At 42.1% G+C, this 144,179-nt stretch overlaps 1 protein-coding gene and 1 non-coding gene across 4 annotated transcripts; both read right to left on the bottom strand.

The window, feature by feature from the left end:
* Positions 1 to 24,094: 24,094 nt before the first annotated feature.
* MME (membrane metalloendopeptidase) lies at positions 24,095 to 124,402 on the bottom strand. Of its 3 annotated transcripts, none has more exons than XM_075546947.1 (23): positions 124,310 to 124,402; positions 119,379 to 119,548; positions 118,693 to 118,728; positions 85,855 to 86,016; positions 84,903 to 84,983; positions 84,724 to 84,819; positions 84,465 to 84,583; positions 81,282 to 81,347; positions 70,991 to 71,125; positions 68,998 to 69,099; positions 66,760 to 66,896; positions 66,555 to 66,648; positions 65,265 to 65,393; positions 64,426 to 64,524; positions 60,787 to 60,867; positions 59,145 to 59,248; positions 48,112 to 48,170; positions 40,494 to 40,613; positions 38,330 to 38,463; positions 38,136 to 38,201; positions 34,523 to 34,618; positions 34,087 to 34,163; positions 24,095 to 25,711 (listed from the first exon to the last, which is right to left on the bottom strand). In XM_075546947.1, the coding sequence occupies exons 2-23, from the start codon at positions 119,536 to 119,538 to the stop codon at positions 25,612 to 25,614; spliced, it is 2,253 nt and encodes a 750-aa protein (XP_075403062.1). In that variant the 5' UTR covers positions 119,539 to 119,548; positions 124,310 to 124,402; the 3' UTR covers positions 24,095 to 25,611. The 3 variants fall into 3 exon arrangements, with proteins under 3 accessions (XP_075403062.1, XP_075403063.1, XP_075403064.1); XM_075546948.1 differs by lacking the exon at positions 124,310 to 124,402 and adding an exon at positions 124,071 to 124,194; XM_075546949.1 differs by lacking the exon at positions 124,310 to 124,402 and adding an exon at positions 123,627 to 123,980.
* Positions 67,549 to 67,738, bottom strand: LOC142447388 (U2 spliceosomal RNA). The gene has a single exon (XR_012784116.1). It is a non-coding gene; the product is annotated as a U2 spliceosomal RNA (small nuclear RNA).
* Positions 124,403 to 144,179: the final 19,777 nt, after the last annotated feature.

Genomic DNA, 144,179 nt, shown 5'->3' with positions numbered 1-144,179 from the left:
GTAGACTAGAGAAACAAATCCAGGGAAACACTCATATGTTTGTAAGACAGAGTTTTATATCAAAGAGCAATTGTACCTTAAGAAAGCATCCCAGCCCAGTTCAGTCCAAGTCCATAAGACCAGTATTAGCCCATATGTCTGATACCAATCTATGAAGTCCTCTTCAGACTCATGTAACTCATTCAATGATGTTGAATGCAGGAAAATCACAGGCCAGTGGGTGGAAAGTCTTGTGGATCCAGTGGCAGTGGAAGTATCTCAGTGCTGGCAGGGGTCTCCACGTGGCTCCTTCAGCTCCAGGGCTCTAGGGTAGCTCCATGTGATTTCTCAATCAGAATGTCTTGGAAGGAGTGTCTCTGTGTCCTGCCTCCAGTGAGTTATTTATCTCCGTGGTGCCTCCAAATGAAGCTGTGACCTGATTGACAGGCTAAAACTCCACCCCATTCACTCTTAAGTCTCAAATTGACAACAGACTACATAACTACCACAGTGACCCCAGGCACAAACGGCCCATTGTGATTCAAAGGCTGGGTTTTTCAGAAGTAGAATCCCAGGTCTTTCTTCCTATGCTGCCTTAGTCTGAAGGTGGAGCTGAAACCCATTCAGAACCAGTGTGACATGCAAATCTCCACTAAAAGACAGGGCTGGCCATGTAGGAGGTCCACTGGCCAGGATTGACTCAGATGTCCCTCATGGATGCCAAGTACTCTACCACTGAAATACCACTAGCCTCTGCTCAAGAAGCTTAGGCCTAACATATATTCCTTCCAGATCCTGCTGGTATATGTAATAAATACACCAAGTTCCTGCTCCCCATAAAAGGCAGCTACCCTAGAAGAGACCACAGCTCTTGGTAACCTATGTTTGTCCAAGCAGAACTGGGCCCATGGCATTTTCCATGACTGACACTTTAGTAGGAACTCGCTAACATTTGCTCACAAGGTCCTTTGGGATAAACCCAAATCTCAAAAAAATCCCTTCACAACCAAATGTTTTTTTTTTTTTTTTTTTGGCCAACCCAGGGCTCTGATATTCTCCAATGCAAGAAGAAATCATTTTTTAAAAAAATCATTTTATTGGGGGCTTGTATAACTCTTATCACAATCCATACATACATCCATTGTGTCAAGCACATTTGTACATTTGTTTCCCACATCAGTCTCAAAACATTTGCTTTCTACTCTAGCCCTTGGTATAAACTCCTCATTTCCCCTCCTTCCCTGCTTCCCCTCCCCCATAAACCCTTGATAATTTATAAATTATTATTATTTTGTCATATCTTATACCATCCAACATCTCCCTTCACCACGTCACTGCTGTCCATCCCCTATGGAGGAGGTTATATGAAGATCCTTGTAATCTGTTCCCCCTTACCTTCCCTCCACCCTCCCGGTATTGCCACTCTCACTACTGCTCCTGAGGGTTTCATCTGCCCTGGAGTCCCTGTGTTTCCAGTTCCTATCTGTACCAGTGTACATCATCCGGTCCAGCTGGATTTGTTGGGGGAGGAAGCTTTCAAGACCTAGAGGAAGATTGTATGTTTCATCATTGCTACACTGCACTCTGACTGGTTGTCTCCTCTCCACAGCCTTTCTGCAAGGGGATGTCCAATTTCCCACAGATGGGCTCTGGGTCCCCACTCCACACTCCCCCTCATTCACAATGCTATGTTTGGTTTTTTTTTTTTTTGGTCTTTGATGTCTGATACCTGATACCTTCAATGCCTTGTCATCTCACAGGCTGGTGTGCTTCTTCGATGTGGGCTATGTTGTTCCTCAGTTAGATGGCCCCTTGTTTATCTTCCAGCCTATAGGACCCTAGATTCTATATCTTTTGACAGCTGGGCACCATCAGCTTTCTTCACTGCATTTGCTTATGCACCTGCTTTGTCTTCAGTGATCATGTCCAGGTAGGTTGGTGTGCTGAAGAAATCATTTTTAAAGAGAACTTTTGAGACCAAAAGCCTTGACTCCCCAAAAAAATCCACAATTGCAGGACTCATGATGAGAGACTGAAGAGTAATTCAGAATCCTGCAAATTTTACATCTGGATAGGTTCCTTCAGTCACTTATCTTAAAAAAAAAAGATCCAATGCTATAAAATGTTCCTTTACTTAAAGTCATCAGTCTGGGAAGTTTTAAGACTTAAGAAATAGAAATAGGGGAAGAGAAAATAGAGCAGTGGAGAAGAAAAGTTTTATTTTTGATCTCTGCCCATTTACAGGTATTGTTTTGGGTACTTGACATCAAGGGTCCTATTAAGCCTCACACTATTAGATTCTCATTTTACAAATGAGAAAAAACAAGCCTTGTAGAAATTCGCTTGCTCATACAGGGCTACTTAACTGGAAAATGGCAGAACGGGGACTGAAAGCTAGCTTTTTTTTTTTTTTTATATATAACCATTTCTCTCTTTCAAAAAAAAAAGCCTTTCCATTTGTGTTTGGCACAGATATTATACAGCAATCAAAGGAACCACAGAGAACCTGCATTCCCACCACTTTGAAGTACTGCTTCTCTCTCAGTGGGTCTTGCACTTTGGCTTCTTAAGGCCCAGCTCAACTCTCCTAGGAAAGTTCTCTGTTCATCACCTTGCCTCACCTCATTCCCTGACTATGATACACCTCTTCAGTAAACAATGATAATACACAGGGCACCAAGGAAACAGAAGCAGTTTATGTAACAGAAAATTATTCAGAAGAAGAAAATACAAATTTAGGAGGTAGAAGCTGTCAAGTAGTGGATCAATATGTACTACAGTGTTGAAAATAACTGAGGCCAACAGATGTATACCTATTTTTATTACATTCATGGTTCACTAAATAGAAGCTCTTAGCCTGGCAGCCTTCCTAGATTTCTATTCTTCAAGACGCAAACACGAATGACCAATGTGTTTTCAGTTCATTGAGGAAATTGGCATTGCCAGGAGACTAGCAGATATTCTGCTAGTGAAACTCTGTCATAAATTTCAACCTGGCACAAGTGAGCTACGAGTCTGAAGACCTGGGGCAGGAGCAGGCGCAGGCACAGGCAGGCCTCATAGGTTTTCCCAGAACCTTTTAAGTAAAACAAAACAAAATAACACTCCAATGAACTGTTCTCAAGTTGATTCCGATTCTTGGCGCCCTACAGGACAAGAGTAGAACTTCTCCCAATGTTTACAAGACTATACCTTGTTATGTTATCTCTCTCCTGAGGAATGGCTGGTGCCTTTGAACTGCTGACCTGGTGTGACCCTCTATGCAACCAGGGATCCTTGCTGTTGTCGGTAAGTGCTGTTCAGTTGGTTCTGACTCACAGCAACCTTATTTCCAACAGAATGAAAGGGTGACCCATCTTGTGCCATCCTCACAATTGCTCTTAGGCTTGAGCCCTTTGTCGCCGTCACCGTGGGACCCAATCGGGTCAAGTACTTTCTTCTCTTCTGCTGTTTCCCCTCAGCTTCAACAAGCACACTGTTCTTCTCCAAGGACTAGTCTCTCCTGATAACATGTTCAAAGTACACGAGACACCTCACCATCTTTGCTTCTAATGAGCATTCTGGCGGTCCTTCCTCCAAGACCTCTGTTTGTCCTTTTAGCAGGCCACGGTACTTGAAATATTCTTCACCGGAACCATAATTGAAGTGCAGTCATTCCTCTCTGGTCTTCCTTAGTCAACATCCGATTTTCACATGCATATGAAACCATGGAAAATTCCATGGTTTGGGTCAGACGCACTTCAACACTCAAATTAACATATTTGATTTTTCAACACTTTGAAGAGGTCCCAGGGCTCCTGAGCCTATAATAATTCAACCCATGCCATATTTTCAAATGCACGTCTGGTTTTCTGAAAAGCACAAAGGGAAAAGAATTTTAAATAATTTAGAAAGTAAGCTTGTCTGTTCATGGAGCCAATTCCGTTTGTTGCTGACTACTAAACTTCATTCGAAAATTGTCTGAAAATTATTAGACACACAGAATATAAGACAGCCACTCCCCTTCCACTGTATATTGAGTAATGTGAGTTGGCACCATGGGAAGCAAAAGAGACTGTGGACAATGGTGCACAGATCAACACATTCTGTTTTTCTATGCCTGTGTCTCATCAGCCACTAACCACCACCTGGTGGACTTCAGCTCATTGGGATGCATTATTCATGAGATGATTTACCTAAAATAATGGAACAACTGTCCTGTCTTCATTCATCCAGCAATATTTATTTGCTCCTATTGTGGACCAGGTCGTACCTTAAAATATAGAAGTAAATAGAACTCACATTATTTCTATCCTCATAAAGCTTACTCTTGAGGTCATTGGTAAACTTATATTGTGTATAAATAAAATGTTTAGAAACGTGACACTCCTACAGTTGACGATGCATTGTAATGGCCGTGTTTCTAAGAAAGGAAACGAACTATGTCTTAAGTGGCCGTACAGGCGATGGGATGCAGGGTGATGGTAATCACAGTTACCGCTGTGTTGAGTGAAAGCAAGAGAGGTTTGGCACAAATAAACATAGCTTGTCTGCCTAGAAGCACTTTCTTCTGTGCATTCCCCAATCCCATTTTACACCCAGGAGTATCGCAGCAACAGTCATATTTCAATGTTATTTGCCTGGGAGATGGTATATGCCACCTGTAACCGTACAGTTTGATACGAGGTATGACTGAGAAGTAACGAGATAGCAGCTAACGTTTTTGCTGCCTCTAAAGATCTAGAAAATTTGGTCTATTTTTATTTTAATAAATAATTTTATTGGGGACTCTTACAGCTCTTATAACAATTCATGCTTCAATTATATCAAGCACGTTTGTACATATGTTGCCATCATCATTTTCAAAACATTGTCTTTTTACTTGAGCCCTTGGTATCAGCTCCTCTTTTTTTTCACTACCTCCCTCTTCCACCCTTGTGAACCCTTGATAACTTATAAATTATTATTGTTTTCATATCTTACACCATCTTCTGTCTCCTTGTACCCATGTTTCGGTTGTTTGCCCCCCTTGGTGTGTGTGTGGAGGGATTATATGTCAATCCTTGCGATCTGTTCCCCCATTCTCCCCTTCTCGCCCACCGCCCCCCTCCCCTCATGCTGCCACTGTTACCATTATTGTTTCTGAGGGTTTATCCGTCCTAGATGCCGTGTGTTGAGAGCTCTTATTTGTACTAGTGTATATGCCCCGGTCTAGCCAAGTTTGTAAGGGAGAACTGGGGTCATGATAGTGTGGGGAGGAAGCATTAAAGAACTAGAGGAATGTCGTGTGTTTCGTCGGTGCTACACTGCACTCTGGCCGACTTACCCCTTCCTTGTGAGCCTTCTGTGAGGGGATGTCCAATTGTCTACAGATGGGCTTTGGGTCCCACTCATTCACCTATGTATGATTGCTTTGGGTCTTCTGATGCCTAAGACCCGATCCTGTGGAAATCTTGTGATAACACAGGCTGATGTGCTTCTGCCATGTTTTCTTTGTTGCTTCCCTGCTAGATAGCTGTGTGTTTAACTTCAAGTCCTTAAGACCTCAGATGCTATTTCTTGTAATAGCTGGGCACTATCAGCTCTCTTCACCACATTTTCTTATGCATCCATTTTGCCTTCAGCAATCGTGTCAGGAAGTTATGTATCACAGAATGCAGGGTTAATAGAACAAAGTGGTCTTGCATTGAGGGGTTACTGAAGTAGAGGCCCAATGTTTGTCTGCCTCCTTAATACTTGATATATAAATATATGTACACATGCCTATATCACTATGGTTATATACTAATATATTTATATATTGCATGCCTATATTTATACCTTTATAAATGTAATTTGCCTCCTAGTTCTTTCCGCTATTTTCTTTTACTTTCCTCCTGTCCCACTATCATGTTCAACCTTCAATGGGTTTTCAGTAATTCCTCTTGGCTACATTGCCCTTGATGGGACAAGCATTCTATGCCCTAATCACCATCAATTTTAGATCTCTTGTTCCCTTATCCCTGGGTTTGTTGGCTCCCCCCTCCCTTTCCTCTACCTCCTCCTCTCCCCTATCACCCCAGAACTGTCAGTCTGTTGTTTTCTTCTTGGGATTATTTATCTTGATATATATATATATATATACATACATACATACATACATACATACATATATATATATATATATATATATATATATATATATATATATATATATATCTGTTTTGGGGATTCCTCGAGGAGTTAGTTGCTTTTCTTCGCTAGCTGCTTCATTGTGTTCTTCATATTTTGACCCAGTATGGGCGGGGTGTGGGGGGGTCAGACTGGGCACAATTCCTGCACTGTCTCTCCAGTGCTGTCCCTTGCATCGCTGTGGGTCCATGAGGGGATCTAGGGTCTGGTGGTGGGGCTGGCCCCACAGTCCTCCCTGTGCCCCAACTGCTCCAAGCAGGAGAGTCTTCCCAGGGCTCGGTGGGCCATCATGAGATCATATCTCTGTCTCTGCCTCTCTCTGTGTCTGTCTCTTTTTCTCTTAGTTTGCTCCCCTGTGGTCTGGGCAGACCTCCTGCGCTCCTGCGGGAGGTATTTTCAGTGTTGTCCCCTGTAGTGAATTCTGGGTAGGTGGAGGACTTGGTTGGGATTGGAGCCTCTCCCGTAGATCTTTCTGTTAGTTTGTTGCTTCATTCTGGTATGTTACCCTCAAGGCTTGGCACACCAGGTTGAGGTCTGGGGTCTCTCTCTCCCTTTCCTGTGGAAACATAAACAATACCCTCCCCTTGGGTGGGATACTGTTCCCTCACTAGCACATCCTTTCCCACTCTCCTCCCTTTTAGTTGGCTGCCATATGCATCCCTGGGTGGGTCTGACCCCTGCCAGAGTGCCTGGGCCTCACCAGGAATTCATGCATTTCGTGGCTTTTCCCCTATGCACCTTGTGTTTTTTAAGCTTGCCTCCGTGGGCTCATGTTGTACTTGTCCTTTTGTGCTTAGCATCATTTCCTCTATCTCTTCCCCTGTGACAATGTGCATCATGACTTCATCACTGTTTCTCAGAGATGCATAGTACTCCATTGTATGTATGTATCAGGGCTTTTTTAAACCATTTGTCTGTTGATGGAAATGTAGGTTGTTCCAATGCCTTGCAATTGTGAACAGTGCTGTGATGGACACTGGAGCACAGATGTCTGCCCGTGGTCTGTTTCTTACCTCTTCTGGGTCTATGTCTAGTAGGGGGATTGCTGGGTCACATGGTAGCTCGATTTCCATTTGTTTAAGATATCCCCAAATCAATTTCCATAACAATTGCACATACCTACAGGACCACTAGAAGTGGATGGAAGTTCCTACTTCACCACACTCCCTCCAACACTGGTTACTTTCTGATTTTTTTTAATTGGACTACCTTTGAGGGTATTAGGTAGTATCACATAGTTGTTTTAATTTGCATTTCCCTTCTGGCTAATGATTGGGAGCATATTCTCATATGCTTATTGGCCATTTGGATTTCCACACTTGTGAAACTTCTATTCAGGTCCTTTGCCCATCTCTTCAATGGGTTATTTGGTGGGGTTTTTTTTTTTTTTGTATTGTAGACATGCAGAGCGTTGAAGATTTTAGTAATGAGGTCTTTGTCTGATGTGACATTGCTGAAAATGTTTTCCCCACCTGTGGGCTGTCATTACTCTCTTGGCAATTTTTTTCTATGTACACAGGTGTTTATCTTCAGTGTATCCCACTGCTCAATTGGTGTTTCCTCTGTGTTCGTGTCTTTCCCTATATCTGATAGCCTATATAGTCCCTACACCAAAGTCTTTAGGTCTGTCCCAATTCCCTCATTAATGGTCCAAGAGTTTGGGGAGTTTACCTCGAGGTCTGTGATCCACTTGGCGTTTATTCTTGTGCATGGAATAAGGTAAGGGCCTTGCTTCATTTTTCTTCAGGTAAATATCCATTTTTTTCTAGAAACACTTGTTGAAGAGGGCATCCACTTCCCATTTGATATTTTGGGGGCCCTTATCAAAGATCAGTTGTCTGTATGCTGATGATTTCATTTCTGGGTGTTCAGTTCTTTTCCATTGGTCTGAATATCTGTCATTATACCAGTACCACGCTGTTTGACCACTATGGCTGTATAATAGGTGCTAAAGTCAGGTAAAGCAAGCCCTCTAAGTTTCTTCTTCTTCTTAAGAAGTTCTCTGCTAATTCTGGCCTTCCCTCTCCATACGAAGTTGGCAGTCAGTTTTCCAGTTCTTTGAAGAAAGATGCCTATATTTGAATCTGGATAACATTACACTTCTATAGTACTATATTGAGTCTTCTGAAACTTGAGCACGCGACAGTCTTCCATTTGTGGAGGTCACTCTTGGTTTCTCGTAATAGTGCTCTATAGGTTTCCTTGTACAAATCTTTTGGGGGGGTTTGGTTAGGTATATTCCTAGACGTTTCCATTTGCACGTGGCTATTGTGAAAGGTACTACCTTTTTGATCTCTTATTTCGTGGTCTTGTCTGATGTACATAGTAGTCCGATAGATTTTGGTTTGTTGATCTTGTATCCTGACACTCTGCCATACTCCTTTATCGCTTCCTGCACTCCTCTTGCGAAGTTTTGGGGTTGTTCATATATAAAATCATATCATCTGTGTATAATGAGAGTTTCACCTCTTTTTCCAGATGAATACCTTCGATGTCTTTCATTTGCCTTATGTTGCTAGCTAGCACGTCCAGTATGATGTTAAATAAAAATGGGGACAAGGAACACCCTTGTCTGATCTGTTTTATCAGTGGGCTTGTTTTTGTCTTTTCTCCATTGACTACCATATAGCCTGTTGTTTTTCATTTGTAGCTTGTATTATATTGAGGAATTTTCCTTCCATTCCTATCTTTTTGAATGTCTTAAACCGGAATGGGTGTTGGGTGTTGTTGAATGCTTTTTCTGTGTCTATCAATATCATCATGTGGTTCTTACCCTTTTTCTCATTAATGTGGTGAATAATGCTGCTGAACTTTCAGATGTTGAACCATCCCTGCATCCCTGGAATGAATCACACTTGGTCCTGGTGAATTATTTGTTTTATATTCTGGTGTATTCTATTAGCCAGTATTTTGTTAAGGATTTTTCGCATCGATGTTCATTAAAGATATTTTTCAGTAGTTCTCAATTCTTGTGGGATCCTTGTTCACTTTAGGTATCAGTGTAGCTTCACAGAAAGAGTTCAGGAATTTGCTGTCTTTTTCTGTGCTCTGGAAGAGTTTGTGAAGGTTTGGCGCAGGTTCTTCCCTGAATGCTTGGTAGAATTCTCCTGTGAAGTTGTCTGGCCCAGGGGATTTTTTTGTTGGTAATCACTTGATAACCTTGTATGAATATGTTAAGGTTCTTGATGTCCACCTTGGCTAATCAAAGAAGGGATTGTCTTTCCAAGTATTTGTCTATGTCCTCCAAGTTGCTGAATTCACTGGAGTACAGGCCTTCATCGCCCTGTGTAGTTACAATTCCCTGGAGTACAGACCTTCATAGTCCTGTTAAGCAGCATTTTCATTTCATTAGAGTCTGCTGTAATGTCCCCTGTTTCATCCCTCATTCTGTTATTGAAATTTGTTCTTTCCTTTCTTTGGTTGGGTTTGCCAATGGTCAATTGATTCTGCTAATCCTTTCAAAGAACCAGCTTTTAGCTGCCTTGATTTTGTGAATTGTTTCCTTGTTTTCTCTCTCCTGTATCTCAGCACTGATTTTTATTTCTTTTCATTTCTATTAGAACTGTCCTGTTAGTTTCTGGAGGTTTTGTGCCAGCATATCTATCACAAATCTTTCTTCCTTTTTCATGTATGTATTTATTGCCATCAAATTTCTTCTGATAGCTGCTTTTGCTGTGCCCCAAAGGTTTGGTACATTGTATTCTCATTTTTATTGTGTGATAGCTAGGTTTACTATGGCAACTTGGTCAATAGCAACATGTGGGAATAATCAGGTCACAGTTTGCTTGGAGGGAAAATAGATAAAGACTCTGCAAGGTTTTCCCACCTCTCTCTTGCTCTCTGGTGATTGGACCAGCATGCTGCTGTGTTAGCTGGTTTTCTGCCTAAACCTGTGAGGTACTATAGCAGGCCAAGTCAATCCATGGGTCATGTTGCTTCAGCTTGAGGCTCCTTCACGACCTGCTTCACCCTGCTGCTGGTGCATACATTGCTTGAGCTTGATGTTTGTGGATCCTGTTGTCTTTCATTGCTTGAGTTTGATATCCAATTTGAGCCTGCATGGATAAGCTTCTGAGCTACTGATTATTGCTTACCCACCCTGCTCTTTGCTGCTGCGTTTGGGCAGACTCTGCCTGCCTTGCCCCAGGGAGGACTCTGCTGTCTTTTTCCTTGACCTTGAACCCAGCAGCCCACATGAGTTGAAGTACTTCCAGTATAATTAACATCCACAGAAGTGAGTTGAACTGAGACCTCTGTACTGCTATGTGGACTAATTAGTTGTTATTTTCCTTCTTGCTGTATAAATCTATTTTCTATCTATCTATCTATCTATCTATCTATCTATCTATCTATCTATCTATCTATCTTTTAATCATAAGTGTCCTGGTTTTGTTTTCCTCTAGAGAACCCTGTATAACATACATTGGTTTCTATAAACTTCCTAATTTTGTCTCTGATCCGGGGTACTACCCACTCATTTTGCAGTAAGAGTTATTCATCCTCCAATTGTTTGTCCTTGTTTTCTTAATTGACCTTTTGTTTATTTCCAGCCTTAAGGCATAGTGGTCTGGCAAGAAACTCTGAGTGACCTCTATGCCCTTGAGTTTACACAGGCTCAACTTGTGCCCCAGCATGTAGTCTCTCTTTGAGTATGTGCTATGTGGGATTAAGGAGAATTTAGTTTGCATTTGGATGGACAGTTCTTAAACAACAAAGGCAGGGGGAAAAAAATCACATCACCGTGAATGAGGGGAGTGGTGATGGGGACCCAATGCCCATCCGTAGACAGCTGGACATGCCTTGCAGAGGGGTAGTGGGGAGGAGATGAGTCACTCAGGGTTCAGTGTAGCAATGATGAAACTCAAAACCTTCCTCTAGTTCTTGAACGCTTCCTCTCCCCCACCCCATTGTCATGATCCCAATTCTGCCTTACAGACCTGGTTAGACCAGAGGATGCAGAGTGGTGCAGTAGGGATCTGGAAACACAGGGAATCTAGGACGAATGGACCCCTCAGGATCAGCAGTGAGAGTGGCGACACCGGGAGGGAAGGAGGTGTAGAAAGGGAGATCCGATTTTGGGGATCTATGTGTAGCCTCCTCTCTGGGGGATGAGCAAAGGAAGGTGGGTGAGGGGAGACGCCGGACAGTGTAAGGTAAGATAAAATAATCATTTATAAACTATTAAGGGTTCATTTATAAACTATTAATAATTTATAAATTATTACTAGCAATAATTTATAAACTATTAGGGGAGGGAAAGCGGAGAGGGAGGGGTGAGGAAAAAAAGGAAAATGAGCTGATTCCAGGAACCCAAGTGGAAGGCGAATTTTGAGAATGACGAGGGCAATGAATGTATAAGGGTGCTTTACTCAATTGATGTATGTATAGATTGTGATAAGAGTTGTATGAACCCCAATAAAATGATATATTAAATTTTAAAAAAAGAAAGTGTCTATCAGATAAAGTTGACTAATTTAGAGTTTCATTCTGTAGCTTCCTTGTTAAGCTTCATTCACGTGATTTATCTTTCTCAGAGAGCAGTCATCTACTATGATTGCTGACCCATGTGATTTCTTTTTTCATTATCTGGAGTGTTTGCTTGATGAATTTCACGGGTCTCCAATTGGCACATATATATTTACTATGCTCATTGGTTCTTAGTCTACTGTTCTCTTGAGCATTATGCAGTGCCCCTCCTTATCTCTTATTACGGCTTGAACCTTGAGATCAATTTTGTCAAAGATTAGAACTGCAACCTGTTTTTATTGAATTGCTATTTGCTTGACATATTTTTTCCCAGCCTTTGATTCTCAACCTATTTTTGTCTTCAAGCTTGATTTGTGTCTATTGTAGGCAGCAGATCTATGGGTTGTGTTTTCTAAGCCAGCCTGCTGGTCTCTGTCTTTTAATATGCCAGCTCAGTCCATTGATATTCAGAGTTATTACACCCATCTGTAGCTCTGTGATGTCATCTGACACCATTGTGTTAGCTATTGCTACATCCCTTCTTATCAGTGCTTTGTGTGGGGTGGTGGTAGTGATGTTATTCTTGCCTTCTTTTCAATTGGGCCTGTTTTTCAATGTGTTGACCTCTGTGTGGAGTTGCTTTATGTGATGGTCTCTTATTTGTTCTCAGTAAATGTTGTTTATCTGCCCATCTGGGTTGGTAAGAAATTTTTGTAGAGCTGGGCTCCTTTTAATGCTTTCTTTGAGTTTTCCTTTGTCCGGGAAGACTCTTACTTCTCCATCTATCTTGATAGAAAATTTGTCTGGGTAGAATATTCTTGTGTTTGCGTTATTTTCTTTCAAGTTTTGGAATATGTTACTCTACCTTCTCCTCTACTTCATGGTGTCTGATATAAGGCTGAGCATATTCTTATTTGGGTACCTTTATAGGTGAGTGCCTATTTTCCCCCTACCTGCTCATGATTTTCTCCTTTTCCTCAAAGTTGCATAGTTTAACTATTATATGCCTTGGTGAATTTCAGTCTAGCTGGTGTCCTTTCAGCCTCCTGAATTGTTGTCTGATATTTATTAAGCTGGGGAAGTTTTCCTTTAAGAATTCCCCCGCTATTTTTGTCATGGACTCCTTCATTGTAACTAGTTCTGATAGTTTAATTAGTCTAATATTGTTCTTCATAACATTACACATTGTTCTCAGGTTTTCTGCAGCTTCTCTGATTATCTTGTTTGAGTATCTTTTCCATTTGTTGGAATCTGCCTAGTTATCCTCAAGGTCCCTGGTATAATTCTCTGCTTCTTTTAGTCTGTTGGTGAAGTCTGTTATTTGATTCTGTTACCTTGTCCCCTTAACTCAGGTATTTCGCTTCCATTATCTACTCTATCATTCCATCCTATTTCTGTTTTGTTCCCCTCCTAACCCGTGTGACTCCAAAGAGCATTCTGAAAATTTCTTTCTGTGGTAGTTAAATGTCTGTTTTTTCAATGAATGTTGTTAGGTTCAGGACTTCATCTGAAATTGCCTTTTCTTTCTCCTGATTTTTTATTGGAGGTTGTTGAGGCAGTTTGCTGTGTCTCATTTTGGAGAAGCTCAGCACTATTTTTCCCATGAGTCAAAGAGCCCTGAACTCTCTTTTGGAAATAAGAGGATTGCTTTTTCCGGCTACCTGTAGCCAACTGCCCTGGGGGTTCAGGGTACCATTTTGTCCCTCTGAGGTTTCCCTTTCACCCTAGCCTAGGCTGTTGTTTGGAGGATGGGTTAGATTGCCCTCTCAAGGGACACTGGCCAGAAGGTTACAGGCTACAACGGTGGCTCTGTATAGACTAGTCAGGCAAAAAGCTGTGGCAGTTTTGTGGAGAGCTTTGGAGGGAGGTTTTGGGGGTTGGGCTTTGGGTGTGTATTGAGGCTTATAGCAGTTGGCTGATGGGATTCTGTACCAGGGAGTGCTGACAGTGTAGCTAAGGGTCCAGGTAAGTTTGGGCTTTCAGCTCCTATTGACTTTTCCTGTTGTTACGTTAAAACTCTGTAGGCTGTGCTCAGGGGACCTGCTATCTGCACTTTTTAATGTTAAAACTATGTTAATGGACCAGGTTTCTGGTGGCTTACATTAAAAATGACACAAAAGAACAGAGCCTCAGATTGAAAGCATTTTTTAAAGGGTTTATCTTGTTTGTTTGTTTTTATAATGGGCTTGTGGGGTATCCTGGTTTGAGGTCTGTGTCCACTGTCCCCCAAGGAAGGAGGACCAGATTAGCTAAGTAGTTTTGGTGCCCATTGGGTCTGAATTGCTCCGGCTCCCTCCTGCACAGCTCTGCAGGCTGTGCTCTGGGGATCTACACTCGACCACAGGTAAATATCCTAGAGGATCTCCAATTGCATCAAATTAGTGTCTAATTATTTATTGTTACCCACACTGCAGGCCAGGAGCTGAGCAGAGGTGGAAAGAGCATGGCCAATGCAGTGGCTCTGTTGCTGCCTGGGGAGAGGAGACACAAAGCCCGTGAATGCGCGAGCGGGGAGGGTTGCAGAGGGGTGACCTCTATTGTGAGTCCTTGTGGTTAATTCTAAGAGCTTCTCTGTCAGCCTGAGATTAGGACTACCTTTAGATCGCAGTCTGGGGAAACTATTGCATGCTATGAGTCTCAGATCTTGGGCATAGTAAGAGGTGGCAGACATCACCTCACTGGACCTGGCGAAGGACTAGTAGAACTGCCAGAAGATGCAGTGAACTTAGAGCATTTCAGCGAGCCCTCAAATCACTCTATGGGCTTAAATCTCAGGGGAGGTCTGAACCACAGACCCTAGTACACTTGAACTCTATTTCTGGAACCCTGCCACCCAGTATTGGCTTCCTTACCTCTCACCTTTCCAATCTAACAGAAGGAGCACCAGGTTGGTGAGCCTACACAGACACCATCTTGGAACCTCAAGCAAGAAAATTGTACTTATTTTTGGTCGATGACTTTACAAGTTTTTTCATATTCATAGACACCTTCTACCTCCATGTTCTGCTCTGCTTATTTCCTAATTTCCACTTTTTGTATTGTGGTTATACCTCTATTCCCACTATTTTCAAGTCACATATGAAACTTAACTTTCCACTTGAATTTTGTCTCCTAAAATGAAATAAAGGGAGATAGTGTAGTGGTTATACAATCAGTTGCTAATTTCAAGGTCAATAGTTTGAAAGCACCTGCCATTCTGGAGAAAACAGACAAGCCTTGTACTCCCATAATTACCGAAGCCTTGTTTTAAGCTAATGCCTTCAATACAGCTTGGACTTTTTCCTTTCAAATGGTGAGTGTTAGATCATATGCTACCTCTTGAAATGGTTGAAAATTGTCCAGTTCTTTCAGATACAATATTAATTTATTTTCTTTCATGCTTTCTATATTGTTCAATATTTTTCCCATGGAATTTTTCAATATTACAACCCAAGGTTAGAATTTTTTCTTTAGTTCTTTCAGGTTAAGATATAAAAGGCATGCTCTTCCATTTTGCTTTTCTAACACCAGGTCTTTGAACATTTAATTATAATAATTTACTCTAACTTATCGAGATGCCCTTTGGAATTTTCCTATGCAGCTCTTTACTACCTCATTTTCCCCATTTGCTTTAGCTTCTCTATGATCAAGAGCAAGTTTAAGGGCCTCTTCTGAGACCCACTTTGATTTTTTATTTCTTTCCTGTCTTTTTAAATGACCTCTTTGTTTTCTTCATGGATGATGTGTTTGATATTATCTGACAACCCATCGGGTCTTCTGTCATTGTGTTCAGTGAGTCAAATATATTCTTGAGATGTTCTAGATTTTCAGATGGCCTATGATCATGGTCACATTTTGGCTGAGTGTGGATTTGTTTTAGTTTTCTTATATTTAACTTGGATTTGCATATGAGAAATTAGTCTATTCCACAGTCATCCCCTGATCTCTTTTTGGCTGCAGATATTGAGCTTCTTCATAGTCTCTTATCACAGATATAATCAATTTCATTTCTGTGAATTTCATCTGAAGAAGTCCATGTGCATAGTGGTTGTGTAAGTGTACTTTAGAGAAACGAATTCACAGAAACTCATGTATAAGAGAGAGTTTTATATAAAGGTTAAGTGCACATCAAGAAAACATCCCAACCCAGTGCTGCCCAAGCCCACAAGTCCACCATTAACCCATTAACCCATATGTCCAACACCAATTCACAAAGTCCTCCTCCATCTCACAAAACACACACAATAATGCCGACTGCAGGGGGAAAGCTGAGTCAGTGAATGTGTAAACAACTCAGCGCTGGCAGGGGTCTCCACATGGCTGCTCCAGCACCCAGAAGTGCATCAGGGTAGGTTCATGGGGTTTCTCCTTGGGGATGTATTACAGGAAGTGAGCCTTGCCAGCTGAAGCAGGGAACTGGCTAAGGCAGCTGCACCCTGGTCTGACCATCACAAAGCAAGAGATCCATGAACTAGAAAGGCGAGGCTCACTGAGCTATTTATTAACCCCACCTGTGTTTATTGGCCAGGTGGCACAATAAACTAACTCTCTCAGTGGTTATATGTGTTGTTTAAATATACATTTTTTTGTGAAGAAGTCGCCTTTCAAAATTTAATCATGAGATCTTCAGTTTTGTTTCTACCACAAAAGCCATATTCCCCAAATATTATCACTCCATATTTTTCCACCTTTTGCATTCTAAATGCCAATAATTATCAATGTGTCTTGATTATGTGTGGTCAATTTCAGATGGAAAATTTTGATAGAATTCTTCATTTTCTGCATCACTAGCTTTTGTGGTTGGTGCATAAATCTCAATAATAGTTATACTGATTGGAATTCCTGACAAGTGGATAGATATAACCCAGTGTGACACAGCATTGTACCCTAAGATAGATCTTGAAATATCCTTTTGACAATGAATGAGATAATGTCTTTTTGACAATAAATTCAAGAGGAATGCGAGTACTAGCGCAGATTACCAGGTGAGTTGGATGAAAGCCTGGTTGTAGTGGTGATAGGCTCACATTCTTAGTTAATTATGCAGCAGAATCAAAATACCTTGGTAACTGAATTTTGCAGCAGGTGAGAATGAACAAGTAGAAAATGGACTCAGTGGAATAAAGATTTAGCGAGAAGGATCCTCTAAAATGAACTCTCCTTCATAGAGAAGTAAGGTAGATTTTGAAGAATTTAAAAAGTTTTGACTTGGTTCCTGGAGAAGTGATTTTAGATCCCAGGATTTCTATGAAGTCCTGGATTTTCTTGATACATTTTCTGCTCTAGCCAACCTATCATACTTGACAGAGACTGAAGAGTGTCTCAGAAGGGGATATCAGAAGTGGGATCTTTATGGAGCCCTGGAATCTGTATTCATTTGGTTGAGCCAGGACCTTCCAGATGAGGAATTGGTTATTACTGTTCAACATTTCTGTCATACTGTACGGACAAAATCAAAACACAATTCTGGTCCTTTATCCAAGTCCTCGTGTTCTTAATAACCCACAGAAGTTAATTAATGTCAGAGTCAAAAGTGACCATGAAGGCATTGACTTCCAATTGTACTTCAACCAGAAGTACAATTTGCTAGCAATTGGTACACTCTCCATTCCAGAGAGGTGCATATGAGTATAACTGTTTTGAAGAGGAAGAAATGGGGTCTTCGAGACAGCAATGGCTTGCTGTGCAGTCATTTGGCTGGCCTTGGCTTTAAACCTGGGTATTCCTGGGATTATAAGGCTCTCTTGGATTCCATTTTCAAGAACACTGAGACACAGTTCCTCTTCTCTCTGATAACTGCCACCATTCTCTAAGGAGTTTGGGTTGCAAACATTCCATCTTCTGGGCTTGATAAGGCCCTACTCCAGATTTTTTTTAAATTTGAGAGAATGAAAGAGCAGAGAAATCATCTAGCTAGACAGCAAATTAGCAATAGCTTTGGAATAAGAGCAGAGTTCTAAACTCCCCCAAATAGGACAAGGCCTATCTTTGTCAAACAGTTTTTTGTAAATGCACAGGATAGTTGTTCAAAGTGGAATGATAACGAGTAAATTTTGATAATAGAGTAAGATGCTTAAATAAATAGGAAAAGCTTTTCTTGGTAGGTCAAGATATGTCAAAAAGCCAACAATGGATAATGAACTGTGTTAACACACTCAGATTGGTTACTCTCACAATTACTGGATGGAAATATGCAATTTTTTCTCTATTGCCTTATTGTCCAGATTCCATCATGTATACTGTCAAATGCAATTTAAATGTTAATTCCTCCTAATTCTTTGGCATGCTAAGAAAGTCATCAGAATTCTCAAATTTTGCTCTCTCTCCCTTGTATCACTTGGTACACCACACATTTGCCTGCATAATGTGTTTCTGTATATGCTTTACGTCTTTCCTAAAGACAAACTGCATTGATGTTTATCTTCTAGTGAGCCCAGTTAGACAAACCACATAAACATGGGTCTAAGGTTTGATTAATGAGCAAGTGAATGGATGTAGTATATAAGTGTAGCACCAGCCAGAGAATCTGTTTCGTAATTTTACTTTGGTTTTTAATATATAGTATCTTACCATAGCAGATAGTCTGTAAATGTTTGCTAATTGTTGACAATACCTAATTTGTTTTTTAAAACAAAGATTCATATACATGAATAAAAGAAATTGGAGAATACATCACTCTTCATTATTTTTCTTAAATAGTATATGCTAATTTGAGAACTAGTAGTCACAGATGATGAGTTGGTTTGGGTAGGCTAAGGTGCGTTGTGGATTTTATAGTAATGACGAGAGCTTTGTTAGTGTTTATTGTTTTTGAACTTCCACACAACTTGGTTTCATCCTCAGCTTTGTCATTTATAATCCGTGTGAATTTGGGGAAATCAGTTAATCTCTCTGAAATTCAAGTCCAATATCTGTAAAATGTGTATAATAATGTTGACCTTTGAGGTTAGATATCTTAAATGAAACACTTATGCAAACAGCCTAAATCATGTGCCTGGCTTTCAATAAATAGCCCATATTATAGCTCTTCTTTCCCACCGTTCATGACTTTGTATTCTGAAATATAACTTATTAGTGTGGTGGACGTATCTTCTCTTTTCTTTCAGGAATAGTGCTTTCCTCCTTTGGGAAAATAGGTCTTGTGTAACTCTACTGGGATCAGTGATCATAGTCCCCTCCCGCCCCCCTTTTCCCCAAGCCAGGGGTCTTATCTGTACAGATGTTTCCAGGCAAGTTTGTCTCAGGGATTTCTCAAATTTGGATGGTAGTTAGAATCCTGACTTCTGGGAGGGGAAGCTGAGAATTTGAGAGTGATTGATCATTGAGTTAGTTTATTGTGCCAACTTGGCCAATAAACACATGTGGGGTTAATTGAAGGGCAGAGAGATAAATGGCTGTGAGCCTTGCCTTTCTAGTTCTCTGGTCTCTTGCTTGCTGATGGTGGGACCAGGATTCAGCTGCCTTAGCAGTTCCCTGCTTCAGCTGGCAAGGCTCACTTCCTGCAAGACATCCCCCAGGAGAAGCCACATAGACCTACCCTGATGCAGTCCTCGGTGCTGGAGAAGCTGTGTGGAGACCCCTGCCAGCACTGAGATGCTTACCATTCACTGACTCAGCTTTTCTCCTGCAGCCAGCATCATTGCTTGTGTTTTGTGAGATGGAGGAGGACTTTGTGGATTGGTGTTGGACATATGGGTTAATGTTGGACTTGTGGGCTTGGGCAGCACTGGGTTGGGATGTTTTCTTGATGTGCACTTAACTTTTATATAAAACTCTCTCTTATACATATGAGATTCTGGGGATTTGTTTCTCTAAAATACCCAGACGAACACACATACAATTCAGGAATTCCACTTATAGTTTAACCTTTATATAAAACTCTCTCTTATACATGAGTTTCTGTGGATTCATTTCTTTAAAGGACCCAGACTAACACCACCATCATAGCTTTCTAGTGGAAACAGTCAGTCTGTGACAATATGGACACATGCAAAGAAGGCTCCTTGCTCATGCCCATCCTAGATTTTGTAATGTGACCAAGAAAATCTCTAGTTTGGGCTAAGTTAGTGTGAGTTTGAGTTTTGCACTTCCAAACTAAAGTCTTGGCAGAAACAAGGAGAGGGTGGCTATACGTCATACTTGACGGCATCTGACACCACACCTGGGATGGCCTGCATCTGCTGCCCCTTCTCTGGTTAACCTCTGCATTTTAGAATCTTACCAGCAGGAAACATGGTGCCTAGCTGATAAAGGGATTCCTTCAGATGATCGCATGTTTGATTACCGTCTGTTTTATATTCATAGGCTGATGAGCTGGTCAGGGGTTGCCAAGCGACGAGGTTCTATTGGGTCAGTGGCCAACCCTCAGCACCATCAGAAGAAACAAACCTCTAGAGCACATTTCATTCTCACAGAGCCACTCTGAGCAGTTAGAGAAAGGTCCATCTGATTCTACTGCTGTGCTAGACACTGTGACAAAGCCACTTCGTAACCCCGGAGAGAGGGTCTGCTTCTGCCAGTTTCCTGACCACCATCCACTCACGGGGGCTGCCAGCTCTAAATTGCCTGAACCTTCAAACTGGGAGCTTCTTAATTAAGTGTAAAGACCATAAAGTCAACTCCCGCCCTCATTCCTTTTCCTCCCAGCCTCTTTCCTGTCATATAACAATTTTAAAATGCCTATTTTAATTAGAAAAATATTTATTTCTGCTCCTTCCATATATCATATTGTTCAGGATTAGTCTTTTACACACGTCGGATTAACGTGCCTTTCCACCTGCTGTTTAAAGGCAAAGCGCTGCAGGGAATGCTGGCCCGTTGTCTAGAAGTCTGTGAGTAAAACATTCCTTTGCGATTTTAACATTAGTGTTTGATAAACAGAAACATCATCTCTTATAAACATTAAAGGGCTATAAAAGTCAATTCAGTATTGTAATTGTAGAAATGAAGTATATTTTCTTTGTGAAATGATGTCCCAGGAAGAAAATATCAGTTAGCAGAGTTGGTATGTCAGTCTAAGTCAATGGGGAAGGTTGAGTGGAGGCGGGAGGAGGCGCCTGTCTCTTTGATAGTACCAAGTAGAAATTCCAGTCCAAACTTTAACGAGATTCTTATGTTGTCACTAGATTCTTCTTTCTCCACTGCTTTCCATCCTTCCTGGTCCAGGATTGGCACACACACCCTTTAAAACTTGGTCAGCATCCACTGAATACTTGGCAGAGAGTACTCTGACCCATCAGGTAGCCTCACAGTTGCTTTCTCGTTAAAACCCTCACCATAAAAATCACAAGAGGACACAGGCAAATCCAATGACTGGAACAACTATTGAATCTTGAAATACTGAAGACGTTGGATCAGTGCAGAATTGTGAACCCTCAACCCCCCACTGTAAACAGGATGCTGGATGTGAGTCCCCCCATAAGATGTGGGCCATTTACTCTGTACGTCAAGGTAGCACTGGCTCCTGATGCCCATGTTCATCAGTCATAGAGTCAACACGTGGAAGTTCCACAATTGCATCCTAAGTGATTCTTCCAGTAACGAGGAAGTAGGGTACCACCACCAGAGTGTGCCCCTTCATAACTCACGACACACGCATGCAGAGCTGTGTCTTCAACTTCAGGTTGGGGCTTTTGAATGCCAAGAACAAGACTCAAGGACAAGGTCTCCATGTTGGTGGCAGCAGGAAAAAAAAATATCAAAGTGTCCCTACTGGGCAAAGTAGGACTAACCCTTTGGGTTTCTGAAATTGTAAATTTTTGTAGAACCAGACAGCCTTGGCTTTCCCCCTCAGAGCAGCTGGAGGCTTTCATCTGCCAACCAAATGCACCAGGGCTCCAATATTTTTCTGGTTTCAAAAACTTTGAAATTTAGAGAACAACCAAAGGAAGCGAGGGTTGCCTATAAAGGGCAGGTCAGATTTCGATGCACTAATACTGTAACATAGCTGAAATCACAGTGCGCATGCAACATTGTGTCCTTTCCCTATCACCATTCACCAGATCTAAAGTTTCTGCTCTCCGGGCTTTCCTCCCCATTTCGTTTGGACTTTAAAGCTCCAGGAACATCGCAAGAGCGGAATCTTTGATGTGCTGTTTCAGGGAACATAGAGTGTTCACAGCATGTGTATTGGGGGATTTGCTTCCATATAATCAATAACCCTATTTATGTCTTCTTGGATAAAGATTAGCTTTGTGAACTTATTGTAATTTGAGATGATCAGATGAGAGTTGATAGCAAGTACATTTGTATGAGTGCTGTAAAATGCTAATATGCCTATCTCTGCAAAAATCATGTTTATATTCTAAGTAGAAAGGAAATCAGCATGTATATATTAGTCCAGTCTTTCTACTCTGCCCACATGGTGCCTTATTGTTTTGGCAAGGGCCGATACTCATTTTTCTGCCAGGCTTCTTTTTGCACAAAATAAAATAGCTGTTTTGCCAAACCAAATAGAAGCAGAGCATTTGGGCCATGAAAACAACACCGTCTTAAAGAAACTCCAAAGGACTTGGAACCAGGAATGCACAGGACAAGTAGAATTGCTCCCTCGGGTTTTCTAGAATGTAAATCTTGATGGGGGCAGACAGGCTCCTCATTCTTCCATGGGGCAGGTGGCATGTTTGAATCGCCCACTTTGTGGTTAGCAGACCAACACTGAACCCACTCTGCCACCGGGTTCCTTTGTTTAAGGTTAGCAAGCATGCCATCTTGACACCAGTCACAAGTGCCTCTTCTTTTCATCTGATCCACCCAAAGCCACATCCCTCAGCTCAGAGACAGTGCACTGGACACAGCGAGCTACTGCCTGTCATCTGATTATGCCTGTCGTTTCTGGTAACATCTGGCAACCTGCTCATTTAAATTTTGAAAACAAATCAAATTGAAAACAAAATAAAAACAATTATGATATCTTTGGAAGAATATGGTGATGAAAAAAAGAAAGCATTGGTAACATGGCTTATGCTGTTCAACTTAGAAAGCTTTGATTTTAAGCTATCAGGAAGTGCAATTTTACATACACAACAGTTCCATTTGACTTTATCCTTTTTCCTCAAACTATAAATGGGATGCAGCTTAAATATGGTCGACTGTAAAAGAGCTAACGAGGAGGAAAAGCAATAGTATCACAGATTTTCCTGGTTTTTTTTTTTTTTTTTTGAGAAACATTTCTGATGACCTGTCTTTCTTAGGTGGGACATATTTTCTTTCCAAACTAATAGATGACTTCTACTTTGAGAGCTCCATTTATGAATCCAGAAATGAGAAAGACTTGAAAAACAAGTAATCTTTTCTCCCACCCAAACCAAAAAAATGAAACTCAAGGTAGACGCATAGCAATCCTGCAGGGCAAGGCAGAACTACCCATGAGAATTTCCAAGACCGTAACTCTGTGGGAGGAGAAAGCCCCGTCTGTCTCCAGCAGAGGGGTTGGCGCTTTTCAACTGCTGACCTAGCAGATTGTAGCCCAAGGAGTAACCACTAAGCCGCCGGGCTCCTTCAACTCATAGTAACAGTACAGACACATTTGATAGAGCCTAGGACCTCAGACTTGGAACTAAAATGTGGTCTCTATGGGCTCAGGACTGAGGCACTTTTGAGATGATCTTGTCAAATGTCTGTTAAGTAAGGGGCAGATTCATGGCATGGCAGAATTGAACATATATCATTTTACTCTAGCTGAGAACCACTGATAAGACCTAGTTCTTTTTTTCTTTCTGATGGGAAAACCAGAGGGATAGATCACCTTGTCAACTGAAACAGAAGATCAGAACAAGATTGCTCTCTAAGAATCCCATCCATTGCACCTTGGGCCCCTGTAGACAATTTCATCACGGAAGTTGCCTCCTTTACCAATGGGTGCGGCCAAGAATTTTTTGTTATCTTCATCCCTGAGACATATCAGCTCCTGAGTGAAGACAAAATACTTTAAATCCTTGGTGTTGCTGATCCTAACATCTCTTTTCTTGACCACAACTTGACCCTGGTCAATGAATTTACAAGACAGGCTATATGCAGGTAGGTTTTATCTGACGTGACAACTCCAAATGAGTGAGAATGGCTTCTTAATATCTTAAATGGAAAGAAATCGTGATATAGATATTTCATAATAAAATGCTTTAAATGTTCAAAAACATCTCTAGTTAAAGAAGATGCAAGCATGTTCTGGGCTGCACTATTTGTTACTTTTCACAGTAGAATATTATCCAGTAATGAGAAGGAAGGGTCCACAGCAGAATGCAGCCATAGAGATGCATCTCATATGTGAAATGCTGAGGGAAAGAAGGCACAAAAAATATATATTGATTGGTTCTATTTATATAAAGGACAACACCAGGCAAAACTTATGCATGGTCTGAAGTAAACCGTTCTTAGGTTGCCCTGGCAGGGGGAGTGAGTAGACAGAGGAGCTGGAAGGGCTGTGACGGTGGCTGTGACGGTGCCCGGGTTGCTCCGGCTCTTGTGGTTGCTACACAGGAGGTTGTGCTCAGCTAGAGAAAACTGAGCGGGACACTTATGCTGTAGGCAATTTTTGTATATATGTTTATATTACAGTAAGTTGTTTTTGCTAAAAAAAAAAAAAAAGCCAAACAGACACATTTCAAGAAGCAAGAAACTAATATTCTTATTTTGGATAAAAAATACCCTCATTTTTATGCTAGGCTTGGAAACAGTTAAATTTGGGGAGGTTCGGCTCTTTAGTAAGTAGCGCAAGAGCTAGCCTGGCCCGTAGATCTGGCAAGGAAGGGCCCGCAACTCTCCAGAGGGGAGCTCCCACCGCAGACTAGGCACTCCCCTTCCAGAAGGCTCTGTGAGCTCAAGGTCAGGAGCAGGTCCATCTGGAGGTGCCCAACCCTCCCATTTCTATTCAGAGATGCGCTTCCCCAAGCTGCCACAATACGCTTAGTGAGTAATCGTCTCGCAGTTTCATTTATTATCAAAATATTTGGATCAGAGGACAAACCTGAAAAGAGAAGGAGATGTGGAGCTGCACGGATGCAGCTTTGCCCCTTTGTCACAGTCGCCCTCCATGATAGATGGGATTTTAAAGCCCCGCTTGTAAAGATATATAAAGAATTACATATCTCTAGACAACTGTCCAATGGCATTTTTTAACCCCAAGGTTTGAGCTTAAAGCTTTTCATCAATATGATTTATAAGTTTAAAAAGACTCCAATCTTCATCTGTACATCACTTTACAGATCTTGGTTCATAATTATGTATCTTGTAGTCAAGAACTCTACCTGAAGTGTCAATCTTCAATGATTACCTATAATAGCAGTTACTTAGTCATACAGGTACTGAGTAATTAAATATAAAAATTATTATTTATACATTACTACAAATCTCTTAAAAAGACCAAGTTTTGAGAGAAAATGAGGAATAAATTCTTAGAAAATCACGGGGAGGAAGGAATCTTCAGATCAGCCAAAGCAGGTACAAGACAACCTGTTTAGACATTCATTTTTGTCCTAAGAATGTTTCAAACAAAATGATATCAGAATGAGTAAGTAATCATTTGGGGGGGGGTTAAAAGTACTTAAGCCCCAAGGCCCCAATATGGTTAAGACTTCATTGGAAGGGTTTTGAAGGAGCATAAACATTGTAAAGGAAAAGGACTCAGGTGATGCCTTTTTCGCTATTGTGTCTCCACACCTTCCTTTGATCAGCGGTGCCAGCCTACATCAACAAGCAGGGACACGCTTTCTAAAGGAGAACAGCAAATTGGTCAACCACATGAAAACCAGAAATAAATGGTAATGCCGTCTTTCGAAATTAAGCATTATTTACACAGCGAACGTGATTGATTCGATAGACGATAGTCTGCCCCCGCTCTCCACACCCTTGTCAAAATAGCCTATCTTGACTTTTATTATGACTCGAAAGTAGTTATCATCGCTGAGGGTCTGTCTCGTGAACGTCCCCCAGGTCTCGGCAGTGTTCTCCAGGGTTCATCTTCTGGCAGACAGAGCACACCTCATTCAGTGCTGGGCTGCTGGCCAGTCTAGGCAAGGGCTGCATGGCTGCTCTTGAGGATCACCACACCCGGCATTTGTTTTCTGGGTTCATATATGACTTCTTAGGGCACTGAAAGGCTTCCGAAAACTCTGGGGAGTTCTGCAAAGTCCCAATAATCCTTCAAAACAAACAAAAATGGCACCGTCAGTGTTTGCAATTCATGCCACTTGTGGAATTTCTTTATGCAGACCAAGGGTACAGATAGGGAATTGACAGCTTAAAAATGAAAACTAAATTTAAATAGTTGAAATGATTATGTTCCTTTTCATCCGATAAGATTTACAGAAGGTAAAGTAGCAAAATGTAGGGGTTCAGAGCACAAGTGCTGGAAGACAAGCTACAAGGCTTAAATAACGGTTTTCCGTTGTGTTCCATCTTTATGACGCGGCTCAGTTTCCTTATCTGCAAAACGCATGCCATCATCGTAATAACATATTTCCAGGGGGGTTATTGTGCTTCGATCCCTCTCTTGCTGCCTTTGGGTGCTGTGGAGTTAATTCCACTCAGGGTGAATGAGTGAGAACAGAACTGCTCCATCCAGTTTTCAAGAAAAGTGATCTTTCAGAAGCAGACACTTGGTGTCCTGTGAGTGGCTCCGAGTGGGCTCACCCTTTTAGCCAGTTGTTGAATACTAACCGTTTGAGCCACTCAGAAACTCCACCGTATCATCGCTTTAAAAATAAGCAATATATATTTGAAGTTGCAGTTATGACGAGCTTGGTCAAAGAATACCGTGATATGTCACTATACAGCTTGAAAGGGACTTGCGCAATAACAAATATAGTAGGCTATAAATAAGTAATTGTTGACATGATATTGAAAGGAAGATAGTGAATTTTTTTGCCCCAAATGAACTTTTTAAGAGATTTCAGACTAGATTCAGTTTGAATAACTGGAAAGGACTGGCACAATAACAATTTCTTATCTCTGACCTCAGTGGGCAAAAATAACACTGTCCAACACACTGTCGGCAGCAAACAGCTCTGCCAGGGAGAGGCTGGTCAGCACAATGTGCTTTCTTTCTTCTCAGTGACCCTCCTTCCACGCCCACTTAGGCTGAGAGGAAGAGGTCTGAGTAAGAAAGACCTAAGGCGAATTCACTTATTAACCCCTTTCTACTCGTATTTGGTGCATATGAGGCCGGTGGACTGGAGTTGTGGGAAGATTAAGTAAGACAAAAGTCAATTCTGATGTACTGAACACTGTAAAAAATGGCATAAGTACTAATGTGTGTAAATCATTAGTATTCACGTTGCCAGAGTGGTTTTTAAAATTTAAAATCAACCCCAAACCAAACTCACTGCCATCAAGTCAATACTGACTCATAGTGACTCTCCTGTGCGTTTCCAAGACTGTCATGTTTACAGGTGTGGAGAGCCCGTCTTTCTCCTGCAGAGCAACTAGTGGTAGTGAACTGCTGACCATGTACATCAGTGTGCAATGTGTGACTTGCTTTCTGCGGTTCCCGCAATGCCTTGCATGGTGCTTTGTGCTCTGCAAGACTCCGCAGAGCACATGAGACCTGGTCCTCATGATTACGTGCCGACGAGAATTAGGGCATTACAGAGAAAGGCGTTGCTTCGGGTTTGGGTTGTTAGGTGTTACTGTAAACCAACTAGGAGAGAAATAAAGCATTTCCGTTCTTTAACCCCGTATGTCATTCTCAAAAGTTGGACTCCCTAATGCATCACCTGTCCCCACAACTCATCTGCCAGCACCCCCACACCACCCTTCCCTTTCTTTCAGGGATGATGCCAAGTTTTTTGTTTTTGGGGATTCTTAGGTTATTAAAAGGAATCTTCTATATGTGTATGTAGGTATTGTTAGTCTCCTCAATAAAAATAAAATTGGTCTCCCCAAGACTGGGGAGGCTTCTATTAATGGCAAGGTGTGTGAATTACAAGGACTTTCCTTCCGGGTCTGGGCAGGACTCTGAGAAGATCTCTGATAGGCTGGTTCCTGGGGCACCTGAACATGAAGAGGTGCAGTGGGACTCGGAGCCCCTGACTGTAGAGGAAAGTGGATCGCTCACACTGCACGTATCTGCCCAGCGACCAATGAATGCAGTGTTGAAAAAACTACTGAAATGACATTTCTCACCTCTTGGCTTGAAGAGTGTGAGCTCAGAGCGCCAATTAAGTTGATGAAAAAATAATGTGTCAATTCTTCCACCGAAATGTTGAAGAACAAATTCGCTTCTTCCTTCATACATGTAAGAATTACCAACCAGGGATTTACATCTGTCCTTCAGGGTCTAAATTGGGGAAGATTTCTGACTTCGTTTAATCCAGTCCCCTACCCATTAGCTGTCGGACAGGCGCCACACTGGCTGACTGTCCCTGCTTCTGGATGGCACGCTCCGGAAAGGACGGGGAGGCATTGCAGACTTACTGATGGACATCGCTGCCATTTTGTTTTTAATTTTTTTCAAATGAAAGCATTTTATATAGTTATATGGAGACAAATATATCGATAAATGTATAAACCCCTTACTTAACTTTATATGTCTCTTGAAAACATTAAACCAAATGAAATAAAGTAAAAGGAACATCTGAAGTCTGTCTAAAGTGGTACTGAGACCTCTTGCTGTGCAGACACTCCCGCTGATGCACCAGCTTTGCCGGCACCTCTCCATCTAGGGGCTGCCTTAGATCGTGTGCTCCTGAGCACTCCGCTCAGAAACACCTCGGGGTTTCATATATTTTCCTAGGATTTAATTAGCGTTTGGGTGTTTCAAACATCAAATCTTTGGATGGAGTATATTTGTGCTAAATAATCTACCTTGGAAACGTGAAGAGGCTTCAAAAAGTGTGTGGAAAATTTCACGATCTTTTAACTCTTTTCCTAAACACCGTTTGAAGCCTCCCTTGTACATTAACAAGACAATGAATACTTTCTTTAAGAGAGGGATTGCATCTCATTAATATTGCAAGTAGTATTTACACTTACATGAATTTCATGCTATATGAAAACTGTGAAGTTCTCACGCTTGTGTGTTTAACAGCAAAAAGTAATAACAGCTTTTATTTCATTGGCAAATCCCTTGTGTTCAAAATACGAGAGAGATATAGCATTTACCATCATGTGACCAAGAATGGCCTTTATATCACACAATATTCCCGACTACACTTGCCTTTAATTAACTGTATTTTCAACTTACTAGATGAGAACTCAACAATTCATGGGACGTAAACACCCACTTCTTGCTTCTCTTAAACTGGACTGACTTGGTTAAAATGGTAGCTGCCATTCATGAGTTAACTATCCAGTCTACCGTTAATTAGTTTTCAGAATTCTTTACAAGAAAAGTTCAAATGTTTCCCTCTTTCTGCTTGGAGGGTAATACTGAGTAATCACAGCAGGTAAATGAGCAGGCTACAATTTGGACAGCAGTGGTATCATTTCATCTATTTATTTGCTGCCAAAATGGTCAAATCCTCACATTATATAAAAATAATATCTATGTAAATTTAAAAATGAATTTATAGATTACCATGTAAATATTTTTATAACAAACTACTCTTCCCTACAGTGGCTGTAGATGTCTGATAAAAAACTGGATTAAAAAAGATTGACTTTTTAAGCTGTAAACTCAATTCCTAGAATAGTAATATAAAAGATTATTTTGATATTAAAGATTTTAGATGGTTATTTTAAAATGCATATAGCTTTATTAGGGATGGATAAAAGAATCATAGGTTAGAGCTAACAACTATTTTTCAGATCAGGTTTTCTATCAAGTATATTTTGATTTTTGTTTTTAAACTGCCTGTTTAAGCATAAGTTTATAAAACCTCCTTCCATTTCAGAAGCTTTTCTACATGACGCACCAAGCACAATTTCTAAACAGTAATTCAGTATCTATTAATTTTTGAGATTCTTTAATAAATATGCTTCACTTTGTAAAGTCAGGGAGTGGCTGTTTCCAAAACTAAATGGAACCTCAACTCTCCCTAAGGAAAGCCCTTTACCTCCAGGGAAAGTAATAATGTCCTTGACAAAAGGTTGGCATTCGATTTACCCGTTAGAAGAAAATACCACAGACTTCTCTTCCTACGAATGAAAAATAATCACAAAGAGGCAGCTTCAGGGCCAGAACAAAGACAACTTAAGGTACAAATTTTATCACAGATTTATAATCATATACTGTTTTCATTTTAAAACAAAGGTAGAAACTAGTTATCTACCTAACAACATATCACTGAACCAGTGACCAGTTCCTGGCAAAATAGAAGACATGACAAAAAGCCTCTGATAGTATCCAATGGAGAAAGTTGAGAAATGTATAGCATTGCTACACTCGTGATACTTCATTTTTCTCAAATTTACATACTACGTAATAACCCATTGCCTTCAAGTTGCTCCTGACTCATAGCAACCCTCTGCCAATACTACAGAATAGGCATTTCATGTACATGAAAATTCTCCCGATTCTCACAATCCGACAGATGGAGAAACTGAGGCACAGTGATCAAGTAACACCTTGCAAATGAGAAAGGTATGGCTGGAATGCAAGGTCATTCCAAAGCTTGCACTCATCTTTACTCAGGAGTTTAATGATTGGTTTTCTGGCCAATCAGAATGGGGAGCCCACCAACTGCCGCTGGGAGGATTCCAATAACAGTCACCCTAGAAGTCAGAGTAAAACTGCTTCCCCCCAAAATATTCATTCTCCTGTGGAGCTGCTGAAGGGTTTGAACCACTGCCCTTTTAGGTTAGAAGCCAAATGGCTAATCCACTATGGTACCAGGGCTCAGGGAACGGGAGAGGTGGGTGGCTAAAGGCAGGCACTGGGGTAATATGAAAGAGAATTAAGAAAGCAACAAGAGAAAATTCCCCATCAAGGGCCCATATCAGGAGTCAGGAAAGCCTATCATCTGTGGCTCTTTGGTGCAGGAATGAATATCTCGCTTTGAAAGTCTTCATTAAATAAGCAGTGGAACTCTAACTAGCGGTCAACAATAATCTTTGTCATCGAGAAACAAGACTAGCACTGGCAAGAGAGAAGACGTGTTGTGGTAGTTATACAATTGTTAATAGAAGGTTTAAGCGTGTAGGGGTAGAATCTAGCCTGTCCATCAGGTCATTGTCAATGAGGCTTCTGTGGGGGCATAGCCTTCCCCTAAGGATTCTGGGAATTCCAGTATTTCCTCCTTGGGGTGCGAGACTCTTGGCTCACACCCTGGGAGACATAGCAGCTGACAAGACACATGGACCCACCCTGATGCAGCCTTGGGTACTGGAGCAGCCATGCAGAGACCCCTGCCAACCCTCAGAGGTTTCCAATGTCATTGGATCCAAAGACTTTCTACCCACTGGCCTGTGATCTTCTACATTTGGTATCATTGCATGTGTTTCATGAGTCTAAGGAGGACCTAATGGATTGGTATCAGGCATATGGGCTAATATCAGACTTATGAACTTGATCAGGACTGGGTTGGGATGCGTTCTCAATGTTCAATTGCTCTTGTATATAAATCTCTTTCTTATACACGTATGCATGTCCATGGATTTGTTTCTCTAGTCTACCCAGACTAACACACACCTTAATATGGATGAAAGGGAAAGCTAAATAGAGAAGAAGGAAGTTGGCCAAAAATGTTGGAATCAGGGGGAGACCCTGGAAGGAGTGTGCAAATACAACCCTGCTATAATGATGATTTACAAAGAGCCCTATTGGTATAGTGGGTTATGTGTTGGGGCTGCTAACCACAGGGTCAGCAGTTCAAAAGCACTAGTCACTCTGAGAGAAAGATGAATATTTCTACTCCCATAAAAGATGTACAGTCATGGAAACACATAGGGGGCATTTCTACCCTGTCCTATAGGGTTACTCTGAGTGAAAGAGTGAATGTGTCTGAGGGAGGGAGAGATTAAAATTGGTAGATGTGCAGACAGACACACAGGGGAAGTAGGAGCATATTCATGAATATATATAGGCTTGGCAAAGAATAGATGTATAGGTGTGTTTACTCTTGCTACAAATATGTCCATGAATGGGATGGAGCATACAGGGGACAAAGTTCTGGAAACTTCATAGATTTAATAAAACACCCTGAAAGGATGAATCACTGGGCCTGGTGGAGCAGGACCATCATCTCAGAAGGCACCAAGGTCAACTGGAAAAAACAAAGTCGATAGTCTCTAGGTAGGATATAGTTCTCTACATCCTAGTTTGGGGAGTAGGGACTTGGCTCTAAGGTGCAACTACTGGCCTCTCCCTGTCTGGAGGAAAGAAGAGCGATGAAAATCGAAGACAGATGAAACCGTCCATCTTGTGGACCACTAGAGCACGTGACCATCAGTCCCCAGGACTCTGAGGCTAGAAGATCCAGACGGTGCTTAGCTACCTCTACAGACTACTCTGAAGGAATCACATGAGAAGGTCCTGGATAGACTGGGAGGAAAATGTGGAACAAAACTCAAATCATAAAAGAGATCCAACTTATTGGTGAGAAAGATTAGTAGAACTTCTGAGACTATGGTTCTTAGTCACCCTTCAGGTCTGAAACAGAATTCACCCCATGGCTCAGTTACCAGCCATCAATAGACAGTCTATAAGGGAATTCTAACGCCAGTGAGGTACCCATATCTGAGAATCATTAACCATTTGAAAGCAAAAGAAAAGCATTGACCCAAGGAAAAATTGCAGAAAGAGGAATGGAGACAGGCAATACAGAGAGGAAGTGGGATTGGTGATGTTACCTAGCATGGTTTAGTTCAGGTGATTTGCATAAATTTGTAAATACCGACATACTCAGAATTAGATTCTCACAACTTAACTACTGGAGTTTTCAGTAAAGAAAAATGACAGCTTGTTAAAGTTAAAACTAAAAAGTCAGCTGGGTAAACCAAAATGAGAAGTCACCAGGGATTTTTGCCGCTCATTACCTAGAAGAACTCTTTTGGGGATTTTAGCAGCGCTAATTTAGCTTGGGCTGTCCATGAAATCGGTCTAAAATAAGCATTTAACACGTCAATAAATTTGGAAAGGACTATAAAGGTAAACACTGGATGGTGGTGAAGATGATGATAGCGGCGAGACTAAAGCAAGCTAAACAAAGCCATCTAGCATTTGACTGTGCTGCTTATTGTAACATAATAAAATGTGCTTTTTCCTCTAAGGCCAGGTCTTTTTCCATGTCTGGGAGAAAGACAGGGGGGTTTGTACTCAGCGAACAGCTGACGTCTCGGGAACTCCCAGGGGAGTTCTACTCTGTCCTGTAGGGTCTGTATGAGTTGGTATTGACTGGGTAGCGGTGAGTGGGTGATTGCAGGTCAATTTTAGTTAGGGTTTTAAAATTTAGCTCCTTAGTCCTCTTTGTTCTCAGATTCTATTTTTAAACCACAAAATATTTTGTTTTATTTCTGACATTTTTCCTTTTACCTGAGAAATATACCTTTGATTAAGAGTTATAAGACTTGGGCAATATGTGGTACTAGGAATTCCGTTCTAAAGTGGCTGTACGGAGATTTAGAATTTAATATTCACATGTTGGTCAGAGTGATTCTCATTCAACTGCTTATTCTCTAGCTTTTCCAACTTGAAAAGGACTTTATCATCTACTTATATATTTTTTCTTTTAAAAATCATTTTATTGGGAGCCCTTTCAGCCCTTCTAACAACCCATATATCCATGTGTCAAGCACATTTGTACATATGTTGCCATCATCATTTCCAAACATTTTCTTTGTACTTGAGTCCTTGGTATCAGCTCCTCATTTCTCCCCCCTCTCCCATAAACCCTTGATAATTTATAAATTATTATTATTTTACTATCTTATACTGATCACTGTCTCCCTTCACCCATGTTTCTGTTATTTGTGCAGAATTTGGGAATTTGGGGGTTGGAGTGTTTATATATCGATTGTTATGATTGGTTCCCTCTTTTTTCCCCCCACCGTCCCCTTCCCCTCATGGTATTGCTACTCCCATTACTGTTCTTGAGAGGTTTATCTGTGCTGGGTTCCGTGTGAAGAGAGCTCTTATCTCTACCAGTGTACATGCTCCAGTCTAGCCAGATTTCTATGGAACATTTTCCTCTAGGAATTTTTGTGAGCTCCTTCTCTGCTTTAAGGTGCTCTCCTGAAGCTTTGGGGAACATTTGATCGCATGTTGAACACTCTGTAGTAGCCAGGTTCTCCATATTTTAATCAGAAATATTTCCTTGGGATGGCTACACGTTGGTTCTTGGTTTAAACCATTGATAGCCTCAGACAGTACATCTTTGTGCTACTGTTTTGAGGTAACATCTTCATTGGAATCAACCAAGCACCACACCTGGCTCCCACACATTCTGAGGATATGAAGAGTTATGGTAATCAGCTATTCTTGTACAAAGAAGAGTTACTACCCTGACATAATCTGTTGTTCCTCTATTTGAATAAACACTCCCCCCCCCCATGTTATCCAATATTAGAAGGAACTAAATTCAGATCTGGCAGCTTGGAGGGAATACAGGAGCGTTATGACGGTTGCCCATACTCACACACCTAAAACTGCCTGGACTGTGCACATCTGTTTTAATGGAGTTCACAGCATACTCTTGCCGGTAGGTTCCACACCACACCTAGGGATAACCATAGACACAGTCACATTATGAAAACAGACTAGATCAAGATTCATGTACATCTTCCTTGGTCAGGTTAGGGGGGAGGGGAGCAAACTCCCCAGTGCAAAAATGAAACTAAAATCCTGCCTTCCTTTACTATGCACTCTTTAAAGAGAGCTCGATGATACACAATTAGGGACACAATTACTGATCACAATGTGATATGACAGCCTGCAATACACAATGAAAGTTGGTCAGGTCAAAGGCTTTGTCACAATTGATTAAACTGAGGAAATTTCACACGCAAAATCTAACTTACCGTGAAAATATAACTCAAATATTTATTTCTTTTCTATCAATCAAGAAAGACAAAGTACCTGGGCAAAGTTCAAGAAGAACAATTGTTTATGGTTTAGTTCAAGTCCAGGAAGTAATTTTTCTTCACCGTTCTTTTTGACGTAATTTTGATAAGCCTAGGCAGTTAATGAAATAGAAACAAGATGTTTACAATGTATAAACTTTATACCTTATATGATTTAGAAATATAGTGCAAGACCATTGAACCAAATATATAATCTTTTATAGCTCAAAAATTCAAGCTCCCTGCCATGAAGTTGATTCCAACTTATAGAGACCCAGGGGGGCAGGACCGAGCAGCCGCTGTGAGCTTCTGAGGCTAACTCTTTACAGGAGTGGACAGCTTCCTCTCATTCCCATGGGGCAGCTGACCATGTGGTGAGCAGCCCAGCATGTGACCACTGCGCCACCAGAGCTCCTTTACACCAGAATCCCCATCATCAGACATTCAGATTTGCCCACCTACTGCTATCTCACAGATCGGAACGAATCACTAGAATTTATTTACAAATGGTCTGAAAGGGACCAGATTAACGGAGGACATGATTTTGGTACCTACCACATGATCAGTGAATGTCTCCTGAATGACTAGATAACATTAAGCAAAGACGGACAAACTACTTTAAATATTGTTCTATAAATAGATGGGTAAGTCCTGTCAGTCAGAGAAATAGATTACCAGTGGGATTTGCTTAATTACCACCCTTAGCAAAATAGACTCACTATTTTCAAGGCATGCTTGGGTCATCCCTTCGAGGTCTAGTATTTAAGGAATCTAACAATAAGACTAGGGAGTAACTCTGATCCCTCCCAAATAACACAAAAGCAATGGAGCCTCATTTACATTAGGAGGCAAGAATTTAGCTTACTGGAGTATCCGAAAACATTCTTGATTCTACAGGGTTTATGCACAGTATTTGAAAATGTAGTTCTCCTCTATTAAACATATTGAAGAAAGGAATTGACAATAAACTTTCTGAGATATGTATTTATAACTTAACAAAAAAGAAAGTGATCAATTAGATGATAAAAAGACTTCTTTCATGTCTTCCTATTGCCCATTAACATAAATTTAATAAAACCTCTGTTGTTAAATCACTGCCATCGAGTGGATCCTGACTCCTGGCAACCCTATAGAACAGGGCCGAACTGCTCCGTGTGGGTTTCCAAGACTGTAACTCTTTATGGGAATAGACACCCCCCTCTTCCTTCCTTGGAGTAGCTGCTGGTTTCAAACTGCTGACCTTGTGGTTAGTTCTGACATCTATTGAGTCTGTGTACAACAGAATGAAACACAGGCTGGTCCTCTGCCATCTTCACAATAATCGCTATATTTGAGCCGAGTGTTGCAGCCCCTATGTCAGTCCATCTGTGAGCGTCTTCCTAGTAAGGGAAAATGGTCTACACCTATGGAAGCCTTCAGTCCATTCTCCCATAGGGGATAACAATTTAACAATGGGGTAAGTCATTCCAACTTAAGATTTCCATGTATTTTCAAAGCATTCTGAACTTTTAACACCACAATAAATTGCTAGTGTTCGTTCCGAATGCTCTTTAAATGAGGATCACCAAGGAAGCGCCAACCAGATGTCGCCTGGCTCTTTCCAGCAGTGATTCTCGAGCTGGCTGCACCTATCAGAAACACCACGGAGTACTGTGAGTGCCAGGCCTTCTGTTGCAGCCAGGGTACAGTGACAGAGATGAAATGTATCCTCCTGTCTGCAACAGTCAAATGCCGGAGGGACTCGGTGAAGCAACAGCAGTTTGCATGACACTGTACAGCAGGGAGACGGGGGAATGATGTCAGAAAGACGTAAATAAGCAATGCGAATCCTCCAATTGCCCCACTTCTTGTCTTGAGAGGGTTTCCAGGCCATGATGTAGAGAGCGGAGTTCAACTGGGACCTGGGGGCTCCTTGAATTATGAGGAGGGGACCACACAGGATAGGTTGGGATGGGCTGGAAAGGGTTAGGATAGGACGGGGCAGCGTAGGATAGGGGAGGAGAGCAGAGAATGTGAGTGAAATGAAGGAGAGGAAAGGAGGGAAGAAGAGAAATCTGCACAGAAAGAGAACAACCCCTGAGACCATAGATGGTCTTTCATGTTCGGGTGAGCCCTAACCTAGATATCCTTGTGAAGAAACTAGGAAAGGCTGGGGAGGAAATACCCCCAAAAGATTACACATAGCAAGGTGTGCTGACCACACAAGACTTAAGATAGTGTCTACTCCCATCAGCAAGAATGGAAAAAAATTTCACCCAAAGATTTTGTCCCAGCAGCTGAGGAATAAGCTACACCTTGTTCTGATCCTCCCAATCAAGTCTTAAAAATAGGAATCAAAAGAACCGAACCATGTCTCAGTAATTTAACTGTGGCCCCAAAGAGAGTTAATATGAATATTTATTTACCCATGAATATTTATTTACCCACTCGAAACCAAACTCACTGCCGTGGAGTTGATTTCGACTCAGACTCAGCACCTAACGAGGCAAAATGCACATTGGCTGGTGTCCAAGCTCAGTAGAGAAATAGCATCACACCCCCGCTCAGTGATTAGCCGAGACTCATTCTTTCAGAAACTTTGCAACCAGTTTAATTTCCTAAGTTCACACTCTGATCAGCCTGGGAGACCTGCCCAAAATGCAGGTTTCCACACTGGTCTGATGTCTCCACTTTATTGACCGCACCGCCAGTCTTCTCCTTTCTCCTCACCCAAACCTTATCCCAGGAGCCTTCCCACCCTGCTGGGACCGTCCCTACATTTTCTTGTGCACATGGCACTCATTAGACCACGCCCTACCACTTGCTCATAGCATCATGACATTGTTTCTTTGAGAACATATTCCTGTATCTACAGCCCCTTGAAGAGTATCTAAACTACAAACAAGTAAAAGGAAACAAAATAACGCACCCGATGATGTTGAGCTGACTTTGACTCAGGCAGCCCTGTCCATGTCAGGATGGACCTATGTTCCTTAGGGTTTTCTGCAGCTATTTTTTTTAAGTGGATCATCAGGCCTTTTTGGAGGCAGCTCTGGTAGACAGAAACCACCAATCTTTTGATTCGTTGCTTTCATCACCTGGGCACTCTGCCAGTCACACAGCACAACCTTTAACCAGACTTTGTTGAATGCAAGAATGAAGGGAAACCCACTCCCATGGTCCTGGGATTGACTACCAGACAGAGCACAGTCACTTCGGGCCTTTACTGGATCCTGGCAACTGAGCTATGGCTGAATCCTCGTGCGCCTGCGTGTGCTGATTAGTGCTCCAAAGAATTCTGTGAAGTTGAGCATCCTGTTCACTACATTATTCAATAATCCCCCAACCAACCTCCTGAAGGGGAAACTTTTCCAGTGATTATTTCTTTGAAAACAGATGCCTCGATGAGAAATTGAAATATTTCCTCATCTCTGTTGACATAACTTTCTGAGTTTTTTCAAGGCTGAGAAACAGACTCTTGGCCCATTCAAAATAATTGTATTAGTATGTTTTCCAGTCCCTCTCTCGTCATTTTCTGACCATCGTTTGTTGCTTATAGCGTATGCTCCTTTTGCAAAAAGCCTTACACGAATGAATATAATAAATAAACATTCCAGTCACTAAAGTGGGAAGAAAATGTGACTACTCACTCTGTATGCTTGTCCAATGCCTCCATTATCGGCAATATTTTCCCCTAATGTATTGATTCCATTGAGCTGTTTAAAAAAGGGAGAGGGACTCTTAAGTATTTTAGGATTAATTGTTCAAGTATCATAAAATGAGAAAAGCATCAACAATTCACTTTACACATGCAAAACTTTCTGAGAGAAAGAAGGTGACATACGTGCTGTCCACCTGCCAGGTCCCAGGTGAAGTTCCCATACTGGTAAACCATGCACTTGGATTGCTCTTTAAAATTATCTGCAGATTGTTGACTCCACCAGTCAACAAGGTCTCCATCTTTATTAAAATTTCTACCTGTAAAACATTTAATTGAAACGGCAACGTCTTACAGCAAAAGCTACAATGGTCTTAATTCAGAGTTCAAAGACTCAAATAGCATTGTGTAAGTCAACAGTACTCAGGGCACATAATGGGGGCGGGGGAGGACACTGATGTCCTTCCTCATCCTCAAATCTGATGATGCCCGTGCTGCCGGAATGCTGACAGACTTGTTTCACACACTTGACTCTTCGTTGTCCATCGTGATGAGTATATATGGTCCAACATTTGCCAGCTCAAATGTCCACTCGCATGATGGCCTGTTTAGTGCAGTGCTGTGGATTACGCTGTATGCTGTGCAAACATCACTCACATTCCCAGACCCACTTGGCCCTGGCTGTCACATGGAGGCCACCAAACAAAAGGGAAGTGTGCCCTGCTTCTGTTGTGGGGTTTCTCCCTGAGCCATGTCCATTGAACTTGGTATTTGAAGGCTTTTAAGAAGGTAACTGTGCTGTGTTGGCATCCACTTGGTATTCTCATAGCCTTCATGAGACATCGTCGGCCCACAGGTTCCTTCTACTTCAAAAAGTCTCCTTCTGCCCCATCTCCTGCTGGTCCTAAACTGTATCCTTTACGATCCCCAATGACCCTTTACGATCCTTTATGACGCTTACATATGTTATGCATTCGGCACTTAAGTGGATCATTGTTGTATTTTTCAAAGAATCATTTTATATTTATTATATAGCACAGTCATGAAGTCAATTACAACTCATATTGACCCCATAGGACAGCTACAGAGCATGTGGTTGGCAGCTTAACGTTTAACCCACTGCTCCTAGACCAGGCTCTTTTTCATCTCTGGGGCAGTGCATTATTTATAAAGGTTATCAGGTCACCCGGCCTGCGTTCATATGGCGGGGCTCCTCTGACTTAGCTCTGTCACTTTGAACAGTTCTTTCAGTGACTTTTATTTCTATTTGAACAATGGGAACAGTAATAGCACGTACATTTCAGATCATTATATCGTTGGATAGCACTGATAATGTGTGTCGTGAGCTGTCGGCACTCAGTAGACATTCAGTCAACACCGGCTGTTATTTTTAATTCTCGTGTACGGGCATTATTTTCCTCTCAAGTGTGTAATCTCACTGATGACACAACACAGAGCAGTGTTTCCCTAGAATACCCAGCACCTTGCTTGGCACCAAACAAATGTTTAAGTATTTTTATCTTCTTTCTATTTTCTTTTTACATGTGAACGTATCTTTCCCATTGCTCCAGCGGTCAGTTCTTTATATATGTCTCATGTCCTCACATACATCAAAACTTCCAGTGAAATTCTAACTTTGCTTTTCTGTTCGGGACAACAGATAAACATTCAAATGCCTACTACAGGCAGGGTCCTGAACTAAATTCTAGGGGTGAGAACAATAACAAAAGCAAACACAACACAACAGAAAAACAGAACAGAGCAAATCACTTGATGGCAACCAACTGGAAGAGTCCACAGGCATTTCAATTGTATAGACAATATTTTTTGAATTTTCATCTAATTTTAAGACAGGAACTTTGTGTTCTAAGAGCTTGGAGAGATGAGACATAGGCAAACAAGAAATAAGCCTAGGCACTGCCAATGTGGTGATAAACATCACAGTATTCCCCCAGGGTATTTGTTTTATTCTGTCACACACCAAAGCTCATATGACTTACCGTATATATCCGTGTATACTTGTGTATAAGCCAAGTTTTTCAGCACATTTTTTAATGAAGTTTTTGTGGTAAAATTAGGTGCCTCGGCTGATATTTGTGTTGGCTTATACTTGAGTATATACGGTACTATGCTATTAGAATATATATACTTATGCACATACATATATACCTATACAATATATTCGTGTGTGTTTTCATAAGCAACAACTTGAAAGGGCTTTGAATGTGTGGTGATATTACAGGCGAGATAACACTGATGAAAGAATTTCTGGACTGATAAATCATAATAACTCTTAAGCCTGTTTCTTAGGCTCCATGTCAGCCAAAGGAAAATGTAAACTGTCCTTTACCACTGTCATCGAAGCCGTGGGTGATTTCATGTCCGATGACCATGCCGATGCCTCCAAAGTTCAGCGAATTGGGCTGCTGAGCACTGAAGAAGGGGGGCTGCAGGATGCCGGCCGGGAAGACTGCAGAGAAAGAGACGCAAGATGACTTGTGCATCATCTATGATGGCAGGCCCGTGGGTCGCTTCTTGCTTGCTAAACTGTGGCTCAGTTAGTCAGTTTCTCTTAGCAGAATATAAAAACCTTCTGTGATAGAGATGAATGCAGGTCTTTCAACATTAATGGCACAAAGAGTTCATCCGAAAAGAGCACCGTATTTTATGATTTATAACCCCAATTCCCATTATAGCCTCTTTTAAGATTGTTTTCTACTATAAGGAGCTAGGAAAAGGAATAATTAAAATCGTCATTCAGAAGGGTCTTGTCCTATACAAATTTGGGTGTGGGGGGAAATAGTTACTTGGTAACACATGGATCAGCCTTTAATATTGTTGCGAGCATTTTGTATATCTAAATCGTTTCTTAAACAGAGTCAGCCAATCTAAGTTCTTACTTGATCACATATCCTATTATATTTTCATCAATCTATCTATGCTTAGAGTCAGTATATTTCTTTGTTTGCGGTTCATGACCCTTCCTTTTTCTGTCTTCCCCAATGTCACCCCAGTATCAGTTAGCTCACTAAGAGCAAAAAAGTGTGTGTGTGTGTGTGTGTGTGTGTGTGTGTGCGTGCGTGTGTGTGTCCATTTATATTTTTGTTTGGGTTCATTTTTCCTCCTAGCTCATGATCCCTAGTCTCTGAAGTCAGAACAGTATCTGGAAATCATAGGTATTGAGAACATATATAAATGAACAATTGATGATGAATGAATGAATGAACACTCAATTTGCAATGCTATCTCAAATATTTAGTCATTAAATAGCTCGTGAACTTTGTATTCTACTCTGAGACATAAAATAACTTGGCAACATTCTCCACTTAGATACCTAGCAGACTCATTGGATTAAAAGATTACTTTCCCGCCGAAGCCATCGCTTTCGTAACTGAAGTATGGCTCCTGGTGCAATGGAAGTTTCCTCGTCATCCAAAGTGGGAACTGGGGGGTTCTTTGTATCCTCCTATCTTTTTGCACAACCTTCGTCACTACTTCAGTGAATGCCAAGTCCAATGCCTTCCTTCCTATCAGAGCTCATGTTTATTTTCCCCCTTTCATTCTTATTGCTGCTATTTTAACTCACAATCTCATTCCTTGTTTCAAGAAGTATTTACACTAATCTCCAAATTGCTACCCCCCCCCCATCCTATCTCATCCAACTCTAATCTCTCCTAATCTACCCCCTTATAATCTATCTTCCAGCTAAATTAACCTTCCTGGTCACAATCTCCCCATTCCAAAAACACAACAAAGACCCTTCAGTAGCGTCTCATTGCTCAGGAGAAACAAAGTCTTCCGCCTGGCCTGTGACTCGATGGCCATGCTAACTTCTCCTCTCTCCCCAAGCCCTTTCTTTTCGACCCGGGCCCATCATTCTCTGAGAATGCAGATTCCTGCCAAGCCGCACTTACAACTTGCCTCTCTGTAGTCACTATACATGTGTGTGTGTTTTAAAGAGGAAACACACACTTTCTGCAAGAAACATCACTGGATCTGTTTTCTCTGCTCTTGGAATACATTTCCCAATTTATTTGTACAAGATTATGGTTTTTGGACCAGGATGTGTACAGGTAGTTAATCATTAACTCTAAAAAGAAATTAAAATTAATGTTCATCCTTTAGTAATATTTATCTTTTATATCTTAAAACTCTAGCAGCCACCAACAGAAACATTATGTTCTGTAGTCCGAAACTAAAACAAACTTTCGTATCAAGATTTATTACATGCAAAGCGCTGAGTGTTTCTATTGGGATACAAAGAACATTTAAGAGAGAAGGTCCCTGATCTTATGAAATTTAATATCTAATTGGCACAGAGTAGCAAATGGTGCTTCTCTGCCCTTCAGGTAGGGAGAATATGACATTAACTGCATGGGTTTGAGATCCATATTAGGTGTTTGTAGGAGATTAAAAAAAAAACCTCTCTAGCTCTTCAAAAGAAGTTCTGGAAATGTGGTCTAGCTTTCAAGTGACCACAAGAAAAGTACTTTTGCCCTTAGAGAATTTTCATGCAAGTTACATTTCACAAGTATCTCCCTGAGCTATCAACGGTGCCCAGAAATTATTTTTAGCTTAAAGTATAAAAATTAAGTGCAGCACTTTATTAACTTAAAGTGAACACTATCTCCCACACTATGTACTTTGATTAAAATCCACCCATTATATAAAATGCTCTTATGAAACGTGCTATCAAGACGAAGCATTAACTGTAAAGATCCTGCTGCTTTAATTATACCCTGATGTGCCATTCTTCAGGCAAGTGATACAACTTTTACAGCTCACATTTAACACTAGTCTTCAAGTTCAGCATCACAAATGATGATTTTCCCCCTTTACTCTGTCAGCTGAATCTCTGAGAGACGGATCTGTTACTGGTAGCTTCCACAATCACTGTTTCCAACTACCCGCTAGTTGTACAGGCTTATTGAAACAGAAGATTGCGTCCTTCTCTGCTTTACTTATTTATATACAGCCACATTTTTAGAAATCATGCTTGAGCCTGTATTCATGTAAAAATCAAATTTTGTGGTATAAATGGTAGAAAATAAACATTCATATATAAACATATATTAATATATCTGTATATATTAATTCATGTATATATATTGAGTCAGAAATATGTTCAGAAATGTTTCCTCTTAATTTGCAGCTCTGAAAATAATACTCTAAGACATAAGTAAGATATTTAAGAAACTTTAATTATCTCAAGGCATTCACAGACCACCCATATAGTAAATACTAAATAATCCATAGATTTCCTGAAGTTGAATCAAGTTGATTGTAGAAAGATCCCTAGTGTATTTTTAATGAAACGGGAGAATGTAGCAAGGATGAAACCTCCCATCTGAACTGATTATTCCCTTGAACAATACTTTAAGGTTTAATGAGGTGCCTGAATAGTCTCTAAAACTTATATGTGGTGGAGCATTCCCATGCAGCTTTATTAAAAGGAACGACAGCTCCTAGACTGTGAAGGGAAGTGGCACCCGTGAACGAACCGCTTTGGGCAGTAAGAGAAAGCCACTGAAAATATCGTCTTGTCCTGGAAGTTGCCCTTCTTTATTGCTAACGTGAGGTAGAAGAGGTGCGTCAACTTTGCAATTTAGCCTACCCGTGTCAGTTCTGACAAAAAAGTGATTGGGGGTGAATTAAGAAGCAGAACTTCTTCCCATAAACAGCAACTTCATTTGTAAATTAGCAACATGAAACAACCAATCCATTCATGTAATTTGGGGTTCTTTGAGGCATGGCATCATGAGACACCTGCTATTCGACACCACCTCAATTTTGGAATGCACATCCTACCAAAACCTAGTCAATGTTGCAGAAGCATGTGTGCCTATGAGAACACACACACACACACACACACACACACACACACACCATGAAGATGGGGATACGACTCTTCATTTTTAGCTGTGAAAATCCCCACCTTAACGATTCAAATGAACTGTCAGAGAGAAGAGTGCACTTGTCAAAGATGTCTCTTCTTGCGTGACACGTTCCCCTCTCTGAACTACTGTTTTTAGCCAAAAAGCTTATGCAAAGAGGTTAACCATTTTATTTCATATTTCCATTGGGTAAGTTTATCTTCACCCAGTTTAAAAGACCTTTCTTAAGTATTTAGGATGCTATTACAGATAATTCTTGATTATCCACAGAATAACTGTCACTGTGTGAATGTTAGATCACATTTATATTCTTTTTCTTTCTGCCGGGAGCTCATCTGGTTTGAGGACATGAAAGTGAAAATGAGCACCCATAAGTGAAGCTTTATCAGGCCATCTCTGAGGTGGGCCAGTTCTGAGTCACCTACAGGGATTGGGGCTGAGAACCAGGCATGGCCCCAGCTTGACGTAAAATGCCTGGGCTTGCTATGAAAAAGTGAAGGGGTACACGTGACCGAGTCGCCCTAATGATAACTTGCCGAGTTCTCGTCTGGGGATAAGACAGTGCCCGAGGCTGGCAGCACGCCGAGGCCTTTCTGTACTGGCTGGAAGCGCGGTGTAGTACATGGTCATGCAGAACTGACCGCCGAGTTGTTTCCCTTCATCTGAGGATCCTACTGCAAAGTCATCATTCTGCTTGAGCCTCAATTTTGAGTGAACTAGATTCTACACTGACATGAATCCTAAATATTAAAAATAGGTCTTCAAAGTGGAGACCCTCCAGAGATAGAGACATGGTCAAAGAAAATGACAACTGGTTTCTATAACTACACTCCAAGGGTAAATTCCACGGATTTGGAGTTGATCATTAGGCAGGTTCTGAGCTGATCATTAAGCAGAGATAGATGTCTCTTTCTCTGGAGGGTCTCCCCTTGGAGGACCTACTTTGAATTTTCCTGACTAGGACACATCTTAGCCTAGAATTTGAGCTATTTCATCTTAACCCAGGTGTGAGTGCCTTCGTTATTGTCTACATGACGTATACAGTATTGCCTTGATTTTGTTTTATAATTAATGTTCATATCATGCAGTAAAATAAAGTTCCAGATGGGTTAAAGTTTTACTCTAAAATGAGAACTACGGATATGCTAGAAGAAAACACAGACAACTTCTTACTTTAGCTCTTCCTAGGCTCTCTGGAAGCAGCAGGCGAGAGATCAAAAGATGAGCTGCAGTAGGGGAATCTGCTACACAAGACTTCTTTAGAGTTTTGAAGAGCAAGGATGTTGACTCTGAGCACCAAACCCAAGCCATGGTATTTTCAATCTCCTGATACGCATGTGAACGTCAGACACTGAATAAAGAAGCCTGAAGAAGAATCAATGCATTTGAATTGTGGTGCCGGAGGAGAATATTGAAAGTATTGTGGACATTTAAAAGGACGCCTCAATCTGCTTTGGAAGAAATAGGGCCAGAAAGCTCCTTAGAGGCAAGAACAGTGAGGCTTTGTCTTGCATACTTTAGACATGTGAAGAGAGATCGGTTCCTGGAGAAGGACATCATGTTGGTAAAGTAGAGGGTCTGCATACAGAGGAAGACCCTGAGGGACACAGACTGACACCATGACTGCAACAATGTGCTCAAGCACACGGACAATTGTGAAGGTGTTTCAGGACCTGCAAGTGTTTTGTTCTTCTGTCCATAAGGTCACTATGGGTCTGACTTGACTTGAAGGCACCTAACAACAACAAGGACCTCTTGTGGAATAGTGGTTATTTATTGGGCTACTAACCTCAAGGTTAGTAGTTCAAGACCACCAGATGCTCTGAGGGAGAAAGATGAGGCTTCCACCCCCTTATAGACTTACAGTCTCAGAAATCAAAAGGGGGCAGTTCCATTCTGTTCTATAAAGTCACTTGGAGTTGGAAACTTGATGGCAGTAAGTTTGGGTTTTTTTGAGAGGCTTAAAAAGAATGAAGCAAGGTATAGTCAAACTTTAAAATAAAAGAGGATATACTTTCTAAAAAGATGCTCACCTTCCCAACCCAATCACTGAAGACAAAGCAGGCGCATAAGCAACTGTGGTGAAGAAAGCCGATGGTGCCCGACTACCAAAAGATATAGTGTTTGGGGTCTTAAAGCGACCATCTACCTGAGAAATAACAAAGCCCACATGGAAGAAGCACACCAGCCTGTGTGCTCACAAGGTGTTGAAGGGATCAGTTATCAGGCATCAAAGAACAAAAAATCATATGATTGAGAATGAGGAGGAGTGCGGAGTGGAAACCCAAAGCCCATCTGTATGGAATTGGACATCCCCTTACAGGATGGTCCCGGGGAAGATATGAGCCATTCAGGGTGTACTTTAGCATCAATGAAACATACAACTTTCCTCTAGGTCTTTAATGCTTCCTCCCTCCTACTATCATGATCCCAATTGTACCTTACAAATCCAGCTAGACCGGAGGATATACACTGGTACAGATAAGAGCTGGAAACACAGGGAATCCAGGACAGATAAACCCCTCAGGGTCAATAATGAGAGTAGTGCTACCAGGTGGGGTAGTGGAAGGTGGGGGAGAAAGGGGACGCCGATCACAATGATCTACATATACCCCCCTCTCTGGGGGACAGTCAACAGAAAAATGGGTAAACGGAGACATCGGACAGTGTTAAGATATGAAAAATAATAATAATTTATAAATTATCAGGGTTCATGAGGGAGGGAAGGAGGGTGGTAGGGAGGGGGGAAATGAGGAACTGATACTAAGGGGCTCAAATAGAAAGGAAATGTTTTGAGAATTATGAGGATACCAAATTTATAAATGTGCTTGACACATGGATGTATGTATAGATTGTGATAAGTGTGTATGAGCCCCCAATAACATGATTGTTAATAATAAATTTTAGAACAATAAAAAAATGAAATCTAGGATAGGTAAATCTAGAGATTGATAATTCCCTAGGGACCTGGAGGCGATGATGGGGGGAATGGGGAGCTAGCAGCAAGGAACACAAGAAGAAAATGTGCTGAAATTGATTGTGGTGATGAGTGCACAAATCTCAACATGATCAAACCATTAAATTGTATGGTATGTGAACATAATAAAATCAAACTATTAAATTTAAAAATATTTTTAAAAAAAGATAAGTCTTTTAATCAAGGGAAAAAATGAGGGTTTGATACCATTTCTAAGTAACTGATAGGAAAATTAAATAAAAATAAGGCCTATTGAAGGGTCTGAGATTTTTAAAAGAATAAGTTAAAATAGTGCTGAGAATATCTTTCCACTTGATTTTGGACCATACATGGAAATAAAGGGCTGGACAGCATACAACCGCAGAAGGTTCTCTATTGTTTGCTCAGAATAGCTCTGTTAATACTAATTAGTCGAGTGATTTTGATATACTAAAATCTATTGAAAAATAACCTATTTTATGTTCATATTTAAAATAAATAGAGTTATAAGATGTGCATATGTTTCCTGGAAGAGAGAAAACATTTAAAAATATATATTGAATCATTTACTATGCCATTCACTCATGTATTAAATTCTCAGGCTTCAAACCATAATATAATACCAGGGAACCACTAATATTTTTAACTTTTTTACTAAAAATGTTAAGTCAATACAAATCCATATGATTTTGAATTTTCAACCTCCTGAAATGAAGATGATATAAATAGGATCATTTCTATTGGAGCTAGTATACAGAATGCCAAGAAAATGATATCTCTGAGAAGCTGGCTCTTGAAGATGCTTATGCTTAGAAAGACTTAAAGTCAATACGATTCCATATTTTTAAAGGAACTTTAAATCTCAAAAAGTCCTTAAGATAAACCATTTTAATAGTAAATGGGAATATTACAAAAGAAACAAACTATCAAGACTCCTATTAATTTAATTTGCCATTAGAGTGAAGTTGGATCCACTTACATTCAAGAAGTATATTTACTAAATCAATAATACAGTCTTGAATGTTTTATTTTTGAGATATTATAAATTGGTTGCATAATACACTATAGGTTGGGGAAATTAGAGACACAGTAAAGAATTACTTATAAATATACCTTACCTATCTGATTTGTGCCCGAAGAATAAAATGCATTGACTACAGCTGGTCCACTTATCCACCTATAGAAAATATAATAGGTTACAAATGATACTGCATTATCTGCTTCAGACTACTCATGACAATAAGCACATTATCACTATTTCTTATAGAATCTTGTCTTTAGCTCCCTAGATGAGAGAACTCATTTAAAAAGTATTGTAATTCTTAAAGAGTCAGTATATATCCAGGTCTGCAACCTACTTCACCGGAGTGAACTTTTATGGAGGCACCCTGGTCGTGCCAAGCCCACTAAAATTATGACCCTTCAGAAAGCAAGATGATACTGAATTACCTTTAGCTTTATGTTCTTGATTCTGGGTAACGGTGCCTCCAATTTTGAAATAATTGACACAATATTAAAATACAGGTCTTAAACCTTCAGATTCAAATATAGTTTCTCAGAATTAAACATATTATAACTGCAGTTTATAAAAAAAAATCCTTGTGGCAAAAGGTTATCCCCTTGTCAAAGAGCGTAGTTTGGATTAACATACCTTCAATTATGGCCTGTTAAAATTGTTTTTTAAATCGCAACATTTAGCTAATTAAACAAAGGTGTATTTTTGCATGACCACTATAAAATGAAGTCCAGGTAATTCTTAAGGAAGCTGGTCTGTCAATGCCGTGATTTGGACTTGTTGTTGTGTGCTGTGAAGTTAGTTTTGACTCATGGAGACGCTACAGGATGGAGTGCAGTTGCCCCACAGGGGTTCCTCGCTGTCATCTTTATGGGAGCCACTCACCAGCTCTTCGTCCCTAGAAGTGCTGATGGGTTTGCATGACAGACCTCTCCCTAGCCAAGAGCTCTGTACCTTTGTCCCCAGGACTTCTTCTGTATAGTTGCTATCCGTCTCCCTATTTAAATCTCCCTGTAGCTATATGATAGAGACATGGATGCATTCGATATGTATATGTAATCTATACATACACATCTAGAGCTACATGTAATCTATATATATACACACATACATGTAATCTGTCTATTTAGTTTCTGTGTATATATAGATTTACGTACATATCTATACACACACATCTATATATACTAGTTTCTGACTTTGGGAGACTCTTGTTTGAAGGAATGAGAAAGATACATAACTAAAGCTGAATGAGAAAAAAAACACACTCACAAAAATGCCCGTGACTGATCATTGAAGATCAACGTTCAGCCAAAGGAGAGCTGCCAAGTACCCATGTCTTTGTGTTAAGATGCTCTGAAATCTGCACGTCAACAATCACATATTGAGATGTTTTTTCCCCAAAGAAGCTCCACCTCAATAGAACACGACTGTGGAATCAAGGAAAAGGTGCACTGCTTAATGATCATACAGCCTCTCCATTGTCCTCACACCACACGTAATGAAGACAGTCCTATCGCCGCCTAACGGCACGTTCACTTCCTCAGCTTCCATGACGACATTTAGTGTGTGATTGTTCGCCTGCTCACAGAAGTTTGCAGACACACTGCAATGAGGTCAAGTCACACCTGCTTCAAGACCCTGCCTTGCAAGTGGAGCACTACAAAGGCAATGGCCCCAATCAGCCTTTCTCCTCCACTTCCAGTAAGCATGGAAGGTCAGATGTGACCTCTAAACGGATTTGAGGAAAAGGACCTAGATATCAATTATCTGATACATTCTGATGGGTAGAGTTGTTATCTCCAATATTATGTTCAAGATTTTCATATTAAAGACTTTTATTTTTAGTGCAATCACCATTTTTGTAATTTTTTTTTTCCTTAGGAAGAAAATTAGCTTGACAGGAGGGAGCATGTTGAGCATTTCTTCTTTACATATGTTGTTGTTGTTGTTAAAAAGATAATTATTTTAAAAAATGATGATGAGACTGTTCTCTCAGTCCTCCCTCACCTCATCACAGCTGAGTCATCAATACTTCGCTATTTCCTGCAGGTTGATGATGGCAAGTATACAATTTTATTTATTTTAATTAAATTCCGCATGCTTCCCACATGATTTATGGTGACTCATAACAGAGACGGTGTATTTGTAACCTCCGGGAAGTTATAATAATACTCAGAGGTCAGAGACTAGGTAGAGTAGCTAGATCCACAACTCTGAAATACACATACGCCAATATAACAAAACAAATAATTATAAAAACCAAAAATTATGACCAGAAAGAATAAAGAATATGTTTATGCATATTCACAGGGTTACCATGATTCAGGTTCATAGATGATTCCAAGTTACTTGGAAAAAAGGACAGAATGGAAAATGTTTTCATACAGCTCCCAGGCGGGGACACTGACTTACTGTGATTGGATAAACCATCTCCCCACAGAGTTTTCCAGAGTGCTGTCAGACTCTGGTAGGATGTGTAACAGCAGGTTCTATGGGGTAACAGTCATAGTGATTAACATTTGAATTGTAAGAGAGGCGATTTTAACATGTTCCAGATCTCAGTGTTTCTACAATCTTAATTATGAGCTTCAGATTTAATGATCAGAAACTCTGCATCAAATTGTATGGATAATTCAAAATGATATATGCAAATCACTTGATTTTGGAATCCACCAAAAAAGTTAAGAATGTAATAGAAGAGGTGCTAAACTAAAATGTTTCGTTTTCTAACTAAGTGCATCACAAAGAAGAACAAGATGTCTGAAAGTAACGTCTCAGACAGCAACAGATCTCAAAGGAAGCCACTGAAGACGTCGCTACAACATAGCACCCATTTTTCGTTTATGGCTTTGTCTAGTGCCTTTCTGTTATTCTGCTACACTATGCGGAGGGGGTTAGATTGCATTTTGATTAATGCTTGTAACTTTCCAGCAGGAAGAATGTTACATATTAAAATGTCCACTGTGAATTATCCCTCCATGAAAATAGGAAGCTATTTCTGACCACAGAACATTCTGGATAGGCTTAGAGAGCAACAGGGTGTAGCATATTCTTTCCCCCCTTAAAGTCTTTCATGATCCAGCCTCGCCCACCCTTGGGTGCACAGCAAGAAGTATTTTGTGCCTGGAAATGAAAGAACGTGAAGGACTGAGATGAGATCATTGCATCTTAAATAAGGTGATGGGAAGAGTTTCAGGTTCCAAGTCTAAAGAAATCGCTCACTATGTTCATGTGAAAACTAAACTAACAGGAAATAGACTTTTCAAATGAAGGCCGATGTAATGAAACCTCTTAAGTACTCTTGATTTCGTTGCAAACATTCAAGTTTCAGGAGAAACTTCCGTTTCTGGAACACATACAACATTGGCCCTGAACAGCCACAGGGAGAAGAGAAAGTGCACACGCAGGAAAGAAGGCCAAATGGGGGGACATGTACCCCCAAAGAGCGGGTTATTGTGGGCTGCATGCAGTACAAGTGTGGAAGCCAGGCCCTACCCGTCTCTCTCCTGACAGGAAGCACACTCACCCTGCCCTGGATCCCTTTCCCTGCCTCCGGGGTTGTGTGAGGGCACGAGGGCGGGAAGGGAAGAGAGACGGAAAGCAGTTGAGACGGCATTTGGTCAGTAAGTGGATTTCTGTTTGAGGACTTCCAAGAGTGGCACAAAGAAGGGCGTCTGCAAACCACCCATCCCTCGGGGCGGCACTGGTCACGCGGGGCAGAGATCTCACCGACCCCCTTGAGAGAGGGAACAGGTGTGGTTCTTCTTACTCTGGAGACTAAGTGGCGATGGAGCGAAAGCCCAGGGACGTGGCTTTGACCGTGGAGAAGGAACACACGTGCTGACAGCCGGCTCCCATCGCTTCTGGGTTGGAATCAACCCATTAGATGGCAAAAGCGCTTAGCATGTCTCTCTCCCACGGCAAACAACACGCAGTTATGGCCTCCTTCCCCTGCTCAGGGTACAGTTCCTTAGCATTTCATGGTCTCAGAGCAACTCCTTGGAAATCAGTAGTTTGATAAGATGGCTTTCTCAAGTATCCCTCGGTGGAAAGAAGCATCCTCACTTTGTAATTAGCGCCGCATAATCCTTCACATATATTAATATTCTCTCATCACGGCATCAAACATCATTTGTTTCAAACCATTTATATCAGGTCGAGAGTGCCTCTAATCTGTAAGTGCAGACAGAGACGCAGAGTTATCGCTCCTCTTCCTTCTACAGGTATACACTAAGTGAGCTCACGGGAAAAGAATCTACACACGGAGAGCAAAGGCCACCTGGTCACATTTAACAGAGATCCTGAGAGGAAACTGAATATTAATGACCAACACCAACCCACCTCCACCCAATGCCATTTCCTTGCCAGCAGTTTTCAGAACGAAGGCGTTGATTTCTGGTGACTGCTACATGATCAGCGCTCCCCTCGGCCACTAAGAAGCGTTAGGACGACACGACCCTGACGTCATTCTGCCAGATCCAGGCCAGTCGATGAGCAGCCTAGTATGACAGCTCTAGGTTCTGATAATCACCTGTCGTGTCCCAGCCACTTTATACAATGTAACTGTAACCCCACAACCAGCCAGCAGGACAAAATGTAGGTTACTATCCCTGGCTTAGAAGCGAAACACTGAAGCTTGAAGGCATTTTGCAAATCACCTAAGCTCCCACGGTAAGTGGAAGAATGAGCGTCAGAACCCAACCTGCCAGTCGCCCGCCACCCGCATGCCACCTCTATAACAGACTCTCTTTCTACTTGTTCCATACGGGGCCAATTTAATTCACGGCCAAACACAGCAGAACCAAAGGGTCTGTTTATTGCTGTCGCCAAGGAGTTGTTAACGTAACTGAAGGCCTCAGAGTGACTGGTCCAGTTCTGCCTGGGACAAGAGCCAGGACGCCCATTCTGACCTTTAATGTGAAGAGTCCATTTCTATTTCAACGAAACAATGGAAGCGGCTGTTAGTCTGTTTGTCGTGCTGGCAGTGTTCAGTGCATTAGGTGCGCTTCTACCTGTGGCCCCAGTGTAACAGCTCTTTAGTCTTCCAGTACTCTTCATCCATGTGTGTGTGCACGGGCACACGTGACTGGCCAGATCAGAGACATTTCCAATTAGTGAGTCACAACATGTGCACAGGTGGATCATTTCTGCCAGAATTTTATTTCACTGACTTTTTCTGGGTTAATGATAATCTTTGGATCTTTCAGGAAAAAATGATATCTCTTCCATCCCATCCAATCTACCTCCTACCACTTAAAGAACTAGACATGAGAAGTCTACTGTCTGACAAATCCATTCAAAGAAAACTCCAGGAAGGCTGCTCCAGGTTTTGTTCTCAAATGTCTATGCAGGTCTTCCGAGTGTGATACTCGTGGACATCTGTAGATCAAATGACCAAGTTTGGGAGCCATGTCTTCATTTCAATTTTGCCCTCCAATTCCTGTCCTCCCTCCTCTCCTGCCCATGCTATCCCATCTCACTGCAGGACTGTGCCGGGTGAGGCGAAAGGCATTGGTGAGATATAGCTGATCTGCAGGCCGCAGGGAGCTGTAGCAATCACGGGCTAAGTATTGTCTGGGCAGTGTCCTCTTAAGAAGATATGTATGTAAATAAATTCCGGAATTCTATTCCAAAATTCCCCCAGTTTGCATGAAAGGATAAGGGATGTTGATTATTTTGATTAAGGATGAAGTATTGATAAAATCTACCTAACACTTCAACCTGTAAACCAGTCAGCTTTCCTTCCCGCTCCTCACCCTCCCTCTGAAAACAAAACAAGATAAAAATCTTCCGTAAGTATTGACTTAAAAGCAGAATGTTTTTTTTTGACTGATCAAATGTGTTTTGCTCATGATCCCCAAACACAATGGACAGCCATGAAAAAGACTTGGTTGGTTTTATGGGCACATAGAATAAGGAAATCTAAGGTTTTAATCTATCACAATCTGTACAGAACACGAGCAGACCATCGCAGCAGATACTGCCATGGAAAATTAGAGATTGCCCAAGTTGAGTCCAAATACCCTTTACTTAGCCTTACAGTGTGAGCAATACTTGCTGACTCGAATCAGATCACTGTACAACTTTGAGATGATGCCCACATCTACATAAATCCTGTATAACTTGTTTTTCTTGTGGGAATCAACTGATGAACAATATGGATTAATTAGAAAAAACCCTGGTTCTTTAAAACTGTTCTTTGGAAAAACCAAAAGGGTCGTTTTAAAAAGAAGCACAGCATTTCCCAACATATGAAGGACAGCTATATTCTCCCCCGACCCGCGCCCCGCCGGTCCCCATTTGATAGTCACTTGATGCGGAGATGCCAAAGTGGAAAAAGTGCTGACACATGAAACACTTCACGTGGAAGGGTGTACAGTGGGAAGGCTGGGGAGAACCTTAGACACGGTGTAGCCTAGGCCACACAACTGCCTGACTTTCAAATGGTTATCCAGGCAGTCACTGGCACATGAAAGAGCATTAGTGACTCACAGACAGGACAAAACTGCGGGGCTACCTCACGGGGCGCAGCCTCCCTGCCATTTCTCCTGGCACTGGCCTTTCAGGAACAGCTCTGGAGGCTGACAGCCTTAGGGGCCTGCCGTCAGGTAATTAACCAGACAAGGAAAACAGCAGGCTGGAAGCAACAACAGGGAAGACAGAAATGAACCGAATGATCTTTGGTTCTGTTTTGTTTCTGGTAAATCTTCTGTTCCCATAAAAATGGATGGTGATAAGAGTTGCATGAGCCCCCAACAAAATGATTTAAGAAAAAAATAACCCAAATGCTGATATTTTGTTCCCCCAAAGTCATTACATATAAATATAATTTCTGAATCAAAAGAATAGTTTGACTGTGGGGGTGTGTTTTATTTATTTATTTGTTGGTTGTTTTTTATTTTTTAATTTGATTTGTTTTATTTTTAAAGTGCTGTGGCAATCACTGTTTCCTTGGTGTACTGCCAAACACATTCTGCCTTTGGACAGATGTCCTTTTTATTCCTTTGCCTCGGTCACTAGATTGTGAGTTCCCAAGCCTGAGGCCACGTTTCTTCATCTTCTCGTCCCTCTGAGTGCTTAGCATAGTGCTCTGCACGTGCCTACTGATCTGGTGCCCGTCAATGCTTTTATTTTGATGCAGGGCAACAGGAGGAATGTAGGAGGAACATAAGTCTTTGTAGTTCAGGAAAACGCTACCGCTCTGTGTCATGATTTACACCCATTGGCACAACACACCCAATTATATCACACGAAGTTCTGTCCTCAAAACCAAAATAAAAACCTCGAGTCGAAAACAGTTTTTGAAATTCCATTTTCTGTCATCTATATATTTTCATTGGAGGTTGATGTTGGCTATGAGAAAACAAAGTGGCCAATTGTGTTATTTTAAGTAAATAATTCTGGAAATGTTACAAAGTTACTTTGCTAATAAATACTAAATTCCAAATCTAATATGATTCATGTCTAACAATAGGACATGTTTGAAGTTTTTTTTTCAAACTGGACTCAAAACCCCAGATGATATAAAATATTAGAGATACCTTTGGAAACACAGGTAGGTCCTCAGAAACCACAGTGGATTGTTTAATTTTAGGTCTCTCTCCTTGGCAAGTAGGAGACACTCATCTGGGCAGGACACTCTCCTGCCCGAGGACTGGGCTAGAAGATGTATGTCCTAAATTCATCAATTTCCGCATGTGTTGAATGGTGAGGGCAGCAGAGATGGTGGCCATATCTTTACCAGTTGTGGCAACTTTTAATTTAGGGCCTGAGCTAAGCCTTATAAACCTTATCAGCATTATTCACAAACTGCTAGTGTATTATTTCTTCACCCCATAAACATTCAGGAAGGCTCTGTAGTCGTCCTAGTGAGGCAACCACATACAAGTCATGGTGTCAGCTTTCAACAAGGGGGAGCAAGATGACTCTGCTTTCTGTCTTGGTAGCTGTACAATCGGGTGGTTGGAGAATAGGCAAATAAGGGGGAAATCGACAAAATGAATGGTAAAAAATGGCAAATGGGGTGTGTACCATCAAAAGGACATCTACATGGTGACTTCCCACACACAGTTAGACCCTCCGATGTTGAGCCGACACAAACAGATCTGTGAGGATACAGGTGCTCAGCAGGAAACTGATGACAGGTGAAGTCAAAAGCGTGTGTGTATCTGCTCAGTGAGCGCAGGTGCAGCACACGAAGCAGTCCAGAGGCTTACTCCCTGGTTAGATGATTTGAAAAAATCATAATTCACACCTTGAAAATAAAATACAATTCCTTTAATTGTTATTTCTCTCTAAAATGCTGCAAAAGACATTTTCTTACCTCTGTCCCCTCAATTTGAGATATGGACACCTTTCTCTCCTGCAATGACTTATGAACCATCTGGAAAAGTAATTCTCTGACACCTTTCTATGGGCTAGCTACTTGACCGAAGTAACAGCACTCAATAGATGTTAAAATCACAAAGCAAGGGATTTTTTTTGGGGGGGGAAGGGCTGACGATGCATCGTGAGAATTTGAACTTGAGGTTCCATTTGGAAAAAAGGAAAAGAAAGAAAGGAAACAGGGCAGTGCCTTTATTAAGCACGTGCAGAATTAGTCAGAACCTTTCACTGCAAGCCACTTCAGTAAAATATGAGGCACTTTTATTATGTTGTATCCAGCGAGGGCAATTGCTATCAGAAATGCTTTCAAACCTAACTTGCCAAATGAAACACAACATCATCCAACACATTCCATGAAATATGAACACATGTGGTCTGACGCACAAAGGACCCAGCACTAACTCACGGGTTCTCCCTTGGAAGGATCCTTAAAAAGACGGCCAGGGTCTGGGTCCCACCCACAACATAACTGCATAACCACATAGAGGAGTTGAGCTGGACAGCCATTAGTCAGTGCTCCAGATGGTTTCAATGGACAGCAATTCTGAAGCCGTGCGCATTCAGGATCTATCACTCCACACCCACTGCCAGGGAGTGGATGCCAACCCCTAGTGGCCCTGTAGGACAGGGCGGCTAGAACTGCCCCTGTGGGTTTCCAAGACGGAAACTCTTTACAGGAACAGAGAACCTCACCTTTCTAACGAGGGGCTGGTGGGTCTCAAGGCAGGGAAACGGGAGGGGGAAGAAAAGCTAGGCCAGAGATGGCAGAGGAAACGTTACTCATCACATTATACGAGTCACCAACTATCAGTTCTGAACTGTGGAGTGTCTACAAGGCTTGACTTCAGGTGATCTAAAACATAGGTCCCTACACATATTTGGCTTATCCCCTCTTCAAGAAAGAGCAAAAACAAAACCATGACTCAGCGCCCTGCTGGCAATGAAAATACTTTGTACATTATTAGCCCACAGTCCAGGGGAAAGTTACAGGCATGTGCTTTCACAATTCCCCTGGCTCGTTCCAGCACCTCTACCCCAGGGGACATGCGGCACACTTTGGGAAGCAGATCTAAAAGATGAGGATTTATAAAACATCAGCACAGATGATGAAAGAGAATGCATGTGTAGACTATTGGAAAATGATTATGAAACAAGCTGCCTCAATTTCAAAAGAAAACTATCAAGCAGTCATTCAACATCCTGTGTATAAAATTATTGGCTGGGTGTAGTTTTCTTTAGCCATCTTCACAAAGACTATTCGACAGTATTTGTCAGTACACATTCTACACAGTATTAACCATCCATTAAATATAAGTATGTGTTTTTTAAAGAAATGCAACTATTTCCATTTGTAATCATCATTCTCAGATTATATATTTACCTGCAGGATATGTCTTTCGAAGAATTTTTGTTGCGTTTAAAAAGACAGAAGTTGATAAAGGAATGTAACACCAGCCATTCCTACCTAGTCTCTTCCCCTTTTATCCTAGCTGGGAAACTAAGCGTTCTCTGATATTTGCAGCTCCTATCTTAGTCACCAGCAGACAGCATATTTGCTTCAGTGTAAACCCAGACATCAGCCCCACAGCCAGGCTCTCGGGGCACCTTTGTGTTACAAGGCTTCAAAACGCTGTTCACGAACTGAAATGCATTGGCATTTCCATTTGGGGATTTTGTCCAACCTGCTTTTGTTTAATGAGGAAAGAAAAAGCCGTCCATCACACAGTCCCACTGGACGCCAAGCCAGCCCTGGCACACCACTTCCCTCATCTATTCTGTATCATCTACCTTCTGCTACAGAGAGACATTATAATGCAGGTGCGCTTCCCCTTTGGTCCAGGGTCAGAAGGCACCTGGACTTAGTGGTCGAAAACATGAGTTGGATGAATGAATGAAAGAACAAACAAATGGCTACATGGACGCAAAATGAATCCAGAACCTTACTGGTAACCTATTGTGTTAGTAGATATGCAAGGAGTATGCTTATTTCCATTTGCACTGGGTACATTAATTCTTTTTAATTGAGAACCTCCGATATGGTGGGTACTAACCTGTCAGTAGTGCTCCTCCTCTAGCAAAAAAAAAAAGTCCCTGTTCTCTAACAGTTAAGAATCTGCTGAGGAAACACACCCTAAGTGGCTCCCAAATTGAAGCGCACACAATTTTTGTTCCTAAACATGTCATATACACATGCATTTAACTAAAAAAATAAGCAAACTAACAACTAATAAGCACTGATGACATCATCAAGTAAAGAGTAAGCACATTTGAAAGACCGGACTAAGAACAATTCCTGGCGTCTTCTCAGATTTGTCTACAGCAGCTTGGAGACAAGTGGTGTATGAAGAATTGTCTTAAATCCCCGCGAGGGTATGGAATTGTGGGATGCTTGACTGGAAAAGGGAAAACTGTGGACAAAAGGTAAAATGCCAGGTACAGAGGCCTCAGAGAAAGCCTGGAGGAGTCAGAGTTCCTTAGGTAGAGTGTTACATAGTAGAAATCACATGCAATGATGTGAGAGAAACCAAAAAACTGAGTTAGTCTGAGGACACCTAAGTGGGGGGGAAAAATCAAGTTCGGGAGAATTCCTGACCTAGGTGCTTAGCATAAAACTCATAAATGTCCTTGACGGAAGGAGGACATTTGCTTTTTAACAGTTTCTCAGTCAGACACGTCCACCACTGCAACAAAGGGGAGCAGGGAAGCGCGCTCCTGAAGACACAAACACATTAGACATGGGGCCATACATACTCGTCTTTGTCCACCTTTTCTCGGAGCTTCTTTAGTTGTTTACTTTGGCCGAGCTTCAAATTTTGAATTATGTTCTCAAAATATTCCTCTTCCTTGTAGTTCAGCTGTATTATACAGAAGAGTTAGGGAGAAGCATGAAGAGCATATTATTTTCAAAATTTCGCTTCAAAATCACAGAGGATGTTTTCCTTAATGCCAGTAGCAGTCAAGCCTTCCTCTCTCAATATCAATCCTTACATCGGCACATTCGTATCAAGTACCTACTGTGCGCTCGGCAGCTAATGCAATGGTAAAGCACGGATGGGAACAGAAAAGCCAGCATTGTAAACTCAAAAGCTGGTCCATGGAAGGAGAGGCCTGGCGATCATCTCCCACAAAGATTACAGCTTTGGAAACCCAACGGGGCAGTTCTATTGTCTTACAGGCTTGTCACCGTGTGCATGAAGCAACTGGGTGGCAAACAGCATGACAACACTGTTCTAAGCACTTTAAATGTATATTCCAAACCAAACACTGCCAACATGTCTACTCACAGTGACCCTGTAAAGGATTTCCAAGACTGTCAATCTTTACAGGACCAGATAGTTGTCACTTCTCCTGTGGTTTTAGACTACCGACTCTGTGGTTGACCGTGCCATGCTTCCCAACAGCGCCACCACCCACTGCATCGTGCTCACAATCCTGTCCAATGTATCTCAAACACGAGAAAACCGAGACACAGCCTCCTGAAGTCACTTGCCCAAATTAGTGCAGGGTGGAGCTTGGATTTGAACCCATCAAGTGTGGATTACATGTAGGCTTTTTGTCACGACTCTCCTGTCCTAAGGGGCTACAGGATTTGCCCTCTGGAAGCAAGTCCACTTAATAATAGATAAAAGCCAAGTCATTCCACAAGTGGAAAGAGAAGAGAGGGGACTATGGCTTGCCAATTCCATCTATGGGCTCAGAGTCACTGCGGTCCCTAGACCTGATAAGGTCCAGTTCATTGTTGCCTGGGTTTTAGGCAGTGATGGTGGCCCCAGCCTTAGCTGCAGGACCCTCACTGCCTCTCAGTCTGTAACCACTCCTGTGAGTGTGACTTTACCATTTTTCTTCTTTGATAATATTATTATTATTTGTGGCCTTCCCCTTTCTTGGGTATGTGTTCTTTTCATTGTTATGCAAACTAAGTAGAATAGAAGTTTTCAGCTCTAGGACTATAGCTGTTTTGCTTTTTAAGTACAAAAGGCAGGATCTGTTTCATCTCGTGGTGGGATACACAGAAAATGGGAGGAAATGGAAGCGTTCCTTTATGAGGCCTGAGTGAGCTGTGAGGAGAACTTGAGAGTTCTCTGTTGTTCGCAGCATTTTTATAGCATGTCCATCCCTGCATGCCCACCCCTTCAAATGACACTGGCTTTTCCTTAGTATTCTTAAAATGGAACAGAGACATATAACATAAAATTAACTGTGCCCACTGAATATTATACAGGCCAATGAAACAAAAGGCAAAATCAGCATTGTTCTTACTTCATGGGTGAGTTTTGAGACCTACACTTTTATGTTATCTCACATTTATGAAACCCTAGAGCTGAAAATAACAGGGCTACTGACCACAGGTATTATTCTTTACCTTAGAATCTTGATAAGCTTGGAGACTTACCTCAAGATAATCTTTATTCAGTTTATCATCATTTGAAAGAAGATCATCAGGATAGCCAATCCTTTCTTTAATCGCTAAGGCCTACGAAAATTATAATATTGAATGTGAGGATAATTGTGTAACTTTGGAGCACAGACATTATCATTTACCCATCCCTAGCAATTGCATAACTTGATCCATCTTGTTTATGAAAATAAAAATAAAGTATATGGCAACAATTAAACAGAGGCTTTTGTAATGAGCCCTTTCAAGAATTGTAAATAAATTAAAATAGGTATGAAATGTAGCTAGTAGAAGCCTAAGTCTTTCAGTCTACAGCTTTCCCAAGAAAATAATGATTAAGAGCTAACAAGCCACCGTTCCACCTTTGATGAGCTTTGCCGCACGAAGACCATTTTCTTCCTCTGTACTCATCCTCACTGCTGGCGAGTCGATTCAGACTCAGGTCGAAACCACAGGTCAGGGGAGAGCTGCCCCTGTGGGCTTCCAAGTCTGCTTCTGAGCAGAGGCTCCTCTTTGTCCTACAGGGCAGCTGGTGGCTCCAACCACCGACCTTGCAGTTAGCAGCCCCGAGGGGCATGCACTATTGCCACAGGGTTTCTTTCCATTATACAGAAGGGGTGATATTTAGAGAGTCCATTCGAGCATCTTGGAGCTAGCCTTCCACCTCATTGCTTTGGCTGAAAAGCAGGTATGGGCTTACATCAAAATAAGGAAATAAAACACTTGGATTCGGACTCATAGTAATATAATAGGACAGAGTCAAAATGGACCTCCAGGTTTTTAAAACTGTCAACTTTACAGGTGGAGAAGTTTCAACTTTCTCTCTCGGAGTCTCTGACAGTTAAGGATGGCTGACCTTGTGGTAAGCAGACCAATGCAGAACCACACGGCTGCCTGCACTTCCAGACTGAATGCTAACCTTCTTCCTGGCCACTGGTTTCTGGGAGTTTTTGTGTTCTCTTTTGGCCTCTAAAGTGGGCAAAGATAGCTTCTCAAGGTTAAATGAAAATAAACTAGCAAGGCTTCATTGATTATACCAGCGCACACTTACCACTTCTTTGTTTGTTAAGGCATTCACTTTTATTAGTGTTGCTATCTGTGACTTGCTTTTTCTAGGTCTCCTTTTTTTAGTCATTTGATTTTTGATTACAGAATATCACCTTGCTCTTAAATCATTTAATTTTAAATCTTCTTTGGAATTGAGCATGTATCTCTGAGTTATTTGGTTTGTCATCACAGGAAGGTGGTTTTTCGGCGGGCTGGTTGTTTTTCTATAGATCTGTTACATAAACCCAAGGCTTACCCCTTGGAACAGGCGACACATGTGTTACTGAAGAGAGTACATCAAAGTCATTGTCTTCTAGCCTCCCACACAAAGCAGCACGACAGATATAAAACCTGCCTCCTCCAATCGGTACTTGACTTCCCAGAGATTGTTTCCTCAAACAGTAGTCTCAGTGGGACAAACTTGGCAGAAAGTAAGACATACTACATTAAAAGGTTATATTGTCAAGTACCTTGGTAAATATTTTGGCAAACCAATAGAGCAGGTTTTTCAAGTACATAAATTCAAGGAAGCTGAAATTGTGTTGATGTAACTGGCCATTTACTTATTCAACACACGTTTGCCTACCACGAGGCTGAAGACAAAACACAGGCCAACTGCCCATGCTCAGAGAGCTTACCCATAAAGACACTGATAAGTAATGAAACACGTATTCACTGTTAAGTATGATGTAGGAAGCCATAAAATGACAGCTAACGAGCACAGTCTAGTCTAGATTGAAATCTGGTAGCATCGTGGTTTCGCGTTGGGCTGCTGACTGCAAAATCAGCAGTTCAAAACCACCAGCAGCTCCTCAGGAGAAATGCCGAGGTTTTCAACTCCGGTAAAGCGTTGCAGTCATGGAAACTCAGAGGGGCAGTGTGAGCCTGCCCTCATGAGTCACTGTAAGCCAGAATAGGCTGGCACGATGACAGTGAGTTTTTAACAGTGAGATCGGAAATGCTTTCCTGCAGGAGGTATGTTTTCTAAATCCTTCTGAGCATAAGACTCAGTTTTGTAGAACAACTTGCACACCCCCATCCTATAGTTTCACTTTGGGAAATGTTGATCCAGAACAATCCCCCAGAGGTTAGACCGAGGACCATCTTGCGATGAATAACCAACTACACCACCCACTGCCACTGAGACAATTCTAACTCATAGCGTTCCCACGGAGAGTTGTCAAGACTCTCAATCGTTATGGGTACAGCTAGCCTTCTCCTTCTCCCATGGAGCAGCTGGTAGGTTTGAAGCTCTGACCTTATAATTATCAGCCCAATGCCTGACCTAAAATCACAGGGCTCCTTTAAGTACAATCCAGAAGGAGCAAATCTAATGTCAGCTGTGAGACACGATCCAGATTGGTGGAAATACCCCTGAGATACTGAGGCCTCAATTCCCGGCCTAAGCTCTTTGAGAGTCGAAACCAGTCCCTTCGTGTGATTTAATTTTGAAAGAAAATGAGAGTAGGGTCTTATGACAGCATGTCTGTAGACTTCTACTGGATTAGTCCGAGGAATGGACTTGTCTTCCTGAAGTTTTAACTGTGGAGGAACCATCGGGGTGCATGTCAAAGCTACTCATGCAGCACAGTGCCAGGATGCGGGACGTATTCCCCTCTGGCTTTAAAAAAAAAACATCACCAGGGTCATTTTACACAGACGATCATAGGAGACTTACACCCAACAATTCCATAGTGATCAGACCTTAATCTTATGCGATATATTAAAAGTCCCAATAAAAATTGCACAAGGGTAGACAGGACTTGTAAAACATTTTCTTCACTGCCTCTCTAACCACTGAGCACAGCCTCACCCTAAATAATGCACAACCTTCCATTTGCCAGAATAATACATTTCTCCTTAGGTCACTTCAAAAGCTTAAACTGAACATGTTTCAAAAGTTTAACAGGAGCTATGCATTAAAAGCATTTCAGACATTTTTGGACCTTGAAAGAGGTTTTTAAAATCTGATTCACAAAAGAAGGGACTATATGAACTTTTAATAAAAAGACTCGACCCTAGCTGACTGTCATTGAGTCAGTTCTGACTCAGTGATGCTGTAGGAAAGAGAACTGCCCCAGTGTTTGTTTGAGCTTGTAAGTCTTTATAGCAGTAGGAAGCTCCATCTTTCTCCTGCAGCCAGGCTGGTGGATTCGGGAGCCCAATGTGTAATCTGCTGCACCAGCCGGGCTCCTTGCAACCGCTGCTAACTTGTAAGTCTTTATTTGTTCACACAGGTTTCCCCCTTTGATTGCTGACTTTTTAAACAAAGGCGGATTGTAAATATTACTACTGTACTTTAAAACCACTTTCAAGGTGCAAAAATGTCTGAAACACTTTTAATGCAAAACTCCTGTTAAATGTTTTAAACAGAGCACAGGGAGTAGGTATTGGCTGCAGAGATCATGAAAAAAATTAAAACCCTGGACAAACTATTTATCCATGAAAAACAACCTCAGAAATATTACCACTGTGAAGGAACTTGTATCTTCAGAGTGCATTCATTGTGTGTTCTCCCCTAACTGGGTTTCTGTACGGACACGTCTCTGCACCTCTCTGTCCACTCCTCTGCCCTGGCGGACCTCTTACCTTTTCTGCGGCTTTTTTCTTGGTTTCGGCGTCCATCCAAGTGAGGTCATCTAAAGTCTGAATGAAAACTTCTCGGATCTGTCTGATCAAGTCCTCAACCTCAGATCAAGAGAGCAAACAGCAAACTCAGGTCATGTATTTAGTCTTTGGATAATGAATTATAAAAACATGGAGCTGCCACCTGTCTTTATGCAACTCAATGACACTTGATAAACGTAAATTTATAGACAAACCACGAGCTGAACAAATGGACATACACAGGACCTAGTTGTGAAGCATTATTACCCCTGTTAATACTCTTGATTAAATAGGTCTTAATATATACAGCAATAAAAAATGACATCTTCAGAATGTGATAGCTTCCGGTATCCCATAAGAAGGACTAACCAAAACTAGTAGCCCTTGTTACCATGCGGAGTTTAGTTAAACATGCAGTATCACTTGAGTGGATTCTTTTGCTTTCTCTTTACCTGCAACTGCTTTCATCTCAGTAACAAACAATTGGCTACATTTGTTACACCTCAAATAAATCCTAGCTTACCTTCTAGGTTTTTAAGAAAACACTCATTCTTATGTCAATTGAACTCATCAAATAGTTTATGCCCATAGACATTGTGGCTAAGTACTTTTCATAGGCATTTCTGGAAAGTGGGTTTTGAACTAACACAGGAGGAGCCAGACTCTCGGGAGAAGGAGAGTGAGGTTTACTGAGAAACAATAGCAAATTAGGATCCAGAGGTCTTCTGCCCAGTTTGCAAAATCGTAGCCTAATTATGGACTACCGGATTGCCCAGCAGCACAGACAAACAGCTGGTCATTTATGGTGCGGAAACCATTACCAGGTGTTTACTCTCCCCAGCAAAGGCTGCTTCCACGTAAAGCCGTCCCACCGCCTCGTCCAGATTCCCGTTGACATAGTTTACGCAGCGTCTCCAGGTGGCCGTTTCGGATGTCGTGCCATAAAGTGCCTGTGGAAGGTTGGAGAAAATGGTGCTTGACGGAGACTGGGGGGTCGGTACAGAACCAGAACACATATTTCCTATAATGTTTTATCTTTATGTCTCCTTTACATTCTTGAAGCTAACCACTTCCCACAGTCACACATCCCTGCCCTAGAGTAAAAGACAATCTGGCTGGATTGTTTATTTATATATAAATTAGTATATGCCTTCAGTAATACAGCCCACTGAAATTTGGGGCCATTAAAAGTTAATAGCCTCTTCGATAGCTTTAGGGGGAGAAAACACTGTTATGACTGCATAAACATAAATGAGAAGTAATGTTCAAAAACATGTACCAGAGGGGATAGTTAGTAAAATAAGAAAACACAATTCTGCTCCTTAATGTTTTAGCTAAATTTCAGTAGAACTGTATCTGTGTCAATTTAAGGACCAATAACAGCTTCAGTACAGGTCAGGACAACAGCTCTACATTCCTTAATTAAAAAATATATATGTATATTGCCAACATTTTCTTTGAAGGGACAAAACCTGAAAACTTTCCATCAATCATGCCCGCCAACTACCAGGCTAACTACTCATGAACACCAAACCCACGTGTGGTTTTCTATTCACGAACACCAAACACCGAACATCGTGTCGGCTCGAATCCTTTCTTCCTCAGCCTCTCAATATAAGACTAAAATAGTATTTTTAAATAATGTAGTTACAGTCGAAGGAAAGCCCCTAAGGCTATCTCCAGGTAGGTGGACTCTCATCCACCTGTCGACATGAATGTCATCATCTGTGCATGTCTAGTGCACTAACAGGACCAGAAATCTGCTTCCATTGATAAAAGCAACACTGCAATTGCTTTTCCCGCCGGCACAATCAAGCTGGTATTCTTTCTTGCATGGCTCAAATAATCAAATGCAAACCCTGACATTAAAACACATTCGTGGTGCCACAGGAGATAAACCTAAGACGGCAACAGCCCATGGACATGGATCCCCCCCGCTCACCCCTCCCGCCCCCGCCAAGGTCATCCATCCTAAGTATAGGCCAAAGAAGCAGCATCGAGCTTTTGGCTCTTGACAAAGTTCACTACATGTGAGCGGTGCTCGCGGGTAACCATGTGTCTTATGCTCTAAGTCTTAAGGAGAGAGAGGGTGTTTTGGTTTTTTTCTTCACCTTGCGAAAAGCATTTCGGGACTCCTTGTAGTTTCGGCTGAGGCTGCTTACAAGATCCATTATGAACCGCCAGGACATTAAATTTTGAAGATCTCTGTGTAGAAAAAAGCCCACCACCCGGCAACAGAAAAGATGAGGCTGCAAAGCTTCTCCAGAGGGACATGAATTGTATATTTTGAGGGCACGGGCATTCTAAAATACCTACCTGGCAGAATATTTGGTCAGAATGAGTTTAAGTTTAGTTAGATATTCTGGAGCATAAACAATCACTTCTTCTTCATTGGGAATATTAATATTCACTGTTGACATTATTTCATTTGTGAAATTTGACCAGCTGAATGGCTGGGGAAACAAACAGGCATAAAACATTCAGTAATTATAGATTGCTCTTTTTGGTTCTCAGATTCAATTATGGCTGGAGGGTCAGACCATCAAGGGTGCCAGTTACATCAGTACATAATTATACCATAGACAGCTTGATAGCTATTTGGGATTTTCCCCTCGATTTGGGGGAGGTAAAAAAAGTTCTACCGCATGATTATTTAGATAGCAAAATTTAAAACATAAATAAGATGTTGCAACTAGAAACTGGCCTAATGCCTTGGTCTAACAAAGAAAAAAAATAAACCATTTTAAAAGGGTAGCTTCCTACACGGTGAATGTACCTAACATCACTGAATTACATATGTAAAAATGGATAGAAAATGTTCTGTTGTATATGGTTTTGCCACACACAAAAATAAAGCCTCCTTTAGTATTTAGGCAAAAGTTGAAATATACTTTTGTGCTTAGACCAAAAAATCTGAACTCACTGCCATGGAGTCGATGCAGACTCATCGTGGCCCTGTAGGATAGGGTAGAACTGCCCCTGGGGATTTCCGAGACTGTAACTCTTAATAAGTGCTAATATCTATACATATTTCAATGCAGAGAAAATATACTATGTATCTTTTTAAAAGACAGCTTTTTCTTCTTCTTTTTTATAGACCCCCTAAGAGGCTGCACCATTCCTGAAGGTACTGAGATACCAGGTTGATGCATGGAGTGGATGAAGCAGGCTCCTAGTCCAAGCCCTAGTTGCAAAAATACACTTACTATATGGTCCTCAGATAGAGCACATATCACATATTAAACTGATAGAGCAGATACTGCACTTGATCTTAGCCTAAAGGCCGAGAAGCGATTAACGGCCGCTTTGAATAAACTTGACAAAATAATACATATTAGTGGAGATCCTGTCGTGAATACAACCAGAGGTAGTGATATAATGCAAACAATGAGAATGGTTTGTTTTAGATAATAAACACACATTTTAAACATCAGCATTTGGTCTACAGTGGTTCCTCATGAACCTCTAATCCTCGGAGGCAGATGTGGAGTTGCCAAAAGGTTTCCTGATTTTCTCTCATTTCTCAAGTTTATGTGTGGTTATTTCATTATCAACAGAAACAAGAGAAAACACAAAGATAGAGATCATGCAAAGCTTATTGGTTTTTTTAATGCCACATTTTAGTGTTTCAGAGTATTTAAGATAATATTCTGTTATTTTAAAATTATGAATCTACTGATCACATTCTAACCAAGTATGAAGTACTGTGTCCTTTTCTTGGTTTCTTTTGGTGATTGAGACTATTTCTCAAAACATATGTATTAAGCACTAATAACATTAAAATGTTGTCTGTGAGTAATGCTTAACTCAGCAGGCTATGTATGAACTTCAAGTAGTGTTCACAATAATTGGCACCAAAGATAATTCCTAAATGTGCCACTGAATGCAGTTTTGCCATTTTTTAACCCTTTCTCATGAATGTTGCTTCATTTCCTGATCATGTGCAGCAAGAATGCACAACAATCAATACACAGGCTTCCAAAACCCAGTGCACACTAGCCACGGAATTCCAAGTACGATGTCATCGCTCTTTATAAATGGAATCTAAGAAAGTTTCTTCTGCTCATTTTGAGACAACTCCTCCATTCGTTTGCACCGAACACCTCCCTGGAGAGTCTGCATGAGAACGTGGCAAACGCCAGGAGTAAAGGGTTCTTGTTCGGTGTCAGGAGAAACCGTGTGCCTTTCTATTTGGCTGTTCTAGTGATATAAGTCTATATTGGTCTCTCATTTTTCGGCCCTTTTCTAAAATTTCTAATAGTATTAAATAGTTGGCTTGAAAGGAATTTTACCTTTTGAAATTCAACTCTATTCTATGGCCATACCACTCGGAACGTGCCCGATCTCGTCTGAAATCCAACTCTAGCTTATCATAATCATAATGATCTAATGAGTTTCTGGGTGCTATCATGAAGTCAAATGGTGGGTATTCTAAATTAATCTTGAAGTTCAATAAATCTCAATCAATGCTAACTAATTAATTTCAGGAAACAGCATCACAATGTTCACATTTCAAGAAATGACAAATCAGGGTACAGAGAACCTGCCCCTTACCTTCCCATCAATCTCTAATGAGAAGTTCTTTTGGATCTGCGCCATTGTCATTTTATTATACAGAAGCATCGGGTCATTTCTATCTTCTGGTTTGGCGGTAGCCTACGAATTCAAAATTTGGTTGTTATTAAACACCAAAAATTCTCTTAAAAACTACAGCTCTATAAGAGGCAAAAACAAAACCCCGAGACACAGACATCAAACCTTTATGTGTTATATTTGTCTTATGCCTTACTGTCATATCAAAACACAACAGGAAACGTAAGAGCTTTTCAGAGATGTCATGTTTAAAAAGTTCTTAGGACATCTTTTCTGTTTGAATACCTGCCCCAACATGTAAATAATATGTAGAGCCTTCTTCTATGGCTGATGGTTGGCTCCTTCCTGCTTGAAGACCTTTCCTCGCTTGACAAGTTCCTTAGATATAATAATGTACAATTTATCGCTCAAATACTATCTTTCCCCATTATCCAGTATCTGACTGAAAATCCTGTCTCCACCCGCCAGAAATCAATAGTCTCTGCAAGAATTTCGGCAAAAAATTCCTTTTAAGTTGAAGAGTTCGGTTTCAAGGTATCCGAAGAGAGTAACAACTTCTATTTTTGTGACTCTAACTAGTCTAGTGCCCTACAACCAACAACATCAGTTTTATGATGTATTTTCACAAAGAATCTATAAAGAGAACAGAAAAAAATAGCAGTAACTCCTAGGTTAGTAGGGAAAACAAGAAAAAATAAGAGACTAAAGGTGAAGGCTTAGAAATGAAAATGATTTCTCAGTGACATTGGCCTGAATTTCCATTTGGGGTCACTTATTTATTCATTTGTTTAAAAAGTATCTGTTGACTATCCCTTGCATTCACTACCATGCTGGGCACTGAGAGATACTTAGGGATCTACAATGTCTTAGGGATGCCAGTATAATCTTAGATGCTAGGAGAGGGAAAAAAATAGGTACAAATACTACAGCGCTACACTGAGCTGAGATTGCTCAAGGGAGAACATGGCTTGCAAGGCACAAGGGGTGAAAACCCCAGTCGTGCAGCCTTCTCTGCTAGCAATTGGTACCCACACAGAACCGCCTGGACTGTCGTGCTATTCTCAAAGTGCTACTCATCCAGGTGCAGCCCCGAGGACCAGCTGGTTCCGATTGGAGGCTTCTGTTTTCATGTCATTCTAGAGAACCTACAATCAGCCTTAAAAATCCTCAGTTCCCAAGGCTCTGACGAGGTCAGAATGGCAGTAGCAAGGTATTGTTGCTTGCAATGTCAGAGGGATCTGAGCATGAATCGACTACGGGCTCAATCAACACCTAGTGCTGCTCAGGCTCAGAGGTCACTCACTGAAACGGCAGAAGCCATCAAGGAAATGTCAGAGAAGAAATAGGTCCCAGGCATTACGAGGGTAGAGAAACTTCGGGGTCACACCACTGAGGATTTGCTACCGGTCTCTCATGTGAGCTCCCTCGGGCTCAGGAGCCTGCAGGTCTTAATTTCATGGTATCCCATTGTCACATGGATAACGTCCAGGTGCTCACGTCTCCCCAAAGTGATGTCTCAAAGGGAGGGAGGCAACCTCTGTGATAGCCTTAAACTTAGAAATAAAATAGAGTCAATCTGAGCAAATAAAACCTGCAGCAACTTCTTTGAATAGTGATCAGTCAAGTGTGCCAATTCTCAAGGGTATCTTAACCACAGCTTGACTACAAACACCAGGATTTTGATAAGTTACTTACAACAGGTAACTAAATGTATTTAGTTTAATTTGCCAAATTTAGCGTGCATCTTGGATGATGGAATCCCACTTGCTTAGGTAATGCTGCAGTTTCCAATCTTCTTTTAAAGTCAGTGATCCACTAAGAGGCATGTATTTTTATCATTTGGTTAAGGAGTTGAACAGAATTTCCATTTTAGCCTTAAAATATGATAGGAAGAAGTGGGAGGGATTGGAGATAGCTATAGATTATTCAGTGTATCCAAGAAAGTATGCTTTACATTGGCAATTTCTTTTTCCAGTGCCATCACTGTTTCCATTTCTAAAGAAATCTGGCTGTGGTTGACGGGCAGATTCCTTTCCTGGCGAATCAGTGTGGCCACAGCAATCATGAACTCCAAGTACGCTGTGCAAGCCTGCGAAGGGGAAACAGGAGAAAATTATTGCAGATACTCCTAAGTAGTCTTCATTGTACTTAGGCTTAACATTTTTAATTTTTTTTCTCTATTAGATCTTTCTAACAGATAAAGCCCAGTAAATCAGAAACTCCTAAATTCTAAAATAAGTTATTTGTACAACTTCTTAGAAGGTTCGCTTCGTTGAATCAGAGCACCGCAGTGAAGCAGCACTGTGAAAGAACTCATTTATAACCACTTGGCTAAGAGACTGTCATTTCCTATCACTTTTAAATTTTCTTAATGAGAAATCGCAGTGATATATACTTGGTGAGTAACAGCATATATCTATTTTTTCTTTGATTACAATAAATTGCCTTACCATTTTTCATTTCGGTTTCCTCTGCTCAAACATAGTGCAGTCACTTTGAAAAGTATTCCTTAATGATGGCCTCAAATAACCAAAACCACATCTCCCCAGTCCAGGCAGCGTCATGTTTATGGGACTGCGTTCTCTTGGGTGCCTCCAACACACGTGGGCGGTTTTCAGTTAATTCCCTAACTGGCTCTTGCTACGATGACATTTTACTATTAAGGACCATTTTATATCAATATATAAAGAAACATTTCACTACGAAAACGTTTCTAAGAACCCAAGTTTATCCTTGTGTACATTGAAACACTGTAAACAATCCAAAAGCCAAACCCAAGGCCCTTGGGTTGATTCCAACTCATAGTGACCTTGTGACGGATGTCAGAGACGATGCGTCTCTACTGGGGCAGACAACATCCTACCTTTCTCCCACCCAGTGGCCCCGAGTGGAATGCTGCTTCCAAAGGAAATAGAGGCTCTGCCTTGTAAGTTTAAACCCATTGCTCTTCAATGGCCCCCCTCTTTTCCCATCAGCCATTTAAAAAGATAGGATCCTACTTCAACAATTCCGTATTCCAGTTCCCAGCCAGAGCCTGACTACAAGCAGGTGAAAGTGATTATTACCTAAAGAGACCTAGCAAACTCTGCAGGATGGAACAAATGGGCTCTCCTTGTCTGTAAGACGTGTTCACAGATGAATAAAAAGGGTGGTTACAGTTAACGTCTTCATTTTCAAGGGGGCTTTCTAACTCCACCAACTGATAATCAGTGAAAGGGGCAAACCTATATTTATTGTGACTGCAAAGGAGCAGCTGAATTTATAGAGACAAATTAAGTCAATCAAGACTAAGACTAGTAAGAAAAGGAAAAATGAATTTTATCAAACTAGATCCTAAGCAAAATGTTCAAAGAACTTGTGGATTTAAATGTAAAGAGAACAAACTTAGGTAAGATTAATAATAGCATCTTGTAACCCTCATTCAATTCCAACTCCATAGTTCCCCGGGAAGAGGGGCCCTCTTTTTAGAAATACCTTCTAATGATGAGCTCGCTAGCTTCTCTACCTAAGGACTGCTACTTAGCAAAGCAAACATTTCCCCCAGCTATTAAAACCTAAATATCTAAGGTCACAGGAATAAAAGGAAAATGTTATGCACAGTCTTACTGATTTCCTTTTCCTATTGACAGGTAATTGCAATACATATTCCATATATAGTAAATAAATATTCCAAGTTCACACCTCACGAGATGACCTAGCCACTCCAAAGTGTAAGTAGGCAGTGTTTTGAGTTAACAGCATATAAATTGAAAAAGCTTATACATCTGTCTGCCTTTGTTGGGGAATAGATACCAACTCGGAGGGAGATAATAATTTGACATTTCTATGAGCTATTGAGATTTTTCTGTGCTACATGTATTGGATGTTGTTGGTAGTGAGGAGAGAAAACAACAATCAGAATCCTCTTCTGCACTTGGTTGGTTCTGCTAACCGGATCTAAGCCAGTGCCTGTATCCTTATAAGATGGGAAGACTATAGAAATTGATCCAGACAAGCACAAGGACATTGGATCATGCGTCGACCCTGCTGAGTTACTAAAATTTCCAAGAAACAGCAAGCATATGACATCACTGGCTTCCGGGATGCTTGAATACTTAGTACAGCGTCGTGGAATACACTGCTATTTAAGAGGTCTATTACCCAGTAGCAGAGGTTATTATGAGTTGGGCTGATCACTGCAAGGTGGGCAGTTCAAAACCAGTAGGTGCTCTTTGGGAGAAAGGTGGGGCTTCCTATTCCTATGAAGATTTTGTTTCAGAAACCTACCAAGACAGTTCTACTGTCTTACTGAATCACCATGAATTGGGACAAGTTTGAGGGCAGTGAGTGTGATTTGCTTGTTGATTGAATTTTGAATAGTACCTGGTAACCACAGGAAATCATTGTTTAAAATCCATACATAGATTAGTATATTGCCAATTTACTGGCTTTCAGATTAATCTCACTCACTCACTGCAACTGAGTCAATTCTGAAGCAGAGCAACCATCTACAACACCCTGGAACTGCCCAAGTGACTCTCTGAGGCTGTCACTCTCTTGGGGCGTAGGAAGACTCGTCTTTCTCTGCAGGACCACCGGACTCGATAACCTTTCATTTTGCGTCCAAATGCATAACCCATGACACCCCCAAGTCTCCTTCAAGTTAATCTCGTAGTTGTCAAAAACCCAAACCCAGGTGGACTGCCACTGTTCAATGTTTTTTTAGAAAATATGAATCTTTCTCAAGGCTTTAATTTTCTTCCTTGAGACGCTTCTAGATGTGTCAAATGATTATAGTTGTCATGATTTGAGAAGGAAACAATCAGCAAATATTTTAACATTAAGAAGGACATTATCGAGGATAGGTTGTTTAATCAAATTTTTCTTTCTTCCTTGTTTTGTCATTGAGAGAGCAATTAGTTACTAGGATGGAAGCCAATGACTGCTTTCTCTGGAAGCTTTTTTGAACCCTGGGGTTGTAATTCATGATCCTAAGTGATGAAGATCCCAAACAAGCATCTCACTGGCCTTTTCCTTTTGTTTTATTAATGTTGTAAATTTCAGTACTTGAAATAGCAGGTTCAAAGGCGATAGTTTCTTGTAAATGATTGCGTAGAATTCAAAAAAGAGTAATTTTGTGGGGTTTTAAGCACACACTGCCATTGAGAAAACATTAACAACCAAAAATTGTCATTCTAATTAGAACTACCTTCATTTTGGAAGGCAAGCAATAGAGGATAGAACTTGAACTCCACTTTCCTGGCCAGGCAGTGCCCGTTGGATGGAGGGGGTGGGATGGGGGGAGAGGTTGAGCATAGGACAGGAGATTGATGCTTGATAGACTTGCCATTTGACTACTGTGGTCTTAACTTTTGTTATGAACGAGAGGAAGCAGGATCCAGGGAGCAACGGAAAGCTTTCCAGCCAAAGAGACTGATAATAGGGACCTTGGTATTCCAACTACACATAAACCCAGTGGTCCACATCCAAATACTCTGCTCCGGAACACCCTTACTGATGTCAGCCTTCCCCTGAAGAAAGGCAGAAAGGGGAGAGCCATGAAGACAACAATCAGAGAACTGCGGTATTTTTAGCGCCCTGGTGCTGGGAGATATTTCGTAGTGTTACAGGAAGTTTCCTGGGAAACACATGGGGGACTGATTTGAATGAGATACAATGCAGAAAAGAAAAGATGTTTCCTATCAAAAAGGCGTACAAACGTTTTCTAGTTTGAGCAGCACATAGACGTGCTTCCATAGAAGGACTGCAGACCTAAGAGAACCCCACAGCTGTTCTGGGGGCTCTAAAACACACTTATAATATAAAAGCATAATCATGTTATTTAAAAAAAAATATCCCCAAGAAGGACACTGGAGCAGAAGAAACAGAACGAGGATCTCCCGTGCACTCACAGGGGGGTTAGCTGGAGCTTCCGTGAGGTTATTCAGGAGGACTTGGAGTGTCATCTGGCAGCAGCCTATTACAGAACAGCTAGGGTTTAGTGTATGCTTTTGATAAATCAAATATAGTTTTATGTCTGTGGCTTTTTTTAAACAAACTGAACTCAGTCAGTTTTAAAATAAATTCTAATCATATTCACTAAGTCCCAAGTTTCAAAAAATTGTGGATTGATACAGTAGCTTAAATAGACTTTTAAAAACCTAGCAAGGTCATGACAATGGTACGAGAGCTGGCAGCATTTTGTTTTTGCTGTACATGACGTGCTTATACGTGGAGACCAGCTGGGCAGCTAACAACAATGACGATGTGTTTTGTGAAATACAGATGTTCAGATTAGGCAAACTCTCCTGATTATGAGTCACCTGGTGACCAGGTGATAAAAGGTCAGCCGCTCCCCTTCCAAGATTGATCTTATCAAGAGAGATGTTATGTTACACCCTTTCACCAGTTTACCATCGATCACGCTTGCTAAGTCCACTGAGCAGCTTACAACTGAGTACAAAAACGATTTCCCAATAAGAGGGCCACGTGCTGAAGTGATCCTAGGTCTGCTCACAGTTCTCCACTCCCCTTGCTCTTTTCCTAGTCCACCGCCGTCTTTCACCTGGAGTACCAGGTACCCTCCTCTGATCTTCAGCTTCCATGACTACCTTCTCCACACAGCACTCTTCTAAAAAACCCAACACAATCGCGTCTAAATGACCCCCCTACTTCCAGTCTTATCACCCGTTAGAATCACTTTTATAATGCTTCATCACAACTGAACAAATCCTCTTATTTGCTTGTTTTTTTTATTACCCGTCTCTTTCTAACAGGCTATAGGCTCCATGACAACAAGGATTCTTTCTTCGGGGCTACTCAACTTTTTGTACTTAAAAGATTATCTCAGGGCCTTTCATAACTTTTCAGCATTTACTGTTGTAGCTAGGTGCTGCAGACTCTGCTGTGACTAATAATGGCCCATAGAAAAGAGAACGCAGAGCCCGGGTGGTGCAGTGGGCATGAGTTGGGTTGTGATCCGCATAGTCAGCAGTTTGAAACCACTACCATCTCCATGGTAGGGAGACTGGACTTTCTACTCCTGTTCCAGTCTTGGAAACCAACAGGAGGGTCGCTATGATTCGGCTCTGCCTCGAAGGCAGTGAGAGAGCGAGCGAGACAAGAGAATGACACACTGCCTGGCATGGCCCCCTCCTGGTCATTGTTACTATGCTTGAGCCCATTAGTGCAGCCACCGTGTCAATCCACCTTGGCCAGAGCCTTTGTCTTTTCCGGTGCCCTACTGCTTTAGCAAGCATGATGTCTTTTTCCAGGACTGGTGTCTCCTGGTAACATGACCAAAGTATAAGGGAAAGTTCCGCCATGCTCATTTCTAAGAAGCATTCTCCCAATATAGATTTGTTTGTTCTTCTGGCAGTCCATGCTACTCCCAGCCATGTTTCTCTGTGGTCCTACCTTATTCAATGTCCAACTTTCGTATGCACATGAGGCTACTGAAAATATCACGGCTTGGCTGCCTTGGTCATCAAGGTGACATCTCTGCTCTTTAACACTGTAAATTGAGTGTAGTCTATCTGCCAAGGCAATACATTGAGCTTTTTTTTTATTTTAGTGTTCTTTCCATGGGTGTTGGTTATGGAGTCAAGTTAAATGAAATCTTTGACAACTTCAATCTTTTCTCTGTTCGTCATGATGCTTCCTCTAGATCCAGCTGTGAGGATTTTTGTTTTCTTTACCTTCAGTTGTGATCCATACTGAAAGCAACAGTCTTTAATTTCCATCAGCAAGTGCTTTAAGTCCCTTGCTTTCGGCAAGCAGGGCTTTGTCAGCCTCCTGGCAATCTTGATGCAGAGTTCTATCTCCTACAATCCAGTTTCTCAAATGATTTGCTCAACCTTCACATTAAGTTTGGTAACACATGCATCTCTGAAACATACCCCCCTGAGCTAAAACCACGCAATATTGCCTTGTTCTATTCAAACGAGTGACTTGGGTCCAGGACCCCCACGAACACAACGACATGTGCTGCAATTCCCATTTGTTGCCCACAGTTTGTGACGATTCACATGGTCAAATGCCTTTGCATAGCCAGCACGACAGAATTAAACACCTTTCTGGTATTCTCTGCTTTCAGCCAAGATTCATCTAAGGTGAGCTATGATATCATTTGTTACATATCCTCTTCAAAATCCGGCCTGAATTTCTGGCAGTTCCTGTCAATGTAATGTTGCAGATGTGTTTGAATTATCTTCAGCAAACTTTTATTTCCATTTGAGACAGCACATTCTCTTGGAGTCTTTTTCTTTGGAAAAGGTACAAATATGGAGCTCTTCCAGTTGGTTTGCTAGGTAGCTGGGTTCCAAATTCCTTAGAATAGACTAGTGAATGCTTCCGGTGCTCCATCAGCTTTTTGAAATATTTGGTATTTTGTCATTTCCTGGAGTCTTATTTTCTCCCTAATACCTTCCTTAGAGTTTGGACTCTTCCATTGAATATCACTGAGTCTTGGTCATATGCTAATTATGGTCATGGATAAATACCAGCTAATTCTTTTGGAATAATGACTACGCTTCCATCTTCTTTTGATGCTATCTAAATTGTCCAATATTTTGCCCAGAGACTCCTTCAATATTACAGCTGGAGACTTGAATTTCGTCTTCATTTCTTTCACTACTTTCATTTCATATTTCATTTGATGTCATCTGTTGAGGGTCTTCTTCCTTTTTGACTTTTTAATGCCAGCTCTTTGCATAGTTCCTGATAACATTTTACTTTGTCTTGTGACTTCCCTTTTGAACATTTCTGGTCAGGTCTTTCCACCATTTCTTCCATTTGTTTTAGCAACTGTATTTTCACAATTTGTTTCCAAGTCTCTTCTGACAGTCTTTTCTATCTTTCATCTTTTTGATGACCTTTTGCTTTCTTCGTGTATGATGTTCTTAACTTATCAGGTCGACATGCATTAGTGTTCAGTGAATCAACCAATTCTTGAGGTGTTCTCTAAATTCAGGTGGAATTTATTTGTTCCCTAAGTGGAAGATGAAACCTGAATGTTGAAAACAGCTGTGCCTGATTCATGCATGAAACATGAATTAGGTGAGCTTCTCAAGACCAAACAATAAACAAAAAAGCTTCTATTTTAATAAACGGAGTAGTTTTCTATTGTTTTAATTAATTTTTTCTAACAGACACATGTATCTTCTAATTTATGCCCATAAGCAAGTCACCTAACCTCTTTGTGTCTCTCAGTCGCCTCATTTGTCAGAGGAGCGGTGGGTTAAATTCTCCAGTGTCCCATTTAGCTCTTAAAAATCTGTGAAAGGCTAACTTTAATTATAAAGGAAAACATAGGATGCTGTCATTGAAAAAATACAAGCACATTGATCTTTTGAATGTTGATTGCCTTAGGCACAGCTCCCTCTTTAATTGAGTGGAAAAGGACATCATTGAAAAGGAACTGAGGTATTTAAAGTTAAAAATTATAACCAGGGGAATACAATACACATTTCTCAAAATTTAACATTTAAAAGTACCATGATAATAATAATAATAATAATAATAATAATAATAATAATAATAATAATGGAACTTTAGAAGTAGAAATGCCTGTAACACGAGAAAGAATTGGTTTTGTGCTCAAGAAAAGAAATGAGAAATACTTCTTGAAAACAAAGTGAGTTTTCTACTTTTAGGATGCAGTAGTGTCACAATGCAAGGCACTTTCATATTGCGAATGACATACAAATGACACAACACAAAAATTCCATTTTTGAGGTATTAAGAGCACAAGAAACGTGTTCCTATCGGTAAAAATGATCTCCATAAGTAATTACAGATGTTATTGCCACCATCCATCAAGCCAGAAATATGAGGCTACCTGCCCCTGTACATATTTACAGCCTCAGAAACCTGAAATAGGGTCCCAATGAGTCAGAACCAACTCAGTGGCACTGGGGTATTGTCACCACGTGCCTGAGTTTGGATTGTGGATTATGATTTAGCCAGGGAGATGTACAAGTGCTCAATGGGCTAGTTTCAGGCATTTCTGCTTCGTAAAAGCATTGAGGATGAGCAGTGTAAGGGCCAGAGGGAATGAAGGGTTACAACTAGATGAGGTGCCAGTCTGCTGATGGCAGCTGTGGGAAGCTGAAAAAGTGGGGAATCAAGATTGCTTAGATCCCAGCTTACAGCTGTGGTTTACCCAGTCTTTTTTTGACTACAGGGTCCTGTCACATAAATAACCATAGGGTTATTTTGATTGGAGGGAAGATGTGACCTTCCCCCATCACCAGTTCCCAAAGCATAAAGGCAGAACCTCAGACACAATACTATAGTTTTAAAGTCACAGATTAGAGCTACAGGCAAAGAAGCTAGAATTCCCTGGTCCAAATGAGAACCCTTTTCTTGGCAAAAACTATGGAGTGACCCAATGTCTATTCCTAAAACTTATTTTGGTCATTGTCAACAAAATAATGGGAAATTTGAATGAGGGACAGCAAGTGGTGGAGATTGAGAGGAAATTGGGGAAATAGGAGAAAATTAAGATAAAAAAATAGCAATCTACTGCTCCAGAAAAAAAATGATTAAAAAAAGGGCAAGGAGGATATAGAAATATTCCAGTATTTCTTCATGTCTGGAATGACAGGTAGATTTTTTTTTCTCCTATGCCAATTCCCTTCAACTTGAAGGAACTTGCTTGCAGTCTAGAACATTAATGACAGAGGAGTCTAAAGCTGAGTAAGTGGAAAGAATCCAGGGGTCAAACCAGTGGTGATGGACTGGGAGCAGGGTGGGAGTTTGCTGCATGGTTGTCAGTTATGCTCCCAGGCACTGGAGAGCAACTACCTGTGGCAGGTAACTTCTGGGCAAGAAAGTCCTGTGATGCTGAGTTTTCACTACTGTTTTGCTGATTTAAAGAACTAATGGATGATATAATGGGAAGAAAAAAAGGACAAAAGTTCAACTTCCAGTTTTAGGACTGCACCCTGGATTACTCACCTTTAACTCTACACACACCTGGATTGTAATTCCATAGACAGAGGTGTTCATATTACTGATCCTAGATTTAATCACCACTGTGCTACGTGACTTGAAATGCGATGTTACCTTGATTAGTGGATGCAAACTCTGCCAGACACTGACAAAGACTCGGGGTCCTCCACCCTTCTCATTTTTCTGTTTATTGTAATTGTGATAGGGAGGTTGATTGTGTTAACCTGGCTAATGAGCACATGTGGGATTAATTGAAGGGCAGAGAGATAAATGGCTCAGCGAGCCTCGCCTTTCTTGTCTCTTGCTCTTTGATGATCGGACCAGTATACCTTAGCTTGTTCTCTGCAACAATTTGCAAGCTACACTATCTGTGGGACACCTAACCCATGGACTGTGTCACTGTAGTTTGAGGTTCCTTTAAGACCTGCTTCACCACGGTACTGGAGTATACATCACTTGAGCTGGGGACTGTCGGACTCTGTCATCTGGCTGACTGTTGGTGACCTGCCTTGATGTTTGCTGCCTGTGGCCGGATAGCCTGAATTGCTCTCCAGAGGACTCTCCAGCGGCCCTCAAGATTTGAAGGACTGCAGTGTATTAGCTGTCTCACAAAAGTGGGTTGCACAGAGCCATTTGTACTGCTCTATAGAATAATTAACTGTTTATTTCTTATGTTATATATTTATCTATCTAGATAAATATATGTAAAATCATTAGTGTCCTGGTTTTGTTTCTCTAGAGAACCCTGTATAACATAGTAATTTAAATTTCCAAACTGTCAACTGAGCTTTATCAAGGCACAAGAGTCCAGAGGTAGCACAAGTGGTTAAGCTACTAACCAAAAGGTTGCTGGTTCTAATTCACCCAGAGGTGCATTGGAAGGAAGTCACAGCCATTCTTGTTCTGTAAACAGTTATACTCTGAATTGAATTACGTGGGGCCACCATGAGTTGGAATCAATTGGAAGGCAGCTATACCGGGGGAATATATATATTCAATTTATATTCAATTAATATATATATATTCAATTTATATTAAACCCCAGGAAATTGACTTTTAAAATGGGTCATCTACTTTAAATACCAAGAATCAATACACAAATAAGGAATTTTGTTTCCTTTTGTATCATAAAATAACTTCTTTTACTCTATTAAACTTACTTGTTAAAGGTAGCACTTCAACTATGTGTGATTTTAAGTATCTATCCTGAGAAACAACATAAGCCGGCTAACTGTAAATGCGACGTTAGTCTTTTAAATGATTCATAAACATCTGCCAGATCATACTGTAAGTTACTCGTAGATATTTTTTACCTCTGCATAGATACCAGTGCATTCATAGTAGTCTCGGGAAGGGAGGCCAAGTCGAGGTTGGTCAAACTATTAGGAAAAAAGAGAAAAAAGAATCAACTATCCAAGTGAAATAGAACAGGTGGATGAAATAGAATCATGCCTACCCTCTGAGAAAGATCACAATCTCCTTGATTGTTATAAGAGAAATAACCAGGCACGGAGTGAAGCTACAGGCAGGGAATGATTTCCACACTCTTTGTGTTGTACTGATGGGCGGTAACAGGATCTGGATGATTGTGCTTCAGATCTCTGGAGAAATCAAACAAGGCCTTGACCAAAAATATCTACGGGGACAGAGAGGCTCCATGGGGGTACCACCAAGAATGATGTCGCTCACTGGACCATTCCTTGCTTCTACTTGGCTCTACTCCAGACTCTGAGAAATCTGAGTGTCCCCGTGATTTTTTTTATTTTCATGACCAACAGAAAGTAGAAATGAATGAAGACATGTTAGCATCTAGAATGGGGAAGCTTTTAAACTACACCTTTATAGCACCTCTTCCTGCCCACGATTTGAAGAGATCTGTTTCTCACTTATTGACATGGTTAGAGTCAAGATACCAGCTGATGATGTGTACATTGGCATCATGAAAAGGAGGACTTCCCCATCACATCACCCGTCACCTGGATTGTGTATTTCTCCCTGGACCCCTTCCAAGGCCTCCTGCCACTACTTCTGCCTGAAAGGGAGGGCCACCAGTCTTCCAGAGCCAGGGCGGCTTCAGAATTAACCTCCTCCCTATCCACAGGATCCCTGACTCTTGTTCTCACAGTATTTTCAGGATGGTTAGTATTGATTCATCAGCACCCCCCCACCCCCGGGTGCTACAGGGGATGTGCCTGATGACTGCTGTCCCTTCCCTCCAGACCCCCGCTCTGTGCAGGCCCTTTACTTCAATATCATATAAATCATGGGGATGACTTTGCCCCTTCGGTGTTATTTCCATGTCCTCATGGGAATAAACAATCCAGCACTTCCTAAAGAGGCCATGAAGTTCTAGGCCCAGCTTCTATCCCTGACCTTAAATTGCAGTGGCCAATGGCCATTCACCTGCTGACCCAACCTCCATTCTGCTAGCCTTCTCTCCCCTTACTGTGCCCACTTAGGAGAAGTCCTTGAGAAAACAGAAGTTTCTACATAGGTGATGGGCAGCTAATATGGCCTTCCGGGCATCGAAGTGGGCCATTCCAGGTCTCCTCCTGGACCAGGGGCTGGCCCACCCATGTCACTGCTTGTGGCTGAAAGCTGGGACCAGACCCGAATGTCTCATTGTCCCCCTGCCTGAGAGGGCAGCCTACTTTCAGGACACTGGCTGCCTTTGGCCTGGTCTCAGCCTTTTGTGGGAATCTGGACCCAGCAGGTACTGCTGACAGCTCTCCAGTCTCCTCTCTGGTCTGTCGGTCACCTTGGGGCTCAGGGAGACCACACTTCCTCTCCTCTCTGAGCCAGGCAATACAGTGCAATAGGAGCATCCTTTCCAGTTTCCTTTTCAAGGGCACACACTGTGATCTCCACACTTGTTACTACTAAATGCGGACCACTAGTGTGCAAAACAGTTATATATATATATATTTAATTTAAACACAATAATTTAAATATATACATTTAATTTAAATATATTTATAATTTTAACATAAATGCATATATTTAATTTTCCAGTCATCAAGAGTACCATCCATATAAAATATTTTATTTCTTTGTCCTATTTTTTCTTTGATATTTCTTGTACATGGGAAATGTACAGCTAATGAGAGTCAAAAAGTGAGGAGTCGGAGTATCCACCCGTGGTTGCGGAGGGGGGTCCTGTTCTACTGCCACTGTCAGGGGATCCATTCCAATTGGTGGGAGGAGGTCAGCGCTTTCAAGTTCATTGGGGTGTGAAAAAAGTGAAAATTCCAGCAGGATTTTTTTTGTGGTCGGGTCCACTGTCCTAGGGAAGCAGAGCTCTTTCCTTTGCCTTCCGCACAGTTGCTCTGTTCTGAGGGGACTGGACGCGCACTGAAGAAGAAAGGACGCATTTAGTTTGATGGGAGCGTGTGTGCTCCGCCTATTCACGGCATGGCCTGATGAGGAAGCGAGGCGAGTCAGCCAATTGATGGTCCAAGCAAGGGTCCTCAAACTTTTTAAACAAGGGGTCAGTTCACTGTGTCTCAGACCCGTTGGAGGGCCAGACTATAGTTAAAAAAAAAACTATGAACAAAAATCCTATGCACACTGTACATATCTTATTTTGAAGTAAAAAACAAGATGGGACAAACACACCCGGCGGCCTGGATAAATATGCTCGGAGCGCGGGCCATAGTTTGAGGACCCCTAACAGTAGTGACACTGCTTACAGCCCCGAACACACCCTGAAACTATGGAAAGCCAGAAGGCAGCTCCGCAAGGAAGTCCCTGTTCCTTCCCATTGAGCACTTCACCTGGATCTCGCAACCAACCGGGAGAACTGGTTCAATCGCTTCCTGATTTTAATCAAAATGACACAAGGATCGACGTACCAGCGTTCTGACCCTGTGAACTGTAATTTTTGACTTAGTTATTCTAATAGATGACATTGAAAACTTTGCTCCCCTTTCCCTCCCCTAATACAACTCAGGTACTAATTACTGATTTTTTTCCTGGATGGCACCTAAATAGCATACCTTTTTCAAAAACTCCAATAAAGCCACTCTGAAAGAATGGCCTTTGTTAACTTTATGGAAAAAACAGGGCAGACATTTCCTAGAGAGAACCTAAGCTATGTTCACAATCCCTTTTCTACATTAAAAAAAAATTTTTTTTTAAGTAATTGGGAATTTCTGCTTTCCAGACTACCATAGCTTCTCTGGATCAGAGCTGGTATCATATAAATATACAGAGAAATGGAGTTCTTTCTCTATGTAGGAGGAGTTCAAGGCCCTTCGTTTCTTATAGTGTTTTTTTTTTTAAATGTAGGTAGGGAAATCTAAAGCCAAAGTAGTAGAAGAGATGAATATCTAAAACAGAACATTGAGAAAATACTTGTAGAATTGAGACTTCATGTGAATTTATTGCCACCACACTCATGTGGCTCGAATGAGAATATGTGCTGTTTCTGAGAATCTGTGTGTGGACGTTTTATGGCGATTTAAAGATAGCTCTGGCTGTCTGCTTCACAAACTTACATGAATTATATGGCTCCTGGAGTTCTTATCATCGGTGCCAACAAAGAAATTAATAAGGACTTTTTTCCCATATTTTGAATTCAGTCTTGCAATAGTTTTTTCTGCCATCCAGGAAGCCCCTAAAAAAATGAAAGGCACATCTCTTTAGAGGTTTTAGTACATTCATACACAAACAAAATGCAAAATAATGCATATTTCAATACATAATTTATATTTAGCTAGTCTGGTGTTTTAATAAGAAAGAAGGAAATTGCTTTACCATATGTCTGTGCCCAGTTGTCTGTTGCAACTGGCCACTCATAGATGTCTGGTAACAGGTTAAGTAAAGGACGGCCGCCTCTGTTGTCAACAGCAGCTTTGAAAAGAACAAAGATCACTTCAACATGGAGTTTCGGTATAGCTCGGCTCTCAAAAGGAGGTCGGATGAAGAGTACTTACATTCATTTATGCAAGACCTGTACAGTGTTTTCGCTTTCTGTATTGCTACTATATCTTCAGGTTTCGGCTCCTCAAGGACATCTGAAAATAGGACATTTAATAAAATGCATCAGCGGGATACTTCATTTGCAGCTGTAATTAACATTTTCAATGTGGGTTAAAAAAAATTGGTTTCACTGTATGCAAATACACTCCTTCCCGTCTCTTAGAGGACAGACTCGACCCCCTATCAGATCATTATTTTTTTTAGCAGAATTGGGATTTAGTTTCATTAGGTAAGTTAGATAAAAGTCTTTTTGACTAGTTTCTCAATTGTTTTTGCTGACAACAGTGACATATACTGATCTGTTGAAATCGATATTAAAAAGAAAACAAATAATAGTGCAAAGGAATTTCAATTTTAACGTGGATGGTACATGCGATGGCTAGAAAATAATGCATGTGATTCTACTCTTCATGCTCCCAGTGAATTGTCTTGTTGTTTAGATGTTAGAAACTAGCCAAGATCATTCTACAAAGTTCCTTCTAGAAGAGAGCAGATGATGGAGGGTAGTCAGGGCACTCCTAACCGCCAAGGGAAAGTGCTTTCGCTGAGTAAGTAAGTACCCTAACTCCGCGGAGTCAGCTAGAGTAATGTGTACTCCAGTGACTTCCAGTTAGTCCATGGGAGTGGTGTTTGAGTAGCAAACATTTGCTTTTTTCCCCCTGTAGGAAGAGTGTACTGGCAGTATCGAGAAGGAAGACACAGAACTTCACTGTGTGCGCACCTGCAAATCAAGTCAGGAGGGCCAAGCACTGGCAGGACGCCCAGCTCACTGCCTACTCAACTTGGAGTGACTCGTGGGCCACAAACTCTGGAGGGTTTATTGACTTTCTCTGTGATGGCTAACAGTGGAGTTTTCATGGTGGGAGGCGAGGTTGCAATAGTAAGAGAAACAAACAAACAACTCACCCTTCAAAACAACTTCCAGCTCATCTCTTAAAATTTCAAAGTTACTGTAGCGTGAGCTGGTCTCAGGAATGATGTTGCGCTTCAACCAGCCCCCACAGGCGTACTTGAAAAAGTCCGCACAGGGTTCAACAGTGGTGTCCAAGTTCTCGATCAGTCGAGCAGCTGAAAAAGACCAGAAAAAAGGACCAGCTAGAAATAAGGTTGAAAACTCTCCAGGGATAGTAAAAAGGGAACATCGTTGCATCTTCATTATCAAGTCAGCTGGCCTGACGCTCCTCATTTTAACTTATGTGACTGATTCCCTTGAAACGATGAGGCCCATTTGCTGTAACTCTGTCGAACGGTTTATTCTCGAAGGTTTGGGTTCTCCTTCCTGCTCTGCTCACAGAGCCCAGGTTCTCACTTGTTCCTCTCTCGGAAAATAAACAAGAAGAGGAAGACTGTTTTGCCTCGACTCTCCTGGGTCTAGGGTTAACATAACGTCCCTCTTTGTGTGGGTAACTTTAGATGCTGACCCTGTTCTTCAAGACGCTGGGATGAAAGCGCTGTGAATTTAATGGATAAGGAGCCATTCATGGACAGTAGTACCACTTTAGTGAAGATCTACACCTACAGTTGTTACGTGTAGGACTTGGCTGACAAAATGTGTGCGATTCAAGTCTGACGTCTGGTTTGCACTGGTTTAGGGAGCAGCTGTCATTCCAAAACCGCCTGCTTGCACTTGTTCCTTTGTGTTCCATCAGTCCTTTGTCTTTGAGAACCACAAGGCAAATGTCAATCAACCAATGTTGGGTATTTCCAAACAGCTTGATTAGAGGGGTAAGAAAGATACTCAAAACATGAAGTATTGCCACGGAGGAGAAGAAAATATGCACAGCAAGGTCCGAGGCCCCAATTTTCTCTTTGTGGACTAATTATAGAAAACCCTGTCACTTCCCCCACTGTTTGTTCTCTCACAAGTTCAATTGTTTGGCATAGAAAGCAATAGAGAATCTGAGAATTCATTATATTAAGATAATGTTACTACCCAAGCAAGCTTTCGAAAATATTTTTTCTGATTCAATCAATTAATTGATTGGCAAAAAGAAAAACTTCAAACAATTGCTGTGCTGGGAGGCGTTTCTCTGCTTGGTTTGGTAAACCTGTTTTCCAGCTGAGCTTCAAGCCCTCTCTCCATCCTCCTTCTGGTCTATCCAGGCTGCCTCCCAGGCAGTTCCTTCCTCGGATTTTATTACTTTGTGCACAGCACGATAATTTTCCCAAGTCGTTGCCAGCCTCTCTGGGCCTAAAACCTTGGGTAGATCTGTGTTTCTCCTTACGCTGGGACTTCTCTGGGTCATTAGTTCCTTTTTCCTACAATCTACGTTATATCTCCACTCCCGTTTGACTAGACACCGTGCAAGCACTCACCTTGCTAACTGTTACTGTCGGGAGGTCCCATCAAGTGGGGCTCTGCCTCACAGCTACCCTGCGTACAGTGAAATGGAACACTGCCTGGCCCTGTGTTATTCTCCAAATGGTTGTTGTGTTTAAGTCCATTGTTGCAGCCACTGTGTCAGTCCATCTCACGGAGGGTCTTTCTCTTTTTTGATGACCTTCTACTTTACCAAACATGGTGTACTTTCCCGGGGATTGCTCTCTCCTAAGAACATGTTCAAAGTATCCCTCCTCTAGAGCATTCTGGCTCTCTTTCCTCTAAGACGGAGTCGTTTGTTCTGACAGCCTTTCCATTTTCTTTGTGAACACCATGATTCAAACGCATCAGTCATCTCCTGTCTTCCTGATCCACTTCCCAGCTTTCCCGTGCATACAAGATGATGGGAACACCCGGGCTTGGGTCGGGCACACCTAAGTTCTCAAAGGAACACTTTTGCTTTTCAGCAATTAGAGGTCTAATACAGCAGCCGTGCCCAATGCATTGTGTTGTTTGATCTCTTGACTGTTACTCCATTCGCATCCTTTGGGAATCCACGGAAACGAAATCCTTGACAACTTCAAACTTTTCTCCATTTATCATGATGTTATTTATTGCTCCCAAAGGGCTCTGGTGGCATCGTGGTTACATGTTGCGCTGTAATATGAAAGGTCCACATTTCCAATGGTAAAAAGATGGGGCTTTCTATTCCTGTCGACAATTATACTCTCGGAAGCTTACAGGTCCGCTCTACCCTGCCCCATAGAGTTGCTGTGAGTCGGCATCAAGTCAATGGCCATGAGTTTGGGTTGATCAGTCTGGTGTTCTCGGCTTTCAGCCAAGATCCCTACATAAGCAGTGATAGCCTTTATCCCATGGCTTCTTCTGAATCCAGCTTGGAATTCTGGTAGCTCCCTGTCCATATACCACTGCAACTGTTTTTGAATTATCTTCAGCAAAATTTTGCTTTCATGGGATATTAATGAGCTTGTTAGACAATTTCAGCATCTTTGGGGTCTTCCTTCATTGGAATGGGCACCCATAAGGATCTCTTTCTAGTAGCTGTTTCCAAATTTCTAGGACAAGAATTCTGGCTAGTCCTATCTCCCTCTCTTACACATTGTGCACATCTTTCACAGATTAAACTTGCTGGGACACCTTATTTTTTTTTTTTGCCTGTCAGTACCTGGACATTGCCCAAATTAAACCAAAACGCTTCCATTGGTTCTTTAAAATTGTACCACATTTGACATACTTCTCTACGATCTCATTTTTGAGCCCCTCTCTGGTTTTTTAGACAAACCCTCTGCCCCACCTGGAAGGGCCGTTGGATGTGCCTCAATCCTCTGTGTATTTTTTCTACCCTGGCACCTTTGCTCCCGACCCTTTCTCTAACAGGGACCTTCATCGTGAGTCTACTACTCTGGCTTTCCTTCCCAGTCTTTCTCAGTCCTACCCATTCCCTGCAGCTGCCAGAACTTCAAGCCTCGGGGAATAGTGCTTCCTCTCAGGTGTACCAACTGTCTTCCCACCAAGCCAGCTGATGCCATGCGTTTCTTTGTATTCCCATCACCCAGCTACCACAGACCTAGTAGTTGAGGCATAATTACACTTGAGGCTGAGTGTTAACCAATGCGCTTCACTCCTTCCTCAGACCCAGCCTTCAAGTCGCAGCTGACAATCTCCAGATAGAGGCCCCATTCCTCCCTTCCCATATCCACTATTCCCATTCTATTTTAGGCCCTCTTTTTCTCAGGCTCGACTGGTGCCCTCATGTCTCATGCCCAAGCCATTGCCCCAGAGAACAACCCGGACTCCACACTCTGGTTAACGTTCTCACAATATAAACCATTCCGTTGAACTTTTCACTCTGGCCAACTTTTCAGTGGGGTTCTAATACATAATCTCCCACACTTATTTGACCTATGGCCCCTTTTCAGAAAAACAACAACTCAGCATCCCCTTGGCAATTAAAAACTTTCATAGTCTAACCCATAATCCAAGATAAAGTGTAGGTATCTGCTCTGATAGGACCCCTCGTTCATTGCAGTACACGCCTCACCCCCACCCCCAACCAGGGGCATATATCCAACTTTGGGAAACACTGCATTGCACTCAGAATACAGAATGGATTCCACAACATATCCTAACCCTAGTATTAAGGGACTTCAAAAGCCTTTGGGAAAATTTCATCATCTTTTAATTGCATTTAATTTTTATTCCTCAGATATCTAGTAAAGTTTACCTCTCACAATGTTCACACATGAGACCTATTTACCCCAATTAACCAAGAACAACCAAGTTGATTCTGACTCATAACAAGCCTATCAATGCCAGGGCCAAACTGTGCCCACAGGGTTTTCTACGGCTGGTTTGTCAGAAGCAGATGGTCAGTCCTTCCTCCGGAGGTGCTTCCGGGTGGGTTTGAACTACCAACATCTCAGTTAACAGCCCAGCACTTAATCACCTGTCATGCTGGGGCTCTATTTGCCCCGTTTAAAGAAATGCATTCCATTTCTGCAGTGAAACACTTTCAGCCTTTCCTGATTCTCTAACTGGCAGGTGATGCCAGCTCGGAACCCCTTTTGAAATGTCCTCCATCCATTTGTCCATGTTTTGAAATAGCAAGCATTTTTAAAGCCCCATTTAAATTCACCTATTTCATAAAAGACTGTCCATACAGAGCCGGCCTGATTGTCCATTTCTGCAAGCAAATTCAGTGTCTCCTCCCTCAGACTGTGACTCTTTCAGAGGGGAGAACATCTTTTCCAGTTATCTCTCAGAGCCTAGCATGGGGCTCAGTAGAGACTTCAACTAAAACCTGAGGTAAAATTAAGGAATCAACTTTTTAAAGGGCCCATCTTTCTCCCACGTAGTGACTTGTGAGTTTGAACCAGTGACTGGTAGTTGGACAATCAATGTGTAACCTACCATGCCAACAGGGCTTCTTAAAATTTTCAGTAATTATCAGAAATGAGAAGAGGTCCATAGCCAAGACTCTAATTTGGACTTTTATACTCTAAAATAATAACAAAATAAATTTCTGTTCTGTAAAGCAAAAAAAAAAAAAAGTAGCCAGAAAAAAAGTAATTCCCTTGAACTTTGAAAGAAACAGAGATACAACAACAAAACCAGGAAACTCACTGCTGTGTGACTCCTAGCAGCCCTGCAGGGTCGGGAAAAATGGCCTCCATGAATTTCTGAGACTGGAACCTTTTTTTAATTACTTTTACTGGAGGGTCATACAGCTCTTATCAGAATCCATCCATCCATCCATTGTGTCAAGCACATTTGTACATATGTTGCCATCATCAGTTTCAAAGCATCTTCTTTCTACTTGAGCCTCTGATATCAGCTCCTCATTTTTCCCCTCCCTCCTTCATGAACCTTCATCTACTTTTCTGTTGCTCGTCCCCCTGGGAGGGGATTATATGTTGATCCTTGTGATCAATTCCCCTTTCTCCCCCTACTTTCCCCTTATCCTCCTGGCTTCTCTGTTCTCACTGCTGGTCCTGAGGGGTTTCGCTGTCCTGGATCCCGTGTTGTGGGCTCTTATCTGTCGCACCTGCACACTCTGTGACTCTTTATGGGCATAGAAAGCCCTGTCTTTCTACCACATATGCTGTCAAAACCCCAAAGCAAACTCACTGCTATCGAGTCAATGCCGACTTACAGTGACCCTATAGGACAAGGTAGAACTGCCTCTGTGAATTTTGGAGACTGTGACACCTGGCGGCATTAGAAAGCCCACCTTTCTCCCACATCGTGACAAAGGACGCGCAAACACAAACGCTCCAGACACAGGAGTATCGTGGAAAGTGAATAACCAAACAAACTGGGGACTGAAAGATGTGCCAACTTATAGTGCTTTATGTAATTCTTCTCTTTTTAAAATACTTTAATATTTTAATGGAATGTTGTAAAGGCTACTGGCATTTGGGGACTAATTCTATTTTCTTCCAATCTCTGGGGGAAAATGGATGCTGCATAAGGAAATACCACAAAGAGCAATAAACTCCTGGAAGAAGGCTGATGAACAATTCTTATTGCCAATTGGAAATACTGCATACTCTTTAAAAATCTTTAGATAGCTAGACAGATAGATAGATAGATAGATAGATAGATAGATAGATAGATAGATAGATAGATAGATAATAGGAGCCCTCATAGTATAGTGCTTAAGCACTGGGCTGCGGCCCACATGGTCAGCAGTTTGAAACCACCAGCAGCAGAAGGAGAAAGATTGAATCCCCTCCGCCCATGAACAGTTGCAGTCTTGGAAATCCACTGTGGGGACTGGGCGGGGGCGCTATGAGTCAGCAGTGACCGGATGGCAGTGAGAGAGTGATGTGGACGGTAGGTCCTGATCTATGCTTATGAGAGCGGATCTTCTGTCCCCAGGAATGCAATGTGGATTCTAGCCACAAGGAAAAGTCAATACCTGAGTTCACTTACCTGACAGCACAGCTACACCACACTTGGCCCCGTATAGCCAGTGCAGCAGGATTCAAGCCCTTTGTGAGGAATGCGCAAGAAGAGCTGGGAAGTGGCAATTTGTGTAACTCCTTCCCGTATCACTTTTTAAGTTTTCCACTGACCAGGGAGCTCCTCAGAGCAAGGGGGCTTTGAATTACTTCAAAAGAGATCTCTGTCCTGAAGAATATTTTGGGGCCATGGGCCAAGGCAACTCATGGGCTTGCACTTTTATGCCCAGTCTTTGATCAGCCTTCCTGTAATCTCTTATCAGGAGTTTGAGTCTCATTTTGCACCTTATCCTCTGGACGCGGCCACTGCTGACTTTCCTTTGAAGTCAGCGGCAGACCTGTGGGCAAGGGGGGCTGTAGGAAACAGCCACACAACTCCAAGCGAGTTGTCATTGTTTATAGGTTGGAATTAGTCAGCCTCTCCCCAAAGCCACACGTGGGCTTTCAGATGTTTCCTTATCAGGGTGTGTGTTGGGTGAGGGGGGGAACCCCTAAGTAAACACAGGAGGTGGTTTCAGAGCAAATAAAAATCATTCACCTGACTGAGTAGACATTAATGATGTCGCAAAGACAAACGAACTGATCTGGAATGTTGTTGGGCAGATATTGTGATTTTCAAAACTCTGAGTAAACATACTGAAAATTCACAGGGATGTATGAGGGGGCTCAAAGAGTGTGTGGGAAAATTCTATGATCTTCTCATTCAATTTTTCCACAAACTTTTTGAAGCCTCTCCTATACTCTGGTGTTTATGGGAGTTATATCTAGGTACAAGGCTTTCAGCCTTAGAGTCACGGCCAGAGAGGCCATTCAAGCTCATCATGACCCTCTAGGACAGGGCAGAAGTGCCTCTCCGAGTTTCCAAGGCTGTAACTCTTGGCAGAAATGGGAAGCCCCATCTTTCTCCCATGGAGCGCCTGGCGCCTTCAAGCAGCTGATCTTGCAGTTAGCAGCCGGTGCACAGCCACCGCAGCCCCAGGACTGCGCTGAGTGATGGGAACCTTTCATTTTGCACGACTTGCTTATCTCTATTTTCCAATTGGCGTCAGATGAGCAGGCATTGCTTTTGCAACAAGAAAAGGAAAGCGTGTTTTTAATTTAAGAAAATAGTCACATAAAGGCAAGAAAAATAATCTTCGGTTAATAATGAGCTTATGTCTTATGAATGACGATTCTGAATGTTCTGGGCTGATAATAAATGACATATCATTATTTTCCCCCAACTAATCTTTGTGTGACAGTCTCCCAACCTATTTGACTGTGGAATTTAAAAACAAGCTGAGCTACCGTCTGAGAAGTTATTAATTACTGTATTCATTACTGAGGGTCTATCCTGTGAGTACGGGTTAAGAGGTGCTGTTTATATTGGGAAAAGGCTTGAATTCTTAAAGTCCCTGCATTGTACAAATGGCTAGCCCTAAATCACTCACCTCTTTAGGTTGATGGTTCGAACCTACCCTGTCAGTTGGCTTTCATGCAGATTACATCGAAGAAACATGGGGTTACCATGATGTGGACTTGATGAGACCAGTTTTGAACTCAAGTATTCCACCATTAGGTATTTGTACAATATTAAATCATTTCCCCAAGATCAAGCAGCTAGAAGAGGGTGGAGCTACACATCGGTGTGGTGCCAAACTCGGGCCCTTCCCTACATGCTTTGCACGCAGGCAGATTGCGCACATTGGGAGATACCAGCAACAAGAATCCAGGATGGCACTCCCTGGCTTTCCTCTTCCCCACAGCTGTCCAAATTACTTTCCCTGTCCTGTTCTTCACCCCTCTCTCCCTGACACTCCGCAACTCTTAATTTTGCAACTATGGGTTTCCCCCAACCTCTAAAATGTCCCCCCACACACAAGTAACCTTAATGTCAGAACCCAGTGCTGGAGCAAGGAAAGGAGCCCACAGCAGGACGTAGGTCTGCAGTAGCCAGAGAGGAGCCAAGGGAAGAAGACAGACTCTTTCTGGCAGGGTAAGCAAACAGGAAAGAGGCATGGGGCATTCATTCATTTCAAAGTCCCATCCACAAGTGCATCGTCCTGCGGGGAAGACAGAGCATGGTTCTGCCTGACTTCCCTACCCTCCCACTCCCCACAACCCCCCCACACACACACACACACATGCCGCCTTCTGACTTTTGCTCCACCGACTGTGATTCACGTCACCTGCTTCTCCAGACATCTTCTCTGGCCCAGATCCCAGGGGGATGGGAGCTGCTCGGCGATAGGAAAATACCTCTCTTCCTCATCTTCCATCCTCTTGGAGGAAATCCCAAAGCAGCCCTGCTGGTGCCTCCGGGGAAATAGTTCTCAGATGTGTTTTACCGCTCAGCTTCCCTCTCGGAGAACCAGAAGGGCCAGGAGGCCTGTGCTTTGGGGGGTGGTGAGAGGAGAAATGGTTCGATATTCAGAATCACTTCTCCGATGACCAAGGCTTTTGTTCGGGGCACTTTTTTTTGAGCTTGACTTGCTGTTCTCTTAAGAGGAGGGCTCTGGCTGAGGGGGTGCTTGACCTATGAGGCCCAAAGACTTGAGGCATAAACCATTCCAGCGTCAGACACGATGAGAAATGAGTGTAAATCCAGCGATGGTGGGCTGCCCTCTCTCCCTCTGCCCCCAAGTCTCCCGCAAGAAGAGACAGCCCTGGTCAGCTTCGGAATGCCAGTGCATCTATGCCAACAGTTCTTCGCTTTCTTATCTGCTTTCCAACAACATCAAATACTTTTTCAACTAAAAATAGGAGTTTGGGCATTAAACACAACAAATACTTTATAATGTTTATTCTTGTGTATTATTTCATAAAGGTTTGGTTTTCCAGTCCAGTGTGAGTGTGCATGTTTTAAAAGAAATGTCCGTAGTCAGCCAGGGTTTTGAGAGGAAGTGTTAGTAAAATAAGGCACACCGGAACTGAACAAGAAGGACTGGCACAAGCAGCTGATGAACAAACTGAACAGACCATGGTTGTAAGTTTGGGGAATAGGATTTATGGCTTTTATTCAATTTTATTCAATATTGGTCCCCTCTTCACAGACCACTGATGCTCCCTTGTGTGAATGAATTCATAAGAATTATAAAAACAAACAAAAATAAGATTTCTTCTAAAAGTTCATAGAAATATTACGTTGTCTTTTTATAATTCCACTTTTCTATGGACTTTCTAGCTCCCTTGTAAGTACGTCTTTGGGAGATTTTTGAAGCATTCAGAAAAATGTACAGAACAGGTAAAAAATGTAAGTGCACATGGGATTATTTTTTTCTCAATTGCTACTCTAGTTTTAAGATTCCTGGCCATTCACATTCCTGGCCATTGATGTGCTGGGTGGTGCCCCTGGTGAACCTGCTTAGCTGTTAACCCAAGGCTGGAGCTCTGAGTCCACACAGATGCGCTTCTAAGGTTTGGTGGATTATATCTGAAAACTCAGCTGCAGAAAATCCTGTGGAATACAGTTCTACTCAGACAAAAATAGTTTCCGGTTTTGCTATATCTCAGTTATATGTTCCATCGGTCAGATATTCATTTACAATATCACATCAATATTACACCCAGCTTCATGGAAAGGTTCCTTCACTGTCTGCTCTTATTCTGCATAAAAGTAGACGAACTCACTGCCACTCAGTCAATTCTGGCTCAGAGCTACCCCATAGGGCTTATAGTAAAACTTCCCCCATGGGCTTCAGTGGCTGTAAATCATGGGAGCACAAAGTCTCACCTTTCTCCCTCAGAGAGGCCGGTGGGTTTGAACTGCTAACCTTGGGGTTTGCAAACCCATGCAGAATCCAGTAAGCCACCAGGGTTCCTTGAAAGTAGACCCAGAAGTAATGTATGAGCAAAGCGGTTTGGAACATGTGTTCCTTTTGATTTGCTTGTGAGCCCAGGTGGCATCGTGGACTACACACTGGCTGGCACAAAGCGAGAGCAACAGTTTGTGCCCACCAGCCGGTGGCTCCTGTGACGATTTACCACTGTGGAAACCCCAAAGGGAATTGTCCTGTATCCGATCAGGTCTCTTTGAGTTGGAACCAATGGCAGTGGGTTTGGTTTTGCTTTGGGTTTTTATTTGTCCAAACCCTTAGCATCCTGGCCACCACCACACATTTTCATTTTGATGTCTTAAAATCCCTATAATCTGCCTACCTTACAGCTGTTCTAGAAGTATCCAGAAGGCACCAGGAAAATGTGTGAGCCCAGGAGCCAATGTTTAGGACACTCACTTGTGACCCAATCTTCTAACGTAATAGCTTGTTTTATTAATAGACACTTAGCTTGGTACTCCTTATGAGGCAATTTTTGACAACTTAAAACTCGTCTTTGACAACATTCTGAAAGCACTTCTGACCTCATTCTCTTGCCACCACCCCCCTCCCACCAATTCCCAACTCAAATTAAGGCAGAGTCGGGACGTTTCGAAAGAACACAAGGAAAATGCACTGTAACCACAACAGGTCACACAGGACTCCCTGCAAAAGACAGCGCCGTGGAAACTAGAATCTGGGGGATCATTCCTGAAGAGAAAATTACTAAAAATTAGCAAGCGCATGATGCTCATGTTAATGAAAACCAAATGGCTTTATCACAAACATTCTGGATTCTTCCACAATCTGCTGGTCACATTTAAATGGAGAAAGAAAGAAAAAGCTCCCTGCCCTCCAATTGTTTTTGCGATGCACTGGTTAGAGAACTGTGGACGATGTCATGAGAGCAGACTAACCCAAGCATTCCTTGTCTACCACTGCTAAGTAAGTAAAGCAAGGCCATGTCTTACACTGGCCTAACTAGTTAGCACTCAGAGTGAATACCACACAATATTTTTTTTTTTGCCAGCATCTTGGATTTGCTAGTATCTTGGATTGCCAGTTATCAGATGGCTGCCACCCATAAGTATGGTGTAGTGGTCATGCATTGGGCTGCAATCTACATGGTTGGTAGTTCTAAACCATCTACTCTAAACAGTTAGTTTATGAAACCCGAAAAGGGGCATGGAGAAGGGGGTGCAGGGGGGGGGGTAGGTGGTTGGTCTGAGTCAACATTGACTGAAGGCAGTGAGCTCAGTCTGGTTAAGAAGTAAATAGTTCACCAGTAGACCATGTGTGCTAGTGCCCTTCAAACTGCCCCCACACATGGCAACCCCAAGCACAATGGCCCATGCACACTGGGATCAATCAGTTGTGATCCACTGGTTGATTTTTCAAAAATAGATCCCCAAGCCTCTCTTTCTAAGTCTGTCTTAATCTGAAAGCTCCCCTAAAATATTGTCAGTCTCCCAACAAGACTCAATAAAACCTCTACTGGTAGGCAAGCAGTAGCTGCAGTTGAGGGGCCCTGGTCAGGAATCAAGCCTTGTTCTCTTGCATGGAAGGTGAGACTGGACACGAAACTACCACTGCCCATACTTCATATGGACATGTGACCAGACTATCGTAAATAGGTAGCCCTTTTACAAACAGCACACCCATTCATGCATGCACACATGCAGACACACACCGTAAAGTAGCGAGCCTGGAATTCATTTGCTATCAGATTTAGATATGGAATGTACATGCGGATATGTAAAAGTCCACCTTGATGTTGGCCCTCGGGTCTCAGCAACGGTGAGAGTAAGAGAATAAACAGCGGTGGTTCTAAGCGCCTCTGTTGGGGGTGGTGGGTCCTGGGAGTCCTGGGGAACTCGTGCAGGCACCAAGTATTCCTGCATATGAGGAAGCACTTTCCCAAAGACTGGAATGATGATTTTCACTGTGCCCCCATTTTAGAGATGCAGAATTGATGATAAGCAGTTTCCGTAAGATTAGTCATATAGTTGATAAGCACCAGCAAGCCAGGGTTGGACGTCAAGGCCCCTGTAGCTCCAGGTCTGGGATTTTAACGACAGTTTAACTATGCAGTTTTAACTTTTGTTCTCCAACTTTATAATTCTCCTATGATGTAGAATATGCTGCCCTAATCTTTAGGAAACCTAGGCGAAGAGTGGTTAAGTAACATATTCAGGGTTACCAATATAAAGTTAGATTAAACCCATGTGTAAAGTTAAGCAGATTTTTCTACAGTATTATTCTGCCACAACTCCAAATAACGTTAGATAAATTCCTCTATGATTTCTTTATAGGAGAGAAAGAGAATCCAAAAAGTTAGAGAGTATTCACTGCTGGTCTCTATGACCAATTAAGTCTTTACTGGCTCCACTAATGTGAAAATAGCTATTTGAATTCCTTCCCTTTGTTTGGCCCTGGGTCTTAGAACTCACTGAGATAATCACAGAAATCACAAGTCTAATGGACCTACAATAATAACCTTTAGTTGATATACTCCCCAAATTAGTGGAATTCTTCTGCCTTATCTCAGCCCATGTTAACAAATGGCTCAGAGCCAAAGAGAAGAAGGCCAATCATTTCCCACTGGGAATCCTCCAAAATCCACAACTAGAAACAGATTTGGCTAATAAGTGAATGTCTTATATCAGTGTTACCATTCAAGTGCCATAAATCTAAAAATAAGTTTTCTTTTAAAGTCTAATTTGCATTTTGAATCCTAAAACACTTTTGATAGAGAAAAAGCTATTAGGGATTAAATGGGAATTTAAATAAAGGTCTCTCTCAAAGGAACCCTGGTGGCACAGTGGGTAAGTGTTCAGCTGTTAACCGAGAGGTCAGTGGTTCACATGCATCGGTGGCGCTACGGGAGGAAGATCGGTGTCCTGCACACCTTATGGGTAGCTAGTTCAATGCTGCCTCCTGGGTTGCCAGGGGTCAAAGGTGCCTGGATAGCGATTGTTTGTTCTGTTTAACTATCACTTAATTATTCAGGCTGCGTGTTGATTCTATTAATGACCCTGATCCTCTTTTGGGGAAAGGGGCAGCCAGCTATGCAAAGCTCACATTGTTCTCTTAGTAGCGCTCTCGTCTGCACGGAGAATCCATGCTTTCTGGAAAATGGTAGCTATCTCTGAGGAGGAAGCGATAAAAGCACATATTCAAATTCTTCCGTTTCAACATTTTCTCAGTTTGGAGCACGCTGTTCCCCAAGAATGCCCAAGCCTTCCCCAAGAATGCTCTGAAACTCAACATGTGCGTTCAGTCTTTGCATCAACTCTGTTGTGGGGGAGTGGAGGCAGGAGGTAAAAATAGAGCCAAGGCCAATGCTCCCTAAAACGCAGTTAAAACTGTACGAAGTTTTTCTCAGCAGAATACCCTTCAGTGTGTTGGTGGTAGTTGTTAGGGAGCCAGTTTCACTTGGCTCAGGGAGACAGACGCGCTATGCGCGCACTAACACTGTAAGCAAAGTCTCCTGGCTAGTGCAAATACTGTGCGCTCACGTGCTAGCCTAAAGGTTGGTAGTTTGACCCCACCCAGCAGAACACGGAAAAAAGGCCTGGTGATCTGCTCGCCTTAAGATTACAAACCAACCAACCCTGTAGGGGCATAGCTCTACTGTGGAATGCACAGGGTCCTCACAAGTCAGAATGAACACAACAGCAGCCAAACACACCCGCCACAATGCAAACATTCAGTGGTCACAAGACAGAGTTTGAAGCGTTAGGTTCACGTTATATTAATAAATAGCTCTTTTCTGCTATATAAAACCCACAGAATCATGTGCTACATCATTTTCCTGTCTCTGAAAAGATTTTCTTCTGATGGAAGGTAAAAAGGCTCTGAAACTTTTCAGTTCATTTCACTCAATGTTTTTAAATGTTTTTGAGGGCCTCTGTATATCTAACACTCTTAGCAACTGAATAAGCCATGCTGAGGAGTAGCAAGATCATCTCTGCCCCTGTGTAGCCTGCTGGCTCTCATCTTAAAGAGAATTTCCCCTTGTATAATGCCTATGACCTCCTATGCTATGAAAAATATCTAGACACTAAGGTTGTTTTGTTGTGCTCAATGGGCAGTTTCCATCCCTGAACTTTCAATCCCCTAAACCTAGATTGTTTCTACATTACTTTTGTGGTTCAATTGTTAGTATGTGAAAAGTTCACTCAGGAAAGTTCTGGCAATCTACTTCCACAAGGTCTGCCATTGAAACCCCTAGACTTTGGCGGAGGTCAACAATGACGTAGATATCAGTTGGAATCTAATCAAGAGGAACTGAAACTGGTCAGAGATTCGGAGTCTTCTGCAATGTGCTTGCATAAATCAGTTTATGCTTGTATGTGTGAGTGGGCTAGGAATCAGCGTGTCAGGAATGAAGACCCCGGAGATAGACGAGGCTGAGATGATGGGGGACCAGCAACACTTGGTTAATGGTGTCCAAGAGAAGATGGATACAGGCATTTGACTCATTGAGAGCAGAAATAAGTTATTGCAAAGGTAGAAGCTCCAGGAAAATCCATGTGTATGAGGAGTGGGGATATGGCTAGGCGGGGTTAGGAGGGAAGAGCAAGCGCAGCAGTAGGAACTCTGGTTGCAGAGGACTGGGAATATTTATCTGCACACGGCAGACTGAGGGGGAAAGATGAGGCTTCCTGTTTCCAGAGAGTTCCCATCTTGGAAAGCCACCGGGGCAGTTCTACCCGGTCCTATAGGGTTGCTATGAGTCAGAATGAACTCAGTTACCACCGAGTTTGGTTTTGGGTAATTTCAGGTTAAACATTCTCCCTGAAGTGAGAAAAAAGAAACACATACAGAAAGTGTTTCCATGTTGACCTACTTCTAGCTAAGAAGGGTAGAATTAGCAAGGTGAATTAGACAACTGAGAAGGGAGTAATTGACTTTACTGCTAGCAGCGGAGATGGATCCGACAGAAAAGGGCTAAACTTAGGAGCCTTGACAGAGAAATGCAGAGCTGAGAAAGCTGACTTACATAAGAGGGACAAAGTCAGGCTGAAAACCTTTCTGAGCGGCATGGTTGTGTTTCGGGTACCCTGACGAATGACCTCACTGGGAAAACAGTGGCTTTTGTGCCCTCAAGGTAAGGGACCTGGGAATATATTCATTTATTCAAGCAATATCATTGACAGCGTCGTGCACCTACCTTTCTAGTTGCTGGAAACAGAATGATGAACAAGAAAGAAACAGTCAGAATTTACAGTAGAGTCGGCAAAGGTTAGACAATGGACAACTCATTAACACATGCGATGGGAATCATAAGAGGGACATCTAGCATGCTCTCAGAGCATTCAAGGAGAGGAGTGCGCCTAGCCTGGCTGGAGTTAAGAACTCCCTAACAAACGGGAAGAGAGGCTAGCCAGTCAAAGGTGGCAGAGCTGTTTCGGGAATTCATTCCATTCATCATTCAAATGCCAGGTTCTGGGATAGGTTACAAGCAACAGGAGGGTGAAAGTGGACACAGGAGGCCTGGAACACAGAGTAGCTCTCTGTGGGAGTGGCGAGCTCAGCCATATGATAAAGGAAGGGTTGGATGGGATGCAGGATGCCGAGTTAAATTTCCCTCAGCTTGATGCCCTCCTGTACATCTTTGGCTGACAGAACGAGGAAGAAGGGTCCCATACTTTATCACCCTGTCCAGTGGAAAGGATGGATCTTCCAGGGAAACAATAATGTACTCTTGTCCGGGACGCCAGTCAACCCTTTGTTAGAAGTCCCGGTCACCGACATCTCACGGTAACATTTTCCTTATGATCTAGCTGTCTCTATGGCGGGTCATAAAGTGCTTAATCTCCTTCACCCATTCCCTGCCAAGTGAACTTATGCTTTCACTCGTCCTAGCTTGGGCAAGTTCTCTGGGAAACTCTTCTGCCGGTCACCCTGTTCTATAAGCTTCGCAGAGCATCTTTCTGGAAAAGAGAGCCGTGGACCATCAACTATGCAATGAATTACCAGGACGGGCTCTGTGACTTCACAATGAAATTCTAAGTTGCCTATAGGAACTAGAGCCAATAACAGCTGCCCCTGCACGCTTATTCGTGGTCAGGATTCTGATGCCAACAGCTAGCAGTGGCCAAGAACGGCCACTCCAAAAGGTTCCCTCATTCCCAATGAATAAAATCTTCATATAGTAACTTCGAATCAGAATCTTACAATATTTTGGTGCTGGTTTCAATTTTCTGTCACTACCCTTGAAAAAACATGACTTTCATTGCTCATTTAATTTCATCAGATAGTCAGTATCTGAAAACTCTTGTACTTTTCACCCATCATTAATTTCTCTTTATGCAATAAAGCAAGATAAAGAACTACTTTGTCCTCTCCATTTTTTGTTGTCATTGTTTACATCAATGCGCGTGGTGGCGGATCGGGAGGGGAAAACAGGAGGATGGCAGCTTTGCATGTTGGCACACAAAACATAGGGAAGCTGCACACTGCTCTGTAAACAATGAAGCATTCGTCTTTCGTACAAAATGCCTGTCATTTTCATAAGCAGAGCTGAGAGAGACGTGTCTTGAGACAAGCCAGTGACACCGAACAAGATTTTAAATGAACTATGCAGCGTCAGCAGCAGAGCAGATCCCCAGCTAAAAGCAATGGAAAGAAGCGGCGTGGGGAGGGCACCGGGCAGGCAGCTGTGGTAAAGGAGTTGTAATTAGCCGGCATCGGGCAGTCTGGCAAAAGGTTATGCGGTTAAAAGCTAAATTAGACGTTGGTCCCTGAAGACAATGAAGAAAGGCAGAAACTCCATTTTCACAACTGGGCAATGGGCCAGGAGGGAGATCTCCAGGGACTACACAGGAACATGCTTACTAGGGCTGGGGTCAGAAGAGGCTGACTGGAGGTGACTGATCTTGGGCCTCTGTGACATGGGACTGATTCTGAAATCAGTGCCCTGCATGAAACTCCACCATAGTTAGCTGACTTGTGTTCAAGTATTTCCACATCTTTTTAGTTTGTTTGTTCTTAATACCAATATTTGAAGTACATCATGCTGAGTTTCATAGCTCCTGTTGCTATCTCCTACTATTTTAAAAGCTTCCTATCTGAGTGGATGTGAGTGAACAGGGAGCCCCAGGTCTCCTCTCTGTCATGTCTTCTCAGCCTTTTATCAGACCCTGCTACAGAATGCTGTGCAAGACGCTTTGAGAAATTAGCAGTTCAGTTCATGACTTCTTGTCTATTACATTCCTTATTTGACTCACTCAAATGCGATTAAATCGCTTCTCCAATGCAAATAAAATTATTACTATTTGCTTTTTGGCTTCTAAGTTAGTGAAATCATTAATTGCTATATCATATGTTTGTGAATAATGAATTCACTTGGCTTCAGACTGACAGAGGTATCAGAAACACCCTAATTTCATTTTATCAGAAAATTGGGCTAAATGATTCGATAAATGTCTTCTTTTCTGAAAAGAAAAAGTTTTAAATCTATTTCATTGTATTTTTGGTGGAGCCTTAGTTAGTAATTTGGGTTCCCATTTAAGAATCAGTACTCATATTCCTCAGACATTGGTATGGCATTTTCCACAACTTTCTAGCATTCTCATCAAATGTACCCCAGATGGTTTGCTTCCAGGAATCCGGTTTCTCTGTCGCTTCCTCTTCGCTTTGGAGTTACTTCTCAGTCATTTGGACGCACACAGACAATTTCTTTAATGGCGATCAGCGCCCACTGATAATATTCTTTATGTTATGAACCAATTGTTATTTAGCTAAAAGGAGCCTTCAGAGGGTAGTTTCAGCCCAAGGCTTACGGAACATCTCAGAGCCATTTCTGAAATATTTCTTCAGTAATTCCTGGATCATCCAGCATATTTTAAATCCTCAATGAGTGGAGGGACGGGGGCAAAACAACCGTTTCAGAGGTAGAATTCTCCCTTCCCATCTAGGAGCCTTGGGTTCTAGTCAACGCACATCACGTGTCGCCCCTGCTCATCAATCAGTGGAGGCTTTTGTGTTGTGATGATGGGAAACAGCTCTTAGCAGAGCTTGCAGATTCAGGCAACCTAGGAAGAACGACCCAGAGGTAGCACCGATGAAGAACACAGCTTTCCTCCAGTTCCTAAATGCTTCCTCCTCCCCCACCCATCATGATCCGAATTCTACCTTGCAGGACTGGATAGAGCAGAGGATGCACACTGCTGCAGATAGGAGCTGGAGGCACAGGGAATCCAGGGTGGATGATCCCTGCAGGACCAGGGGTGAGAGTGGCGATACTGGGAGGGTTGAGGGAGAGTAGGTTGGAAAGAGGGAACCGATTACAAGGATCTACATGTGGCCTCCTCCTGGGGGACGGAGAACAGAAAAGGGGGGTGAAGGGAGACATCAGACAGGGCAAGATATGACAAAATAATAATTTATAAATGATCTAGGTCTCATGAGGGAGAGGGGAGTGGGGAGGGAGGGGAAAAAAGAGGACCTGATGCAAAGGGTTTGGAGAGCAAATGCTTTCAAAATGATGAGGGCAATGAATGTACACATATGCCTTACACAATTGATGTATGTGTGGATTATGATAAGAGTTGTATGAGCCCCTAATAAAACATTTAAAAACAAAACAAAAAATCAGCCAGTGAGACCCCTGTGGAGCACAGTGGTCAGACCCACAACTGATGGTGAGGACTGTGCAGGCTGGGAGCACTTCTCCCTGGGATGCGTGAGTTCAGCATGAGTCAAGGGCAAACTGGACAACAGTTGGTGACAAGTGATTTGGGGAGTTCTGAAAAGAATAATTCTTTCAAAGTTCAAGAAAGTTTGATTAACAAAAAAGCCAACTACTGGAGAGTCACAGCATGAGCTTTGTCTACCATTTCACAGTTGGCTTGCTTGTGCTTTTGCTTTTGAAGGCGAGGCAGCAAGTCCATTGCTGGGTATTGGTTAGCTGTTAATTGACTCCAATGTGATTTTCCAGTCATCTAGTCTACGCAGTCGACCAAACCCCATTTTCACAGCTAAGCATCTCAGCGAGAGCACTCTCATCAGACTCCACTGGATTGAAAAGACTTAACAAAGAAGGCATTTGACTTCTGAAATGTGACCACTCTGGGTTTTTGTTTGTTTTAATTTGGGGAAGAGTATGCTTTTGAGAAATGTTTAAACAAAATATTTTCTGTTTTAAGAACACATCGCTCCACTAGTTTTTATCTAGACAAGTGAAAAGACAAGTAGTGAATCATTAATTCTGATTCCAACAAATGGACTCAGACAATGATGTACCAGACAAGTGGTCCCGCAGTAACTTTTCTTACCAGACATGATTTCTCCCACTTGAATGATATAAGTACATATGGCAAGACAGGGCCTGAAAACCCTTATCTGCGTGAAACGATTTCTAGGTCAGGTGAAACAGCTTTTGATTTTTATGAATCTTACTCTTGTCAGTAAATGGTAACCTCCCTTCAGAAGACTATCTGCCACAAACCCACCTCTTGAGAAAAGATAGGAAAAAGATTTGGGCTGTGAGAGGAACCCGGACCAGAAGTACATTTCTGTACTCAGACTGGGCAAGAAGGCATGGCAGTATGAAGTCGTAAATTAGTTCCAGAAATGCTACCCCCAGCTCCCTGGTTAACAGAGAGCCTTCCCCCTGAAGCTCGTTCCTGAGCTCACCTCCCTCCACCACATCACACTATCCGAAGGCAAAACGAACCTTCCATCAGCACTCTACTGTAATATCCAATCACGAATCCCCACTGTGCTTACTTAGGCTTCAGCCAACCAACTAGACTAACTTTAAATCACCAACGTCTGTCATCTAATTACTGCCTAGGCAGTCATTTCTGTTTATTAACGAATCTGACACCTCCCTCAGTCTACTTTTCCACACTACCATCTTCCCAGGTAACACAAGGGACTACATGATCAGTCTCTGCTATACTTTAAGATTCTCTTAGACCAGAACTCCATGACCTTAACCTCTCCTCCACTTCCCTGCATTTGTTTTCATGGTAACACTCTGAGGTTTTCATCATCCAAAATAGTTTGACCTTTGAAATTTTAAACCACTCTCTCACTTTCACATGCATGTATCCCCCCCACCTTTACTTCCTCTACACCTGCTTTTCCATGTCAGTGAGAACTCTCATCCTGTGACCACGCCACTTCCACTTTGTCGCTCTCTTCTACCCAGCCTACATCCTTTGATCTTGTCACTTAAACCGTCATCTCACCAAAGTATTTCCTTCCCTTGTCCCATGTAAATCTGAATTTGTCCAGCGATCGTCCTTTCCTTTCTAACGCTATGTGGATATTAGTTTATTAATTAATGGATTTTACACATCTTTATTGTCCATCTTTTTTATGATAAGTTCTTGTGGGCAGCAACTTAGTGCTGTTCCCTCCTGTATCTCCAGCACCCGGCACTCAGTAAATAAGCCATTGAATACATTATCGGTGATGTGAGGAATTCCCCAGAATTCCCTGATGTAAAGTCATTTCAAACTTTGGCCTTCAGCTTGAACAGGGTCATCAATTCTGTGGACAGCCTTTCTACACAGCCCCAATCAGCCTTCCTTGGACTCCTCACCTCGGCCTTCTCCAGGACATCCTCCTGACTTACTTTCTCTACCAGTTAAGAACCAGGAATGGGTCCCTTATTTCACAGAGAAACTGAAGCAACTGGGTGATGATGTGTTCAGTTCCCGACCCCAAGCTTATTTGCTTTCAAAACATCATTACTTCTTTCCTCAGTATAATAAAGGCAGAGCAGATCCAGCTATGTCTAAGGGCGATCCTGCATCCTTTCCTCCGGGGTTACCCTTTCTTACTTCTCCAGCGACAAGTTTCATCCATTTTTCATCCTCCACCTGAACTTTCAACCTCCTTCTCTGTGTCTTTTGGGGGAGATGTTCTTCCTCATCTCATCATAGTATTGTTGCTTCGTAAGATGTTATTCTCCATTCCCTCTCCATTTCCCCCCTAGGCAGTCTCTTTATCATCCACATGCCGGGGACTCTTGAATCTCCAGCTCCAGCTTGGTAGCTCAGACTCTGTCATAGGGAAGACACGCTAATTCACTTCAAATTCAATTTGCCTCAAACCAAGTTATTGACCTCACTGGCCTCAGTCCATATCCCAACCAGGATTTCCTCTGTTTCTAGCTCAGGAAATGGCAACCCTTAATACTCAGCTGCCCAAGCCAAATGCTTAAGTGAGCTATGTTTTATAAATGTTATGTCCAAGGCGCTTCTCAAATCTATCCATTCTTCTTTACCTGCAGTTCTACCATTCCACCGAAACCAATCTATCCCCCAGCCCAATAAGTGGAGCAGTCACCCTTTGATGACCGTCAGTGAACCTTTTCACACAATGCTGACCAAGGACTAACTCATTTAAAAGGCTTCATTCAGGAGAGAAACGAGACTTTCTTTCTGCTCCCTTGAAGATTCACAGCCTCAAATGACCTAGGGAGTTGTTTTACTCGGCCTTACAGAGTGGCTGGAAGTCAGACTACTTCATGGCAATGGGTTTGGTTTCTGCTATTGGTGCAATGTCCAAATACTTCCAAATCAACATAAATGGCCCTTTATGATTCAAGGTTAGGGAATCTTTTCCACAAATTCTCAACCTCTTCTCTTCTCACTCTCAATTTCACACACCGTACTGCACGCCCCTGTGACGGAGTCAACCAAAATTCTTTCAACTCCTCAGTCTTGTCAAACTCCCTCAAATCTAGGCCACTAAAAATACTATTTCTTCATCTAAGTGATTCCTTACCTTTGACTTCTCCAGGCCTGGACTAGACATAAGGCACTATAATGGAATTCACGGCCCTGCTTAACATGTCTTAAAAGTTCCCTACAACATATTTCTTTTATTCATTTATTATAGCCTTTCAAATTACAAGCCACTTAGCATGGCATACAAGGCCCTTTATGACCCGGTCCCTTGTTTGTTTCTCCAGCATCTCCTTGTACTACCCTGGTGCCTCCTGAACTTTACTCTAGCCTCCATGACCCTCTGGAAGTTCCTGACCGCCTTCAGCTTCCACTTGCATCTTGTCCCCAGCCCTATGTCCAAGCTATCATTTTCATGTTCCCACTGCCCACTCCTCTGCTGGTGCAGTCTAACTATCCCTGTGTCATCCACCACAGCACACTCATCCACCGTACAGACATGCTTACTGGCCTTCCATCCTAATCAGACTCACTTTTCTGACGACAAGGAGTATTTTGTTTCACCTTGCCAGTGTCTAGAACAACACTTAACACATAGGAGGTGCTCAAGTCACTGAATACTAAATCAGCGAAGAAGCAAAAGCTTGAGGGAGGAGGCTTCAGCTTCTCCATGGTTACCAGAGGGGGCACGGCGTCTCTCCCACTCTGACTTAATGTCTCCACCGAGGACCACGGTCGGAAATTGCATTCATTGAAGCAGTTAGTTGTCATACGCCTTCTTTTCTTTCTTTCTTTCTTATTTTTATTAAATACTTTTATTTGGGGCTCTTACATCTCATCACAATCCATATATTCATCCACTGTGTCAAGCACATTTGCACATATGTTGCCATCATCGTTTTCAAAGCATTTTCTTTCTATTTGAGCCCTTGATATCAGCTCCTCATTTCCTTCCTCCATCCCCAGCCCCTCCTCATGAAACCTTGATAAATTATAGATTATTATTTTCATATCTTACATCGTCCCCATCACCCTTCACCCACTCTTCAGTTGTTTATCCCCATGAGAGGGGGTTACTTATATGTCGATCCTTGTGATTGATTCCCTCTTTCTCCGCTCACCTTCCCCTAATCCTCCTGATATCTCTGTTCTCATTGTTGGTCCTAAGGGGTTTATCTATCCTAGATTCCCTGCATACATCTTCTTTTCATGAGAAAAAAAAATAGTGCAAATCCCCAGGCAATTCATATAGAACCTAATGCCAATTTATTTACTTGAATTGCTTTCCCTTTGAACACCTAACAGAGATCCTGCCTGGAGCAATGCCAACAGACTTACATTCAATCAAATCTCCTCTCAATCTTCGCATTCACCAGCCACCGTGGAGAAGCACTGCTCCTCTGAGCTTGTTGGACTTGAAAGCACACACTAATCCCTAAGGACTTTGCTAAAAATGCAGAGCATATTCAGTAGATATGGGGTGCCTGAGAGCCTATTTCTATAAGTGCCCATATGCTGCTGCTGCTGCTGGTCCACAGACCAGATTTGGGAGTATCCAGGGCTAGTCAGTCCCTCTTATTGCAGATCCCTGGCTTATTGCTTTGGGGAGTTAATCAGCAGTGGGGGTGGGGGGGCATGTTGTGAATTAGTAGTGAAGGCCTGTAAAGCGTGCCTGATGGTAGGTTCTGTTTTGCACAATATACACATCCAATGGGCATTTCTGATCAGGCTCATTTTAATGGGCTCACGTGCTGAAATGCCACCACCCCTCTGCACAGTCGGGAAAGAAAGTGGAAATGAGAAATAACACATTTCAATTTGAGAATATTGAAAATAGCCTATTGTTACACTTTCCCCTAAAAAAAAAAACCAAAGAAAACCCAAACTGTCTTCTTTCTGACCCTCACTGGAAAGCTTTTAAAAAGTATCTATTTGTAATTTCCTAAGGTAACGGGCCACATGAAATAAATCTATGCATTATGCCTGGGGTGCATCTCCCTGAAGGACATGTATCATGAAATGGGCTGTCATTAGTTTGGGCTGTTTTGCTGTAAGATGAGACACTTTTAATTCAAATTTGGTAGATAAGGAAAATGAAATGCAGAAAGCTAAACTCACTTAATTAAGATCACATACCAACAGCACAGAATGTAGCTAAACTAACATCTTAGCACTTCCATGCTAAGGTAGCTGAGTTGGGGGTGGGAACAGTAATTTCTTTAAAAATTGTGCCTAAACGATACATAATTCTGGCATCGCCTTGAAGCCAGGTCTCATCATCTATTAGCCCTTTGCCTGAACATGTCTCTTACTGAACTTATTTATATCTTCATACTCATATATTAATTAATTTACTATTTTTCTATAGTTCCTCTATATTAGGAGAGAACGGCTAGGGGGCAGGGATAATCCTATGAAACAACTATATAAAGACACAGATAATCTAATAGTTGTGTTAGGGTCCTCTAGTCAACTCAAAACATGAGATAAAAACAAAATTGGCTCTTGATTTTCTGAAAGTCAAGGTAAAAAGAGAAACACCACTAGCACTTCACAGCATGTATGAAAACGATACATATCCACTCCCGCCCCCGCCCCCGAAACAGGACTCTCCTGGCACCCTCTCTCTGGCTTGATTCACTTGGCTGGCACACCTGCCCCTACTCTACCACAGACACGGCTGGTCCCCTCGGTAAATGAAATTCCAGGGTAGACAGACAATGCTGCCAGTGTCTAGTGCTGAAGCAATTTTAACTTACTAGTGAATTTAATATTTCTATTACTTCTTAATCAAATAGCCCTATACAATGACATAAAGTAGCCTCCCTCAACCTTAAAAACCCGAGTTAATTCATTTAGTTAAAATTTATGAGGCACTGAAGACTAGACATATATATCATTTTTTAATTTTAAAAATGGGACTCAATGTATTCAGCACTTAAGAGCAGGTAAAATAGGACAATATAGGACTATTGGTGGTACAGAGGTCGTAGAAAATAGAAAAATAGTTTTATTGAGTTATAATGTATGCACCATAAGATTCATCCAAATCATGAATACCTTTATACAGGTAGGCAAACTTCCCTGCAACTGATTTTGAAACCTTTGCAAGGTCACCAGTTGGAAAGACAGGGCTTTCTATTTCCGTCAACAGCTCCAGTCTGAGGCACTCCGCAGGGAAGTTCTTCCCTGTGCCGGAGGGTGGCTGCGAGAGGACCGGGCATCGACCTGAGGGCAGGGAGTTTTGTTTGGGGATCATCAGTCCAGAGAGTTTTCTCCAGCCCATTTCTAGCAACGCCTTTTCCCCTCTCAGACCAGGCAACCACATGTGGTTTTCGGCACTGCTAGTTTGTCCCCATCTAGACATTTTACATAACTGGAATTATACAATGCATGGCTTTTGTAACTGTCCTGTGCTCAGCATGGTTTTTAGCACCATCCACCCGGTTGCATGCACCAGATGTGTACTCCTTTATAACGCTGTGCAGTGTTTCACTTTACGAATCGACTGCATTTCTCTCATTCACATGGTGAGCCTCAGGTAGACTGCTTCCACTTGGTGCCTATTATGAATACTGCTAGACTGAAGAAGCCTTTCTCAGAGCATATGGTTTTATTTCTCTTTGCTACATTCACAAGTGTGGAGTTGGTGGGTTGGAGAGTAAGTGTAAGTACTTTTTTTAAAACTGCCAAAATGTTTTCCAAAATAGCTTTTACAATTTGAGTTGGGTTGGGTTGCAGTGTTTTCCATTTCTGAGAGCAGCGTGTGATAGTTCTCATTTTTCCACATCTTCATTGTGCCCTGCTAACAACCCAAAGTTTCCAACTGACCCAGTGGCTCCTTAGAAAAAAGACCCAGAGATCTGCTTTCATAGAAATTACAGTCTAGAAAACCTGTGGGACAGTCTGACGCTGTCACGTGGAGTTCCTATGAATTCCCCCTTTTTAATATTCCGTTAATTTTAATCAATGTGGATTTCATGTTGTATCAAAGGCTCAAGTGGAAGCACCTTGCTACCTCATGGATTTGGTCATGAGTATGATAAAGGATGATCCCTACAGCTACAGAAGGTCCTTCTGCATGCTCAAAAGCTCAGTGACACCGAGTCAATTCTGACCCAGCGTGACCCTACAGAACAGGAGTTCCCAAGACTAGAATTCTGTCCCAAAGAAGAAAGCCCCAACTTTCTCCCCGGGAGCTGGCTAATGGTTTCACACTGCTGACCTTCAAGTTCGCAGCCCAAAGCCTAACCACTACCCCTGCCCCCGGGCTCCTCCTTCCCACAGTGCTCACTGAAAAAATGCTAAGTGTAAAAGCTGGGTCTGCATCCCAGCCTAAGCTATCCCCCGATTTACCATTCTATTTTTGTGGCTGCAAAACAGACTTTAGGATTCCCAGATAAGTCTACCAGAGCATTGTCATATTTCTACCCCCCATTTTTTAAGATAACCTTTTAATCCAATTGATCTGTTTTCTATCGCTTGAGCACATATAAAAAAATGATGGTGCCTTACGGCTTAAAATTTGCCAGATGGAAAACAAGGTCTAGAGGAGTTAATTACTCCGTTGTGGCAGAACAGGATTTGATTGGCAAATGTTGTTTCTAACTGGCGCAACTTTGAGGTGGTGTAGCGGTTCAATGAGGGACTGAGCAGCAGTTCACACCCATCGGCAGCTGTGCCGGAGAGACACGCAACAGTCTGTTTCCATGCCGATTTCAACCTCTGAACCCCGTGGGGCGGTTCTACGCCATCTTACAGGGGAATCCAAATGAACTCGATGGATAAGGGTGTGGTTTGGGGTTATTGTTGAACAATTGTCATGCAAACTGTCTCAAAGAAACCTCACATAGAAGCCCTCACATAGCACATTCATCTTCACAAAGGTGTGTTTCAGCAGGCTTCCCACTAAGAGACCTGATGCATTCTTATTGCCCCCAGAGACTTTTTTTTTCAAACTTAATTCTATAATGAAATAGTCTCATCTACTCCGGAAGGTTGCTGCAGGGCTGGCAGCTCTTGAGTCAGTCTGTAGTTCCACCTGCACTGATCGATTTGTGCCCTTTTTCCTCATGGAGGCTGCCAGGGTATTAACAGGCAAGAAGGAAGGGACCGTGGTCCATCACAGTACAGGGATGGTCGCTGTTGCAACAAAAAAGCAGCAGGCGGATGGCCAGAGACTTCCCTGAGGTATATTACCAAGATCTGAGCTTTGTAGAGATGCCCAGGTATTTGGAAGGTTCATTTCCAAGGTCTTAGCTCACCTGACACAAAACTGATACTACATCTCACCAGGTTGAAGGTATCTTTCCAGTGCTTTCTTTCTTGTATTAAAAACTAAAAACTCAGCAAAAGCATGCTAGGTGAGTACAGGATGCCAGGCAGGGGAGTGGAGTCCTGATGAGTGTATTTCTTCCGGGGTCTTGATGCTCCGTGCGCCCATCTCCTAGGAAAGTGGCGCACACTGTGCCGGGTACCACCTGAAATACTGCATAGGTGGTGCTGCTCCTTGGATGGGCTGCTTGCTCGTGTGGCTTCACTTCTTTAGCTGCACAATGTGGGGAGAATTTTGAACCCCACTCACATTGGCTCCTCTAAACCTGTCGATTTCTGTTCACTCTTCTTAGGAAAGTAGCTGGTTTACTGGGTCTAAGAGAGTGCCATTCTCCTCCCCGTATGTATATGTAGAGATTTAGTTATTTCACCTCTTGGGTTTCCAAATTGTAACAGGAAAGGGGGCAGCCCACTTTCATGTACTACATATCCAGGGGGTGGACATGAAAGTGAAAGACTCCCGATGTCCTTTGAGGTCATATAGAAAGTGACTCGAGCCAGACCCAGAGTCTCAATCTCAGCTCCAATTTGCTCATCCATTAAAAGAAGGTAATGAGGCAATGACCTTGTAGGGCCATTACGAGATTCAAATAAATTAATACACGTAAACTCCATTCTCTTTCATTGTCTCTATTTTCTCCTGATTATCTATTCCTCCTATTTTGGCACTATTAACCTATGTTAAAATTCCTCTCTTGTGCCTGTACCCTTTGGGTGGTGTTGGGATGGGTGGGGTTGGCTGTGGTTGAGTTGACTCTGGCTCATGGTGACCCTAGTGTGCAGAGTAGAACTGCATCATAGTAGTTTTAAGGCTGCGATCTTACAGAAGCAGTTGATCAGCTCTTACCTGTGAAGCATCCCTGGGTAGGTTTGAACCCCCAACCTTTTGGCTGGCAATCCTGCACTTAACTATTTGTGCCATCCAAGGACTCCTGCATTCATTCTTCAGTTTAGTAGTAAAATAGCTACTCAATGAGAAAAATCTGTATGTCCATGTGTCTTAATTCTTCCAAGATGACTTCAAATAATGGAACTAATGGAGGATATATTAGTTTCCTATTGCTCCAGTAACAAACCTTCACCAGTTGAGTGACTTAAAACAACACAAATACATGACCTTATAGTTCTGGAGGGCACAAGTCAAAACGTGCAGGCAGGACTTTGCTCCTTCTAGAAGCTCTAGGGGAGAATGTGCGCTCCTTGCCTTTCCCAGGAGCACTTTTTGGCATGGCCCATTCCCCCCTCTACCGCCCCCCACCCACTTTTCTTACATCATCATATTTCTCCTTACTATGACCCTCCTTTCCCTTCTTCTAAGGACACTTGCCACTACATTTGACATGCCCTGAAAATCCCAGATAATTTCCCTTATCTTAGTCACTTCCACAAAGGTCTTTTTTGACACATATTTGTAACATACTCACCGATTCCAGGGATTAAGACATAGCCCTGTCTGGGGTGAGGGCTAACTTTTGACGACTTCTTCGGATCCTTCAAACACTGGAAACCACCGGGACAGTTAGCAACAACTGGAGAAATTCTCACAACTGAAAGGACAGTGTGACTTGCGTGCTTCATGGGTACAGAGGCCAGAGTGCTACCAACATTCTACAATGCACACAACAGCCACCATGCGACAAAGAATGATCCAACCAGAATGTCAACAGTAGACATGCCGACAAAGGCTTTAACCTTGGGATTCCTTGAAATCTCCTGAGTTAGGAAAATTCCAATGGAATAGAAACTAGGCTAATTTTAGGTGTGCAGAAGGAAATTTTGGAAATTACACATCAGCTCTTTTGTCATGTATGTTTCTCACTTTCCAATAGGGTAAATCAAAGATAAATATTACCACTCATACTTTTAATAGCAGTACCTTGAACATTGCTTTAAAACATGTTAAGTTGTGCTTTTTTTGTATTTTGCTCTGGTATAATTTTCCTTTCTTTTGGGGGGTATCATTTTTCATATTGATCATTTTGTACATAGGGGAGCTGTACTGTTAGGGTAAATGTAAAGGCCACACTCCACGAGTTAATATCAGCTTGATGGCAACAGATTTTGTTTATTAGGTCCCCGAGTCATCATGCAAATATTTGAGCTCAACTATTAACCCAAACGTTGTAAATTCAAATCTGTCCAGGAGTGTCACTGAAGGAAGGCTCAGGGACTTGTTTCCTTCAAGATTCTAGCTGAGAAAACCATATGGAACAGTTCTTTGCTATCACCCATGAGGTCACCATGAGGCAGGGTTGACTTGAGGGCAGTGGGGTCTTATCATTGTTATGAATATTGTTGAATGTACACTGTATCTATTTAACGGATATTTAAGTCGCTTGGTGGTGTTATGAGTTAAGTATTGGACTACGAATGGACAGGCCAAGGATTCAACCTGAGCAGCTGCTCCATTACAAAAGCTGGGGCTGTCTCTTCAGGCACACGTTTATAGTCTCACACCGCCAAAGAAACCATCCTGCTCCGGAGTTGCTGAATCAGAATCAACTTGACGAGTGCAGATTTTAAGGTAAGCCACAGCCTAGGCTTCACTTTTGCCTTGGCTTGGCTTTACATCTATTCTTTGTCTACCGAGGATCAAAGAGAGAAACGTGTTTGACATGATACTGGGAGGAGGATTCAGGTTGGAACCTCTCTCAGGCTTCTTAAGGTGATCTAAAAACTTGGTGGTAAGTTGTTGTAAAACATTTTTTTCTACCCTTTTCTGTCATTTCTTTTCTGTTCCATTCAGTCCACCATCCTCTCTGACTCTCTCTATTGCTTTCTTCCCTTCAGGATTTCCCAGAGATTTCCTCCTACTTAGCACCTTCTAGAAGCAACAGCTGTGTTTTCTGTGGCAGAAAAGGCTTCCCAAGCAGCAGAGGACTCTGTGTATGCATGCGCACAAACACACACACATGCGTGCATATGCATAAAGATATTACCATCTTTATTCCATCCCAGGAAAAGTAGTGACTAAAACATGAAAGTATTCTATCAACTTGTAAACCTGAAGGGCAGAATAAAGGAAAAGCCCAGTGACTTGGTTTACCACTGAATCTTATTCTATTGTAGCGAGTACTGCCAAGATTCAATTCTGTAAGGTGTCTCATTTCTAAGCTTTAATTAAAAGGTTCTCGTTAAATACATTTTAATGAATTGAGCCATTGCCAAAAAGCTATAAAAAAGCCATATCCTCTAGAGCGAATAACTCACATCTGAAATTCCAGAATCTGAATGTCACATTGTTCCATGGGGTTGGTATAACTAGAGAAACCAGTCTGCATCTGGAGCAAAATCATCTGTTAGACTTTACAAACACATGTCTCCCTGGTCAAATGACAGTCTCTTCCAAAGCAAGATGCAAGAGACAGAAAGAGAAATGAGAGCCTATAGATTAGGAGACTTAAGAGACATGTCAGCTAGTTGATGGGTGTATGGATTGTGATAAGAGTTGTATGAGCCTCAATAAAATGATTTAAAAAATTTTTTAAAGGCGGGTGTTACTGGCTCTCATATGAACAACCATTTAAAACATTTAAAAGCAAGTAGAAAATCGCTGATAAGATAGTTGATGAGACAAAATTATAAATGCACTGAGTTTGGATTTAAAAAGGGACTTTTGACATTTCAAGTCACAAAGTGAACTAGTCACTGGTGAAATAGTAGGGCGTGTGGGATTCGCTTCCAAATCACCTGCAGTATGGGTTGTTCTAGGGATATGAAACAAAATGCTGAAAGTCGTCCATAATAAACGCACACAGACCACACTGAGACACAAGCATCATTTAATGAGAGCTCTTGAACCTTCTGCCCAAATAACTACATTTCTTTCAAGAAACAATCTGTCCCAATATATTTTGACCATTTTTGTTGAGCATTTTTATGTGAGTTTGAATATTCACTATACTTGGCAAAGTAATTGTCATGGATTGAATTGCATCCAACCAACTATAAGTCTCCTATGCACTGTAAATTCTAACATATGGCGTTGATAAGGCAGGGTCAGCGGCAGAGTTATGTTAATGAGGAAGAGCCAGATTATGTTAATGAAGATCCCAATCTACAGGATTAGGTTATCTCTCAAATCAGTCTCTTCTAAGGTATAAAGATATCAAACAAACAAGCAGATCCTACTTTCAAACATGCACCCGAGAGGAATGCGCCCTTTGGAAGTCTGGTTCTTATGCTGAGAAACTCATAAACCAAACAGATGCCAAAACACAAGTAAATCTCAAAGGAACGTCAGGGCCAGAGATATTGAAAGGAGCAAAGGGCCTTCTCCAAGAGCCAACAGAGAAAGCCATCCTGAGAGCTGGCCGCCTGAATTCAGACTTGTAGCTTCTTAAACTGTGAGAGACTGCATTTCTGTTTGTTAATGCCACCCACTTGAGGAATTGTTATTAAAGATAACAAAGTCAATGCTGATGAAAAGTATCTCAGAATTCTAAGTTATAGTCCATTGTTCTAAATACGTGCCCTTTGCATTTCTGTATCATTTTTGACGCATTTTTGCCCTACATCTAATGCATGGTTCCTGCGGCCCCTACGGCCTGGTGCCGTGTGGCCTGAAGCAGATCTGACACCAGTCATTTGCTGCCCAACATCACGGGCACTTTCCCAGAGACAAAACAAGGTTTTTAAAAAAATATGTTTTTCCTAAATTGTTCCCTATGAAAATAAGTCTAGAGGGCTATGAGGATGAGAACCCTGCTGAGAGTTTTCCAGGGTGACTCTACGTTGCTATGTGTCCAAGTTGGCAAGTTACTGTCCCTCCCTACCAGTTTCCCTATTATAATTTCATATCCAGCAGGTTTTTAAAAGCTTTTCTTTTATACATTGACTTCTATTTACCTCCTAGCTTCTCAGCCCTTAATATACTCCCCATCTCTCATTTTTTTATCTCATGTCAAATGCTCTTCTCCCCCGCCCCACTGTATTAATGTGACTTATAGAGGTCAATACCGTTTTCCTTCTTTGACTTTTCTTTTTCTTCCATCCCAATTTTTGATGTTCTCCCAAGTTCAGCTCCCGGTCCTCTTCTTCTCTTCTTGTGGGTAGTCAATAGCCTGGAGACTCCAAAGGTCACCCCTGCGCTGAGGAGCCCAAGGCTGGCCCTCTGGTTTCTTTGCCCCACCTCTGCATGCCCCCTGTCCGTCTACCCCGTACGAAAACCAACACTCCCAGGTTTGCATTCCTCATGTTTCTCCTGGAAATCGAACTCATTTCCCTTGGGGCTTTTCAATTTTGTTTGTTTCTCTTTCTGCATTCGTTGTCATCATTCTCCTAAATCCTTCATTCGTTGAAACTTGGTACCCTTTTCAACTCACTGATAGTCTTCATTTTATTTAGCCAGTCAGCTCTCCTGAAGCACCTCCCTTCTCCCCTCACATTGTCTCCCAGCTCTCCTCCCACCCCTGGCTGGCTGTAGCTCACACCTGATTTCCTCACCTGCCTGTCCTTCCTGGCTCATCTCTTCTCACTCCGTCTACCCAGCCTAACATTGCCAGAGTCACCTTTCAATCTCATGTTCCCCCATTCCTGCTGATGGTAATATCCATGACTTCTTTATGACATCACGGTGAGATACGGTTTGCAAGGCTTTCCTTAACAGGCCCTGTACCCATCACCCCTCCATATTTTCACTGTTTCTCAACGACAGGACCCATCCTTGTTCTTCCACTTGTTTGAAATTCCCTCCTCTGTAGGGTCCATTTCCAGATCCACCCTCTGCTGAAGGAAGCCCTCCTCTACAATCTCAAATTGCCCGTGCAGCCCTGCACGACTGCATGTCTCCCTTCTCAGGGCCGCAGTTCTCCAGCAACTCACACCCAGAATACAGCCATACATTTCTAATATGCTGCTTCACGTGTATCGGTTTCCCTATCCAGCGAAATGGTGAGCTTTAGCTAGTGAAGACACAGTCCTCTATGGGCCCACCAACCACAAATCCTAGGGCTAAAAATCATCAACTCCCTTTATTTTTTAACTCAACAAATTAATTAATCTAACTACTTACACACATTTTGATTTTCCTGTAATATAGAGCCAAACACATAACAAATCATTCAGAGTAAGAGCATAAATAATGCAAACATAGATATGTGTCTATTAGTATGGCAGTTTGATATGTGACAAGCTATTAATTTTAGAAATCATTTTCTTACCTGATTTTATGCAGCCTGGTGACTTGCAGATGCCATCTAGGAAAAAGACGGTGCTCGCATAAGTATTGGAATATAAATTTCCTGATTTCTGCCTGTATTTCATTCTTTTTACCTGCTACTAAGGAAATAAACTATTCCTTAAAACTTAAACATTATGTAATTTTCAACGGTTATGGGGGAGGAAAATTAAAATTACTATGAAAAACCTAAGTTTCTTCAATGCCAAATAATCAGTTGCTTTAGTCTGGTAATCTTTTTTTTTTCTTTCCCATTAAGGAATGCATTTTATCTAATTCTTGAGGGGGGGGGCAGAATTCTATGAGTCAAATTAAATCTTTTAAATTCCTGTAGTCTTTCAAATTTCAATGACACAACCAAAATTGACTAATGACTGTTGCTGACCTGAGCCATAAAACTGTATATACTTTAATCAAATAAAATGATACATCAGAATATAAAATAAGCACCAGTGAACTAAATATACTTGGTCATTCATAACCCAGCACAAACACAAAAGACATGGCGCTTCAGCCAAAGTGAACTGTGTTGGCCTCTTCAGGTGGTATTTTATAAATAAAATCTATCACCCTTAAGTGTTTCTGCCCCGGATGCCTTGTGTTCGAGGGCAAAAGCCAGCGACGGGGGCTTTACCCACTTGCTGGTGTTCTGGTAGGGGAGTGGCTCACCATCGTAGGTTGCATAGAGCGCTATCATTGTCGCAGCTATGATCGCCAGCAGCAGGACGAGGACCGAGAGGCTGATCTCCAGGGCGGTCCATCGCTGTTTCTTTTTCGGCTTTGGAGTGTTGATATCAGTTATATCCATCTGACTTTCTGATCTGCCCATCCCCTAAAATCTACAAAAACAAAACAGAAGTGCTATAAAGTGAGCAAAAGAAGAAGAAAATGCATGTACAATTTGCCAGGCTTAACGTGGCTGAATAATAGTTAATCCATCTTACAATAGAAAGCAAGCAAAATTTTAGTTGAAAAGGTCAAAGATTTTATTCAGAAAGGGAAGAATATAGAACCCAGTCACAAGTCATTATATATATATATATATATATATATATATATGCAAAGTTAGACAAAGCAATTCCGTTTAATACTCACATAGGGCTACTTCAGGAGTTCATAAGCAAATATCTGCTGCATCACCATTAAGGAGTTTTAAAGCAACCCTTCTGAACTTTGCACCAACGGCAAAGGTTCATTTTTATCTTGTTCCCTTTTTCTGGTGGCTTTTTTTAGAAGTGCAGAAATCAGTGACTAATTCCTTGAGATTTTGACTGAGCGGTAATTTGATAAGTAAATACAGATTTTTTAAAAGGGGTGGGGAAGAACAAACTCTTGTGGTAGTTTATTTTTAAGTCTTAAAAGCTTTTATTTATACAACTCAAAATTACTACTGCTACTGACATGGGTGCCTCCTAACTCGTCAGCAGTTTGCACTTGAGGATGAAACACATTAAATACAACGAATCTTTTCCTGGTCAGTTGAAGAAGGAAAATGAAAATGTGACTTAAACACAAAGGAACAGACACTTTGCCATTTGGATGGCAGTATCAATTGTTTAGCTCTAGTCCTTGTATTTAAAACAAGACGTCTATTAATAACCCCTGCCCTGGAAAAAGAGTTGTCATCAGAATCAATTACAACTCATGGCAACTCCATGAGTCAAAGAAAAACTCCCTTCCGTAAGGTTTAAGGCTGTGAGCTGGTGGAAGCAAATTGCCACGTCTTTCTTCCAGACGCCTCAGAGTGCATCTGTCACTTGTCATCGTCAGGTGCCTTCAAGTTGGTTCTGACTCATCGCGAACTTGGAACAGCAGAACGAGATACTGTTCAGTTGTGCGCCATCCTCGCAACGGCAGTGTCACACTGAGAGCAGTGAGCGGAGCCCTGCCTGGTCCAGGCTGCACCATGACCCTCACTGAGCCCGTCTGCGCTTCGAACAAGCAAGCTTGGTGCCTCATACGGCCTCCCTTCTGGAAACTTCTTGACCTGAATGTTACACTCCAAATGTAAGCTTTAGGAAACCAGGGAGCACAGAAGTCCGGGGACTTATGAAAGGCTATACAACTGCTGACTGTTCCTGATAGAGCTTACACTTGATCGCTGTTTGAAATTAAAAAGTATCACCAGGCGGAAAAAGTTACTTTTGCATCTCCTTGTGCAAGTTTGGCTGAAAACTAAGTAGATACAAGTCTAAATATTAAATGTCATTATGTTTCTTTTAGAGGTCTAGTGATTCTTTATTGGCCATTCACTATTCATTCTTGATGCATCAAGGAAAGCGAAGCACTTAAACAATGAGTTACAGACATCTGGATGCATCCTAACCAGTATAAGTTCCTTTCCCGATGAAGTGACTTCTCCAAAGGCTCTTATGTTGAAACATCCTGCTTGACTACACCGAATTCCCTGAGGGTGCGTTTGTGAAAACTGGGGAAGGGTTCACATCATAAACAAATTCCACATTGGAAATGTGGACTGGGGAATCTTGCAAGTAACTAGGAATTTGACCTCCCCGGTGAGTTATTAATAAATGAACCACAACTGGACTTTAAAGTTCTAGATCCAAAGTCTTAAACATGCTCTCCCCTTGATTACATGAGACTGTAACTAAGGACAGACTCTCAAATAAAAATATTTTATGAGACAATGAAAACCCTGTCAGCTCAATAAGAGAGGAATGCAATGTACCTGAGTGTTAAAATGTCTTACTTAATGGTTACGTAACTCATGCTGGCTGGCTAATTCTCGTAGCCTAAAGGTTATTTTATGGAATTACATTGATTTTAGTACTATTTTACTAGAGATGCCCACTACAGAGATGGTGGTTAGGCAGCGAAGGGATGAGAACAAGTTGAATCTATCTGCACAGTGTACAAAACCAAAACCCAAACTCCCTGCCACCGAGTCGATTCTGACTCAAGGCAAGGTAGAGAAATGAATGCTGACACAAAGAAGTAGATGAATAAATAAAAGAAGACATTCGCCCTTGAGTAAGTCAAGACTGGCTTAAGGAACATCTGAATATTGTGTTTGTTCAAGTGTTTTCCCTTCTTCGGCATTCCTTCCTTTGCTCTAATGTTTCAGAAGACAATCTAGAGACACGCTTTCCTGCTGTAAAACGACTCATTTCTCTGCCTGGATCTCTCTCTGAGAAACAGCAACCAGTTTGATGAAGTAAAACTTCATTCAGGGACCAGGGGCCATTGGGGAGTTCAGGCCAGGTGCTCCACCCGCAGGCTTTCCGAAGACATCTCTTTGTCAGGGAACTTTCCCTAGGTGTCTCCTGCTGACCCTGGAACTTAGTGTTCTTAATACATTTGCACCTAAGGCTGCAGATACAGGAAGAGGAAAGTAGGGTAGTTGACTGAAGCCTTAATTCCTTCACTTGCATCAACAGGACATCATCTCAGAATTCACCTGCAGACTGTCTCCTAAGCCTTTTGTGAAAGCTCTAGAAATTCTGTAGCTCCCCAGTGGCACTTTTCAGCTGCACCGAGCAAAGGCATTAATAGGCAAGTGTCAGCTCTTCGCTAACTTTCCCATTCATTCTCAGTTGATTTTGCTGGACTTGCTGTTTTCTTAAAGAAAACTGGGGTCAGAATCTCGAACCTCAGCATAGACCAGACCAGCTCACAGATACTTCCATTCAACCACACACAACCCTACTCCATGTTGGAGATAGGGGCGTGGGGGTGAGTGGAAAGAAGAAGCCACTAAATAAAAAGATACAAAACCTCTATAAAGTTGATACTGCTGGTCCCCCTTAGAGCAGGATCTGTGAAAATAATACGCACATCCTAAAAACATTTCCCTTCCATTGAAAATGTGTTGGAAAGCTTAAACCCACAAAGTAGAGACTTCCTCAGAGGGAGATACAAGTGAATTGAGAGGTCTGACCCCACAAAAGTCCCCTGCAAACTGCAGTTTGGCGGCATCACTGAGGAAATAAACGATTGTCTGGCTGAAGTGTGAGCTGAATTTCAAAGCAATATAAGGCAGCAACCCTTCCGCCAGTTGAGCATCAACATATCACTTATCACACACACAAATCAAGGAACCTGGAGGATAAATGGTTTGTTAAAGAGAAGTATGTAAGCCTAAGCAATTTCCATCTTTACTGCACCTTACTACATTACCTTATTTCTCCAAGTCCCTGCGGCTGTGCTATGCAATTACAGTTCGTATCATGGAAACGGAGGTCGGGGAAGAGGAGGAACAGGTTCAGTATTGAGATGACAGTCAGAGAAGCTAAGGAAGCAGGCTCGCAGGAGAATTCATCTCCTGTTTCCTTCGGATATTAATGTGTAAGCGTTCCTGGGCCTGGAATAGGAGTTCTGGCACAACGTCTCACCACACCGTTCCCATGTGTAATGCTGCTGTACACGCAAAGACACCAGCATCGAGGTCAAGAACCAGTGGGCCAATTTCTTTTTCCTTTTTAAGTGCTAGAATCCAGCAATAACGCAAGGGAGTTAAGTATGTTACGCGCCTGCGTCCCCCGTTTGCCCATTAGTAGCACAAATGCTGACAAGGCAAGTCTGGGACTAGTTCTCAGTTGAATAAAATTCCCATTTGAATCACAGGGAGGAGGAGCAGACTTGGTAAAGAAACTACAGAGGGACGTTCCCTAGCAAAAAACATTCTGCCTCAAATCAGATGAGTAGACTGAGACCAAGGAAGAAAATCAAAGTCTTTCTTGGAAGTTGAAATCTACACAAGAACTGCCCCCACCTCCCGCCAACCAACCCTCCAGAGAGCTGAGCATTCAGCCTAAATTACATAATAGGAAACTAAAGCTCAAAGCGAGCTTGAAGGGGGTGGGGGGCTGAACAGGTCTTCAGGTGAAGAAAAGTGAAAACAGAAAAGTGAGTTCCCAATGAGGGGAAGATCCGACCGAAACCCAAATGAGAACAAACCTGGCTTTCAAAAATAAAGTAATAACCGGTGTCTCCACCACAGGAATCCCCAGCGCCCAAATCGCCCCGCAGATACTTGCTGGCGCCGATCCCCGTACCCAAACCCAACTCTGGGCGGCAAAGGCTGCAGGGAGCGAAGGGAAGGAGCCCGAGGAGGCGTCCTGGGATCTAGCCCGAACAGAGCCCTGCTCCAGATGGCAAAGACACCCTTTGCCCCTTTGCTCGCTCTTCAGGTCGCCCTTGGCCTTGGGTCCCTGCCCGAGGCACGCCTCCCTCGCCCAAGGCCGACAGGTCCCGGGCGCTGAGACCGGAGCCGCGGGTCCCGCAGCCGCTCCCTCCGTTGCCGTCTGCCCTCGGGTGCGCGTCCCCCGGGCTCCCGCCGCCCCGGGCGCTCGCGCCCCGCGCCCCCTTCTCCGGGCGCCAGCTCGCTCTCCCGGGACTCACCCGCGGGATTCGGGAGAAGTTGGAGGCAGCGGAGCACACATTCCGACCAATGAGCGCGCGGGGCCGCCGGCTGGGAGCCCGGCGCGCGCGGGGCCGGCCGCGCGTCCGCCCTGGCGCGCCGGCGGCGGCGCGGAGCCCACGGCGCTCTCCGCGGAGGGTGGCGGGGCCCTCCCCGGGCCGGAGCCCCGGGGCCGGGCGGGAGCCGGGCGTCCCTCGGACCCGCACCCGTAGACACTCACCGTGGCCTCTCAGCACACCGCGCTCCGCGAGTGGGGAGGCTGCTCCCGCCCGCGCCCGGCCGAGCTTCGCCGCTCGCACATCCCCGCGCCCCGCGCGCCTTGCGCCCTCCCCGCCCCCCGCCTGCCGCTGCAGGACCCGCGCGAGCGGCAGTTCCCGGGGTGACCTGAAGGCTGCCGCTAGGTCTCCCCCAGTTCCGTCCCGGCGCCTGGGGGCGGTGGGGGCAGTGCGAGGGTAGACCCTCAGCTCGCACCCCCTCTCCGCCCCTCCCGCCAGCCCCCTACCTCGCCCGTTCCCCAACGGGCTTGGCCAAACATTCTCCGAATAGCTAAGCTTTGAGGCTTTCCAGAAAACAATACATTGCCTCTCGGAATGTGCAATGCTGCTAGGGGACCTGAGGGGTCCCTAGGGGACCTGAGACAATACTGATTTTCTCTCTCTCTCTCCCCACCCCCTTCCCTCCCCTCTTTCCTTCGTTTGTCTCACTCCTTTACCCCCTTCATTCAAACTTCTTTCCTTTGCTCATTCTGTTTACTTCTTCCCTCCCTCCCAGTTCTCCACCTCCCGTTCTTGCTCCCGGCTTTTTCTTTCCCATCCACCTTTCCTTCCTCCCTTCTTTCAGCAAAGAAGGCCACCAGCTGCTGGGAAACGCTCCACTTCCCCCTCCAGAATTCGGGGGGCATACGCATATGGGTAGACTGGAGGAAAGCGACAATTAAGCTTCGAAGTGTGTTTGCTCTACCAACTAAAATTGCTTGTAGCGAATCTGACTCGTGTCCATTTAGTGCACACCTTTTTCACCTAAGTCGCTGCGGGGGGGTGAGAAAGACGTGTTGCACAAAGGCGGTCCTATACTAATTGCTGCCTTTAGCACCTTCCACTGTCAAGAAGCTTTATTTATTTTTACTTCTAAGGTCCTTCCTTCAGTTATTCAATGCCGTGAGATAAGCAGCACTAATGTTTACCCCTTTCCTCTTTCCAGGAAACATGCATGCAGCTACATCCTGGATTATTCGCGCCAGAACACAGGTGTGTTTTCCTAAAGTTGCAATGATCTGTTTTTTAAACTTGTGTTGACCGATGGGGCATTTATAGCCTACATTTTTTTTTTCAGTCTCTAGATTTCTTGGAAAGCTCCTTATCCCAGTTGTCGTTTGTGCTACCCCCTAGCAGGGACCTGTATAACTACATGAAACAAGATATAGGCCTCACCCCACTGATCCTACCACAAGTCTACTTGGGACATTTGTGTCCCACATAATTGTATGGAAATCCATATTCTGAGTTTTGTTGCTGTTTTTTTCTTGATTTCAGCATGCCTTCCATTACTGAAACCATCCACATGGTATCAACAAAAAAATTCAAAGATGACAAGAAAGCAAACACCAAACTGACTCACTGAGAAAAGAGTGGCTGAGAACTGACATATGTTTTCCTTTTGCAGATAAGCTGACAAGGAAGGAGGAAAAGTGAAAATGCTAATGAAGAGAAAATGGAATCGACAGGAGAAAACGTGAAATTTCTCCTGTGGGGCCATGTTCTTGTGATTACATGATAATGAAATTTGGGAATGGGCGCCTTGGGTCTTGGACAGAAAAATCCTTAACTGGAATATCAACAGGAAATACAAGTAAAGTTCACTTGCCTGTTTTTAACACTTCTATTTAAACATTTCAAGCTTTGTTTCCCTTTTATACAAATATTTTAAACAGAAAGTTCCTTTGAAAGCTGGAACGTAGTTGTGGTAGTTAACATAATCTGATGTCAATTTGAGGATTAAGAGTGTAGGGGTGGAGTCTAGGCTGTCAATCAGAATATAGCCAATGAGACCTCTGTGTGGGCATGGCCTTCCTCTAAGGATTCTGGGAATTCCTGAAATTCCTACTTGGGAACAGGAGAGATTCTCTCTACTCACTGTGAGAAATCTCTAAAGAGAAGTCACTTGAACCTCCCTGTTGGGTCAGGTATCAGAGGAAGGACATTGGAAAAAGCCTGCCAGCCTCTGCCCCACCAAGACAGCTAACTTCAAGGGCCCCAGATCAATGAGGCATCTCCCTCTGCACCAGGCAGAATGAGCAAGGAAACACCCTACCTAGGAATTTTTATGGATGGAGGCATCTTAGAGCCCCACAGCTGCAGCTCCTAACCCTTTCCTCCTTGTTTGCCCACCTATGGCTTCTAACCACTCCCTCTATTGTTTTACCCTCCCCTCCTGACCAGCTTAAAACTGGTTCTCCACCACACTTAGGTCCCCCTCAGCGGACAGTGGGGCTCACTCTGGAGTTCAGGGTTCCCTTCTCTCACTTCCTCTCTGCTCCCACCTCCCTCCAGGACAGCTGGACTTCTACCTCTGACTCCCTGCTGGAGTCCATGAATCTTGCCAGGGAACCACAGAATAGCAGAATAAACAACTCCTTTTCCTTCTCTCTGCTTTATCTTTGAGGCATACTTACTACTACCCTGATGTAGCCCTGGGTGCTGGAGAAGCCACGCGAAGACCCTTGCCAGCACTTAGATGCTTACAATACGTCTGGATTTACAAGATTTCCCACCCAGTGGCCTGTGATCTTCCTACATTCACATCATGAGTGAATCAGAAGAGGACTTTATAGATTGGTTTGGACATATGGGCAAATATTGGACTTATGGACTTAATCTGGACTGGGCTGGGATGTTTCTTAATGTACAATTACCCTTTATATAAAACTCTTTCTTTTTTAAAAAATATTTTATTAGGGGCTCATACAACTCTTCTCACAATGCATACATATACGCACATCAATTGTACAAAGCACACCAGTAAAGCTCTTTCTTACACACATGTGAGTTTCTTTGGGTTAGTTTCTCTAGTCTAGGCAGACTAACTCAATAGTAGTGTATCCTTAAAGCTCAGGGGTGTTTTAATATCGATAGACTATTAGGCTGCAAGTTGAAAATGAGTAAACTCCATTTATAATTTTTACCGATTTGTTAAACAGAAACTTCTCAGACTATTCAGTTATAGTGCTTCACAGTTTAATTTTGCATTGCTGCTTGATTATAAGCTGATTGGTGTGTGGTAGGCTGCCTTGTACAGCAGGAGCCTTACCTCCGTGTTGAGTTCTGTATGTTACGTCCTCGATGCTTGTAGACCCTTAAGCCATCAATGTGGTCACGTTTAGACAAGTGTGGGATATGCCCAGGTAGTGACAATTTGCCCTCAGGGAGAGTGTGGTTAAAAGGAGATTATGCAAAAAGATCCCCTTGCCATTTCGTCATAGAAGGTCACAAGGAACGGATGGATCAATCAGGACTCAGTATAGCACCATTGAAACCTGTGGTTCTTTGAGGTCTCCTCACCCCCACTATCATGATCCCAGTCCTTGGTTCCAGTTCTGGCTAGACCAAAGCATGTACACTGGTACAGATAAGAGTCCACAATACACAGAATCCAGGTGAGATAAACCCCTCTGGAACAGCAGTGGGAATAGCAATACCAGGAGGGTAGAGGGAAGGTGGGGATGAGGGGAAGAAGGGGAAACTGATTATAAGGATGGACGCCTAGCCCCTCCCTTCCAGGAGAATGAACAAAAGAAAAGCGGTGAAGGGAGACAGTGGTAGGTCTAACATATGAAAGTAATAATTTATAACTAATCAAGGGTCATAAAAGTTGGGAGGGGAAGCTGATACCAAGGGTTCAAAGAGAAAGTAAATGTTTAGAAAATGATGGTGGCAACATATGTACAACTATGATTGATACAATTGATATATGGAATTTTATAAGGGCTGTAAGAGCCCCCAATAAAATGATTTAAACAAAATAATTAATAAATAAAATTATGAAACTTCCCTAAATTAAAAAAAAAAATCTTCTTGCAAAGAACCAGGAAACTTGCCTAGGTATTCACTAAAAGTAGCCTAACAGGCACACAGGAGCTTATGTAAGTTGGAGTCCAGATGACTGTGACTCAGTGTGGTATGAGTCAGACCCTGACCACCATGTGGTCAGGTTATCAAGACCAAAGATTTAATCTTATTTATGTATGCATCCCTGTCACAAGACAGTGATAATTTTGGCCTACTTCCAGTCATGATCCTATGATGATTTCCTTTCATCTTGGTCAGATAGAATGAAAACAAGGGCTGGAAGGTGGTGGACTCTGCCAGCCTCCACATATGTGAGTTTGATGCTTGTCCTCATCAGGAAGATGGTTTTGCATTGCCCTGTTTAAAGCTTAATGATGGAGTCTCTATAGAACTTTGGAATCTGTGGGGTCTTTTTACCCTAGCACAATTCTCACCTTGATGTAAGAGAAAAGTAAGCCTGCAGGCAGTCAATGGAAAGATTCACTCTTGGAAGGGACATTTTATGGGGAGTGGGGGGAGTAGGCAGGGGGCGGGGTGGGGGAGAAGAACATAGAAAAGCCACAACAAACTCAGTCCCATTAAAATGTATGATAACCTTACTTACAGATTTTATCAAGAATGCAAAATCTCTTCCCTGAAAGGTTTATGAACCTTTGAGATGATTTCTCTTTAATAAGATATACTAAAGAACCCCAGTTAAATCTACATTTGGAAAATCTAGGCTTCCTGAGGGTGTTTAAGGTCACAAAGTTTGGTGAGTTATAGATTTGGGGGAGACTGCCCTTCTGGCTCCTTCCTGTGCATGAAGTATTAGGAGCAGCATGCTTCAGCCAGAATGATGGAGATCACTGAGGCAAGTCTCAGTTACCTGTGAAGTGGCATATGGCTCCTATAATTCTCCAAGTATCAAAGCATTAAAAGATTAAAGTGCTTGTAGTAAGTGAGTGGGTCCCCAGACAAGCGTTCACACAAAGGCAGCAGACTTGCAAGTCAACCCAACCATTCCCAAACTTCCCTCCAGCAGGCTACAATGGTTGAGCCATTAACAATATAAGGCAAGTGTCCGAAGATTTTCCACTCTGTATGGCATTGAAGACTTGGTTTGGGGAAGGAGGACTTTTAAAAGCAATGGCACACTCAGGGCCATTGCCTCGTCTGACTCATGTTGTAGTTGGGGGCCATCAAGGGGGTTCCAGCCTTCAACAACTGTGTGCCCACCCAAAGCCCGAGCTTCGTGGTCCTGCACCACCCTTACAGTTGTTTCTATGCGAGATCGACTCGTGGCGACCCCATTCAGTCAGGGTAGAACTACTCCTGTGGCTTTCCGAGACTGTAACTCTTTATATGAGCAGAAAGCCTCATCTATCTCCTTCAGAGAGGTTGGTGGCTTTGAACTGTTGACCTTGTGGTTTGCAGCCCAACTCCCTACCCAACATTGCCACCAAGGCTTCTGCTATCACACTAGGGAGGAAGAAAATCATTCCGATGCAAAATGGTAGGCTTGTTCCAAGGAGTTCATGTACAGGTAGAGGAAAACACCTTGAGGGGGCCTTTGGCACTTGCCAGAAAGTGCAGGACAAGAACCGCACCAAAATCAGCACTTGAGCTCTTTGATGTTCCATGAGGGCCTCGAACCAAAGCCAGCCTAGCCAGAGTCCCAGTTTTATCCTCAGCCTTGAAATAGTCCTCATGCTACCTTGAGCACCACACATTCACTTTCTGCCCACAAAGCCGCCAAGGTGAAGTCCAGGGAGGCAGGGAGGGCGGTAGCTCTGAGCATCTAGTAATGTAGGAAGGCAGGGAAGAACGGTCTACCCATGGGAAAACCAGACAGCAGAAGCAGGAATACACATGCGCAGACGCTGTAAGGAAGAGGAAGACAAGTGAACAGAAGAGAGAAAGCAACAACAATAACTCAGTGCTGAGTCCATTCTGATTCGTGGTGACCCTGTGGGACCTTTGAGGGTTTGTTGCACGACCATAACCCGAAGGAAAGAAAGCCTCATCTTTCTCCAGTGGAACAGCTGGTGGTTTCCAACTGCTGACTTTACAGTTATCAGCCCAATGTATAGCCCCCTACATCACCAAACTAAAAAAAACAACTTACTGCCACCGAGTCCATGCCAACTCACAGTGGCCCTATAGGGAGGGTAGCACTGCCCTGTGAGTTTCTGCCCCCAGGAGGAAGTGTGGCAAGTGTGGCGCTCACCGCAAGTAAGATGAAAGCGAAGGTGTCCTCACTGTGGACGTCAAAGGGAAGCTTGGGCTGGCTCACTCGCTAACTGCCGTAACAGCACAGTGCTGCTGCCTATCGTGCCCACCATGGGTCTTCTCTTGAAGTTCAAGGCAAAGGCTATTTGACTAACGGCTAATCAAGGGCCTGAAAAAGAACCTCATACATATAGTAGAAGTAATTCAGAGGCAAACACTATTAAACTGTCAAAATCACACTTTCCCTCTGGACTGCATTGCTGCGCATTTTCGCCACTTCAGTCTTGCGGTTGTTGTGCGGTGCCATCCATTCAGTTCTGACCGGTGACAACCACATTCATCAGACAGAGCTGCCTCGCAGGGTTTGCTTGGCTGTGATTTTACAGGTGTTCTCCCATGTGCAGCCGCTGGCTGAGTTCATAGCACCGCCTTTGGGATAGCAACCACGCACTTAACTATTGGCTCCCCTGTGGCTCCTCCTTCAGATAAACTCTACAAATGTGCTGATCTACTTTACAAAAAGAAACCACCTCAGGGATAGTGGAGCAGCAATGGCTTTCCCAGCTATGCTGGGCAAGAGAGGGTGTGCTATTGAGTCAGAGATAGGAATAAGCCATAGTAGTAAATACCCATTCCACAAAGGTGTTTTTGTTTGTTTGTTTGCTGCTCATTCTGGGAGAGGCAGTGTGCTAGCTTAACACCATAGATAAGCCAGCTGTGGCCTTCACCTTATGTTGGCGGCACTGTAATCCCCAAAGGGCTTCCTGAACGGGTGGGGGGAAGCTCTTACAACAGGGCCTTTTCTTCCCGTGCACCTGGAAGCATTGGAGTTAGGGTTGGGAAACAAGGGAGGAAAGGTAACAGGGAATTATGCCTGGCAGCAACAAAGCAACAGCTGGCCAAATAAAGTAAAGATCAATGTGATGTCTCTGGATCCCTCCACACAGTAAAGAACTCTTGGAGGTGGGCAAACAGAGTGTGAGGCATTGTTTCGGAATGGACAATAGACCCTTAAACACAAGCTCAATAAGGTGTCTTTCAAAAACCCAAACTTACCACCATTGTCTCAAAGTCTCTTCATAGCAACTCTGCTGGACAGGATAGAGCTGCTCCTGTGAGTTTCTGAGACAGTAACTCTTTATGGGAGTAGAAAGCACCTCCATCTCTCTCCTGCAGAAAGCGGCAAGTAGTTTCGAACTGCTGACCTTATAGTTAGCAACCCATCTTGTAACCACTATACCACCACGACTCCTTAAGACCTCTTTAAGGCCCTATAAATGCACCATTAAGACATCAACAAAGTTAGGGGACCCTCAGAGTCAGGAATCCAGAAATGACGTAAGTGCTGAAGACTGCGGTTCTCCTGGGCATCTGCCCGTCTCAGGGCGTTTACCAGTCCCTCGTGGACTTCACAAAGCTGCACGTTCACCAGAGTTTGGAAGTGCCAGGATTTAGACAAGCCGAGTCCAGGAAAAGATACAAAGTCAGGCCAGAGATTCCTACATAAAGCTGAAACTACTAAAAGGGGCATTGTCAGTAAAAAGTATGTCAGTGAAAGAAAACACAAACCACCTTCCCACATCGGCCCCCACATGGAAACATAAATCTATTTCCTTTTTATGTTTTTAAGCCTTGACTCAAGGAGTGAATTTAAAGCCAAAAGATTTTCCTTAGGATTCATGATCAGGTTAAACGCCAGATGGATGTAGAACTTGAGTTAATGTTAATTGAATGACCAGAAACCCCTCAAATTAAAAAAAAATTAATGTAGTAAACTGTCCCAGATGGACTATGCTAAACAATTCAATATAATCACCTGACTGACTAATGGATCTCTTCATATATTTATGGTGAAAAATTGTTATCTCTAAAAAAAAAAGAGCCAAAGTACCTAGGGTTTTGTTCAATTGATTATTGTATGTGTAAGCAGGGAGACTGTTTTGTTTCTTAAAAAGAAAACAGAAACAAATGGGTCGATGAAGGCTAGTCACAGTGAAGCTCTGAAGGAGAAAGGGGGGAAAAAACCAGTGGCTAGCCTCAACATTAAAATCTTGCCCCTCTTTTGAGTTCCGCTAATGTCAAGTTCCTAGGGGCTTTCTTCCTTTCTTTTTAAAATCATTTTATTGGGGCTCATACAATTCTTATCACAATCCATACATCCATCCATTGTGTCGAGCACATTTGCACATTCGTTGCCCTCCTCATTTTCAAAACATTTGCTCTTCATTTAAGCCCTTGGCATCACCTCCTCATTTTTCCCCTCCCTCCCCGCTCCCCGCTGTCTCATGAACCCTTGACAATTTATAAATTATTATTATTTTGTCATATCTTACACTGTCCGATGTCTCCCTCCCTTCACCCAGTTTTCTGTTGTCCATTCCCCAGAGAGGAGGTTATGTGTAGATCCTTGTAATTGGTTCCCCCTTTCTACCGCACCTTCCCTCCACCCTCTGCTATCACCACTCTCACCACTGGTACTAAAGGGATTATCTGTCCTGGATTCCCTGTGTTTCCAGTTCCTATCTGTACCAGTGTATATCCTCTGGTCTAGCCGGATTTGTAAGGTAGAATTGGGATCATGATACTGGGGCTGGGGTGGGGGGTGGAGAAAGCATTTAAGAATTAGAGGAAAGTTGAATGTTTCATTGTTGCTACACTGCACCCTGACTGGCTCATATCCTCCCCATGACCCTTCTGTAGGGGGATGTCCTGTTACCTACAGATGGGCTTTGGGTCTCCAACTGCACTACCCCCTCATTTACAATGATATGATTTTTTTGTTCTTTGATGCCTGATAGCTGATCCCTTCGACACCTTGTGATCACACAAACTAGTGTGCTTCTTCCATGAGGGCTTTGTTGCTTCTGAGCTAGATGGCCACTTGTTCACCTTCAAGCCTTTAAGACCCCAGACGCTATCTCTTTTGATAGCCAGGCACCATCAGCTCTTTTCACATTTGCTTATGCACACATTTGTCTTCAGAGAGCGTGTTGGGAAGGTGTGCATCATGGAATGCCAATTTAATAGAACAAAGTGTTCTTGCATTGAGGAAGTGCTTGAGTGGAGGCCCAATGTCGGTCTGCTGCCTTAATACTAAACCTATAAATATATGCAATTAGATCTATTTCCCCATCATCATGAAGCAAAATACTAAGGGTGTGTGGCAGGGAGCAGAGCAGGGAGGTCTGAGTAGTGCAAAGGATAGAATTTGAGGCCAGGGCATAGCACCCCATCAGACTTGACTGAAAGACACTCCTAGGGGGCACCAAAGAGACCTTGAAATATTTACAGTTTAAAAAAATAATTAATTAATTTTTGGTCATTGGTTTTTGTTGTTGTTGTCATCGTGTTTTCTTTTATCCCTTTGTCTTGTTTTTTTTTTTGTGTACATCTCTGCAGGTCTATCTAGATAAGATAGGCTGGATGAACAGCCTGGAGGAGGTGCAATTTTACTTTGCAAAAAAATCTCTGGTGGTAAGGTTTTTTGTTTTTCAATTTGAAGAAAATGATTTAGAGATTTAAATTTAATAAGCTAAGCAGCCAACTAAAGAAGTTAGAAAATATGACAACAAAATAAACCCTAAGAAAGAAGAAAATAAGAAACAACAAATTAAATCCTTAAAAAGAGAGAGAAAATATGATAATTAATTTTCGAATATTTTATAATTAAAAATGAGTCAATTTGACTCATAGACATCCTATCAGGCTGAGTAGAACTGCTCATGTGGGTTTCTGAGGCTGTAAATCTTTACTGTCACAGAAAATGACCTGTTCCTCCTGCCTAGTAATAGTTGTTGAGTTTGAAGCATCATTTTGCCATAAGCCGCCCAACTCCCACCCAGCGTGCGATCTGTGTAAAATAACCAAACGCCCTGCTATTGTGCTGATTCTGACTCAGAGCAACCCTATAGGACAGGGTAGAAACCCCTACCCCCATCCCATGGCTGAGCCCAGAGGCCAAAGTAGAACTGCCCGTGTGGGTTTCTGAAACTGTAATTCTTTGGGGAAGCAGAAAACCACAGTTTTCTCCCCTGGAGCAGCTGGTGGTTTCGGACAGCTGACCTCATGATTTGCAGCCCTAGCACATAACCACCACGTCACCAGGGCTCCTCCAGTGTGAACAGACATCAGCAAATTCAAAGTTGGTTCTTTGAAAAGCCAAATTTAGTAATATCAAATAAGAGGAAGGTCGCATGCCTAAGGAAGCAGTTACTCTTGGAGGCAACTAGTCACCACATCCGTCCCCTCCTCCTATTCTTGACTTTCCTTCTTTGGATGCTCTTGTATAGTAGAGACTGAAAGTGATGACTTGGACCTACAAGTGCATGCATTTAAGGCTCTAGGCATTACACAACAAACACACTCAACACATTACTAGTCCCACCAACTGGGATGCTCCTTGAAACTCTGACCGGCTACCATTACTGAAGATATTGACAATGATTCCATAAAAGAATATGAATTAAAAGGAGGAAATGCAGTATAGAATTTGAAATCCTCATGGAGTCCTGATTTTATGAGCCATGGCGGTGCATGAGCCCCTGAAACTATTGCTATGCGATAATCTTAAAATCAAACAGTAGTTTAGCTTCACTAGTTAAAAACAGCCACCTTGTAGGATTTCAAGAATTATCTATATGCAATCAAAGTGACAATAGTAACATCAAAGGGCACTTAAGACCCTAAGGGGACAATGGGTTTATTTTAATGAAGGAGCAACTGAGAAAAAGGGTAAGAGTAGTTAATCACCTTTGATGTAATGAATGTCACTGAATGGCACACATAGAATTTGCTGAACTGGTGTGTTTATTCCTGTGTATAATCTTGACAACATAAAGAAATAAAGCATTTTTAGAAAGGGGATAAAAATGGCTTCCACCACCACCACCCACCCCCCCGCTCCCCCCCCCACCACCACCACACACAAAAAAAAATAAATAAAAAGAATGGCTTCAATCAAGCATTACATGGAATAATTAAAGAAAAATGCAGGAAAGCAGAAATGAAAAAGGTAAGATGTTATCGACAGATATTAACCAATAAATTAAACAAAATAAAACATACAGATGCCTAGAAAAATACAAATTATGAAAAGTGATTCCTGAAGAAACAGAATTCAATAATCCTATAACCATTAAATAAATATAATGAAGGGGTGTAATAGTTCTAGACATTTTTTTCCAGGCAAATTCTGTTTTAAATGGAAAGAATGGACAATTCCATTCTTACATAGAGTTTCCAAAGGATAGGATCAGGATGGATATTTCTTAATTTATTTTATAATATTAATATAACTCAATATAACTTAACTTATTTTATAACACTAATATAACTTAATAAGGAAACAAAACTTGAATGGAAAATCAAGTCACATTAGTCTATTATTTTAGAAGCCATTTGCAAAAACAAATCATGCAACAGTGTATAAACCGACAAAACAAGAAAATGGTTTAAATAGTGTAAAGAGCTCCACTAGTGCAGTTAGACAAGAAACAAGACAGACACGGGGCATGGGGGAATGCACGTCGAGGGAGGAAGGGAGACACTTCAAAAGATCTAAGTAAATAATATCCAGACTATTATTATTTGAAAGTTTAGGATCCCAATGCTGAAAAGCAAAGAAACCTATCAAAAATGTTTTAAATGTTTATAAGAGAGTAATATAATCACTTGAGTCAGGACACACAAGAGAGGCCAGTGCCTGGAAAAGGACATCATGCTGGGTGAAGTAGGGTCCGTGGAGAAAGAGGATGGTCCTCCACAAGATGGACCGACACAAGTGGCTGCGCCAGTGAGCTCAAACAGGAGAAGAGTTGTGAGGATGCCACCGGCTGGGCAGTGTTTGGTTCTGCTGTACACGGGGTCACTATGAGTGCGACCCAACTCTATGGTGCGTAACCACAACATGAACCACAATATGATTTTAGTAGCTGTGGGGACACTGTTGGGTAAGCACCGCACTGCTATCTGGAAGGGCAGCTTTCAAATCCATCACCTGCTCAGCAAGAGACAGATGGGACCATCTGTTCCCATAAAGATCTCCAGCCTCAGAAACTACATCTTGGGTGACTTTGAGTTGGATCCAACTTGATGACAGAGGTTCTTGGGGAATCAACTTGAAGGCACCTAAAAACCACCTGATTACTGGTTATGGGATCAATATCGAAAGTTAATTGCTGTTTTATACAATAGAAAGAAAATGTTAAAAAAATTCTTTTAAAATGTCTACAATATCAAATATATGTATAAAGACCTATAGATAAATATTTCCTAGAAATAAATCCCCAAAGAGATGTACAAGTTATAAACTTTCATGACAAGATCTTGAAAGAGAGAAGGTAAATGGTGATGCAAACCAGGTATCTGAAAATAAATATTTAATATAATTATAAAAATACCAATTTTCATAAAATGGATCTATAGATTATCTATAGATTGAATAAAATCGCAATCAAATACTCTATAAGATGAATTTACAAATATAAACAGATTATACAATCTTTATAGAAGAGCAAAAGGAACATTTTAAACAAGACAATCCTAAAAAAAAAAATTACAACCAAGACAACCTTGAGAGAAAAAAGAAAAGAGAACATGATAGAAGAGATATAACACTTTAGAAAGCAAGACTATAAAATCACAGTAATAATAATTGAGTAATATAATAGGCACATCTTACTGGATCCCCAAAGGGCACCCATGCATACAAGAGAACTTTACAAATGCAGAATTAGCATCACAGATGAACAGGGAAAGGATTTCAAATTCTGTGCTGCCATGAGTCAGCATTGACTAAATGGCAGTGAGTTTAATCGAAAGGTCAGCAGTTTGAAACCACCAGCCACAACGAGGGAGAAAAATGGGGTGTCCAGTTCCATAAAGGGTTACAGTCTCAAAAACCCATAGTGGCAGTTCTACTCTGTTCCATAGGACAGCTAGGAGTTGTTGACTGACAGTGAGTTTAAGTTGTGCTGGTATTTGCATATGGAAAAACATGACACTCTCACATCCTGCTAACCCTAACAACCATAGAAAATGAAGGTTGTTGTCCTCAAGTTGATCCCAATGTCATACGACAAATTAGAACCGTTTCCCAGGGTTTCCAAGGTTATACTCCTTATCGAGTTAGATTGCTTCATGCTTGGTAGCGGAGAACCATGTAAAACAATGAATTTTAATTCTAGATGAATTAGGCACTTAAAAGTGACAAGCCAAAAATTCGAAGTGGTTAAACGCATTTAAGAGTATATGCTGATGTATAATACTGACGTAAAAAATAGTGTCATAGAACAAAGTGTGCAAAACACAAAATATTGACCAATTTAATTATGAAATTATAAAATTAAATTCTTAATTGATAATTTTAATTACAAATTAAACTGGTTTTCTAAAAGAAATATAAAGAAAGTAGAAAAGACAAGCCACATACTAGTTAATGATATATCCATCCTATGAAAGTAAAACACTATTAGCATCTGAAATACAGAGAAACTCAAAACCAGACTCATTACAATCGAGTTTATTCTGACTCAGAGAGACCCTATAAAAGAGGGCTTCAAAAGCTGAAGGAAAAATGAAATGAAAAGATAAAGGAATTTTCCCACAAACGTTTGAAGCCCCGTCGTACATCAGTTGCAGCTGAGTCCGTTCTGACTGTCGGCAGCCCTATGGGGTAGAGTGGAGCAGGACTCCGTTAGATTTTCATGGCTGTGAGCGTTGGTTAAGAATCAGGTCATAAAATCTTATCTTCCGAGGTGGGGATGAGCACATTCACACTGTGTACTGGACTGTTTGTACCACCCAAGGACTTCTCTAGAACATACAAAGAAATAAAGAACACAACCTCCCACAAAAGAAAAGAGGGAAAGAAATGAATAAGCATCTTTTAAACGAATAAACGGAAATGACCATAACATATAAAATACACAATTCCATTCATTAATATGTACATGGCAATAAAAACTCCGGCGTGAAACCAAGTTTTGCTCACTGCATTTGTTACACACGACTAGCAAGTGTTTGATTTGTAGAGTCTGTCAGGAGACCAACATTTATTGAAGATTTAGGAAGGTCTGAAGAGATTACTGGTTGTCTTCTCAGCGGAATTCTGGGTTTGGGCCAGTATCTATATAGGGTCACTTGTTTTGTAAATGACCCGATAATACACAATTTATATTTTTGTTTTTTTACAACGCTTTAATAAAACTGTAAAATAAATTTGTACTCAAATTGTAGCATTTCTGTTACATTATAAGACAATGAAGGAATAATCGTTGCCTCAGGCAATCCAGCAAATACCTAAAGGATTTCCTTTGCCAAGTGCAATGATTAGCTGTGATAACGGAACAAATAGGGCTCCGAAGTAAAGTAAGATCAAGACTCTTTCAATTAAGAAAAAACAGCCAATAATCACCAAAAGATTTTTCTGACAACAGTTACTCACCAATGCTGTGGAGCAGTTTGTTGGGCTGCTAGCCTCAAGGTCTGAGGCTCAAGTCCACGAGCTGCTCCTTAGAGAAGAATGTCCACTCTCTTCAATCTTACGCAAGGTTGCTGAGTCAGAAAAGAATCTGTGACAGCGCCTTAAGTTCTTCCTTGACTGACCTTAGGGTGACTGACTTCAAATAAAATGCCCAAGCAGAGAATAGAGGCTGTCCATTGGCTAAACTATTCCACGCGCCCCAATATCTCAAGAAAGGGAATGTTCTACAAACTGCACTTCCTCACACATGAGGATGTGCCGAAGCTCGCTGCCTCGGAGATGATGTGTTCATCTCTCCACTCACAGCAACCCTCTAAAATGCCATTATTGACCATTCCCAAAGAGGAAAGAAAGCGTGGGTTCCAGCACAGGTCCTGGAGGAATGTAACATTCACGAGCCTGGAAACAACTTTAGCCCAAGGGGACGTTCTGCTGGTGGGAGGGGCTTTGAGATTGACCTTTGCAACAGACCAAGGAACCAGGGCATCTGATTTACTCCCATTGGACATCCCTGATGCAGTGCCTGGGGACTGCTTTCCTGACTTGAGAGGAACAGGGAGTTGAGCCCCACAACTGAAGCTCAGGCAGGGGGTGGGGGGGGGAGGGGGGGGAACCAAATACATAATTTTTCTCAGAAGGATGTGTTCGGATTGCAGTGGATCCGGAGAGCCTGCCATTGTAGCCCCCAAACAGAGACCAGGTTGATTTGAGAACGTGTAAATTTATTCCGGCAAGCACTTGCAGAAGGAAAACAGCTAAGTCCTCCTCTGAGCTGTTTCAGAGTTCAGTCCTGAACCTGAAAAGTATCATCGAAGAAATAGGTTTTTTTTTTTTATAATGATTAGCAGGTTTTGGCAATGCCACAGGATGCAATTGGTATGCTAAGAAAGCAAGTATTGCAATGATCATTAGGAAATTATCTATACCTACATTTCTCCGGGGGCCTTTAGACTACCATTCCCTGAAGCATCATTCACCCTTGTTTATGGAAATTGGGGTGATATTTCTTGTTTGGCCACTTATCTTAATGACCTTGTTAGTCTTCCTGAGTTGGAACATTCCTGCTGACTAAACTTAAAAAGGAATTTTTACTGTAATGAAAGGGACTGTTATATTTTGGATTTTAACAAACAAATTCTTATGTTTTTACTGTTGATTTTCTGTATATCAAGGGGACAACTGCTCAGGTTTGGCACGACGTATCTTTTTTTTAAAGTTGTACACCCATTTGCATCCTTTCATTTTTTTAATAAATAATTTTTATTGGGGGCTCTTACAGCTCTTAGAACAATCCACACATCAATGGTTTCAAGCACATTTGTGCATGCTGCCATCATCATTTTAAAAAACATTTTCTACGTGAGCCATTGGTATCATCTCCTCTTTTTCCCCACCCTTGTGAACCCTTGATAAATTATACATTATTATTATTTTCATTTCATACACCATCTGCTGTCTCCCTTCATCCACATTTCTGTTGCTTGTTTCCCTGTGGGGTGGAGGGATGCGTCCACCCTTGAAATTGGTTCTCCCCTTTCCCGCCTTCTCTTCCCACTTTCCCCCTACCCTTATGGTATCCATATTTCCATTATTGTTCCTGGGGGTTTTTCTGTCCTGAATTCTGTGTGTCGAGAGCTCTTATCTGTACCAGTGTACATGCTCTGGTCTAGCTGGGTTTGTAAAGTAGAACTGGAGTCATGATTGTAGGGGGTAGGGCAGAAGCTTTAAAGAACTAGAGGAATGTTGTGTTTCATTGGTCCTGTACTGCCCACTGACTGGCTTATCCCTTTAAATCTTTGTGTCTTATTGATGCTGACCTGGGGCTTAGGTGCTCATTAAAAAAAACACTACTCAAAATGAGGACTGCCACTGCTATTGAATCGATTCTGATGTGTAGTGACCTTACGTAGGGTTTTCAAGGCTATCCGCCTTTATGAGAGCAGCCTTTTCCAACAGAAGTGACTTGTGGGTTTGAACGAGTGACTTTCAGATTAGCAGCTGAATGCTAACACTAGGACGTGCAAGATAAAAATGCGAAATGCACCTTCTACGTGGGAACTTTTGTCTCGCATGCTGAAATTGTTACAGTTTAGAGGTAGTCAATTCTCTTTGATCCATAACGCTTCCAGTAAACGTGCCAAGGGAAATAGAAATACCTTGATTTTAGACCGTGTCTTATACATTACAGTATAGCAGTCTGCTTACTTTTAAGTAACTCCACCATTCTTAAGCCTTCCATTGACAGTCTCTAAAACTAAAATTCTCATCTGTACATCCATTATGATCTGTACACTGATGAGAGTCTATTCCAATAGGACAAAGTAGAACTGTCCATTAGAAATAAGGGTTTAAATCTTTATGAGATCTGCATGCCACACCTTCCTCTCACAGAGCGGCTGGTGGGCTCAACCCACAGGCCATTTATTTGGCAGCTATGCATTTTAACTGTTACACCACCATATATAGTGGCTCTTAATGTATATTTTACTGTAATATATGTTCTTTGAAAGTCAAATGCTAAAGAAAACAAACTGGTCATTTTACAAGAGGTTTTTAACATGACACTTTTCTCCCTGAGAGGCAGTCCATAAAGTGCCTGTTGAAAAAGCACACCAGTCTGTGTGATCCAATGACTGTAAATAATGAAATCCAAGTCCAAAGCAGGCAGTGGTCTCAGAGCTGAAATTGTGGACAGCTGGTTTGTAGAAGGTTAGGGATGACACTGGAAGCCCAGATTCCCTTTGCAGGATCCACATGGCTGAAGCCTCCAGTGAATCCCCTCTGACCATCGTCCAGGGGTGTGAGTACCCTTGTTATCAGACAGAGAGCACTGCAGAGACGATTATAGTAGACATAAAAACCAAACTCCCTGCCATCAAGTCAATGCTGACCCGTAGTCACCCCCGTGGGGTTGCCAGACTGGAATAGAGGCCCGGGCTTTCTCTCTAGGAACCGCGGGTGTTTTCCAAGCGCCGACCGTGTGGATCACAGCCCAATGCATAACACCTGCACCACCAGGCTCCTCCAGGAGATATAGTTGGGCTAAAATATATCTTATTTGATTTCTCTTTTGATCCATTTAAAGGTGGTTTCAGTTACATTTTAAAATAAAAGTGAAGGGAAACTCCACATGGATTCTCTCTCTTGGAATCTTCTCTGACCACGGGGAAAGCCTTGCCCTGATGCAGAGTGCACTGGAATGTGGATGATGACAGATGTAGTTTAACACTTTATAATTTGATCTCCTTTTGACCCCTTTTTAAAGTTGTTCTGGTTTTTAATATTTTCTACTTTCATTTTATTGCAATTTTTCTCTATTTATTGCTTTCTTCGTTGTTTTATGTTCTTGTATCTTTTCTAGCATATGAAATCCAGAATAGATGAATTTATAGAGATAGTATTTCAATGTTTTAAAATTTTTATTAATGCTTGCTTTGTAGCCTGGTGTGATCAGTATGGAGTATGTTCATGTGCACTGGAAAAAATGTATACTGTGCTGTTGTTGGGTGACGTGTCTATATCGAAGGGATCACATCAATTGATTGTGTTGCTAGTTTGTCTGTATCTTTTAAAAATTTTCCCCCAATTGATATGTCATTGCTCAAGGGTGGTGTATTTAAAATGGAAAAACAAAAAAACCAACCTCAAGCTCACAGCCATTGGATGCATAGATATTTGTTAGCGTTTTAACTTTACTTGTCTGGGTTGACTAGAGAAACAAATCCAGGGAGACTCTTATGTGTATAAGAAAGAGCTTTATATACAAGAGCAATTAAATATTGAGAAAACATCCCATCCCAGTCCAGATCAAGTCCACAAGTCCGATATTAGCACATATGTCTGATACCAATCTATTAAGTTCTCTTCAGACTCATGCAACACATGCAATGATCTTGAATGCAAGAAGATCACAGGTCAGTAGGTAGTAAGACATGTGGATCCAGTGGTATTGTAAGCATCTCAGTGCTGACAGGGATCTCCATGTGGCTTCTCCAGCTCCAGAGATCTGGGTAGTTTCATGTGGCTTCTGGTCAGAAATGTCTCCCAGGGAGTGAGCCAAGAAAGAGATAGAGATGGAGATAGAGAGAGAGAGAGAGAGAGAGAGAGAGAGAGAGAGAGTCAGTCTGACATATCCAAGGAGGAATACAGGAATTCCCAGAATCCTCAGGGGAACGTCAAGCCCACCCAGAGGCCTCATTGATTATACAATGATTTACAAGCTAGACTCCATCCCTTCACTCAGAATCCTTTCAAATTAACAACAGATTTTATACCTACTACAAATTTCTTGATCAATTGTGGATTTATTTAATATATCTGGACTTAAACATATATATATCATGGACTTTTTGCCTCTTATGATGACTTTTCTTTCAAGTCTATTTTATTAAAACTTAATATTGCTCCTTCTGCTTTTAAAAAATCACCATTAGCCTTTTTTTCCCCAATCTTTGATTTTTTGTCTGGCCCTGATTCTCTTTTGTCCTAGCAAATCTTTATTGCAAATACAATGTCTCCTGTTAGTCTATGATTCGTCCCAGTAAATTTTTGGATACAAAGAAGCAGGAGGAGTTTACTAGCATAGTTTTATCGAGGAAGTCATGTGGACTCCCAGCTTGCAGTTGTACCCATGGACTGGTTCAGGGAGCCTGGAGTTGTTACCTGGACTGCACAGAGAAGAAAAACTGAGATTTTCAATGGACACAACTCATATGTACAGTGGGGTTGTACCCACCACACAAGTTGGTGTGAGAGATAGGTGGACTGAACTACAAAGCATTAAAAGTATATAGCAAGCAAGCACTTAAGACAGTTAAAATGATTGACTTTCATGGCAAAATAAAACTTTCCAAATTAAAAAAAAATCCATTTGCAATATTTAAATGACTGAAAGATGAGGAAAACTGCTTTTATGTTTAGCTCAATTACTTTAATGTTTAGAAGGTAGTGCTTTTGGATTAATGAGGGAACATGCAGTAGGCAAAAAGAGGGTGAGGAAAAAATTTAGGAACCCAGGCAAAGTAGTGTAGATAATACTAGTTTATAGAAGAACTCAGGCAAATTAAGAAGGCAATAATCATCTATATAAATACTTACCATTATTTTATTTTATTACTTAGCCCTCCAAACTTTTTCTAATACACATATGCTTGTTTATAGTTATAAAAATATAAAAACACAGAGGAATTAATGAAAGCCAAATGAAGGTTGAACATGACAGTGGGAGATAGGAAAGTAAAAGGAAATAGAGGAGAGAACTAGCAGGCAAAGGTCATTTATAGAGGTCTAACTACAGGCATGGACCTATGTAAACATATTTATACATAACAATA

The sequence above is a fragment of the Tenrec ecaudatus genome, chromosome 4 (assembly GCF_050624435.1).
Source record: "Tenrec ecaudatus isolate mTenEca1 chromosome 4, mTenEca1.hap1, whole genome shotgun sequence".
In the NCBI taxonomy this organism is placed as follows: Eukaryota; Metazoa; Chordata; class Mammalia; order Afrosoricida; family Tenrecidae; genus Tenrec; species Tenrec ecaudatus.
Note: the sequence above shows the minus strand (reverse complement) of the source record. Positions and strands in the feature narration are given on the sequence as shown.

Bases quoted from the DNA above. Each gene is read 5' to 3' on its own strand.
- MME (XM_075546947.1), bottom strand. From the start codon at position 119,538: ATGGGCAGATCAGAAAGTCAGATGGATATAACTGATATCAACACTCCA. The intron at 84,984-85,854 runs GTGAGTTGTTTG...TCCTATTTTCAG, and splicing joins GCTGGAAGTTGTTTTGAAGG to ATGTCCTTGAGGAGCCGAAA. The intron at 84,820-84,902 runs GTAAGTACTCTT...TTCTTTTCAAAG, and splicing joins CAGGTCTTGCATAAATGAAT to CTGCTGTTGACAACAGAGGC.